The 129,228-nt window shown below is 42.1% G+C and overlaps 1 protein-coding gene and 1 long non-coding RNA gene across 7 annotated transcripts; both read left to right on the forward strand.

Annotated features, from left to right (window-relative positions):
- Positions 1-7,245: 7,245 nt before the first annotated feature.
- CTCFL (CCCTC-binding factor like) lies at positions 7,246-26,186 on the forward strand. The gene is given in 12 exon segments (XM_030533263.1): positions 7,246-7,265; positions 7,714-7,856; positions 7,858-8,278; positions 9,599-9,833; positions 12,010-12,180; positions 12,664-12,797; positions 14,758-14,878; positions 15,876-16,025; positions 18,401-18,561; positions 20,969-21,151; positions 22,007-22,130; positions 24,327-26,186. Coding segments are annotated over 11 exon segments (1,989 nt in total). The 5' UTR covers positions 7,246-7,265; positions 7,714-7,725; the 3' UTR covers positions 24,485-26,186.
- Positions 26,187-30,339: 4,153 nt separating this feature from the next.
- On the forward strand, positions 30,340-114,944 carry LOC115635048. Of its 6 annotated transcripts, none has more exons than XR_003996504.1 (5): positions 30,340-30,452; positions 100,084-100,191; positions 109,529-110,442; positions 111,363-111,563; positions 112,592-114,944. It is a non-coding gene; the product is annotated as an uncharacterized LOC115635048 (long non-coding RNA). The 6 variants fall into 6 exon arrangements; XR_003996507.1 differs by lacking the exon at positions 30,340-30,452 and having other exon boundaries at positions 98,682-100,191; positions 109,529-109,698; positions 110,294-110,442; XR_003996503.1 differs by lacking the exon at positions 30,340-30,452 and having other exon boundaries at positions 98,675-100,191.
- Positions 114,945-129,228: the final 14,284 nt, after the last annotated feature.

Here is a 129,228-nt window from a genome sequence, read left to right on the forward strand (position 1 = left end):
AGGGATGCTATATGGCCTACCTGATGGTTGTAGGATACTTTGTGTAAATACAAAGTCTTCATTACTATTAATTATTTTATAGAATTTTTTGACGTTAAAGCTCATTGATTGAAGATTTTTAATTTACTGGAAGTAGGGTCAGCTTGCTTTATGCGTGATCAAACCTGATTGGAGAGGAGAGGTGTCATGCACACAGCACAATGGGTATTTTTACAGACTATGGTAAGACAAAATGATTCTTAAGACAGCCAAAAAACCAGAAATTTTTGCCTCCAAACAATCATCTGCTACACAACTGGCAAAAAATTATCTGCCAGTAAGATGGTTGGTTCACACTATCCAAGCTGGAAATCACTGCTAGCCTTCTGTGATGGATTTGGGGCTGCTCTGTAATTGATGAATACTGTATGTTGACCTGGTTACTGGGATGTTTTCTGTATGAACATATTGGCTGGGTTTAATAAGGAAAAACAAGCAGGAAGGAGAAAATGGCTAAAGCTAAAGCTCCCTCCCTCAGCAAACACTTAAGTGTTGTTAAGAGACAGTGCCAGATATATTCACTTGAGTTATTTTACTTTCATCTCAAGCCAACCTACCAAACAGGTTCAGATGAGATAGAGCAAAGCCTGGGAACAGAGAAGGACAAAGGCCTCTAGCAGGGCCCCTCTCTATCAAGAGAGGGGATAGTTGTTTGATGAATACCTCAGAGGGTATCTCAGTCTCAGTTTCTCCCCAGCTTCCAATTTGCTGCTCCTCCTTTCCTCCATCTGCCCTCTCCTCCCTCCCTCGCCCCCACACAAGGAAGAATAATTTATTGCTGACATATAACTGCAGTAAAGTACTAATCCTCCCCAGGATAACACAGATTGTCTGGCTAGTGCACAGAGGTGTGGAACCAAGATTCTGTCTATTCCTTGCCCTTCTGTTCCCACTTGCTTTGAAGAGGGTGTAAGGAAGCAAGTAGCCCCATTTATTCCTAAATGCTTGGACCGAAGATACACCAGTGGTTCTCAAACTTTTGTATTGGTGACCCCTTTCACATAGCAAGCCTCTGAGTGCGATCTCCCCCTATAAATTAAAAACACCTTTTAATATATCTAACACCATTATAAATGCTAGAGGCAAAGCAGGATTTGGGTTGGAGGCTGACAGCTTGCGACCTCCTGTATAATAACCTTGTGACCCCCTAAGGGTACTTACCCCCAGTTTAAGAACCCCTGAGTTATACCTTGTAGAGGTAAAGGGAAGGGCTTCCTTACAACTGCCTTGTGCATCGTGCATGTAGTCCAAGTCACAACTGAATCCTAAACTGCATCTGCTGAAGTAACTATGTACTGGAACCACAGTCTGACTGTACAGCTGCATATAACATTTTTGCATATGTTCAGCAGCTTCCTTCTGTATTTGTGTAACTCTGATCTCAGAGCCAGGGAAGCAAGATTTCTGCAACAAAAGGTTAAAATACTTTAATAAACAGTTTTCTTTTCCAAGTGATCAATATCCTTCCTGAAATTCAGAATGTATCCCCTCCTCCTTGACAATCTGCCAGGCCAGCACTTCAGAGCATTAAGGTAATTCTAAATCTGCAACTCCCAGTTTCCTGTACTGGCCTGACCAAGAAAATAGCTATTTTCTAATCTCTCTTTAGTGGACATGTTTTCATATTTTAATTAAGTTCTCTAGTTGCTCTCCGAAGAAATGACTCATCAGCATGAAAGACAGGAGAAGTAAAAGAATTACAAACTGACAACACACATTGCATTCATCCAGTTTCAGCAGCAGAGTAGAAGCAGCTTCAAAACTGAACAACTTAGAAAACAAAAGTTAGAAAATTACAGTGCAATAATCACTGCCTCTGAAGCTGGTGACAGTGTGTAGAGGATTACTTACCTGAGTGACTAATAAGAGGGGGAATATCTCTTCACAAATCAGGTGATAGTGAAGAAGGTAATCTTTGCCACTGAGACCAGAGTTAGAAGCATAAAAATTGTTGCCATGGAGAGCAGTGTTGAAGCACTCAGATACCACAATGAGGGGCAGGCTACAAATATTAGATTAAGCAATATAGAAAAGTGATACCTTCCAGGCAGGGGACTATGAAAAACCTTCAAGATGCCCCACTCTAAGGCTGTTAAGAAAGATGGAATGTGAGTCTTTGTACTAGATTAAATAGGAGTCATGTTTAGGACTAGAATGGACCTTGGAGTGCAAGAAGATAGTTCATAAACTGAACCCATTTGAAATGCTGAAAAGGTTTGGATTGGTTCTGCATAGAGGCCAAGTTGCAGCTGGTTGGTTTGTTTGCTTTTTCCCTTTTGCCGACTTGATTCATTGCTACAATAAACCTGATCCAGCCTGAACTCTGGACAGGTTGAATATTTTTCAATAAACCTGGCCTTATTGCTTCAGAGATTTATATACCGCAGGCCCTATCCAAAACCTGCTGACGTCAATGGAAAGCCTCCAAATCATTTCAGTGGGATTTGGATTAGCCGGGCCCAGGTTAGGGACATGCAGAAGCAGTACAAAATGTACAAAGTGGTTCTTGATTACCACAGGTTCTTCAATCACCAGTGGCTGTTTCCTAAAGTGGAAGAATGGGACCAACAGGAAGGCTTTTAATTACTCTAAAGAGCAAAGATATGGTATGTGATGATAAAGGTGTTAAGGCTTATCATAACCTAGTCCCAGATTTGGACCTTAGCGTCCAAAATATGGGGGTTAGCATGAAAACCTCCAAGCTTAGTTACCAGCTTGGACCTGGTAAAGCTGCCACCACCCAAAAAATTAGAGTGTTTTGGGGCACTCTGGTCCCCCAAAAACCTTCCCTGGGGACCCCAAGACCCAAATCCCTTGAGTCTCACAACAAAGGGAAATAAACCTTTTCCCTTCCCCCCTCCAGGTGTTCCTGGAGAGATACACAGAAGCAAACTCCGTGAATCTAAACAGAGGGAGTCCACCCTCTCTATTTCCAGTCCTGGAAACACAAGCACTTCCCTCTTCACCCAGAGGGAATGCAAAGTCAGGCTAGTAAATCTAACACACACAGATTTCCCCCTGACTTCTTCCTCCCACCAGTTCCCTGGTGAGCTGCAGACTCAATTCCCTGGAGTTCCCCACTAAAGAAAAACTCCAACAGGTCTTAAAAGAAAGCTTTATATAAAAAAGAAAGAAAAATACATAAAGATGGTCTCTCTGTATTAAGGTGACAAATACAGGGTCATTTGCTTAAAAGAATATTGAATAAACAGCCTTATTCAAAAAGAATACAATTCAAAGCACTCCAGCAACTATAGACATGTAAATACAAAACAACAAACCATCTTTGTACTCACAACTTGGAAACAGAAGATTAGAAAGCAGGAAATAGAAAAAATCACTCCTCATAGCCGAGAGAGTACAGGCAGAAGACCCCAGAACAAAGGACTCACACACAAAGTTCCCTCTACCCAGATTTGAAAAAGTCTTGTTTCCTGATTGGTCCTCTGGTCAGGTGTTTCAGATTACTTCTTTCCAGGTGAAAGAGACGTTAACCCTTAGCTATCTGTTTATGACAAGGCTATTAGCATTAAATACATTTTAACTAATATTAAGAGTCTCAATTAAATCTGTAAATGTAAGTCAATTGAGAATTACATCTGAAATCTGGACTAAGGTTCTGATTTTAACTCACGCCAAAATACACCCCCCAAAAAGTGAATGCCAACTGTGCAGTTTGTACACAGGAAAAACTCATATTGGATCAAACACTGTTCCTTTACTCTGGGGCACCCAAGAGCAGTATTTGGCCCAATGACTTTAGATCTTAGGGTGTGTGTATATATATATATATATTCACTTTCATGCACTCTTAACTCCTTTACAACAATCTATCTTAATTTGTACAGCTGAACTTTTTGTTTCTTTATGCAAACTGTTTTGACAAAAAAAATTCTGACAAATATTTAAATTCCATATGGTAAGAACTCCCTAATTAATAATGATTCATACTTTGTTTACTCTCCCCAAAATAATTAGAATGTTTTTTTAAAAACTATACTGTTCACAAGATAAATGTAGATTCTTCACCTGACGGACTGAAATGGAACCTTTGGAGTATTGGGTAAAAGTCTGGTTGTAGTTTATAGACAGATGATGTAACAGACAATATTCATAGCTATGGAGATTGTACACACAATAGACCATAACGATCATAATGGTGCTGTTACTGTCTATTGTGTCAAAACTTTATTAGGGAATTTTTAGTTTGTGGATCACTGATCAAATGGCTCTTTTGAATTCAATGAAAATTAAACTGAATTGATATTTTAACATTAGAGTTGATAAATCCTGAAAATATCAGATGGTAATGGAAATAATGATATAGACCCTTAACTAAAACTGCATGGATGGTACTGGTATTAATAATACCGAAGTACAAAGCAGAGAGCTACTTAGTGGCTGATGACTGTTCAAGTGCAGAGAAACTCATTAAAATGACCTAAAGGAAGATGTATAATTTTTAACAGCTTATTTTCCTCAGTGCCCTTCAACTACCTATGATTACTATATAATACACAGTAGCAACCTGAAGAGATACAGAAAATCTGAAAGTATGATCTATGAATGCAGCCAGTGGCACCATTCTGGTTGTCTGTGTCTTATCTTTAGTGGTATTGACAGACTCCCATTGTTGTAAATATTTGATACCCAACTAAAATGTTATCAGAAATTACTGGAGTAAATAATCTTACTTCAATAACTGCTTTGGTTTGGGTTGCCCTATTAACAAATAATTTAATAGTTGTGAAATTATTTGCTCATAAAGTAGCCTGTGTCTATTTTTCTAGTGTCTACACCTGGAAGTTTTCTTTAGATGAAATGGGAATTTGTAGGCTTAGTTGCTTTGTGATAAACTGGCTACATTATGTGCCACTGTGTATTCCTGACTAATTTAACTGAAAACTACTATGAGGTAAAACCCTACAGCTGTTTGGTTTCTGCAAGTTTATGGCTATAGGTGTTTGGTTTCTGGTAGTACCCACTGGAGCACATGGGAACTATGGAAACTTAGCACTTCCAAGAACAAGGCCTTGTAAGATTAATGTACTAACATCAGTCAAGTCATGAGAATCACTTTTCTGTGTATGCATGTTTTAGGTCAACATCCTGCAACCTGGACGTCTGCACCCATGAGAAGCTCCTCTGATAACAAGGGGATTTCAGGCACTGACCCCTTGCAACAAGTCACAAGATCACTCCCTACACTGTGAAGTCTTTAGTGCCTTCCTTTTGTGTTTGTAGAGCATCTATCATAGTGGGCACTAGCTGAAACAAATAATTATGCCTTTGTTATATTCTTGCAGACAATGAAATGCATAATACCTGGATTTACATTGAAAGTATTTGTACCGTAGATTAAATGTATTCAGTAGTATACATTAGGTACAGCATAATGTAGGCTGTCCTGCAAAATTCCATATATCAGCAATGTAGACCAGGGGTATGCACTGTGGGCTGCTTTTGTGCTAAACTAATTTCAATCACAATCAATATTTTTAAATGGGTCGAGCCTATCAGTTTTGACAACCAATGTGAAAACAGTTTAGTGGAATATTATAGACTGCCTAGGACATGACTGAGACATGGGAGATGCTAACCTATAGGCATTTTACAATTTGTCATCCTAAAAGTTAGAGGTGAATCTTTAAATCCTTCCTCTGCACTGATATCTAATGTTAGAGTATTAGTAGCAAATGGGCCTTAAAATATATGGGACTTTAATGGTTATCCTGAAGATTGAAAAATACTGTTTTTGAAGGATATAAAAGATGAAATAAACTTGTAGATTTCACAAAATTATCTCGGACATTTTAATAAAGCCTTTAGAGAACTCTTGAACATAAATTGTTGTTCCCTGGTTGAATAACCAATCCTGAACTACAATACGGTGTAATGATGCTTATAGCTCTTTAATCATTTTTGTAAATACTTAAGCTTTGATGGTAAGAGATGATACACTACTGGCAGTCAACTATCTCTTGAATAACACTCAACTGGCCATAATATCTAGGCTGAGTGTTTCCATAAGAAGCATGTAAATACGTTAGTTTGAAAGTGGAAGGCCAACTGAGTGCTGTTCCATTGACTCTCACCACGCGAAGCACATGTTAAGAACATTAAACAAACACTCAGAAATCTCTCTTTATGACTCAGTTAGGGGAAATATTTCTAAATATTTTTGTATCAGAGGGGTAGCCGTGTTAGTCTGGATCTGTAAAAGCAGCAAAGAATCCTGTGGCACCTTATAGCCTAACAGACGTTTTGGAGCTGGGGGGTTTCCGTGGGTGAATACGCATTTCGTCGGATGCATGCAGGACTTCTTTGCTGCTTTTAAATATTTTCAAGTTTTTATGAGAGATTTTACTGTCTAGTCACAGAAACTTGCTATGGTTGCATAAAAGTGGAAAATGGAAACTTGGGCTCTGACCATGCAGCAATAGCCATGTGGTCCCCAGGGCTCATGCACTGGGATAGAGTTGCAGACTGTTAGCCTTCATTAACAGGGTGAAGAGGTGGTTCCTATTCATAGAGCCCTGTACTGATACAAAACGTGTATCCGCATCAGATCTGCAAATAGCTGCAGATACAAAGCGAATATCCATGGATTTGCAGGGCTCTAACTATTCAGTCAGCATCTTGAAGGTCCTGACTTGTACCGTCTCTGGAAATTGAAAGACATTTTAACTCTCTTTTCTGTGTACGGTTTTGTGTCTGCCTAGCTCATGAAGGCTATAGTGACACAAGGCCTTTCTCCTCCTGGTCAGATTGCAAGTGACAGCCTGGCAAGGTCAGGCTCTCCTCCCTACCCTGGCAGTACATTGCAGGGGGTGGGGAGCGCGGGGCTCTAGCACTGGGCTTTTTCCATCTTCCCGCTTGTGATGCGGTGTGATGGAAATGAAGTGGAAGGGGCTGGTTTCCAGCTGGGGAAAGGGAGCTCAGACCTCAGTCCCCGCTGCTGGGGGAGGGAGTGGGGATCCCAGGGCAGTGGAGGTCCCACGTCTCCCTGCAGTGGGGGAAGGAGTGAGGTACTTCACGGTTAACCCTTGCAGGCGGGAGGGGTGGGTCCCTGTGCCCCTCCCCCCGCGGGACTCGGAGCCCGCTTCGCTGCCGGCCCGCAGTCACGTGCCCCGGCCGCACTCCCGCTCTTTGCGGAGCGCGCCGGGCCGGCCGCTGGGGGGAGCGCGGGGCCGGGGAAAGGGCGGCGGCGGCGGCTGCCCCTGGAGGTCGGGGCTGGAAGCGGCGGGGCGGGGGCTGCCCGGGGGCTAGTGGCGCTTTAGGGGCATTATGGGGGCGGGAGGAGCCGGGTCACTAGGGTGGGGTGCAGAGGTGGTTGGTGGGGGAGCTGCGGGGGAGAGCAGGAGGTAGGTTTGCTGGAGGGTAGCCCATATCGGGGGGATTTGGGGATAGGTGCTTGAGGGGTGCCATGGTGGTGTTTACTAGGGTTTAATGGGGAAAGGCCAGCGTTGGAAGGGTCCTGGGGACCATTTTCCCAGGATGTGGCTAGTGGCGGTCGGTTTTGGGTGACCAGGGTGTTAGCTGAGAAGGTTCTGGGTGTGGGAGTTATTAGGGAGTGGAAGTGGTGCAGCACAGGGCAGCATGTGGAGTTGGTGTGAGCTTAATATAAGGGCGATGAGGAGCCTTAGTAGCTTTCTTTGCTGTCTCTTGGGACAGGTTCACTTGGTGATGGCTTCTCAGGACTCAGCCCTGCCTGAGCCCTTCACAAAAATAAAAGGTGCTGAAAGAACCTGGGACAAGGCAAGAGAAGATGATGGAGGGGGCAAGATATCCTGGGTGAAAGAAGAAACAGCATCTGTGACCCGATGCTGAAGGCCTAAATGGAGTCCCTCTAGCCAAGCAGCTGGAAGAAGGAGGAAACCTGGAGTTGTCCCCATCTCCAGTACAGGGTGAAAAACATTTGATAATGCTGCAAACGGTGCATTTGAAGGAAGGAGAAGATGAGCTCCAGGGGGTCAGTCAGTTGAATATTCAGACGCAGAGTGGGGTGCACATGGTGGTGCAACGAGGTGCAAGTGTCTTGCAGCCCTTGGTAGTAGTGCAACAGGGAGTAGGTGCTCAGCAGAATCTACCCACAGGTGTAGCAATAAGTATACAGGATGGTGTTTATACATTTCATGACGTGGAGGTGATGCAGATTAATGTTTTGCAAGAAAAAGTACAGACAAAAGATGAAGAAAACCTGTCATTGGATAAACCCCCAGGAATGCTACTGATTAAGGTAGAGATATCATCAATGAAGATGATGAGATGGTAACCTTTGGTCTGTAGTGTTATATTGGTAGACTTAAAACTAAAATCTGGTTTTAAAAAATATAAATGAAAATAAAAATCATGGCTGTGACTTTTTAAATGAAGGGATTAGACATATAAATCCTTTAAGCGATTTTTTTTAAATCTCAGCCTATATTATTAAAAAGCAATCTTTCCTAATACATTACTGATAGTTTGTTAAAACTAAAATACTTTTTTAATTATTTTTCTCATTTCTGCATTATTTGCATTTCAGTTGACTCAGATGTTCATAAGTACACTGGTAGGCTTCTTTCCTGAGTCTCACACATCAGTATAATACTGTAGTGTTTGGGTGTGAAAGTTGGAATGTTTAATGCCAGATATAACTAGTTTTTCACTTAGAACAAACTATTGGAAAGTTCATGAAAACGCTAGTATTGCTATAAATATTTGGCTTTGTAAATTTTGCTACAAAACTTGAATGTTGGGCCTAAAATACTAGACATTGTCCCTTTCAAGAGATGATGCATTATATTTTGTAGTCTCGGGAGTAGTAATGATCACACTGATTTATTAAAACCTATTTAGTTAACAAAAATTCAATTACAATACCTTAGTAACTACCGCATGATTTGGAATTATACAGAATGTTTACAAATATACTGCATAAATCTATATTAATTTTACAAAAATATAATTTATAAAAATTACATCTATTTTCCTTGTTTTTTCTTAAAATGTAGAGTCCTAGAAATTATATGAAAAATGCTGTCAAAAGAAGTTGAAAATATAAACTTTTATAGCCTCATTGTTATAGTCTCAAAAAGAAGGTCTAAAATTTGTTTAAATCTGTAAAGATTCAGGGCCAGGTTTTGAAAATTGCCCAGCGCTCATAGCTCCCATTTAGGAACCTTACATGAATCTGTTAATTTTTCAGAAGTGCTCAGCTTCCACCGATTAACACTGAGTTGAAAATCTGCCCACTCAATTTAGATGCCTAAATGGCCTTTTTTGAAAATTGGGCCCCAATTGTAGGTGCTTGAAAACTGTGTCCCCCAAAGTCTGGTCCTATTCCTGTTGAAGTATATGTCAAAGCTCATTGATTCAGTAGGTCCCAAATCAAAATCCCTGCAGATTATGTACCAAATAATTAGCTGTAAATGAGAATTAATTGATGGGTAGTTTATTGTATTCTGCTTGCTGGTACAGATAGCCTCTGCTGTTTTGCCACAGGCATGATTGTACTAAGACTATTTTTTTTTCTTGATGAAGTGCAAAACTGTTTGTTTTTTATTTTTTAAACTAGATTGATAGAAGTAAAGATCTACATGCAGTTGAAGGTAAGGTCCAGCAACTGCCTCCAAATGAAGAGGGAAGAGAAAAGGACATTTTCACTGCTGAGAAAGCAAAGATCTTGAGCTGTAAAGCCAAAGATGATATGTCAACGTCACACTGTGAACACAAAGAGCAAGAAGAACAAGCAGTTATAAAAAACACTGATGCTCTAGAAACTCAAAAAAACACACAGCATAGGAAAAAAGGTAAAAAGTTGACTATACAGTATTTGTAGCTCATATTTAGAAAACCGATTGAAGTCCTGAAAGTAACTTCCATTCTTTATGTTTAGAGTAAGTTAAGGTTAGAACCACTACTGAAATTTGGAAGAATGAATAACCCTTTCTGACCTTACCTGATAAGGATTTTTTAATCGATGTAATGTCACTGAAAAGTTTCAACAAAGAAATTCTTCAGATTACTGCCTCAATCATCTGCACTTCGAGTAACTTGGAGGATTTGAAACCTGACTCCATAGCTAAGTTTCCATTGGGTTTTCCACTTAATGTTGAGTGTAAATGCTTAATAATTAAACATGAAGATTTGTAAAATCATTCTAAGATTTGTACTCTTTAGAACCTTCTTGGTAATTTTAATATTTAAAATTATTGTCTTCTGAAATCCTTAGATTATAACTTTTTCAGTCTCCTATATTATGACAAACTCAAAGGTGAGAAAAACTCAATTTATAATTGCACCGAGTGCTTTATCAAGTATAAGCTCAGAATAGGGTAATTCATGGTGGAGGAAAATACAAAAGAGCTGTTTGTTATAACTCATCCGTGGTGGGTTTTTTGTTTTGTTTTGCTAAGGAAGCTGGTGAAGCTTCGGATCTTCATAGATAACTCCCATTCTCTGAGGCTCCCTTCTTGATTTGCCCTGTGAATCTTGGCTTCCCTGTCCTTGTGTATCCTGCTTGACCCATCTAGTTCCACTGCTACTGTACCAGCCCCTCTTCCTAGCTGCCTCTGTGCCTCCAGTCTGCTCTCAAGTTTGTCTTCATTTTCAGCTTTCTTTGTGATAGTGGGAGTTCCAGTTCAACTTGAGTCCTAGTAAGGTTTGCCAGAGCAGAGTTTCTGCTAGTGAGACATAAGAGTTTGCCAGGTGGAGAAGCAGTCTCTGTAACAGTGACAAACTTCATGTGCCCTCTGCCACCATGTCTCAGTCCTTAACAGAAGGCAGAAGGAAGGGGAGGTTTGCAGGCAAAAACTTTTAGCAGCAGCAGAGGCAATATAGGGTGCAGGAGATTGAGGTGGGCAGACAGATAAAGTTGCCTAAGAAGCAAAGTTTCTACTTTGCTGGTGAGGCAGGTTTTTTGTCTGATGTGCTTAATAATGTTGAACCCTGATTTGATGGCTCTTACTAGCTATGCTAGACAATGCCTCCCTGTGGCCAAACTTATACGATTTGCAGGAAGTTTGGAGGAGCCCATGGGTGGTTCCAAGATGCAGTTTTTTGTGTGGATATGAACTGATAAAATAATGATAAAGTACTTTTGTTTGTTATTCATTGAAGTATACTACTAGCTGCATGCCCTGATACAGGCACATGAATTCTCTAGAAATATTTGTTGGCTGCAACATGAATGGCTATCGTAAAGAATCAGCTTGACCCAGACCTGAGATAATGGTTCCAGGAATGCTGTCCAAATATTACACTACGTGCCATTTGGCAACTATGAATCTGCTTGAAAGCTGAAAATGTTCCAAATTTCCTCAGTTTATTTTCTAAAGAAATTCATTACTTCTGTTATGTGAGTTTCCAGGTGTTGTATAATCAGCATGGAGTATAGTTCTTTTTGACTGCCTAAGAAACTAACATTCTGCTGCATTTGCATTCTTGAAGTTCAGGCAATAGATTAAGAGGCTTTAAACTATAATAATTTTTTTGTCTATACTTAGTATTTTCAAGCCTCTGAATATGTGGAGAATTTCATAATTAATCTGCCATTTCTAGGCTTTTGTGTAAGTATAGGAGATTGTCTCACTAGTTAATGAAACTGACATCAGAGGCATACTCCACAGGATATAAGCATCTAGATGAGCTAAATGTTAGAGATACTCTCAAGGGAGGGAGGATTATCCATTGGTGTGAGTTAGACTAGGAATCGTGCCTCTTGGATTTTGTTCCCAACTGTACCACTAACTCAGTATATGGTTTTGGATGAATCACTTTAAACTCTTTTTATAATAGGTATTATAATACCTTTCTGACAGGCTTAATTTTTGGAAAGCACTTTGAGGTACTTTTATGAAAGACACTGCAGAAGTGAAAAGTATTACTACTTAATCTAGGAGGTTTAGTTAGGAAATTGGCACTATTCTTTAAGTCAAATAATTGTTTTGTGGTTCGTGTGTCCTAAATATGTCTATATTCTCATAGGGAAAAAGATGATCTTCCATTGTGATCTGTGCGCATTCACCTCTCTTAGAATGTCAAGTCTTAATCGGCACATGAAGACCCATTCTGATGAAAAACCCCATGTGTGTCATCTCTGCCTTAAGGCTTTCCGTACAGTTACTCTCCTGCGTAACCATGTGAATACACATACAGGTATACTTAATATGTAAGAACGTTCTCCTTTTACTTGGTGTCTGCCAGATTTAAGTGTCTTTGAAATGATCTTGTCTTCTGCCATCAATCTGCATTCAAAACATTGATTTTATTGGGAGTTCCGTTATGTAGAGTGGTGACACGACATGGCTTTAGTGGTTTTTATATATATAAAAAATATTCAACAGATCCATCCTCAAGGTAAAATGAATTAAAATATCGAATTCCTGTGCTCATGATCTGGTCTGTCTCCTTCAATGTCTGTGGGCTTTTTTCTTCCTAATATTTTAAAATATTAGGAATGTAATACATAAACTTTGCATTCGTAATACATTTATAGTTTTAAAATATTTGAATCTTCAAAAAATTTCATATCCATTTTGATATTAAAACTATTTTCATTAATGTGTAAATGCTTATTTGCTACTGAGAAGTTACACAGATATGCCTTTTTAAAAAATTCTAAATAATATGTTCTTACAGGGACCAGACCGTATAAGTGCAGTGACTGTGAGATGGCATTTGTGACCAGTGGTGAGCTTGCACGACACAGGCGATATAAGCACACTCTAGAAAAACCCTTTAAGTGCTCAATGTGTAAATATTCTAGTGTAGAAGTAAGTGCAGTACTACTGAGTCTCTTCTTTGGGGGGGGAGAGGATGTATGTTTTCAAATACAAAGGCCTGATATGCTGTGAGTTCAGTAGGTTTTTACATAAATGCATAAAATTACTTATGAGCACAAGTGCTTGAAGGATTGGGACCTAATGGTGCACCTTCATATTGTCTTTATTGACCTTAGTTTTACAAAACTCATTAACCATAGCAGATACACAGGTCAGTAAATGACGTATGTAGCTGCATAAGTTAAGCTACAGTATTGACACTGGACAACTTGGTTGGGTTGGTGAGATTCTCCTTAGTGCAAAGGCCTTGTGTATTGCTTTTTCCACCATTTTAACCCCATTACTTCCCTCTGCAGAAGAGGGGTGGCTGCACAGATAGTAGCTATAGTCCCTTCACACCACAAAGGAGGGGTCTGCACTGATCCCATAGACTGGCATGGACATTGCCACAGGGGCATGTGTAAGCAGAGGGAGATACTGGATCTCCAGATTCAATGGCCCATAAACTTGTGTAGTTGCCACAAAAGGTTGAGTTTTCAGCCCGAGGATCCGGCCAAACACTGAGGGAGTGAGTTCCATTCCTCCACCTCCAGGTGCCTTCACAGAGCCCAATTAATAAAACTTTCAGAAGTAGAGGATGAATTTCATTATTTATGAAGAAGCCTTTCCAAAAAAAGATATTTATTCAGAATCATCACTTCCTTATTTTGTCTGCACTCATTCTTCTGAGTGAGCTCTTGTACTTTTTAAGTTAACATTTTCTGTGTTTATCTAACCCTTTTTTGAAAACAAGCCAACAAATACATTTTGTTCTAATATTTTTTCTAGTTATTATCCAACAGTAAAATGGCTGCTACGTGATGTATTTGCAGTGACCCTGATCCTACAAACAGGCACTTGATTAACTTTATGCACATGAGTAGGCTTGTTTTAATCATTTGTTACTGCTAATGTATAAAACACTTGCTTAGTTTTTGTGGTATTGGCATCTATATTGTAATTTTGGGTGAAATAAAATAAAAACTAGAAATTGCCAGAGGTTCACATGGAATAGTAAGCATTCAATCATGCACCTACATTTGTGTCCACTACTATTGCAGTTACATTGTTAAATGACTAGATGCTTAAGTGCCTGACATACTGTGCCCGATTTACAGCTGTGTACAGACCTTGCCCGTTCTTCTTTTCAAAATATGGTCCCTTAATTCTCCACATGCATTGTACTGGTAGATTTTGAATAGTATTTAAATCTAAATTGAAATGACTTTTAAAAATATTAAATATACTCTGTACTTTTTTTTTTAAGTAAGGTTCCTATTAATCACTTTTTCCTATTGTAAACCTCCCATTGGAGTTTCTGAGAGTTTTGCTTGAGTGAGTGCTGAAGAAGCTCTTAGATAGTTATTGCTATGCAGTTAGGATTTGATGCAGCACACACTTAAGCACATCCATGATTTTTACTTGAGTAGTGACTTTGAGTGGGGCTATTCATGGGTTAAATTAAGCATGTATATCTTTTCCAGATTGAAACCAATGTGATGAGCAAATATGTTACTTAGTATTGGCCTTTCCATTTTTTCTCTGTATTTTCAGTTTTTCTTTGGCTGGTATTTTCACAGCTGCCTAAGGGAAATAGGTGCCCTCATTAGGCTGCTTTGAAAATCCTAGCCTTTGTGCATATGATGGAAGTGTACGCAGGACCAGTTTCACTGTTTCCCCCTGCATAGTCAGTTTCCCTTTTGTTTATGTGGGTCTTCAATGTTCCATATAGGGGAGGAATGTTAAAAATACCTCTAAAAATTGTGATTGCAAATCCACTAAAATTGAAAGAGTGTTTTAATGACTGGTCTAGAACTTGAAATTGCTACATTTGTAAAATGGGTTAGATTTTAAGTTGACCGTGTTCCTTTAATATGGGTGGTATTGAATACATTTTTGACTTTTACACTAGGCAAGCAAATTGAAGCGTCATATTCGTTCACACACAGGAGAACGTCCTTATAACTGTTACCTCTGTAGTTATGCTAGCAAAGATACCTATAAGCTGAAAAGACATATGGTAACTCATTCAGGTAAGATTTACTAATGTAATGGTTAATACATATATTTTACAGTTTTGGTAAATCTGTAGGACTATATTTTTTTTAAACTGGCCTCAATCCAGCCTCTGAAATTGCTGCTGCAGTTTTACACACAGTTTTTTCACTTATGTTTTGTGTGTCACAAGAACATACATGGAAAAATGTTCATGTAAAATTGTTGGGTCTGTTTTTAAAACTATTTTTGAAAATGTGGTCTATCAGATTATGAAAAATTTTTAATTGTGTTCATTTTGTTTAAACTGACATTTACCAATATGAAATAAAACGTTCAGCATCTTCACTTGTGTGCTTTTGTTTTCTGTGGTCCAATTTTCAGTTTTGTTTCAGGCCTGGTTAATTTTACATAGCATGTGTCTGACAGTCAGGGAGGGTTTAAAAAAAAAAAAAAGGCAATGTAATATAGGCATGTAGGCATGACTGTGGCACATCTGTTTCCTAAAAATACACTCCCTTCATGTAAATTATTTTGGCAAATGAGTAACTGCAAATCCTGTAATTATAATTTGCACTATTTTAATATTTATGGCAAAATAACAAAAGTAATTTGTTCCTGATGTGCTCTCCTATTTCCTTATGGAATCCCAGTGAAGACAAACAGATTACAAAGTTTGCTTGAGAATGGAATTTAGCCCAATTCAGTGTTAGCAATTGTGTATTTTCCTACATTAAACACAGCAGAAAAAAAGAACAAACTAATTAATATTTTTGTACTGTCATTAGTTCTGCTCACAACTTCTGTAGGCTAAAATCCTGCATTGAGATCCACACTAGCTTACAGCTGATCCCTGCAGACGTCATGCAGTTTTCCTACAGTTAATGAGTTTCTGTTCGGGCACAGAGGTTCGTGCTGGTCGATCACAGTGCAGCATGAGGGCCATAGATGTCCATGGAAAAGATGTGTTCGTATCAAATATATATGTAGAGCTGCTGAGCATATGTTATCTAACTTCTCATGCTTTTTTCATAGGAGAAAAACCCTATGAATGTTATGTTTGTCAGGCCAGATTCACGCAAAGTGGTACCATGAAAATCCATATATTACAGAAGCATAGTGAAAATGTGCCCAGATACCAGTGTCCACATTGTAATACATTTATTGCAAGAAAAAGTGATTTGGGTGAGTTTGGATTTAAGTAAAAAATGGAATGCAAATGCATAGGGAATTTGGTATCTTTTCTTACTGATCATAGGCTATAAAAATGTTCATTGACTTATGTTTATCATTAAAGTATTCCTTGGGAAAAAGTATTCATGGATTTCTCGTGATGAGGGGATGTGGTGCCATCTTGTGGTTGCCATAGATTGGTACAGTTATAGTGCTCCACTTCAAGTTAACATTTCCAAGATTTTCCTAATGCCACGGGTATTTAGTAATATCCATTTTCCGGAGTGACAGCCGTAACAAAAATCTAGGCCATAGATTCTCTACTGCACAGAGTGGAGACTCAGTGTGGCAGAAGGAGCAGATCTTGATAGGACTGTCACAGTTTCCAGATTCTGTTCCAGCCTCAGCCCAAGCATGAAATAAAAGTGGGTGTCAGACCAGAAATCTGAGGAGCTAGAAATATATTGAATGTTTTTAATATACTGATATCCTTGAATATATAAGATCTGCTTGTACCTTTTTGTATTTGTCCTTGACTGTCTCTTTAACTTTACTTGTGAATTTTGGAGCATTTCATTAATGAGACTTCAAAGAGTACAAGGAATCGCATTCATAATCAATTCATAAAGTGTATATTAACTTTTAATCTTGCTTTCATATATGCTTAACAGGTGATATTTGTACTATATAACTTCTAAATTCCATTAAGCAGTTGTAGCAGATCTATTTTCAGGTTCTATAAGTTTCATGTGACATGACAGATGATGGTGTACAATAAATAGAAATGACCTTTAACTCTTTGGGTCTCTTCCCATCGAGCAGAAAGCAAACCACTATATTCTGATGTAGATACCTAAATTCTTTATACAACTCATGGATTTTTTTCTCACCTGCAAGTAATACCTCTACAGTACTGGTGTATATGCAAATTTATGCTTAAAATATCATAAATGAAAGCTGGATATATGCAGATTAAATTTTCAGTTATACAAACCACTATATTGGAAATACAAACCCACATGAGTTTCCAAGAAAATTATGATTATACTAACTCTGTATATGAAACAATACTTCATTTGCATACCAATAAAATTATCAGTATCCATATAGTTCACTTGTAAATTGATGTGTTTAAGTAATATGAAGACCTCATAGAAACCAGATTTCCATTAACAAGCCACAGTATTAGAAATACAACCTATTTGTTATAATTGAGTCAATATAACTGACAGGTTCCAAACAAATTTATACACAAAAGCCAAGATTTTCAAACTAGGCCCACGTCCAAACTACCCCGCCGTATCGGCGGGTTAAAATCGATTGCTCGGGGATCGATATATCACGTCTAGTCTAGACGCGATATATCGATCCCCGAGCGCGCTTACATCGATTCCGGAACTCCATCAACCCGAACGGAGTTCCGGAATCGACACGGAGAGCCGTGGACATCGATCCCGCGCCGTCTGGACGGGTGAGTAATTCGATCTTAGATATTCAACTTCAGCTACGTTATTCACGTAGCTGAAGTTGCGTATCTAAGATCGATTTTCCTCCCCTAGTCTGGATGAGGCCTAGGAGCCTAAAGTTAGGGTCTTAAGTATCTATTTAAGTGCCAACCTGATTTTCAAAAGTGCTGAATATCCAAAAGTTACGATTGGGGTCAATACTGGATATTTTTCAGCTTGTACAAAGGCTCATGCCTTCATCACAAGTGTGTGTGTATTTGATTAAATAAGTTATCATAGTGGGCTCCCAGTGCTTGAATGAGGTGGGTTGAGACATTAAGGGCTACATTTTTAAAGGTATTTAGGCAGATAAAGACAGGCACCTAGGCACATTTGGAAAACCCACTAAAGGCCTAACTCAAATTATGAATAAATATTTAATTGATTTCAAAGGTATGAATACGGTAGGGTGCTTACTTATGGAATTTGTCTTTGTTCAAAGAATATCACCTAACAAGCACCTATTGATTGTCAACAAGTCTACGTATACTGCCGGTTCCATATTACAATACGGTAAATATCATTTTGGGCCAGATTGTCAAAGGTACTTAAGTGCCTAAAGATGCAGAATGATTTCAATGGGAGGTAGGTACCTAAACTGCTTAGGTCCTTCTGAAAATCCCACTAAGCGCCTAAACACCTTTTGAAAATCTGGTCCTTTGTGCTGTTCCTCATAGGTGGTGCCAGTAGACTGTTTTTTGGCTCCTGTACAGAGGTAGTAAGGGCCAGGAAGGTTCCTTGTTAGCTTTCTTCCCCCCCCTGCCGCGTACATCTGTTCAGGACTATTCACAGACTAGCCTTTTGTCTGAAGCTATAGACATCCAAAAATCCATCTTCAGCTACCACAACTTTTCAATGTAATGATCTTTAAAACTGTTTTAGGTGTCCACTTGCGTAATTTGCATTCCTACCTGACCGTAGCGACGAAGTGCTGTTATTGTGAAGCTCTCTTTCATGAGCGCTATGCTCTTATTCAGCACAAGAAAACTCACAGAAATGAAAAGCGATTCAAATGTGATCAATGCAGTTATGCATGCAAGCAGGTATTTACATTAATTGGAGTGTGATTGCTTATTCAGTTGATATTTCTGTGGGGTAGGCTTGGCTTTGGGGTTATATTTGCTTTGATCATAGTTATTTGTTACCACATTCTAACTAAAATTCTGTGTTTATATTTATTTGCAAGATAACTGGTTTATGAATGAATGATAAATTAGTAATGCAAAAAAATCTTAAACTATTTGTATATGAAAAATCATTCAGACATGATCTGTTCAAAAGTAGAAAATAAGAGCAGTTATTTTCACTGCCATTGTGATAACAAAACATGGTATTTGCATCTTATTTGCAGTATTCAACATGTACAGAATAAAGTTTTTTTCAGTCGGAACTGGCATTTATATAAAACAAATAACAATATGTTATAAAAGTAGCTTGGAAGCCATGCAATACAAAATGTCAGGAAAGACTGGATTCCTGAAGTAGGTGATTTTCATAAAAAGTAATTTGACTTAGAATACTATATTCCTTGCCTAATTGATTTACACAACTTACATTTTTTAATAGATTAGATGTACCTCATATCTTGCAGATATAGACAACTCTTTAGAAACTTCATTACACAGCTTTGTTCATACCCTCAATCAGCTTTGCTCTATTTATCTGGCCTTGGCTAAAACAAACTTCTTAGTGGACCTTTTTGTTATCAGAATGTATTTCTACATATTTCTATTTAATACCTATTCTAGAAGGAACTTTCATGCATCTGAAAATGGAAGAATTAAATCATGCTATATGTTTCATACGTTTTTTGCTATATCAGTAACATAGGGAAACATCCCAATATATAACCTTGTAGTCTTTGTTTCATTCCTGGATGATGTGATTAAAGAGATACAGACACGCTAGACAAATCATTTTACACTATATTTCAATCCAAAGAAACTTTTTTTATTTTTGGATGCTCTGATTAGAGAATTATGTGAAGTCCAGACGTGATGAATTTTCATCATCTTAAGTTGTGTTTAGAAATCTATCAAGTTTAAAAACTGAAATATGTGGCCGTGCTCTATGGAATATTTATTTGTTCGTAACAGTTTATTAACTCCATTATTACCCTTATGTTAGCAATGTATGTACTATACATTAGCACAGTTAAAATCTTCACCAGCCAAAGGAATAAACGTGCTATAGTAGTATGAGTTTTTCTAAAAAGAACTCATAAAAAACACACTGGATTCTTTCATTGAGACTCCTGCTCTAAGTGCTTTTAGGACTGTCACTGGAAATTTAGTGACTTGTTCTGCGTGTTGATTTTTAGAAAGATTCTCTCACACTCAAGAAGAGACTTAAAATAGAGAAGATAACTGAATACGGATCAAAAGCATGGATACTCAATCAGACAAACATACTCTGTAGTAGAAAGGGATATTTAACTTTTAAGGCTGGGCTTTTAAGCCCACTAAAACCATATATAGCTTTATCTTGCCATTGCTCCCTTGAAGTGGGTAACAATGTAAAATACAGAGGGCTCAGTAATATGGGTTTTCACATGTTGTTTATAACTTCAGCATCTTATTAATTTTAAGTAATTTCTGTTGAATTAAAACCACTTAGCCCTCTGAACTCACCAGTTACCACTTGTCCGAGGAAAGGAGGGCACAGGCATTCTCTTATCTAGTCAGCTGTCCGCTTGTCTGGGGAAAAGAGGGCAGGAGGCAAGCTAGATCTTGAAGAGGTTTTTGAAGCTGCAGTATGCGGGTGTGCTTTCTCTACAAGCAGCAATCTTTTCTACCCTATCTGATACTGTTGCTATTAGTCATTCCTTCCCACTGTTAATTACATAGGCCCTGATGTGCTAGCATAGGCTGTTCCCTATAGAGTTCCATTTCCTTCAGCATGTCTCCAGGTGCATGCAAGGATCCATATTCCGATCTCACTGCATCATTGGGGTCATGCAAACTCTGCAGGGGTGGAGTTTCCAATGGATAGTAGGAGACAAAGTCTTAAGAACCCACCAACTCCTGAAATAACATTTAAAAAAAAAAATCAAAACAGTTAACTTATTCTCTCATTTTTGTGCAAAAGTTTGTTTTGTTCCAACCATTCTTTAAATGATTGCACAGTAAAATAATTGACACTCTTAAATGTTCCGGTAAAGTGAAAAATTTAGGAAAATACAAACTAAATATCAGTATTCAGCCCCTAACATTTTATTTCAGGGATCACTGTTCTCCAAGTGATGGTACACATTGGGTAAAATCCTGGTCCCATTCAAGTCAGTGACAGTTTTGCCATTGACTTCAGTGGGAGCAGAATTTTACCCTACATGTTCTTCAGTATCTGTGCTCTGTGAGACAAATTAAGGAAACTGCAACAACCTTGGACTCTAGTTTTCTTGCTTGTCACAAAAAGTTCATTATGTTTTAAACATTGTTTTCTTTGTTTCAGGAACGACACTTGATTGTGCATAAGCGTACACATACTGGTGAGAAACCCTTCACTTGTGTATGTTGCAGCAAATGCTTCCGGCAGAAGCAGCTTCTGACTGTTCACTTCAGGAAATACCATGATTCCAATTTTAAACCAATGGTTTATGAATGCCCTAAATGTGGCAAGGGCTATTCACGCTGGGTAAGGTACTTCCCTTTTAAGGAATCTCAATGGGGAGATATCTTTAGTTAAGTACTACATACCTCATTTTTATAAAGAAGCAGTCTACTGGCTGAACTGAATCTCCTGCTAGCTCCTTGATGCAGACACACGCATAGGCTTTTCCCAGATTTTACATCAAAGGGTTAATACATTGACAATTTGCCACTTTATATAAAAGACCAGGTGTTTGTTTCCAGAATTTTATTGGTACAGTGCAAGTTGGGAATTAATAAGATTGAACGTTCAAATAGTCTATTGATAGAAAATAAAAGGCAAATAAGAAACAAATGTAAATATCTGGAAAGTATCCTAGATAGGTACCAAAAGACAAATAGAAGAAACTGAGAAAATATGTAAAGTAGAAAATACAAGGAATAGTTCAGCAAAGTGAATGAGAGAATAATAATCCTATTCTTCAAAACCATATGCTACCAGCAGAATTTGTATCTCAGCCAACTCCCTGAGCACACAGGATACTGTGTTAGCAACAAGAAGTGTTACTGTTGTTTGGCCTCGTGATTATAGTAGCTTCAAAATCTGGTCCTATCTTCTTTGTAAATTAGTTATAAAATATCAATTTTATTCACATATGAATCAAACAAAGATGCTGGATCTGATTTTAAGTCTGCCAGTCTTTTTATAATGTTCCTTTAAAGTGGAATTTAAAAATTTTTAGTGGAACAATCTTCAGAAGTTTGATAAGCAGCAAGTCATTGCGATTAATTGACTTTTTTTCTAGTTTCTAAAATCTACATATTAGAAACTTGAAATGTTTGTCTTTGTATTTAAAATGCATAATTGCATTCATATGTCTGTGCTTCATTGTCCTATCAGAGTAATATGCATAAGCATTCTGAAAGCTGTGGATTGGTGAGAGCAAAATCTGTTACACGCCGCAAAGGAAGCAAGGGCAAAAAGAAAAGATGTGACAGACTAAAACATGATGTTAAGCAAGAAGGTAATCAGCTAATAAGTTAGAATTTAATCAAGTAAATTGGAATCAACCAGATATGGCTAAAAGCTGTGAATCTCCTCCTGTGATTTAATTAATATTTCACAGTGAAGTTAATTTAAGTGCTAACATGGTGTCTGGAACAAACATTCATCCTTTTTTGTGTGTGTGTCAGAAAGCCCAGTCATCTGAGTGTGAGTCAGTGCTCAATTATTTGTTCTGGAGCCACTGTTCCCCTGCTCATGCAAGTTTCCTCGCAGTCTCCCTGCCCAGCAATAGTCAAAAATGCAGCACTGTTCTTTAATCAAGGAAGATGAAGGCCACAGAGAGTTCTCTTGTGCGGATCAGTGTGGGTCAGCAGGCAATAGGGACCAAATTGAAAACTCCTGAGTACCACAAACCAAGCTCCTCCCATTTGTGATGCCAAACTAGAATGCTGCTTAGAGTAAACGGAACATGTCTTCATAATATGATCAATTCCTCTTCTTTATCTTGTGTTTGATCATCAGAGAAATAGTAAAAATGACTATTTTGAACAAAATTGGGCTTCCCAGGTAACATGCCACTGAGATGAGTAAGACAGTTCACACCTCAAAGTTATTGTTTCAGGCTGTCTGCATGCTTGGGAGGACACATTTGTTTTGTTGTTATTTCTGATTTTTAAAATGCAATTATAGGCTCCCATCCAGTACTTTGGGCGCTTATCCTATAAATTAAAAATCACAAGATGAACAGAAGGATTTCTCTCACTCTCCTCAGCAGCCTTTACAAAAGGGGTGAGGGAGTCAAGGTGAGCTTTGCTTTATGTCTGGAGAGCTACCTGGGCTATGGCAGATCAAGGGTGGGGAAGTGAGTTACCAAACTGAGAACCTCTCAAAGAGAACTCCTTCCAGCAGCTCAGGCACCTCTGCTGAGATAGTGTATCACGCTGCGTTGGTTTACAATTTGTTCACATTTTGAAGGTTATCTTTACAGTCATCAGGGCCATATAGTAATTTAAAAAAAAAATAAGCTTAGATTCTGGAGTACAAGATGGTAGCCAATATGAAAAGGTGCTGGCTCATTGATCCGCTGCAAGCTTGTCCTATTTGACCCTTTCTAAGCATGAGTAGGCAACACAATATGTAATGTATTGGGAGGCAGTTTACACTGATTTTTTTTTCTCCCCTGTATGGACAGTGCCACTGGGATAACATTTCACATAATGATAATTGTGGTGTTGTAATTTTTCAAAGTCTGATGAATACATCTCAAGGTAGAACATCAGCAGGTGGTTTTACAATAGTGTTCCCTCCACTCCTTTCAGTGGTAAGGCTGCAATGGTTGTGACTGAAGATTTTAAAAGAAATGCCAGGGTAGACCCAGACCTAGACTTTGCTTGTGGTTTTTGTATTTGCAATGCTTATGTTGTGTAGACTTTTGCTGCCATTGTTTGCTACATACAGACTATGAGAATTTTTGTGCATCTTCAGCTCTTGGGGTGAGAAATTCAGTTTGCTGGAATTTAGATAATCTCTCTACAAGTACTAGAGAGACAGAATGCAACTACTTCCTATTATCTGACTCTCTCAGATATTACATGCTAAAGCACTGGGTCCAAATTACTTTTTTCAGTGGTTAGTATTTAGGGATAAACAAGGGCAGAGGAAGAGTTTTGCACACACACTTGGAATATTGACTATAAAATATAGATATATAATTGGCTTATTAAAAGATCATAGTATCACAAGAACTTTTGACTCTTTTGCTCAGGTTTAAAAATGGATTTGTGGTGTCTTTCTGACTGATGAATAACATGCTCTGCTGCTGCTGTTAAAAATGAATTTAATTTTTTTTTTAAAGAAATTCCCTCTTCATCATTCTGCCATGGATGTGAAAAGTATGTAAGTCTCCAGTTAATTAATGTTGAGGTCTCTGCTGATTAGTAAATCATTGGTGCTACTCAATAGCATTGATTATTGCACATTACAACTAAATTGATCCACCAAAGTTGAGAACAGAATTCTAATGGTAGGAAGGTGACATTTATAACAGAATGTACTCATCCTCCAAAATTGGAGACTTTAAAATAAAAAATGTAGTGGGATGTTATAGACACTGAAAATGTTTTTCCCCCTACAGTGAAACTGCAGAATGGTAAATTCATTTAGTATTTAATTATTTCTCTAGTTGACAATTATGATGTTTAATTTTTCTGCAAAGCTGTTGACCTGGGATCATTCCAAGATGTTTCCTTTGTGAACACTGAATGCTGTGCCAGTGAGATTGTTCCTGTCGTATATGGAATTGAAACAAGTACTCCGATGGAGCAGAAAACAGAAATAACTTGTGAAATGATCCTCAACATGATGGACAAATAATACAAACACAAGTTCTGATTTCCATTGTTAACGTACAGAATGTCAGTTTGTATACTAATGCAAAGTTTGTAAGCATGTTAAGGGAAGTAAGCTGTAGAAGGTATTAGTTTCTGTAAAAGTTGCTAAAAAGTTGTTAGCTAAAGTTACATGAAAGCCACATATTCTAACATGTTCACATCAGCATCAAAGAAAAACAAATTTTAAAACTAGGCCATGGAAAAGAAGGAAGTTTAATTTATTCAATTTATTTTCATTTTTCTTCCAGATTTAGTTACAGAATTACATACAGTTTTCAAGCAAATTTATTCCACAGTAGCTCTGTGCTCCTGTCAGATCCAGATCTGTGTGACTTTCAGCTTGTTTGCATTTACCTCATGGTGAGCACATTGTGAAAGGCAACATTATTTTGATGCAAAGAACATAGATAGGTCTGCTCTCGGAACACTAAAGATCTTAACAAATCTGTACAATTTTAGCCTAATATAGTACTGTTTATATATATATAAATCTGAAAACCATGATATGCATCTGGGTACCCTGTTAGTAAGTTTATTGTAACATTATTAACTTTACAATATGTACACTTCTAATCTCTTAATTTTAAAAAAGACACTTCTTTTATAACATAACAACCAAGCCTCAAAACTGAGTGAGCCTTGGTCAAATTCTCCTCCTATTTAACACCAGTTTTACACAGGTGTAACTTCATTGATTTCAGTTTGGGCACTTGTGATTTACAGCAGGGTGGAAGGAAAATCAGACCCTTGTTTTTTGGTTGATTATTAGGACTTTTATAACCACTTTGTGCTAGAGCTGTCTTGCATGTAGCTACATGCAGATGACTGTAAGAATGGGTTTATACTTGGAACTTGATCAAAAGCATATAAAGGTTATTTGAAAGATTCCCATTGACTTAAATCACTTTGGTTCAGGCCTTTAATAATATATGCTTGTTTTTAAAAAATATGAAAAGTATTTTAACAATGTTCATGGAACATGCTGTGTGTAAAAAGCAATGAAATTCTAGTCGTTTTAGCTTTTTACCAATTTGTTGGAATCCCCACTTTTATACCAGTCTTACTGCTTAGTCTTCATGACAATCGCAAATAGTACCATTGATTGATTGATTTGTTGTTGGTTACAGTGAGCAAAACTAATTTTTGCATTATTCACTTATTTTTACTTTCATTTACAATTAATATTTGAAAGCATGCTCAAAATATAAGATATATACTTTAAGTATATACTAGCATTTTCAGTGAAAACATGCTTTTTTAAACTAGTTTTAATGACAAGTCATAATGAACAAATTTTATTTTAATTAAAAATACCCTAACATACATTTGATTTTCAGATGTGGAGTATGTTTTATATATCTGGATTGTTTCTATGAGCGTTACAAATCCTGCTGTCTTTACTCAATCAAAACATCACCTTCAGCAAAGGTTTTGCCTGAAAAGTGCAGAATTTGGTTCACTTTAGTTGGCTGATAGCCTAATTCTAATGTTTTTCAGGCAAGTATTTTAACATAAAGCTACACATACTGTAAATTCAAACTGATACCCCACTTATATTCTGCGCATAGACCTAATTATGTGCTATAGGTTTTTAATTATCCTTTTAACAATGCTTTTGTAGCCATAACAATAAGATTCTTCTGTGTTCCGTGCATTCCAAGTTAACTGAGTTTAAATGTTCACATCTGAAAGAACACATACATGTTTTTGTTACTTTTAAGAGGTTAATAAATGCATGTTTATTTTCAATTAATATAATGTTAAGAACTTTATCCTGTCCTTTACATGGCAAGTATAACTAGATAGCTTGTAGCAGTTACACTACTTTGAAATAAGGCCGATCCTGTGATGTGCTGAGACTCAATTACCATTGAAAGTGGGAAAGCAACGTCACCCTCTTGTGCACCAACACACATCTAGGAGTTAATGGTGGTGAGCAACTCACCAAGGCACTTGTCATCTGCAGACTGGAGTACCCAGGTTAACGAGATACAGAGTGATGCATCCTACCACAGGACAGGATCAAGTCCTTAAACAACTACTGATATAACTACTTATTACAGTAACTACAGCTTTTATAATGCAGTGCGATACCCCATCCAGTTTTGTAATGTAAGTAATTTAGAATCATTGGGAAGGCGGTGTACTTGAATCAGTTAACCTTGCTAGTTTGTTTAACCTACATTCCATGATAACAATGTTATGTGGCTGTTCAGATTCATAGTCTGTGTTCATATTCTGTGGCAGTTTGTCTAATGATGACGTTTACCTGTTTCTAATAAGCTAATAGTTAATGCTGATTACTTAAATTACCTAACAAGACCTAGGTTTTAAGAATAGTTTTGTTTCTATTGTGAGTGTGAATGGTATTGTTTGCTTAGCATGCTCTAACATTAACAATCTTCATCTGAAATTCAGAACATTAGTTTCTTTGTTTAAAATTCATAACAATGTTGTGTAAACATTTGACCATTTTTGTGTATAAACTGTTTATTTTGAATCAGAGTAAATTGGTTTTCTTCTTACTCTAAACCAGAAAATCAAACTGCTTCAAATAAAAGATATTTTCTCTTGTTTGTGAACTCAAAGTAGTCATCATTTTAAGCCATTTATAAATTGAAAGTAATGTATGCTTTTGAAGATAGAAAGATAGTACTTTGACTCCATGAAGAGTCTTTTCCTAATTGTAGTCTTTTGCCATTCAATCTAATTCCACTTTTCACTGAAACCAATGGTGTTTCTGTCTGAATAAGAACTATAGGATGGAGGCTTTTCGGTACTTTTTGTATCTTGAGTCAGGTTATGATAAATATTTTACAAAATGGTAGTTTTGAGGGTATATGATCAAAAAGCTATGCATAAATATGTGGTTTTTAAGACAATATATGGATATGATTAAATACAGTATGGAGAAATAAGATCGCAGCTGTACTCCTAAGAAGTTAAATTGATCAATGGTATTTAAGAAGCCAAAGGAAAAATTATTTTAAAAGTTTGATTGTAATGCTTTAAAGGTTTAAATGTTGTCTTGTATTTCTTTCTTTTGTATTTTAGTGTATTCCCAAGGAGCTATCGAGAAAACTTGTGTTGTCTGTTACCAGTTTTTTTTAGATAAAAGGCCTAATTGTCAAAAGTCACCTTTAATTTTACATTTGCATTTTGTACTTGAAATCCCTTCTGAGTACAAATGCTAGAATTTAAATAGTAGTTATTTGATTTGCAATTTTCAATTACAGATGTGTGTATCTGCAAATCAAGTAATCAACAAAATTAGACTATCTTAAGCCTACTTAAAATTCAGTCTGAAAAGCACAAAGACTTTTTGTGCAGCTGTCTCAACAAAAATTGGATAGAAGTTGGGAGATACTTTTTGCAGTGTGAAAAGTCTTATTAGGGGTTTTATGATATATTTTTATCCTGTTGGGAATGTCTCATGCAGTAGTATTACAAATGCTAATCTCTACATTAGCAATACAACATGACAGAGCATCAGAAAAATAATTTTTAGTGGGTCCAAGTGTGAGACTACCATCTAACTCCAAGCAGTTGTAATAAACAGAAGTAGAGCGTTTCTAGGAGAGAGTAGAACACTTAGCTTCTGAGTTTTCCTCACAAAAATAAGCAATAGTCTTCCCTTTAAATAGTTGATGGCTTCTATGCAGGCATGTAGAACACACATCGAATCGACTAAGGGGAAGAGGCGGTTAAAAGAAAAAGGGTGTGTGTGTGTGTGTGTGACATTTTATGCTTGATGCTCAATTTATCTGATACCTGGAAGCATAGCTGCTTCCAGAGCTTTAACATATGAAATATGAGGCAGCAAAAATAATAAAAATAATAAAATACAGAACTGGCCATCAGACTTGGTATCTTCCCCGGACAGATGTATAACCCATTTCAAATAATGTATAGAAAACTACCCAATCCTACTGTCAGAAAAATGACAGACTGGGGATGTATCTCTTTGTTTGCACAATAATGATGAATTAAGCACTATGCTGTGTATTGACATTGTGATGGAAGTAATAACGACAGTTTCCTTAAGATGGCAGTCTAAGTTCATTTGTTTGGTCACTCACTAGATGAAAGTCTTAATCAGGTAAATGTTAGAGGTTCTTTGGATTTTTCATCTTTATGTTGGTTTAAGTGCCTATTAAAGCTGCAGCAGGAGTTCTTTGTGGCATTTTGCCTTGAGTGGGCACAGTCATTCCAGGTGTGTGTAGAAAGTGTGGTCACTGCACCACCCTTGGAAAGGATGTGGAGTGCACAGCTCATGTATGCTCCCACTGAACAGCTTGTAATAACGTGGAAGCTGGAGCTGCCCTTGAACAAAGGAGAGCACAGCCACTTCCACTGTGCTGGATATCTGCATGGCTGGGTATGCAAGGGGGGGAAACTTTCCTTTCCCTTATGTGTCCACATGCCACAGCACTAAGAATTTATGTAAAAAGTATTTGCCAAAAGAAAGCAGTGGGTCATGAGATAGTTAGCCTGTGGAGCTCATTACTCCAGTATCACTGACAAAGAGTTTACTAGAATTAAAAAAAAGAATGATATGGGTAATGAGGTAATAAAAAATAATGTATAAGGGATATTACCCTCCCCCCCCCATGCTTCAGGGCATAAGCTAACTGCCTGGGGGTAGGAAAAAACTCCGTAAATGAGCAGGTTATTCCATAATTGTCCATTATGTAGTTTCTTACACATTCCTTTGAAGCGTGTGGCAGTTGACGAGATACCCAACTAGATGGAACCCATTTAATTCAGTGCATCAGTTCTTATAGTCCTATATTTACTAAGGTTTAATAACTCAACAGTGTGAAAATACTGAGAGCCTAATTCCCAACTATAGAATCCTAGTTGACTTCAGTGCAGTTACACTGATGTAAAATTAGAGTAATGCAGACATTCAGTGGTTAAAGCACCCCTTTAAAAATTGTTTTGCCTAGAACAAAAATGTTTATTCATGTTCATTGTCCCTGAGCTGTATATGTGAAGTTAGCTCCTATATATAATATATAATTTTTCCCCTTTGGAATCAGCCGTAAACTGTTGTTTTATACACACCTTCTGTTGGCCTCCATGGGATTTCCATGCATAGAATGATATTGCTCTAAGGTTTTATTTAATCTAAGATTTATATTACTTCAAATCTTGCATTTAATAATTTATTAAGTAATGAAGAAGTAGCTTTGTCTTGTTCCCTAGTAGATGTTTGTCAGCATTAAAAAACTATCACACAATTAAGCATAATTGACTTTCTAAAAAAAGGAACCCAGGACTGGATAGGGACATGACATATTTAAATACTGAAATTACTAAAACTGTAACTGTATTTTATTATATCTATGAACCTGTTTTTCATAAGCATTTCTTCCAGCAAGGAAAGCAGATAATATTTAGCATTTATATATTGTTCTATCTCTTCAAAGCACTGAACGAGCATTAACTAATCTTCAGAATACCCCTGAAATGTAGGTAGTGCTGAGTTGAACCTTTGGCCAGTGACAAAGTCTTAAATTGTCCATAGCAGGTGAAAGGTGGCAGGTGGATCATTTTAACATGTTACATAAAACTGTGGTTGAAAGTACAGAACAATGCCAAAGAAATGATGTAAACTAATTTTATTGGAACTAAGAAGACTGTTAATTAGGGATTCAAAGCTACAAGCGAAGAATTAGTTTTGTTATAGCAACAGACCTTATGGTGAGGTGAAGTGTACACATATCAACCATTGGCTGCTTGTTTTGACTTGAGAGTTTTGGATGGGACAAAGTTGCCACCTCTTTTAGGTATTTATTTTCTGTGGAGTACTTGGCAAACTGCTCTGCACACAGCATGAGAATGGAGCAGTGTTGCCACAGGTGGGGATGCAGGGTTTTACCGCCAGCCCTTCTTTTTCCTGATCCTAAAAGATGTCCTGACCAGACTAGATGAGGAGAGGGAATCAGGTGATATTTATCTCCATGGCTGTGCCCTGAGCAACTCCTGAGATGTGAATCTAAGGTTCCTACTGCTCCCCTCCTCCCCATGTGTCACTTTCCTTCCCTATTTTATACCTCTTACATCTTTCCTGTCTCTAATTTTTTGCTCTCTACTTAGTGAGAGTCTGGCTGAGCCAGACAGGTTCATTGCAAAACTTTGCTGTGATTTCTCTGGCTAGCTAAGAGTGATGCTGTGTGTTGTGCCTGTAGCTTTCTGACAACTAAAGTGCAAACATGACGAACCAAAGCTGCATTTCCTTATCTTTTTGCTCTTCAGTGCCTAGTCCCCTTTTTGTACATTTGTCTCTTTTTGTAGACGAACAAGCATGGAAAAGAACCAGAGGCCATAGCTACATTGATATCCCCAGGATTACTACAGCAGATCTATCTGTCATGGATATAAAAATGCTAGCAGCTTCTCTACATTAGTGCTCCCATTGTTGCTTGCACAAGTGGAGTTGCTGCCATACTAGAGCAGTGGTGGGACAACTCCCAAAATCCTACCCTGAAATAGCCTCATTTCCCTTTTCCCCCACATGGATAGGTAAGATTATCTGAGAGTCCCACAGAAGGTTTTTGTCCTTTGAAAAATGTCTGTACAGAAAGAGAAGGAAAGGAGATTGCTAAAATGAAGACTAGCTTGATTTTTTTCATCTTAAAATGAAAGAGGGAAAGACAATTGTTTGCTTTAATACCAATAATACCTAATGCTTGCATTTTTCTCTGTAGATCTCAAAGTGCATTACAAAGGGTGTAAGTGTCGTTATCACAGTTTTATAGATGAGGAAACTGAGGCACAGAGTGAACTGGCTGGGAATAGAATCTAGATGTTCTGATTTTTTCAGTCCATTGTTCTATCCACTAGGTCACATGGCCTCCCTGTAGCACAATAAACAAAACCAAGCATCTGGCAACTAAAACTGAGACCCAAATTACTGCTAATATAGCAGTTAAAACAGTAATGACTGGAGTAATTTTAATGATAATATTGTGCAGAACCTATGTGTTATCTGCATTGTACAGATGGGGAAGATGAGAAGATCAAAGTAATCTCTGGTTTAATTCCTTTCCCTTCAGATGAAGGGATGAATTTGGCTCACAAGGCTGACTGGGCCAAGTCACAAAAATGAGTGGCTGTGATGGGATTAAAATTAAAATCAAAATTCAGAATTACCTGGCTAGCAATCCTGTGCTCAGTCCACTAAAGCACATTGCCCCTTAATCGATACACACAATTTAGGCAATTTGCCCCAGGCCCCACAGTATTCTATAGTATTGCAACTTTTTTATGGAAGAGGCCCTTGAACTTGCTTTGCCTCAGGCCCCCTGAATCCTCTGGGCAGCCCTGGTGTGTATTGCCAGATGATCACCCCATGAGATTAGAAATAGAAACCCATAAGTGTTGCAGGCCAGCATGATTGAGTTCCATTATCAGAATTGTGTATGGAAACATACAAGGCCTAGCAAGCATTACGCCAATGCTATTAGCTGCTTTCAGGGCCACCCATTAAAATTGAAATAACATTTATAACTAAAGGTCAACCCTTAAAATGATATAAAGGCATTACAATAGTGTTTGAGAGAGAACATGGCTCCGATTGCTTTATTATAATGTCTGATAAAGAAAATGTGAAGATAGGTTAATATCTTAGTAGTTTAGAAAAGTTCGTAAATAAGATACAGATTCTAATCAATCATAAGAGCTTTCTAAGGTAGGTAGAGTTAAGAAGGTGACATTTACTTAGATACCTGTGTTTAGAGAACCATTCTGCTGACCATCGCCCTGAATATAAGCTGCTTCTATTTGGTTAGTGGCAGGCTCCCAGATGGATAGCATTTAAATGACTATTGTTATCCGTATAGAGCTCCAACAGGATCCTCCACTTGCTCAGGTTAACATCTAGTTTTCTGTGTTTGACAGCACTTTGCATTAATAAAGTACGCTTTCAAACAAATATCATTCCCTGCTGTTTTGTTTTGTTTTTAACAGCCCACTATTGTTTGAGGTTAATCACTGAAACAGTTGGACTCTAGCGTTACGGATGTGTGACCATTATAAAATAGCAAAGTATTTTCTAGCAGTTTGGGTTCAATCTGTTTTCAATCTTAACTAACATTTGACAGTTAACAGAATTTAATTTCATTTATTCTTTTGTCAGTTGACTGTTTTCATTACATCTAAATTATTTTTCTATTTTTAGCTTTTTGTTTTTTTCCAGATTCCATCCATAATTAGTCTTACCCCAGCCCTGTTCACATAGCAACACTGGCTGGTAAGGGTAAGAATGCAAAGAGAGAGTGACAGAGCTGCATGCTTTGATAAGGAAGAGCCTTGCCTTTATTAATACCAACTAATCAAATGGTAGGTAGCAGTTAAATGGCGATTATAATTAACCCTTCTAACTGCCATCCTTTATCTGAGAAAATTGTGTATTTAGAGAGCAAAAATGTTCTCCCTTTCTGGCAGAAGTGATTTTGTTTTGTTGTAACAACTCATCAGCAACTTTTCACTGTGGAACTAAAGTTATAAAATATTATATATTTACAGTAGTTATTGCTTGCCATATTACTTGAGTGCTCTGTCTTTCAATTGATATGTTAGCATCATTGGTCATAGCAGTCTGTACAATACTTAGTTTAAATGGGCCAAATCCTGTAAGCGTTACTCCAATAAAACTTCCACAGAAAACCAGTGGGTGTTGTGCCTTATCCAGAATTGCATGATTGGGTCCTATGAGCCGAGTTATAGTCCCAGCTTGCGTTGGTGCAAATTCAGAGTAAATCCACTTCTTTCAATGAGCTTACTCCAGTTATACACTGATTTTTTCAGAAGTGCTGAGCACCCACAAATCCCATAAGAGTCAGTGGAAGCTGCAGGTATTCAGCATCTTTGAAAATCGGGCCATATATCTGTGCTTTATATTCATAAAGGGGTTTTGCTAATGTTGTCTTGAGATCTAAAAGACATGCAGCGCTTTTCACTCGGTACTAGATTGAGTGTAAAGATGCCTGCCATCCCAAGCTTGTCAGAAGAACAGTACAGCAGTAAACTGCTGTTTGTTCGGTGCCTTGCCATACCGTCTGGCAGATGTAAGCTAACTACAGGAGGTCATATATACAGGCAGGCAGGCTGTCCTAATACTACTTTCCTTCTCAGAAGCAGATGAGTGAGTAGAAACAAAGCATTGCTTTCACGATGTGGTGATGAAGGATGACAGTTTGTAGGAGATGAGTCAAAGGTTATTGATGAGAAGATCCATCCAGATAATTGCTATAATTATACCCTGAGGATGCAGTGCCCATCAAAAAGAGTTATGCAATAATTCTATTTATCAATACATACTTGACAGTGAACTTCTATTCTTGGCCTTAAATCAGGCAAGTTCCTCCTTTACATCTAAAGGGAGAAACTTTCATTTTAATTTATTAATCCAATTGTGCTGCTTCTGTTGGCATGTGACAAGGAAATGTTCTTGATCCAAAACAAAAAAGCAATTGTGATTTTTTTTTTTAGACAAGTTACTGATAAACAAAAATACCACTTTTTGTTAAATCCTTATGTGTAAGTCGGTTGCTTTGAATCCACAATGAATTCGATAAATAGCATGAGTAAGATAAGTGCAAAATGTCATTCATTGAGAAGGTGCAGCTTTCTTGGAGACCACTTGGTTCATCTTTCTGGAGCGTGCCCAGTGGTGGGTCTGCAATGTAATAGAGAGAACAGCTCAGGGACAAGAACTCTACCTGGAACATTGGGGACTGAATATATCATAGTCGGGGCACTCCCAATGTCCCTGTTGCATTAACACCTGTTCAATCAGCTTCTTGCTGTACCACGTAGATGCTGCAGCAGCATGAGATTCTATGGGGTGTGAATCAAGGAAGTTACTGGAGAACCAGGACAACAGACAGGTGCAAATGCACCAAATTCCCAATCTCATCCTAGCAGTAGCTACTGTTAAATGTACAGTTAGTGTTAGACAACATTTTCAAAACTAGAAGCCTAAAGTGAGGTATCTAAGTTGATATTTAGGCTCCTGAATGTATGGAGAAGAGGCAGAGACCATTTAATTTCCTATACATTGAGTAACAGATTTTTAAAGGTACTCCAGGTACTTTAAGATGTAGATATAATCATAAAATGTAGGACTGGAAGGGACCACGGTAGGCAATCTCGTCCAGCCCCCTGCACTGAGGTATGACTTATTATCTAGATAGGCACCTAATGAGAATTTCAAAGCACCTATGTGCCTATCTCTCATTGATTTAATTGGGAAGTCAATAGGAGTTAGGGGCCTAGTGGCATTTTCAAAGCATCTATCTGCATTTTGGGCGTGTAAGTACCTTTAAATATCTGGCCCTTAACCTTAATGTGGTTAACGGCTATGGGCCAGATTGATGTCAGTAATGCCAGTATAAATCAGTACCAAAGCAATGGTTTTACACCAGTGTAGCAGCCTAGAACGTTGATTTCTAATACTGAAAGACCCCTTTTTGGATCCCATGACTGAGAAACTGTACATTCCCTGAAATCATTAAACACATTAACCATAGATAATATTTTTTTCAAAATTCATGCTTTTATGAAAATACTAGAAGTCCATCTAGTTATCAGGAAAGAATCAGTACAGGTTGAAATGATACATAGTTTCCTACAGCTTTAACTAGCCAGATGCCACTCTTCAGTAGTTAGAGACTGGACTGGGAACTTTTTGTTTATAAAGTAATTAAAGGATTTAAGGGAAATGTATCTTTAATGCTTAATAAATCTTTTTTTTAAGAGTAACTTACAAGTATCTGACAGTAGCAAGACTGTAACATACCCTGCCAATCAAATGCATCTGGGATTTTTGAAGAAGGAATTAATTTGAAAAATACATGTAATTTGGATAATGAAATTGTTTAATCCCATGTCGGGTGACCAGACAGCAAGTGTGAAAAATTGGGACAGGGTTGGGGGGTAATAGGTGCCTATATAAGAAAAAAAATCTCCAAATATTGGGACCATCCCTATAAAATTGGGACATCTGTTCACTGTAATCCCATGAGGCCATGTTCCCCCTTCTGCTGTATGACAGAGGCAATAGGGTATGTGCAACTACCAAATGTATCCAGGAAGGGGAGGGGATGTGGCATGTTCTCCCTCAGCCCATTGGTGGCTTCCTGTGTGTATGTGGCTCCTTGGGATTTTCAGAGGTGTCTCTAACTAGAAAGTGAGTGGGCACTTTGGGCAGAACACTGCATTCATTAAGGTATTTGACTACACTTGTCCATCACCCTCCAGTGCCTTTGGAGGTATAATACTTTACTATAGTACCAGTGCTTTGGTGATGCACCTTTTTCCCCTTCTCAGTGTTTTTGTAAGAAAAATAATTGAGCCAGTTCCTTTATTACTGTTTAAGACACAAATTTTTGTATAGTGTATTGATTATTGCCATATTTTGCTCCTTTTAATGCAAGCTTTCTAGAGAAAGCCACAGCTGTTGCTTGCTGCTTTATGTCTACCCCATAGAGAAAACAACAGGATAATATAATCTCATGCTACTTTGGAGTGTTACAAAACATCACGTCCGGTGCTTCTTAATAAGTAGGATTACAATCCACAAGCTTTGTGGATACATTTATGAGTGCAGCTAAAGCTAACAGCATAACACCATTACTTGTCAATTCCAGTTCTCAGAGACATTAAGTTTAATTGAGTGAAGAACGAAAAAGCCCTCTTAATCTAAACAGTGCATTCACTAAGCAAGAGTTAAAATGGCATGAACTGACTGACCCACGGAAATCATGTCTTTGCTTCGCACACAAACAATAATTTACATTCTAAAAATGTTTACATCACAAAATGCTTCCGCTTTTAGGCAACCAGCTATTTAACAAGAGACTCGTCTACACCGGGACACCCAAAACAATAGGAAGTAAAATGAGTTGTTTCCAAGAAGATAGTGTCTATACTGTAGCAAACCAACAAAAAGGAGCAAAAACAGCTTGCCCACACTTTTGCGAGGAAGTGTGTTCCTAAGGCAAATATGACCTTGTTTTATTAACAGACTTTATATCTGAAGAAACGGACAGTGCATTTTTCAGACTACGTGTCCTACATAATGGTTTTCTATGGTTACCAGAGATTGCCAAAATTAAGAGGTGCTAGGGTTACCTGGCACTGCATTAAACAAAGGCTTGTTCCTCTCTGATGCATTCTGGGGATTGTTGGCATGTCCAGGCATGCTCCTCTCTTACAACAATTACACAAAGGCTTTGAGAGAGCTATTTTTCTGGAAGCTATTTGGCTTTTTTCTTAATCCTCCTATATTTTTCTCTTCCTCTGTCTTTCTGATCAGATTCCAAGAAAGTGTGATGAGAAGGAAGACTGTTTTTCCTTTAAGTAGATGCTGGTGTAGGCATTATAGTACAGTAATAAATCTTTGCTCTTAGATGGGGGTTAGCCTGCAGCCAGGAGTCCCATTGACTCCAATGAGACTTCAGTGGGAGTACTCCTGTGAGTAAAGACTGCAGGATCCAGTTCACAGTGGTTCATGTCTTTAAAAGTGCCATGCAAACACTCGCTAATTGAATTCTCACAGTATTCCTCTGAGGAAAGTAGATACTATTACACCCACTGAAAAATTGAGACACTAGCCTCTCTATATTCTAGCATTGTACAATGAGTTGTCTATATGGTGATTTTTTTTTCTTTTTTGTTTCTAATATAAAAATCCAATAAATTTTTCACTGACCTCCATGGGAGTGTGTGGAGGAGAGCATGTGTCATTCAGACTATAATCCTCTTTTTAACACTGGTTCAATAATAACACTTCCTGCACCAAATACCTGCTCCCTGATCTTATTCAGGTTCAGATAATATTGAGCCAAACAGCACAATAGTTAATATATAGAATGAGCCAACCTGTGTAGGAGCTACATTTGATGTATACCCATAAACGTTTTTGAATTGTTCAGCCCTTTTTTCGTTACGAGAGGAAAGTTGTAGTGCAAGTTTCAGGACCAGCAAACGATTGCCGTGTTTGCAGAAATAAGCCCTTGTGCAGTGAGCCCACATTTCCAAACTGGCTTGAAGGGGCCTCTTTTAGCAGGATCTGGGTTAGTTGTGACTCTTTGGCCTATCCTGCTGGCTAGTGGATGGCAGCAGCCTCTAAAACTTCATTGTTTTCAAGGCAATCACCAACCACAAGCAGCACAAAGAAAAATGTCACAAGTAAAAGCTCATTAAAACTCAAGTTTACAAGCTTGTGACAGCTGCCCAGGGATGGCAGATGTCAGTGAGGCGAGAAGAAAATTCCTCTGTTGACAGGGAAGTAGGTCCGACTGCTGGGGGCAGAGCAGGGACTTGGCCTGCCCCCACCAGTCAGGGCAGCCTTTTGGTGAGTATTGAGATATAATACGTGCTGACAGGCACTCACCCAACTTTGTTCATCCCTCACTTCTTCTTGTGGGCTTCCTGCCTGCCATGAAGCCCCATTGGGCTGGATCAAATTGGGAGAAAACATCAGGATTTTTGGTGCAGGAGCCAAAAGGACTATCTATCACCCAATAGCCATGAAGATTTTTGTCTCTAACATTCCCCCTCTCAACTCCCCAGCATGCATGTGCGTGCCCCACAAAACTTTTGGGTCTCAATGTTCCAGTTGCCCAAACACACCCCACAACTTTAACAGAACTTTCTGGCCCCAAAATTCAATTTGATGGCTCCCAACCCCCTCAGCAACTGCCACAGGATATTCAGGGTCCCATTATTTGACCTAACAGCTCCAATCCCCCTTCCTTCCCTTCTCCCCAATTCCCATGGAACTCTCAGCTCCAGGAGTTCCCAAAACACCCCTCTCAAACGCATGTGTGCACACAGAGATACGCACTTGCTGAGCTCACAGACACCCACCTTTACACAAACAAGCCACGGTCCGATCACACAAATAGTTTAATTATGTGTGTAAATATTAATGAAGCACATACTTACCTGATTTGCATACAAATGTGAGACACTAGTGTCAGCAGATGTGCACTCAATTTTGCGGGTCACCCATTGCAGGACACTTTCAAAAATGTGGCCCTCCCTGTAATTTTGCACTCTAAACTCAGAGAGGTGTTAAAAGAATTAAAATGGAGCTGCACACAAATAGTCTGCTCACTTTACTGTCTTAAGAAACTTTAATTATAGAGATCCCTAAAGATGTAGTGCAGCTAAAGTGGCTGAGTAGTATTTAAAGCTGAGACACTTAAATAACCAGTTGGATTTGAGCTCTAATAAATTACTGTGTTTTGATGGCAAAAATTCAGTGAGAGTGTGACAGTCAGATGGGGGTTTGGCAGCAAAAGTTTTAAAAATAGTCTTAAATTACAGGAAATTACAGCAAGCAGCTCCTTTGAGTTCTGTTTTTCCAATGCATTATGTGCCTGGGCAGCTAGGCAGCCTGCTGGTAAGCTTTTGACCTTTTGTGTATGGAATAAAATATGCAGATGTAATATTATGAGTGCAAGGATGGGAACCAGTAACTTTACACTGGGAGATTGTGTAATGAGTGTTTCGCAGGGTTTATCAAAGGTGTTCCTCATCGGCATCTAAAAGTTTACATTAAGCCAGCTAAAAATTAGAACTGCTAATGCCAGCTTGTAGGCAATATGTGTATCACAGAGATGTTGTAACATTCAAAAATGGTAGGTCAATTGGTGCTCATTTTAAAAAAATGATTTTTTCCAGATGCTTGTCTCCTTAAACTGGTGACTATTATAGTCAATAGAGTTTCTCCAGAATTACATTGGTGTAATTAAGAACCAGATCTCAGTTACCCTGGAAAAACGCGTGAGATCAGAATCAGGCCCTATTTTACTCTCACTAAAACTAAATTTCTGTAAAATAAAAATTAAACAAATCTAGCTAAGGTACTAATAATGCTCCTGTTGCCATTGGATTTGATTTCCTCACAATCTTTGATGTATTTATCATCACAACACCCCCGTGGAATACAGCAGTGCTATTACCTCCATTTTATTGATGGGGACCAAAGTGACATGCCCAACGTAACATAGAAACTCTGTGGTGGAGCAGGGACACGCACCCAGGTCCCCCAAACCAGGCCTAGGCTCCAGTCACTGGACCATTCCTACCTCAGTGAACAGGGAAATATAGTGAGGAAAATACTTGATGTAAGGTTTCATTCTTTAAGGATCTAATAATCTAATGCCCACTGAAGTCAATGGCTTGAGTGGATTGTGGATCAGGACTTTACATAACATGAACTATACTAAGTGAGAGAGCCTGTATGATAATGTGGAACTGCTGCAGAAGATATTTATTGCTATAACTGGGATGACCACACAACTCATGAGTAAAGTTAGTTGAAAAATAGGGAAATAATTTCAATATTTTTTTTTCCCAAAATTCCGAAGTTGTTTCCATTTTGCAATGTTTGAAATGGACCCTTTTCCAAAGTTTTTCAAACACTATTTTAAAGCATTTTAGCAACATTGTTTGTGAAATTACCAAAATTCCTCATTTACTGAAAATCTGATTTTCTTAGGCTACATCTGCACTACACAGCCTGTGCTGACATAGCTATGTCATCATAGTCCATAGTGTAGATGCAGCATACGCTGACAAAAGGAGTTTTTCTGCTGATGTAGGGACATTGTCTCCCCTAAGCGTGTTAGCCAGGCCGGCAAACGCACTCTTCTACAGCTTCAGAGATTTGGTTTGGATAAGATTCCAAAGTTTTACCAAATGTTTCACCAAATACAAACAATTTTACAGTTGTAGAATATGCAAAAACCAGGTAGAACGCTTTGCTAAAACAAGTTTGTGCTCCCTGCTTCTGCTCAGTCTGGAAATGCTGTGAGAACAGATTTCTCATGGGATTTTTGTCACAGGGAACAAAGAAGCATAGAGGCATAAAAAATAATGTGATAAGAAAAGTTATCCAAGCCTTTCCTTCTCTTGCCCTCTTTAAAGATTCGCTTAAGGTTCTTTTCAAGTGTACCCAAAGGTTTGTGTCAGTTCTTATTTTATATCCAAACTAAATTGCCAAACCCTAATTCTAACCAGCTGCTCCTCTTTCTTTATGTGAAATCTTTTTCTTTTCCCCCACATTTTGACCAAGACAATTTTTCAATAGATTAACTATTCCTGATTACCTCGTGCCATCAAATTTATACTGCAGCATGTATTCTGCAGCTGAATTTATTTTAATCTCATTTTCAAAGAAGTTGGTTTAACTTTAAATGATTTACCTCTCATGTAAAAAGGCCATTCACAAATGAGATTTTCCTATGCAAAAAATGAGTTTTGGGCTGTAAATAAGTGACTTACACAACAGTAGAAGTCTGGCCATTCATATAAGAGGCAATACAAACCACATTCATTGAATGGCAGTTTCTAAAATTCATTGCTGATGCCTATCAATAAATGAGATGACTTCAACAAGTTCATTTGCACAGTGTAGGACTAATGAACTCCTTAAGTTGGTAGATTCAAGACTGCATGGCTCCACTACCGTATCGGACTTCAACAAAATGAGCGTGAAAGATGTATTTTAAAGTAACTTGTTTTAAAGGTGACCTGGAAAGGATTTTTAAAACAGTTTATATAGATATAGATGATATAGATATAGACATGTCTGTTTTAGTACAGTTTGTAGCAATGAAGTACTCATGTTAATTTACCTATTCAAACTACTAAAATAATCTTGTGATGCCTTTTGTTGTCAGTTTGAAAGCTACTGTATCTGTTGCATCTGTTCTACATAAGAGATTTGAGATTAGATGAAGTAATAGTTTGCTTACGTAAGTGTGTTCATGAAAGGACGTATGAATTGGGTAAGATATACACTCTATAGATTGTTGGTCACCTTGAGCTGACAGGCAGTGGAATCTGGTTGGGTCGGGAACCTAAATACAGCAAGGTGAATTTTCTGAGAAACCTAGAGCTTTGTGCAGAGCTCTTGCTCTGCTTTGGGTTTCCCAACCAGAGAGTCCGTTGGATTGGCCTGGAAGAGGGTCGGGGAAGTGGTGGTAGCAGAGGAGGATTTTGCAGGACTGGATTTGGGCAATGAAGAACCAAATTTTGCTAGACAGGCCTATAAAGCTACTGAGCTGACTTCACAAGGGCTGGACACAGGCAGCCACTGACTTGATGGAGTTGACCTCATGGTATCAAACCAGGTAACTGCAGGTCAGAGCTGGATCTGGTGTGGCAGGCTCTTCAGCAGAAAATTGGATTTTCAGCCCAGGGGCTCCCATGATGAGCCACTTCCTCTCACCAGAGGGGAAGCAGTGGTGCATTATGAGAGAGATTGTCTAACCAAGGAGCCTGTGGAGAATGAAAGCATGAAAAACTTGAACATCAACTCCCATGAGATGCCTTGGCCACATTCCCATATTAAAATGTTTAATTTTTTTCATCAAAAGGTCTACAATTTTTGTGCTTGTGAGAGGACATGTTTTCCAACCAGCTCCACCCACTTTTCTACCACTGAATCTATTTGGATTTGTGATTGACTGTTTAGATGGGTGAGGATTGTCTTGTGAATAAGTGTTTTGAGCCTGAATAAGCCAGATAATTAACAGCTGGGGCTGTGGGTAGGTCAGAATCCTTATATGGGTTTTGCTCATTTTTATTTCTGTGCAACTCTTTGATTGACATGTTTTCCCCTAGTTAAAGGTATTTGTGGTTTTGAATTCCCAAGGACTCACATGTGCTTGTGAGTGGGAAAGAAACACCTGTGAAGATGACCAGGTGATTTACATTTTAAGTTCCTAAAATCTGGGAGTGAATAATGTTTTAGGTGGGGAGGTTTATTCACATTAGGAAGGGTCCCCATGAATCATAGAATATCAGGGTTGGAAGGGACCTCAGGAGGTCATCTAGTCCAACTCCCTGCTCAAAACAGGACCAATTCCCAACTAAATCATCCCAGTCAGGGCTTTGTCAAGCCTGACCTTAAAAACCTCTAAGGAAGGAGATTCCACTACCTCCTACATATTATTTATGCAGGCCCTGGTCACTGCCACTACCAGCTGGTAGAAGGGTTATAGAAATATCAGGTATGTCAGGAATGGTCTTCACTGATTTTGTCTGAATCCCAGAAACATGCCTGGTGAGTTCTTACACCATAACACAGGGGTCAGCAACTTTTCAGAAGTGGTGTGCTGAGTCTTCATTTATTCACTCTAATTTAAGGTTACGCGTGCCAGTCATACATTTTAATGTTTTTAGAAGGTCTCTTTCTGTAAGTCTATAATATATAACTAAACTATTGTTGTATGTAAAGTAAATAAGGTTTTTAAAATATTTAAGAAGCTTCATTTAAAATTAAATTAAAATGCAGAGCCTCCTGGACCGCTGGGCTGGACCCGGGCAATGTGCCACTGAAAATCAGCTTGTGTGCCACCTTCGGCACCTGTGCCATAGGCTTCCTACCCCTGCCATAACAGATGGGACCAGAGTGCTAAGTCCTTTAAAAAAAAAAAAAAGACAACCTTCAAAGACATCCTTTCTCTCACTTGTTCTTTAGGCATCGGAGTTAAATATGAGAAAAAAACAAGTTTCCATTGTTTCAGTTGTTCAGTTTTGAGTTTTGTGACATCATTATTTCACTCTTTCTTCAGTTACCACAGTCTTTCAAGCGAGACAAAGCCTGAATTTCTATTGAAAAAAATAAGCAGACATCTCTACTCTCAGGCTTTTTTTTTAATTTACGAACATTTTTCAGATCAATATGCATCAGAAAGAAGCAAGAAATGTTAAAAATCTTTTTATTTTCCTCTTTTGAAGTTCAGCTTTATGATCAATTTTTAACTTCCATATTCCTACTGAAGTAGGTGATATTTTTAAAAAACATTTCAGTGTCAAATACTTGCAAACTTAAGCAATATACATGAAGAAATCTATAATGCAAGATTTCTCTGCTGAAATCATTTCTAGCTACTAGCTGGTGGTGGCACCATTACTCCAGAGGAAGCTAATCTCAAATCTCTTATGTAGAAGAGATGCTACAGATACAGTCTCTTTCAAACTGACTTATCAAAAGGCATCACAAGATTATTTTAGTAGTTTGATTAGATAATTTAACACTTGTACTTCATTACCACAAACTGTTCTAAAACATTCTTAACACTGATTTCTGAGTGTGAAAACCAGCAGGGCTGCTGAACTGGTAGGGGAGGTAAAAAAGTCATGCACAGACTGACGCTGGGACTTCCACCTGAGATTTACACTAGTATAAGTGTAACCAAGGTCTGGTGGGAACTGAGAATTGTTGGCCTGAGAATCTGGCTAGCTGGGCAAGACGGGACTCACTATATTAGGTTTTTCAGAAACATTCAAATACTATGGGGTAGATTCAGACCATGATCTGTGCCAATGGGACTCGCCGAGATCCAGTAGAACCAAAATGGAAGCATTCTAGCATGGCAGAGGCCCCTGGAAAGATGCATCTGTTCAATGGTTCTCTTCAGCAGCCTCTGCTGGTGGAGCTTCCAGATTCCCTGGCCATACATTAAAGCCGCTTCTCCCATGTGGAAACCCCAAGGGAAGGTAGAACTGAAAATACCATTATCTCCCTTTGCCTGGATGGGTTCTTGGAGCACTGAGAGGTGTATTTAAATCGGTCTGCATAACAACAGTGGATCTGGCCCTGTGCACATTAAAATCAAAGCCACTATAAAATAATCAGTTTTTATGTCAGCTATCAGTCCTTGGTGGTTGAATATTTAAAAAAAAAGTTTTAATAGAGAACATAATTTATGATGAAACAGGGAATGAAACTGCTTGCTGGTGTCACCTAAAGCCTGCAGTCCTTTACACAATCATATCCTGTTCTCTTTCTACACCAGTAATATTCTCCATTAGGTTTTTTTCTCCCCCTCTTCTTTTAAACCCTGGAAAAATTAGTAAAATTAATTCTAAACTCTGTTTGCCTTTATTATGCTGATTATTAGCGTTTCATTTTCTGCATTTCTCATTGCATGTGGATAAGAACAAGACCACAATCCTACATCCCCTGGTTTAGTTTTCACAAAGGCTCTGGTTTGTGGTGTGATCAGTTGATAAGCTTCCTCATAGCTCTTTGTTTACTACATAATTACTCTACCAATGTGCACAGGATTCTGTCTGTGGAGCAAGCACAGGCATTCATTTTCCATCAGCTGCTATGATAGAGAGAGCCTCATTCTGTTCTCATTTATACTCATCTAAATCAGGAGTCATTTCCTTGAAGTCAGTAGGGTTATACTGGTGGGGGGAAAGGAGTATGAGTGAAAACTCAATTCAATATTTTGTTCATATATTAGAAAGAGAGAGAGAGTGTGTATGTGTAGAGAGAGAAAGTGCAAGCAGTTTTGTAAAAAGTATAATCAATGCTTTTCAGACTGTTTGGATATATCTTATTTTATATACATGATCATATTTAAGATCTGTATCAAATCAAGCACATATGCTACAACTCCTTCCTGATCAGAACATGGCCTGGAAGGACAAGCAAGATGCTTATGTGGGATTTGGGGAAATCTACTAAAATCAGGCAGAGTAGCACAAGGACTGTCCCTCTCCTAGTCTCCACAAAGTTGATTTAAGGTTATTAAATAGACCTTTGGCTTATAAACTTACAACATCTGGGTCATTTTTTCCATCGAGAGAGGTGGCTTCCAAACTTTCAGGAGATTGCTCAAAAATCCTCCCAAGAGCTCCACTGAAAAGACTCTCCATACATATCCATCTTTCAGATGAGATATAAAATGTGGTCCTGGCCACTTGTGGTCTAAAAACTCCATAGCATGATGAGATCCCATAACCCTGAAATTCTGTCTAGTTCCATCTCTTGCATTTGGTACCGTCCTAATTCCTTGTGTCATTTCCTAGATTTGTCTTACATTTATAGGTAGGTTTTACTCAGGGGCAACTTGAGGGAGGGGCACAAAGGGTAAGGGTTAAGGTCAAGTGACCCTCCCCAGGGTCAAGTGCCCCCAGCAGCTGGCCCAGGCAGGGAGAGGAAGGGACCGGGCCAGAGCCTTTCCTCTTCCAGCCACGCTGCCTGGGATGCTGCCCAGTGCAGTGCAGCAGCTGCCACCCACCCAGGCCCGTTATACATGGAGGAGGGGTTGCTGAGTTTAGATTCTTTTGTGAGTGGCAGAGCCATGCTAGTGGCTGCATATTAATCTGTGTCTGTGTTCTCTAACTTTGGCTTTAGTTTGTTTTTCCTGAAATGACTCCTATGTAGAGCTGAGTTTTTCAGTATTTTACAAAGTTAATACTTAATACTAAAAAACACGTATAGCATTATCTATTACCTACAGTGACTTGTACTGGGATATACATTTGCTCTCTCTTCACAGGGAAGTTGTTTGATGATCTAAAAATTCCACAGCATGTTGAGATCCCATAACCTGTCCAGTTCCATTTTCTCATTATTTTAGAGGCTTTCTCATTCTCTGAAATAATGGGGAAATGGTAGGTTCCTTGATCCAGGGTATATTTTAAAGTATGTTTTAGGATCAAACAAACACTAAAACTATACCACCTATAAATCCTACTACTGGTCTTCACAATTTTCTTTTCTTCCAAAATTATAGAAAGCACAGATTCACTTTCTCTCATAGTTAATATTGGCTTTTATCTGGGCAGGAGTCACTCATGCAAAACTTACTGTGTATAGGACAGTGCCTAAAAATATCCCAAAAGGTCACTGTGCCTCAGACAGAAGGCAGTGCTCCTTCCAGGCACCGGCACTAGGAAATTCAGGTCTTTGTTTAATATTCATTGTGCATATTCTAAACAGTCAGTGCATGTTTTAAAATACACTGCACAAACATGCACCAATGAACATTTTATAATCCGAGAGACTGCCCAGTGGACCTCAGCTTTTCACTGGTGATTTCAGTATGGTCATACTATTCACTGCCCTTTTGACCTCTTTTTATAAGGTTTACAAATTGGGCCCACACTTTCAGAATTGCACAGGTACTTGAAAAAGTCTTGAATGCATTTCCATGCCTAACTTGTGCTCACAGTTACTGTAAATGAAAATGCAATGACAATAACAATGTGCATAAATTTCCGATTAGATTTGCACTATTGTTAACCAGGATTGTGCTTATGATGATCATTTTGCATGCATATCATTCTGAAAATTTTGCTCTTTGGTTCTCCCCTCCCACCCCCGAGTGATTATATGGATTTTGCAAAATATGCTCAACTATTATATGTATTTTAAAAGGCCAGATTCTCTACTGTGTCTAATTGACAGTCCATTATAGCTTCCCAGTTCTGTCCCCCAGCTCTGCCCAGGCACAGGTTAGAATCTCCTCCTGGCCTAAGGGTCCATCTGCTAGCAGAGCTTAGTACTCATAGTGCATTGGCCTCAACCACTTCTCTCTCACTCACTCTGTACCCCCCTTGATATTCAAACCAGCTTACCAGATCACAATGCTATTGACACTCCTACGCTGTCAGCTGCAGAGCAGGTGTCATTAGGACCCAGATACGCTAGTTGTTGATTGTTGGGGAGGGAGTTAGGGCTGGATTCCATTGTTTTTCCTGCAGGAGCAGTACAAAGGGAAGGGATGACAAAGGCCGGCGAAACCTTTTTTGACATCCCTGTCTTTGTACCCAAACAAAACTGAAGGGTCAGAGCCTGTCCTAAGATATGCACCAATCCAAGCATTATGCCTTTAACTGGCCAACCTGAATCTAAGATTGTTGCATCTCTGCCTGGAAAATGCCAAAATGCTTAGATTTTTAAAGACTCTGTCCATTTTACTAGACCAAGAAACTGACCAACCTGAACATTGTTCCCATCAGGATCATCTCACAGTCTAGAATTTCCATGTGTATGGCTTTTGAATTCACCCTACAAAACTGTAACAAAAGACTGGTGCTGAGCTTTCCATCTGCCTATGTGATGATTGTATGCTTGGACTACTGTGCATGCACCACACCTTTCACAAGATATATGCACTGACTGTTATATGTCGACTTAAAATAATTGAGTTCCTGTTCAGCATGAATTGTTTGGGGTGGGAATTCTATTGCTGGGGATCCAGAAAGTGAAGCCAGGCAGATGGAATGTCTGCAGAAATAACACAATCATAATAAATATCAGTAATGTTAATTTCTGCTTGAAGAGAAGCAGAAGGAGCCCCATCAGGATAGGTGCTGCACAAATGATGCAAAAAAAAAAAAAGGAAGCAAACTGCTGATGTTGACATTTCCTGGTTTTGCACCATTTTCTATTAAAAACCATATAAAGCAGCCCTTAGCGGCCTCATTCTGTTTAATAATAGGTTCTGAAGATAGACACTTGAAGTCCAGCAGACATGCCACTGGTTTAGCGTGATCAGACAGTGTTAATCTCTTATCTTGTGTTAGGAAACCAGTCTCCTAATGTGATCTCTGCCCTGACAGATGCTTTTATTCCGTAGCTGAAAAAGATGTAGAGCTTAGGGCCGACCATTGCACTTCTTCTGCATATAAAGCTCTTGTTGACCTCTGTGGGGATTACGTATGGGTAGGACTCTGGCCACCTGAACATGTTGCTGGCTATCTGAGTTGCTCAAATTAGCAGCTCCACCATGTCCATCCAAAGTTGACAGCCTGTCCTTCCCCATCCCTTCCATTGAGCATACCCCCAAACACTCTGTTTCCTCTGTCTTCCCAGAGAGTTAGTTCCACGGAGTGGCACAGTAGAAGAAGCAGAGTTGAGTTGCTCAGCTGAGCAGATGGAAGTGAAGGATCCCTGTTTTCCTCCTTCTCCTAGACAGATTTGTACGACATCGGATCATCCTTTGGGGTCCTCTGTCCCTAGAGGTGTCCTGCTTTTCACTTTGAAAATCTACTCATCCTGCCTGGGCTCCCACTGTTGCCCACTGATGTTCTGTCTCTGGCTAGTGCACAACAGAAGCTATCAACTAGCCCTGCCTCCACTGTGAATATACCGTCACATAAATAACATTCATGTTTGTTCTCTTTACAACATTTGAAAGCAAATTTTAGTGCTTGTAACAAGTGCCTGGTTGTCAGCAGCAGCTCGTACTCATAATCTCTTAACTTAGAGGGTGACCTCTTTGTAGCAAGGACTGTCTGTTGGTTCTGTCAGTGCAGGGCCTAATGTCCTTCACCATGACTAGGTGATACCGCAATACAAATAACATATAATAGGCGTGATGGGTTCAATCACAGAAACCCCCTTGGCACTGTCACCTGATGTGCGGAAATTACCTCCGAGCCTGTTTTCTCTTCCAGTTTGGGCCTCCAGAAACCTGCTTTGTTGAGCCAGACATGCCAGTCTGCTCCAACATAGACCAGGGTCTGAACCACATGCCCCAAAGATGCAGACTTAACTGAAAACAGCTTAAGAAGTGTTCCTGTCTCCAGCACCCAGACACCCAGCTCCCAGTGGGATCCAAACCCCAAATAAATCAATTTTACTCTGTATAAATCTTATACAGGGTAAACTCATAAATTGATCACCTTCTATAATTCTGAGAGAGAGAGAGAGATGCACAGCTGTTTAATCCCCCAGGTATTACTTACTTATCCTGGGTTAATTAATAAGCAAAAGTGATTATATTAATTATAAAAAGTAGGATTTAAGTGGTTCCAAGTAATAACAGACAGAACAAAGTAAGTTACCAAGCAAAATAAAACAAAACACTCAAGTCTAAGCCTAATACATTAAGAAACTGATTCCAGGTAAAATCTCACCCTCAGAGATGTTCCAATAAGCTTCTTTCACAGACCAGACTCCTTCCTAGTCTGGGCCCAATCCTTTCCCCTGGTACCATTCTTGTTAGCTCCAGCTCAGGTGGTAACAAGGGGATTTCTCAAGACTTGAACCTCCTTGTTCTGTTCCACCCCCTTATATAGCTTTGGCACAAGGCAGGAATCTTCTGTCTCTCTGGGTCCCTACCCCGCCTTCTAAATGGAAAAGCACCAGGTTTCAGATGGATTCCAGAAGCAGGTGACATGGTCACATGTCCTGTGAGACCCCAAGCCTTCATTCTTCCTGGCTTGACTCACAGGCAGGCTTGTAAGTAAACAGAGCCATTTACAACCAGTTGTCGTACTTGATTTGACCCATCAAGATTCCAAACCACCATTAATGGTCCACACTTTGAATAATTACAATAGGACCTCAGAGTTATATTTCATATTTCTAGTTTCAGATACAAGAATGATACATTTATACAAATAGGATGACCACACTCAGTTGATTAAAACTTTATAATGATACCTTCAAGAGACCTTTTGCATGAGGCATATTCCAGTTACATTATATTCACACACACTAGCATATTTTAATAAAATCATATGGAGCACAACGTAACAATAGGAATAATAAGAACTTAAATTCTCCACCATAGCACAGGTATTGTATTGTGAGTTCCTCACACCTCCGACTGCCAATCCAATGCATGTTGTGATGGTGTTTTAGACACCTGTTCACTAAGAAATGGACTAAGACCACCCACTCATTTTTAACAGGCAATTTAACAGCGGTCAGATGATAATCCCTTTCAGCTGGTGATGAACTGGGCCGTATTCAAACCAGTGACCTAGTAATTTAAATGTTCATGAATATTCATGTGTGACTAACAAAACAGAAATTGTAAGTACAATTATCAGTGTATACTTGCATGAAGATATTGTACTCTGCTCTGAAGTATTCTGTGTTGGTTTTAATATGGCTAATGCAATGCAAATATGCTCTGAGCCAAGTTCTCCTTTCACTTATGCCAGAGCAAATCCAGTGAAGTCAAAGGGGTTGCAGAGGTGTAAATGAGAGCTGAGTTCGTGCCACTGTATTATATATGCATAAATGTAATGGTGCATGCAGGTGGAAGTCTTGTTGCTTTAGGAGTTCCTTTAGAGTTCTGTTAATATTTCCATTCTCAGCCTATTCACGAGCAATTTAAAGCTTGTTCATAAAATGTGCTCTGGAATAAGACTAGGCATACAGGGACCCAGTCTATGAGCACAGTGTTTTGTTTTTTAAATTGTTTAAATTAGTATTTCCAATAACAGGAGAGTGATAACATGGTTGTGTGAAGAACTGATTCTTTTCCACGCACTTTGTCACTGTAAAATGACATTGACATCAGTATAGAAATGTTGAGTCAGTCAGCACCTTTGGACAGTTCACTTTTAAATTAAATCATCTGTCTTTCCTGTGGTTGAGATTTTGGATTTTGGATATTTGGATTTTTTTAAAAAACTCTTATACCGTGTTCCTGGGGCAGGCAGGGGTTACAGTGTACATTGCATATAGAGATTATTCTATAAATACAAAACAATGTGAAGGAACACTTTTGGTTCTCTTGAAACTTATCATCTCTAGTAATAAAAATGTGGGGGATGTGGATTTTTAGATCATTTAGTTTGTTCTTATTGAAACGCTATGACAGGCAATACAAAGAATTTAAGGTTTTTACACAGTATCTATACTTATAGATTGGGTGCCCGAATGTGGTCAATTTGTAATCCAGTTCTGCATAACTAATATATCTTTTCTGGTGTTCGGTAAAGCTGTGTTCATATGTCGTCACAATCATGGGCATTCTGAATTTATCTAGCTGCTTGAGATAGCCATTAAAAGCCAGTAGAAAGCTGGCACTTTCCAGACTGCAAGAAAATTAAATTATTAGAACCTTACTCCTACAAATGGGTATGCATGGATGGATTCTTGCAACCACCCAGAGTCCTGTTCACTTCAATGGGACTTTGAACTGGCATCAGTGTTCACCTGGACAGATCCCTTTGCAAGGTCTGGGCTTAAGAGACCAGACCTGCAACTACTTAGAATAACTGTAATCATATGAGCAGTTCCACTTGTAAATGTCCCAGTAGTGTAAATGAATTCAGTCCTCAATGTGTAATGTTGCTTATCCACTTACAAGAGCAGCCCTCAGAGCCTCCAACTGATTCACTTCATCTAAATCTGAAGATCTTTTTAATGCCTCGATAACAAAATATTGGTCAGATCTCTCTCTCAATTTTGGTCTCTCTCTGTTTATGTATTTTGGTAAAGGCATACATGCAATCCATCTTGGTACATCTGTGTTTTTGTCGGGGGTTAATTCAGTGTGCTACTGACTTGTAAAGAAAAATTAAATTGGAAATTATTATAAAATTTCAAGGGGATTGCTTACCTTGTAAATGAGTATAAATAAAATATTAACTAACACAGGTGTTGTTCGTGTGCTGTCAGGCTTTACAACAGCTAGGAGAAGAAGAGAAAAAGCAGATCCATTTGCTAATCCTTCCCTTTTGTTGCTTAAGGGAAATTTCAGTATAAAGTAGCAATTTCCATATCATTTGAATGGCAGTTGCAACCCATTGATGTTTAAAACTAAAATGTGCAACTACTATATTCAGCAAAATGTATGCAAATGTCTATTCCTTTAAATGTAGCTCTTTGCTCCATTGCCATCTCAAAAATATCTTGGAATTAAGTTTAGAATGGAAAATTTATGAAGACCCTTTAAACGTTCTTTAGAAACACAGTTTGTTTAAATTTAAGCAATTCATGCAGTCAGAACTGTCATTGGTTTAAATGCAGTGAGAGAACAGACTTCAGCCTGTGCTATGGACTGTCTTATTGCTTTTTGGGGTAAGGATTTTTTTAGATTCTGCTCACATTGCCCAATCCAATAGCACCTTGATTAGGCCCTGTGAGTGTTACTGTGATACCAGTAATTATTAAAAATAACAGAAATGAAAACCAGACCGTTAATTTGGTTTTTAGCTAATACCGTGTTGAGGTAGCATATAGGACATTGGACAATAGGTTTGTAGGTACCAATGTCCACAGAAACTACCATTGCTTTGTGTTTTAAAAAATCATTCCCCAGAAGGCTTTTTGTTTGTGAAAAAGGCACAATGGTGTTGAATATAGAGCTTATTTTATAATTCACATTAACGAGTTGAACAATGAAAACACAGTGGTGGCACTTTCCCTGGCTTGGTCCTGCTGGCTTATCTAGAGCTGGTCAGAATGATTTTCTGACAGAAAATGTCCTTTTTGCAAAATCAAATTTTCTTCAAGGAATCCCCATCAGGGAAAATCAAATTATAGCTCCTAAGCTGCCCTACCTGGAGGGCTCTTGTCAGTTTCACTTAATGCCTTCAAGGAAAAGTGAAATGGACAAAAATCTTCTGGACAGGCAGCGGGGAGCCACAGTCAGACTGGGAGGCTGAAGGCCTCAGCTGTCTGGCAGCTAGGCTAGCAAGGAAGGACCATTTTCAGAAGTGACCTAGACAGTTAGAGCACAGATATGCAAAGGTATTTAGAAGTGTAATTCTCTGTGAAATCAATGGGAGTTAGGCACCTAAATACCTTTTAGGATCTGGGCCTTAGGATCCTAAGTGTCAATGAAAGTCATCTGAGCACTTCTCAATATTTTATCTGAAGTTTATACTCCTCCTCCTCAAAAACCAAGAAGCTCACATTGTGCACATAGTAACTAACTAGCAGCTGTGACATAAAGGTGAGGAGCAATGTGTGTATGACCTACCTGGTTCATGATGTAAATTACGTAGGGTGCAAAAAACCAATAAGCACAACAAAACATCATTCAAACTTGTGCTTTATCTGGGACTGCAAGGATTGCAGACAAAAATTATGTAAGTACTTATTGTTATATTCAGTAAATAGAGATAATCCCCCTGGAAACCATGCATCCCAAAACTCCCATGTGGGCCCAATCCTGCTCCCAATCAAGCCAAGAGGAGTTTTTGCTATTGCCTTCGGTGGGAAGAGGATCAACTTTTACATTCCTCATGTGGAAACAACAGTTTGGGGATCAGAGTACCAAGAATGCTTAAGGAGAAAATACACCATGTTCTGAAAACGATATATAAAGTAATAGATCATCATAACCACTGTCTAATTAGTACATAGCATTAGGAAAAAATATAGGATGTAAGTAAGATCTTAGAGAGAGATAAATCCCATGCTTTGCCATTTACACCTCCCAGGAGAATGCTGTGTTTACACTATTTACTTTAAATGTGAGAACTTCATGTCAGATCAAGCCCTTAGCTACTCTCCAGGGAACACACAGTAAAACGCTCAGCAACGCTCTGGTCACTGTGAAGAAATACAGTTTCTACACTCTCACATTTCATCACAGGAAGAAAGGGAGGAGAAGAAATTAGCAAGCGGCAGAGAGAGAGAGAAGAGAAACAGACAAGCTAGCAGTAAAGGAAACAGCTGGGTTTCTCCAGCCTGTTCATGTGTGACTGTAGAATGACAAATCAGGAAAGCAAAACTGGCATGTACTCTGGGCGCCTGCACTCCCACAAAATCAAACTGTGTTGTTAAGTTGTGACAAACATTGTGATGTGAATCATAAACAATGATGATCATTGCCTGAGGAAACTGATAGGAAGGATGGGCTCCAACTGCAACATTTAGATCCAGACTTTCCTAGCATTTCAAGTCTGTTTGGATCTGAGGTTTTGAGCTGGAACATCAGAGATAGGAAATAGCCTAGGTGCAGTCACAAATTTCATAGCTTTCTCCAGAGTTTGAGGGGGTTCAGAACTTGGGTGTTGGTCCCTATCTATAATTATTCTGTTACCAACAGCATTAAGCACATAGATTTTAACTTCTCTTTTAGGAGTTTTGAAGTATAAATGGGAGTACATTCTTGCTCAGTGGTGAAGTAGTGAAGTTTATTCCCTTGGTCAAGATAGGTGGGACTATTCCACACAGTCAGTTTTGTATGATTAGATTGTATCTCCTCACCAGTTTGGAATTGCTGACTAGTTGGTGCCTTTGAAAGAAGTTTAATAATTTAGTATAAATATACACTATGGGTCAAATTTTAAATATGGCTGCAACAGTGAGCTTGGAAAAACACACATTTGCTTCTGTGAACAGGTATTTGTGTGCTAAACTACCAGTTTGTATGCACAGTCACCTAGTTTGTGTGGGCAAATGCCCATTGGTTTATCCAAATGCAGCTTTTTCTGGGTGTATCTGTTTCCTCCAATTTTGAAAAGTTTTCTGCATGCAAATAAATGCACTGCATAAATAAGTCCTTCTCTATCCTGCAGGCCTGACGAACTTGGCCTTTTAATGATCCTTCCTGCTTCCACGCCTGTGCCCTCAAACACTGAAGAGGAAGAGAGGAGCACTTTGTAAGAAGGGGAGGGAAAGAGTTGTAAGTGGTTGTGAGCAAAAGGAGTGGTGTTCTAGGCAATCCTGAGTCAAAGGGGAGGTGTTCATGAGACAATGGGCTGTGCTATGAGAGTGAAAAACTCTCATCTAGGTCATAATTAGATGTCAGATGCTGCTACCGTGGAAGCTAATGGCAGAACTCCTATTGACTTGACCCAAGGTATCTCTTCCTCATCATTTCCATTTGGTTCCCACCTTTGCCTAACCCATTCTTAGGGCTTGTCTACATCAGAAAGTTGCAGCGCTGGTGAGGGAGTTACAGCGCTGCAACTTAGGAGGTGTACACATCTGCAGGGCATCACCAGCGCTGCAACTCCCTGTTTGCAGCGCTGGCCGTACTCCCGTTTTGTCTTGGGTGTAGAGGATCCAGCGCTGGTGATCCAGCGCTGGTAATCAAGTATAGACACTTACCAGCGCTTTTCTTGACCTCCGTGGAATAAGCAGGTATCCCAGCATACCTGAGGAAGCCTCTGGTAATCAAGCTGGTCTCCTTCCCCGGCTTGCTCTCGCGTTCCCCGAACCCCGAGCAAGCAGGTCTCTTTCCCTGAGGTTTGCAGGGGGGTTCCGGGAACGCGAGAGCAAACCGCGGCGAAGCTGCTCTCCTTCCCCGGTTTGCTCTCTCGTTCCCCGAACCCCGAGCAAGCAGGTCTCCTTCTCTGCGGTTTGCAGGGTGGTTCGGGGAACGCGAGAGCAAACCGCGGCGAAGCTGCTCTCCTTCCCCGGTTTGCTCTCTCGTTCCCCGAACCCCGAGCAAGCAGGTCTCCTTCCCTGAGGTTTGCTGGGTGGTTCTGGGAACGCGAGAGCAAACCGCGGCGAAGCTGGTCTCCTTCCCCGGTTTGCTCTCGCGTTCCCCGAACCTCCGTGCAAGCAGGTCTCCTTCCCTGCGGTTTGCAGGGTGGTTCGGAGAACGCGAGAGCAAACCGCGGCGAAGCTGGTCTCCTTTCCCGGTTTGCTCTCGCGTTCCCCGAACCCCCCTTGAAGCCGCCCAACAGCGCTGCAGTGTGGCCACATCTAACACCACTTGCAGCGCTGGTTGCTGTAAGTGTGGCCACTCTGCAGCGCTGGCCCTATACAGCTGTACTAATACAGCTGTAACAACCAGCGCTGCAAAATTGTAGATGTAGACATGGCCTTAGTGTAGTTTCAGAGTCCCCAGCAGTAAATGATAGACATGTGTAATGACCGCTAGGGGGAGAGAAAAAGTAATTAGTTGCTGGGCTGATTACTAGGGATTCAGCTTGTGAAAATCAGTAACAGGTGGCAGCATGGACAGAAAAGACTGTAAGATGCACCACTCAGATTTTTTGAAGCTAACTGCTGGAACTTCCTCTTTCAAAGCTTCTGTTAGGAGCTCCCAGTGGGAGATGACAATGTTCAACAACCCAGCAGGATTGACTCTGAGGCCCACTGAAGTCATTTCTGGAGATTAGAGACCCAGGACACCGAGGTTGGGGTGAATTTTTTCCTGTTTACACAGCCCCATACCTTTTTGCTATATGTTCCCTAGCAGCCACCCTGAATAGTGGCTCTGAATGTTCACCACTGACTTCAGCAGGGCCAGGATTTCATCCAGGAATCCCAACATGCCATTCCTATGTGCAGCTCCAATAGTTTCTATTGCCAGAAAAAGTCCCTTTTTTGTTTCAGTTCATAAACCACTGACAAGGTTTTCACTATCAGGCTCCCAGCTTTCAGCAATAAATAGCCAAGAAATAATGGTTAATCACTATTAATGGCTTATTAGTTCACAGCCTCCGGCAAACCTGAAATCATTAACAGTCTGCCCACTGTGCTAAGGACTGATTTTTACTAGATGTATAATTTAATATATGGCAACTTTCATGCTTAATTATGCTTCTTCTGAAAGAATTGATTTTTTTTCTGCATCCATTTATTTAAGAATGTTGGAAGCTGAATGATTTTGTCTGCATGCTACGCCGTGCTAAGCACTAAACCAGGACAATTTGTCTGAGATTTCAGTACAGAGACGGGTATTCGCTTCTTTGCTGTTTCGTTCAATAATTCCATCTTGAAGTGTTTGAAAAATAACTAATGGGGATGAATTACTGGCATTTTTAAAGTGACAACATTTCATGCCTCATTGTGTCTCACTACACCTTTCTAGGTAGGTGTAAAACCAAGGTCCTGATGAATGGGGTCATTGTCCCATGGAACTTTGCATACGGACAAGGTTGTTAAACCAATGTCCTGGTGAAATTCCAATTTGGATCACTACAGTTTATCCACCTAAATATCCCCACTACTTTCAGTTGGATACATTGTTCTTCATTTCCTACACTAGACTGTTGTGGAATGTTGCCATATGCTGTGAAAAAATTACCATGACTCAGCCCAGAGACGGCTGCATTTCAGTGCTGCGTAAAGCGATTCCTCTATGTACAGAGTGGGGCTTTCAAAAGTGCTCAGCATTGGCCTCTGTTCCCACCGAAGTCAATGGAAGTTGACTTTAATGGGAGCAGAGTTAGGCCAGTGCTGTATGCTTTTGAAAATCCCACCCAGAGTTTATATGTAATGCTCGTAAAGCACTTTGGGATCCATTTGGATGAAAGGTGCTATGCATGTACAATGCTTTTCATTGGCATCCCAAATCCATTCCTGTATCACTGAAAGCATATTATAACATTGTCAATCCTAATAATTTTTTAAACTAGCAGCTGACTGAGGATGCTAATAAAAAATAAATTTGATTTTCTCCATCTAAGTGCCAATGTCCCCTTCGTGGAGATTAAAAATTTCCCTATATTGTTTTCAAGCAAAGGATAATCTCCTGCTTGAATACACTGACACTGTTTCAATCCACTAATAGGATCGCCATAGAATTTTGACTTAACAAGCAGTGGAAGAGGATAATCCTGTTTGTTTGGCCATCCAGAACACTGATGATCTGAGACAATCAGAGGGGGTGGGAGGCGGGGGGCGTTATCTGAGCAGTTTCAGCCTGAGAGTCATCTGTTCTCATTGACATTGGTTTGCCTTGATACCATCTAATGGGATGAACCTCCTAGCTTTGTGGCATTTATTGCTCCCATAACTGCAGCTCCGTTTTACAGCACAGGCACAAGGGAAGTCATCCCAAACATATCACAGCATCCCTCCCAACGCAAGTCACTTAGAAACCTGTCAGTAGGGGAAAAAATTGGTTGATTAACACCGATATGTTGCAAAATGATTGGGCCTCTCTTGAGTAACTATAAATAGCTTTTTTAAGGCCAAATTTAACAAATGCAAATATCCAGGACAGGACCAGTTCAGTACCCAACCAACTAGCTATGTGCAGGATCAGAAGACACCTTGATTTTCATGCTCATGCTGAGTATTTGCACATGTAAGTTAGGTGTCCACAAATGTGCATCTTCAGAAATCTGTCCCTTGCAACACTCTCTATGGTGATTTTGATGTATGTGTTTTGAAATGTGCTTTCATGAGGTTTCTTGAGAAAGGGAGAATTATTTACACTTCGGAGGAGTTTCTCTTTCTGGTCATGCAATCATTAGGACTTTGACTCCAAATATTATATCCCAGTCACTTGGCATTTAACTTATTAGATAAAGTTACTGGGATATGCTACAGCTCCACTTCTGCTTCATATCCACTGTCATGCAAATGTAAGAGTTGATAGCTTTCCATCTCAGAAATTTTTGGTAACATTAACTCTTGCAGCTGACACACACTCTGTGGATTAACTTCAAATAACTGTGTCAGTCTGGGAGCTTTATCTTCTGATCTCTGAGCTGTCACCATTCATAATGACAAGTTTATAGGGTTTGGCAGGCTGGCAACAATGGCTGTGCGGTAAGTCCTTCAGTTTTTATAACTAAAGCACTGTAGCTAGAGACAGAGAAACTCTTCACCATGGCGACACTGACAAATATTGAACCCAGCAAATGATTCATGGGCCCTGGTATAATTCTTTCTTTAATGAACATTTCACAAGATACTAACTTTATTTTAAACTTCCAAATGTGAATGGATGCAGGATAGGATCCAAAGAACAGCATGTGGCCATGTAAAATGTATAAGCCCTAGTGTCTGTGAGCTTGTTTTTAAAAAAAAGGTTTTGCTCTCTGGCTGTTAGCTGGTATTCTGGGTCCCACATGTGGATCTCATGGTTCTTTCATATCTTTTATGTGCACAATTAAAGAAATGGCTTTGAAAAGTAACACTCTAGCTTTAATTTTCTTCTTCCCCCTCTTTTTCATTCCCATGCTGAACTCTTGGGCTCAGTAAATCCTTCACAACTCATTGTACAACAGGTGATGCATTGCGCATCAGTCCCTAGCGGATATTTGGTAGTACACTCTCCATGCCCTGCAGCCACTCTGAGCACCAGACTCTACAGATTCAAGCTTTAGCTGGCTTCCCGTTAAATGAGCACTGGCTTCTAGAATGTAATAGAGGGTTCTATTACGGAGGTGCCAATGACCTAGTACTATGGTTTAGACGGTGGCCACAGAAGATAAGTGCAGCAGTTCCAAATTTGGCCCTGAGGGAACAGTACAATAGAGAGGTAGGAGGGTAACCTGGCTGTATGAGGTTTCTCAGACATAATGGCTGGGGTCAGGCTATAAGAATGCTATTGGCCTGTTGATCCCACTGGCCAGAGTTCAGGACCATCATCAGTAGTTGCATTTGGATCCATCTACATTATCCTCCTGCCACCCTGCTGTAGTGGTTGCCTCATGGTTGGCTACCCTGACCTTCCTGCCAAAGCCAGCTAACAAAGTGCTGCCTCCAGCCCACTATGAGCATTGGCGGATGGACTGATTGGTCACTGTTTTGAACATGTTATTTGGTATATGGGGCCTCATCCTGCTTTCCTAGCACCCAAAGCTTCCAATAATACTGAACATGAACAGTACCATCTCCCAGCTCTCTCAATACCCAGCCAAAAGCAGCACCTGGTTGAAGAGCAGCTGACTAAAGCTGAACCCAGGTAAGACTGAAGGGTTGCTGGTAGAAGAGTGCAGTACTTTGGAGAACTTGCCTCTTCTATACCTTCTCCCACCCTTCTTTTGATACCATCTGCCCTCAGCATGCAGTCACTCCACAGTCTTGCAGTTCTTTGGACTCCTCAGTGCCATTGGCTGTCTCCCCCTTCCCCCGCCAAAATCTTCCATGTACACCTAACTATAAGATTGCAGCCTCATCCAATCAGATACAGAGCAGGCCACACAGTGGCCCCTCTACTTAGCAACACACATCACATAACCATATCACTTGGGTGAATTGCTTTCTGCACAGGCTTCCCATTGACTATAGAGTCCATTTGGAGGCCTCTGGCCTCATAGTCAAAGTCCTCCAGGGTACTGGGCCTAGCTACCTGAGAAAGCATCCCTCTCTCTCCACAACCATGAACTCCCACTACATTCTGCTGGAACAATGCCATTGTTAACCACCAGGGGTCTTGTGAGTGCAGTAACCAGAACTGAGGCAGGAACTACATCTCTAGCATCTGAGTATGGAACTGACCCTTGAGATAATAATGACCACGGAGCTTAGCATTTTCTGGGCTAGATGTAAAACTCAGTTCTACAATTTAATTTTCCCCCAATAATTTCTTCACACACAAACTTGAACAAGTCAGCAACCGAAAATCCTGTAAACGAACCAAGCTATTCTTCCTGGAGGGTGGGAAAAAAAGAATCTTATTTCTATCTTAAAGTTTTATATGACTGCTCATCACTGTAGTGTCTGATGGTCTTCTATATAAAATCAGTAGCAATTGTGAAGTCCTTAGTCAATTTTATGGAATCTCTGGCATTTTCTCTTTTTTTCTATTTTAAGTATTTCGGAAATGCTCCAATACCACCATGTAAGTAACTAGATACAGCAAAATCCTGCATTAGAAAAATTTCTCACGTGTGTTTCTATAATACTACCATAGTTTTCTGAAACTGTTTTCAAGTCCAATTTACTTTTCACTGTTTGTTTGTACTTCTGCATTTCTTTTCACTTGGATGAGGGCCAATCAGTTTCACTGCTCTTTATTATGTTTCTAGTCAGTTTTCTGCGGAACTCTTTGTGTTGTGTTGAGGTTGTGAAGGCCAAGACTATAACAGGGTTCAACAAAGAACTAGATAATTCATGGGGGATAAGTCCATCAATAGGTATTAGGCAAGATGGGAAGGGAAGGTGTCCCTAGCCTCTGTCGCCAGAAGCTAGGAATGGGCAACAGGGGATGGATCACTTGATGATTACCTGTTCTGTTCATTCCCTCTGGGGCACCTGGCATTGACCACTGTTGGAAGACAGGATACTGGGCTAGATGGACCTTTGGTCTGACCCAGTATGGCTGTTCTTTTGTTCTCTTTCTGGTTTTCCTCCACTAGCACAATCCTGCAAATATTGATTCCCAAAATGATGCAAGTGCATGTTTATTTGTTTAAATAAAAAATCTTTCTGAGTTTATTTGAAATGACATGGAAACATTTCTGTCAGTCCTAGATTTTTGTTTGCTGGTTGGTTTTATTAAAACTCTGGGCCAGATTTGACCTGACTAACCCTTGAAGGAGCCATCATCTTGATTGCATGATAGCGTAGGTTTATTTTTCTTTCCAAAGTGTTCTTTGGATTCCCCTCACAGAAAACAGACTGTAACCATGTAGATGTGTGGGCCATGGGTCCTCTGAAACTTTGGAGGATGAGCTCAAAGGATATCTTGTGTGATTAATCTTGACAGCTTCAGTGGGACATCACTGGTGGACTTTGTACCTCCCGCCCTTCTATGGACTGTGTTTAAAAACCTTGTATTTTTTATTGGTCAGTTACACAAAACAGAGGGCTGCATGAGTGACCTCCTCCACCAGTACAAGTGGGTTAATGTTGGTCAAAGTTCAAATCAATCAAAAGGTCAAGCTTGTATAAGGGGCCATTATCAGAGCAATATATGATAAGTGAGAAGACAGCTCTGAAAACTCATTCCCAGAACCTGAAATAGAACCAGCCAAGCTGCAGAAAAAGCTGCAACCATCCACAGACATTTTTGGTGCTTGAAGTCCATGTGGATAGGCTGAATTACCTATGAGTTCAATAACCGAGGACTGGCCCCTGATGTGTAAAATTCTTGGCCTCTCTCCTGCATAGAAATTGCTGGTTAGTAATGGAGTTAAATCTAGGTGCCACTTCATTTGCTTGAATTTGAGGTTGCCTAAGGTTTTGAGGCAAGCAATAGAATAAGCTTTTTAAGGAGTATGTGGCTTTTTTGTTGTGGCAGTTTCTCATTGAGGCAAGTAGCTGGACATAGCTGCTAAGGTCATTTGTAACATAGCAGCCTCCAAAGCAGTGAATCTCTGTTGTTGTCTTTGTTTATATGTAGAGCGAGGAATTTTTTTTCTTTTTTCTTTTTCTTTTTTTGTCAAATAGCAAATTCACTGGAACGCACAGATTCGTAGCAATCAAAATGAATTCAGGTTGAATTTGGTGAATAGTTTTGGATGCATAAAATTGAAAGAAAGGGAAAAAAAACTCTGAAAAAGTTGAAACAGTTCACTTTTGACATTTCTGAAACAAACTATTTCATTTTGAAATGTTGTTTCCAATCAACTTTTTGTTTAGAAAACATTAATTTGAATCAACCCCAACAAAATATTTTTGGGTCTTGCTTCAGCAAGAAAAATTAAAAAATAATTAGTTTTGGTTTGAAACCAACCAATTTGGTTTGGATTTGTTTTGGTTAGGGTCACCCAACCAAAAAATCAATTATTTGCTCATCAGTATTCAGATGGAATTAGTTATGAAAAAGAAATGCTCAAAACCTCTGGCAAATGAGGCAAATAACACTGGAAACTGATTCAACCTGAAAAGCAGAGATGGGGGGTAGGGAGAGAGGGGATATGAATCCACTCTGAAATGTACAGCACTGTTGTGTTTAAGCTTAATACGTAAGATGTTCTAGCATTGCCGCACATTAAAAAATCATGAGTCAGAACCCAAGAGAGCACAAGATTGGTTTTAAAATCATGAAGGTTTTTTTGTTTGTTTTTAATGTTGGTGTTTTTTATTTGCCTTTTGGTTTTTCAGTCTTCAGGCACCATATTTTCCAGCTTTTCTCTACAGCCATGCAGATGGGTGGGGTTCTTTGCTCCCCTCACCCCCCCTCAAAAAGCCAAGCTTCTCATATTATCACACAAGCCCAGGAGCTGGAACTGGCAAAGAAACACCAAATAGCATGGAACTCATGATAAAATGATGAGAGTTGGCAACACTGATTTTTAGACAGAAACACAGGGTCAGGGCCTGAGTGAGGTCCTGTTTGTCTGTCCCTCCATCTCCCAGTCTAGGCTCTTAGCAGAATCCCTTGGCTCCATATTCTGAGCATTTAGGCAGTTGAACTCTGGCCTTGAGGTCAATGCAGGTGTGCTTAATTAAGGACTGATTAACATCTGAGGCCCCCTTGGGACTAATCTGCATAGGGGAAAAGCTTTACAGGAGGGATTAGGAGGAGAGCAATAAAGGCTTTTATCAACCTATTTTCCTTTATTAGTGGGCTTGAAGGCAAGAATTCCCAAGTCTTCCCCAGCCAATCCACAGAACTGGAACCAGTGAAAAACCTTTCAGGGAGATGGGAGAAGCATGTCTCTGAGACAGAATTTCCCCTGTCCAGAGGTGCAGGCTTTCCCTTCATGTAAAAATACATAGGGAAGAATGGGCTTCAGAGAAAGATTAGGCCCTGATTTCACCAGGAGCTGCAGGTGTTTCTGCACCTCTCGGGTTTGGGTCTTGCAGCCATTTTGGGATTAACTCTGCAGTCTGCCTGAGAATGGCTTGTGGGGGTATGCGGGGGGTGTTAAAGAGAACTTTCTTATGATATAGTCAGGTCATTTGAGAAATGATGGAGGGCATTACCAAGGCATTAGAAGTCCCACTAGCCTCCTGTGGCACCTGCCTATGCTTTCATACACTTGCAGGTGATGGATTTTTTTGTTTTAATCAGAGGAAATATTCCCAAAGGGCCAAATATGTAAAGAACCCGGGGACTGATCTGTCCGAATTCCTTGTTATTGACACAGCAAGGAAGTTCTCTGCTCTGGCTTTCTTATATTTTACACTTGTTCGTAATTTATCCAGGACCAAACCACCAATCTGACTGAGGGCCAGATTCTGCATTACCTCCCATGGAGTAGTGCCTTACTGGGCAAGTAACCCTACCGACTGATTGCAGTGGGAGTACTCATCAAGTACGACGAAACTTAACATGAGTCAAGGCGGCAGACTTGTGTATGGTATTCTGTTACTGGCTCCAGTTCTCTTGTACAGTCAAGCTGTGCTCAGCACAGGAACTAAAAAGTGTTGCCTTTATCTGACCTTTGCACTTCCCATATCCGGGGCCTCAGAGCTGTTCTAAGCTTGCACTTGATCGCATGTGACATGCTTTCTCCAAGGGCTGGATCTACTTCCCCAGCAGCATAAGCAGCGTATTGCAGCTGAGAATTGGGCCCCTCTTTCTCTAAGCTCTGATTCATGTAACCATGCGGGTTGGCTTTTTTAAAAGCAATACACTTCTTTGCAAAATCATCAGTTGCCAGATGTCTCCTAAATAGCTGTACTTTAGTCAGAGGTTAAATCTGTGTCAAAACGGTCACTGATAAGAATTTGTATTACTCTTTAAAACCTCCCCAGTTTCCTTCAGCTTTTTCCTCTGATAACTTCTCTCATGAAAGTTTTATAGTTTGCAGAGGGTTTGACACCAGCGTCAGTCCCTGATCTACTGATTAATGTTTTTAATGATTAATAGTTGCAATGACTTTGCATTTCCAAGTGACATGGATCACATCTGTCAGCCAAGTAATAGCCCAGTGTATTAATACAGTCAGAAGCATTGAATTCTAGTGGATTGAATTCTAGCCTGAGCTGTAATGTCTGGATCCAAATCCAAATTTTCCCAAAGTCTAGAGGTATTCAGCTCCCAGGCTTTCATTTGGAACCAACTATAAACTCATAGGAACAGAGAGTCATGGGACTTTGGGGGGATTCCAGGATCCTGCACTTTGGCAGGAATCCCAGAGGGTAGAAAGAATGGAAAGGTTCAGATATGGGTGTGCTCCTCCTTTTTTAATTGCTCTTCAGTCCTAGCATTGGTTGCCTTAACTGTTGGAGGGTCATACTCTAAATTAGTATTGGATGCTCATTTTGGAGGGACGTTGCAGCGCAGAGTGCTTTAAAAATGCTCAAGAGATCAATTAGATTAAATAGATTTACAGAGATTTTAAAGCCAAAAGGGACCATTATAATCATCTAGTCTGGCCTCCTGCACAACACGGGGCAGCAGCTATCGGGTGATAGATTGGATAAAAAGCGTGCTTACTTTTGTTTTTAAAAGCACTGAAAGCTGCATAGTGCAGTGTGTGAGTATGCTAGGCTGGAGACCTGCATTACAACTTGGAAGTTTGCTGAAGAGTAATTCATCATGTCCAACTCATTCTGGATCACCAGCACTGACCAGAGATAGGGAATGCAAACACTGGTTGTTTTATTATTACTAGGACTGCTTAAGAATCCCAGTCATGGACCAGGAATCACTGTGCTAGGTGCTGTACAAACACAGATGAAAAAGACATTCCTTGCCCCAAGAGTTTACTATCTAAGTAATGCAGGGAAAGGAAGGAGGATTTAAGCTTCATTTTTTTCCTTTTTTTGGACACAGGAGAGGGCCAGGGAAGTACCACAAGATCACATACGACAAAATAATCTTTACAAGATTTTTAGTGCTGACATCATATGAAAAGCTACTGCACAAATTTAACCAGGTGATGTTGAAGTTTAGTTTCTTTTTCCCCATTTTGTGGCTGGTAAGTGAAAGCAGATGATGGCTTCAGTCTAAACTTTAGCTGGTGTTGGTCCCATGTCACGGGCTGGCTTGAATAGCAATAAATTCTTGTTAGGGCAAGACAACCCCAGAGAGCATTGCAGATCAGGACTGAAAAGCACAAGTATATATATGAAGCTTTAAATCCCTGATCAAAGTTAGATAAAGCCAACTGAAAGTGTGTTGCTTGCTGTATACTATCTACTTGTTATTTAGCTAGCATCAAAAACACATGGAGTGGCTGGTTTTGTCCATTAGTCGTATTTAACTATAGTATAGTTGAGTTCCTCTGCTCTCCTCTTAAGAATGAAATAAACACTGTATTTTAAATACCCTTTAAAAATATGTAGGTAACATTTAAAAGTAGAATAATTGTGACACTACTAAGTAATGAACAAAAATATATGTATATTATGTATATATTATAATAAATTATATTTATAATATGTATATTATATAAAAAGAAAAGAGAGATTACTAGGCTTTTCAAGACCTAGGAAGACTAACATAATTCATAATACTAAATAATACTTTGCACTCCTGTACTGGTAATTAGTAGTTCACAGTTGCTGCCTGAGTAAGAAGGAAGCTTTGACATTACCACAGCTTTATGATTAATATATGCTATGTATGCTGGCATCAATCAGCTGATGGAACTCAGCTCTGCATAGAAACTGATGCCAGGATATGATCCTTTGTGTCTGACTGAGCCTAAAACATGAGGGCGACTTCAGATAAAATATTTACAAGACGTTACAGTCATGGCTTGTAGAAATCATGCCTCAGTAAGCCAATTACAGGCACTTTCTCTTTGTTTTACTGTATCTGTAGATCATGCTTTCTCATGTAAAAATAAGTACTGAAATTACTGCTTCAAAACTGCTAGCTTTGGAATGTCCTTTTATGTCAGTTTCAGATCCACTATTTATTTAAGCTCCATTTTTCTGGGCGCACTGAGGATCTCGCCTTGAGGCATCGAAAGAGGGTGTTAGCGGATTTGTTTCCAATCTTAGACAATGTTTGTAGTTATAGTTTCCAGCAGGGTGAGCTATCTTGCCCCACAGTCTGGAAAAAGAAGGAACAGAGATATGTGAACTAGAGCTGCTTCTGAGGACAAACGAGGACCAAGTGGCCCCATGCTACCTCAGCCAACCCCAGGGCACGTCAGCTCACCAATGCACTCACAGTCCTTTCTCATGGTTTCCGAGTTTGCCATTTCTGGGGCTGGCTAGGGAAGGAGCGTGAATGCTGAAAACCTAAGCCAAATGTACACTACAAGGGCAGTTGGCTCCTCTTACACACAGGCTTTATTTCTGAGAGGAGTCAGCTGGTCATGCGTATAGGGTGAGGGCTTTTTCTGCCTTTCTTTTTCTAAAAGTTCATTAGAAGTAGTCAGAAAATGGGGGACATTTTGTGAACCTTGTCTAGATTGTTAAGGCCAGAAGGGACCATCATCACGTCTTGTAGTCTGACCTCCTGTACATTATGGGCCATGGAATTTCATACAGTTACTTTTGTACTGAGCCCTATCGCTTATGTTATGAAAACGATTATATGACATAGTCATCTGTGATAGCAGGGGACTGGATTCATTGACCCAGGGGGTCCCTTCCGGTCCTATGTTCTTGTATCTTTGGCTAAAGCCTATTTTCTATACAAAAAAATTGTCCTTTTTCATGAAAAATATTTGCATGTTGCCATTGTGGGAATGCTGGCAGTTGTATTACAGGAACATACAATTCCTAAAATGTTTCTCATTGCCGGTAGCAGGCTGATGATAATCAAGAAGGTTATAGTATTCTATCTCCCGTCTGTATTTTTGAAATGGTAGGTGCAGCCACAAGCAGGATCTAATCTGATCCAGGCCAGTTCATTTATTTGGCATAATGGATTCCTTTGCCTCATCAGGCTAAAAAGGAAAAAGAGAGAATCTTAAAGGTAAACTGCAAAGGATTTTGACAAAATGAGGCCTGTTCTATCATCCCCTGCCCCTTCATTATGATGTATAGGGAGAGTGTGACATTCGTAAGGGATTTTTTTGCTGCTTGTTTTTTAACTTAGAAATATCAGGAATGGTAACTTGTTTTTTTTGTGGTTTTGTTTTGTTTTGTTGTTTATTTTGCTTTTTGCTGTTGGTGTTGTTGGGGATTTTAGTGTTTTCGCTCATATCGTAATTGTATTGGCTCTTTAACCAAGATGACTTTTCTCCAATGTGTGAAGCAGTCATTGAAGTGTTTGACTAAAAATCCCTTCATCTGTTCACTTTCACTCTCCTGGTTTTTGTGGTTGTGATCATTTTCTTAATACTTCAGTTACATGACGCCTGCAGCCAAGATAGGACCTGAATGTGAAAAACAAACAGAAAACAAAAAATACCTCAGGTTCTTCATATATTATAACAAAGAGAAAAATCAAGGAAGGCAAACTACTTTTCCCCTTTCCCCTGCCTTCTGTGTAAGTCACCTTCAGGTAGCTAATAAGAGTCCACGCTGGAAAGTGTCAGGAACTCAAACCACTTATTTCCTATGTGGCTGGCGTGGCACATATATGGTGAGGAGGGGCTGCAAGCGGCTAAGTACATAATAAACATGCATTACTATTATTTATATTATGGTAACAGTTAGGTGCCCCAGGACCTCACTGTGTAAACACAGAACAAAAGGACAGTCCCTGTCCCAAAGATCTTACAATCTTACAGTGTAACCACCTATTTTCCTTGCATGTTCTTCCTTTTTCTACAAGACATGTGCAATGCAGGTTCCATCTGCCCCACAGCCCAGGAGAACTCAGGCTCTAAAAATATCCTGCAAAAATCCACTCTTGTAAATGATTTAGTGAGACCCTCTAAAGTCGGAAATATCTGCTGCCAGTTTACAGTGGCCAGTGTAAGTCAATGGAAGTTACTATGGAGTCACACTGAGAGAACAGAGATCAGAATCAGGTCCAAAAGCCACTGTGTGGCCCGTCTACAGGGCCGTCCTTAGGATTTATGGGGTCCTACACAGTATTATTAAACTGGTGCCCCTATGCCGGATGGCAGCCCAAGCTCACAGCCTAGTGGAGGAGGGGGAGGAGGGACTTGACAACAAAGGATAATGAGATGCCCAGCCTGCCTCATGGTGGCAGAGAGTCACAGTTCCCCGCAGAGACTTCCATGCACTCTCCCTCATGCAGAATGGACATGAAGAAAGTACCTAATTAAAAGCACTAAAATTTGGGAATAAAAAATGTCAGTCACAGGTTTTTTGATATGCCCTGAAGTTTGTCAGAGATTTATTTGCAAAAACTTCATAGTAAGGGTGAGTCAGCTGTCCTGCTGAATACAACATTACATATAATGGAATACATGATGCAGCTCTTCTCTGTTTTACATTTTCTTCATCAGTATTTCTAAGTTGAATTTATATTTAAATGTACTCAAATCTTAAGCCAGCATTCCAGATTACTACATATTTAACTCACTGAAACAAAGACATTCTTTTAAATTAATCAGAGAGGTTTAGTGTGTTCAGAACAATGTTCATTGCTTTTAGAAAAAGGGAACAGTAATTTACTTTGTGTGATCTCCATAACAAGAGACATGGTTATGAAATTTCACCAACTTTAAAAAAATATGTTTCCAAAGATTTTAGGTATAACAAGGATTTTGTCTTACTAAGGTACTGATTTTGCTGGAGGGTTCTTTTAAAACTAGTTTGTCGGATAGTCAGAAGTAAAGAAAGGGAACTCTTTGTCCAGCTATCTGGAAGGGAAGGACTGTTGTCCCTTTAAGGGCTCTCTTCAGTGGGGAGTGGGGGGAGAGGTGGTGAAGGGATGGACAGAAAGGACAGGAAGACTTGGGGCTTGTCTACATCAGAAAGTTGCAGCGCTGGTGAGGGAGTTACAGCGCTGCAACTTTGAGAGTGTCCACATCTGCAGGGCATCACCAGCGCTGCAACTCCCTGTTTGCAGCGCTGGCCGTACTCCCGTTTTGTCTCGGGTGTAGAGGATCCAGCGCTGGTGATCCAGCGCTGGTAATGCAATGTAGACACTCACCAGCGCTTTTCTTGACCTCCGTGGAAGGAGGAAGCCTCTGGTAATCAAGCTGGTTTCCTTTCCCGGTTTGCTCTCTCGGTCCCGGAGCCAGCCAGCAAACCGCAGGGAAGGAGACCTGCTTGCTCGGGGTTCCGGGACCGAGAGAGCAAACCGGGAACGCCGCGGTTTGCTCTCTCGGTCCCGGAGCCAGCCAGCAAACCGCGGGGAAGGAGACCTGCTTGCTCGGGGTTCCGGGACCGAGAGAGCAAACCGGGAAAGGAAACCAGCTTCGCCGCGGTTTGCTCTCTCGGTCCCGGAACCCCGAGCAAGCAGGTCTCCTTCCCCGCGGTTTGCTGGCTGGCTCCGGGACCGAGAGAGCAAACCGCGGCGTTCCCGGTTTGCTCTCTCGGTCCCGGAACCCCGAGCAAGCAGGTCTCCTTCCCCGCGGTTTGCTGGCTGGCTCCGGGACCGAGAGAGCAAACCGCGGCGTTCCCGGTTTGCTCTCTCGGTCCCGGAACCCCGAGCAAGCAGGTCTCCTTCCCCGCGGTTTGCTGGCTGGCTCCGGGACCGAGAGAGCAAACCGCGGCGTTCCCGGTTTGCTCTCTCGGTCCCGGAACCCCGAGCAAGCAGGTCTCCTTCCCCGCGGTTAGCTGGCTGGCTCCGGGACCGAGAGAGCAAACCGCGGCGTTCCCGGTTTGCTCTCTCGGTCCCGGAACCCCGAGCAAGCAGGTCTCCTTCCCCGCGGTTTGCTGGCTGGCTCCGGGACCGAGAGAGCAAACCGCGGCGTTCCCGGTTTGCTCTCTCGGTCCCGGAACCCCGAGCAAGCAGGTCTCCTTCCCCGCGGTTTGCTGGCTGGCTCCGGGACCGAGAGAGCAAACCGCGGCGTTCCCGGTTTGCTCTCTCGGTCCCGGAACCCCGAGCAAGCAGGTCTCCTTCCCCGCGGTTTGCTGGCTGGCTCCGGGACCGAGAGAGCAAACCGCGGCGTTCCCGGTTTGCTCTCTCGGTCCCGGAACCCCGAGCAAGCAGGTCTCCTTCCCTGCGGTTTGCTGGCTGGCTCCGGGACCGAGAGAGCAAACCGCGGCGAAGCTGGTTTCCTTTCCCGGTTTGCTCTCTCGGTCCCGGAACCCCCCTTGAAGCCGCCCAACAGCGCTGCAGTGTGGCTACATCTAACACCACTTGCAGCGCTGGTTGCTGTAAGTGTGGCCACTCTGCAGCGCTGGCCCTATACAGCTGTACTAATACAGCTGTAACAACCAGCGCTGCAAAATTTTAGATGTAGACATGGCCTTGGAAGCACTTTTTTTTTAAACTATAGTAATTAAAATGTGTATTTTAGATAAGAGAGGTCTTTTGAAGGATTTATTTTAAAAACTATGTGTGAAGATCCACACATTTAAGGCTAAAGATGATTGTGCATCTAAAACTCTATGCAAGCATTTTTTAGAAATGTGATTTTATAATCTTCACCAGCTCACTAATGAAATATTTTTAAAGCAAATTTTAAACTAAGGTCCTGTAGACTGACATGTTCTGTGTAAATATTACATTAATGCACAACTGTTTTTGTCAGTAAAGTCAGAAACTGACAGTATAAAAATTTATTTGGGCATAAGCTTTCGTGGACATCTGATGAAATGGGTTCTAGTCCACAAAAGCTTATGCCCAAATAATTTGTTAGTCTTTGAGGTGACACAAGGACTCGTCCTTGTTTTTGCTGATACAGACTAACAGGACTACCACTCTGAAACCTGTCAGTATATACCTTGGGGTTGGCAAATGCCTGTTAAATGGCTTTATTACCCCTCGAATGTCTCTTTAACAGTTTCAATGTTGTGCTAATAGGTCTGGCAGGCTGGAGGTTTTTTCACTTTTAACTACTAGATTCCCTCCCAAGGAAGACTTACCAGGCTAGAGCAGCCATCTGTGGGAGCCAGCAGGAAGGGTCAGAACAGGGATAGGAAAACAAGAGGGTGGACACTAAGACCCAGTGATGCCCCAAATTTTCAGGTGCCCTACGCAGCTGCCTATGTTGCCTATGCCTAAGGATGGCCCTGCCCGTCTAAAATGGCAGAGTTGAAAACATACTAAAGCTTATCTTCCAAAAGACCTACAGCTTATTGAAAAGGGCATGATGACTCTTAAATAGCAGTCAAAAGTCTGCTAATTGTTAATCAGTTAATGCCAATTGAGATGAATTGATAAGAGTTACTTGATAAAAGTTGCCTTAATGTCCTCAACTAGCTAGTCCTGGCTAATGTACTTCAGCAATGCTCCAGGAAATGCCTTGTTTCGTCAAGGAAGCAGATATGCCATTTTCACTCTGTTGAACAAGATTTACTCAAAGTATAAATCTGAGTCAGTTCAGCAGGAGACAGTTCCCTCCATCTTTGGTATAAAGTAATTGTTTTGTCCATGCAGCAAGCGGGATTCTGGCTGCACTGTAAGAAATTTTGAGTGCAAGAAAATAAATCCACATAGACGTCTGCTGTCCTGCATGCTCAAAAATTAAGAAGGGCCCATCGCAGCTCTGCAGCTTTAATAAAACAGCAGCAGCGTTTCCCACTGTTACAAGGCTGCAGAAAGCTCCTCAGTAACAGAGTTGGTTGAAGAAATTTCAGGGGAACAGTTTCTGTCAGGAAATACTGCTTTGCTGGAGTCAAGATGTATCACAGGGGCATGTTGATTTTTGACAAGACTTTTCTAAGAAAAGTTTTCAAACTGATTCCAATTGAAATGGAGTATTTCATTGTGAGTTTCTCGTTTGAGTTTACATTTTTAACTTTTTAACAATTGCTAGTGCTTTTAATAGTATATATTATTGATGTGTTGTACTTATATATAGTTTATAATAATTAATATTTTATATTCTAATGTTTGGGCATTTTTAAATGAAACATTTCAATAAGGTCATTTCAGTGTTTTTGAAATGAAATGTTTTAGAATTTCCGTTTCTCTGTAAATTTCAACGTTTAGTCTTGATCTAGGATGAAAGGAAATTTTGAAATGTCAGAATTTCCTGCAGGACAGGAACTGTGTTTTCTGACTAGCTCTAGTAATACAGATCTGAGGGGCTGCTCCTTAGGGCAAGTCTACACTACAAAATGAAGTTGATCTAAGCTATGTCAACATACAGCCCCCGCAGTAATTAAATTGCTATTGCACATCCACATTACACTCCTTGTGTCGGCGGTGTGTGCCCTAACCAGGAGCACCTACACTGATCTGAATATCAGTGTGCAATATTGTGGGACGGCTTCTGAAAGGCAACAACAGTCAATGTAAGCAATGCAGTGTCTATGCGGACACCTCACCTCGTCGACCTAACTACATCAGCCTAAGCACTACGCCTCTTGTAGAGGAGGCGTTATTAAGCTGGTGTATCAAGCGAGTTACATTGGTGGGAGCTACATGTTAGTGTAGACGCTTACAGTTAGGTCAATATAAGCTGCCTTATGTCGATCTAACTATGCAGTGTAGACCAGGTCTTAGGGATAGTTTTTGCCCTAAGAGATCCCAGGTGCAAGAGAGGGGTGTGGAGGGCTGTGCCAAAGATGCACCACTGGGAGAAATTCTGTCTAATTTTAGGACTCCATTATGATCTCTTTTTTTATCTTACCTGTCCTGTGCTTTTTTGGGTTTTCCGATAAGACCCCTAGGATTCAGGAATAAAACACCCGGCTGCTTAAGGGAATATGAGAAGTATTTTGGCAACTGCACCAAAGCCCTGGAATTTCAAATATGTGCTACGGTGATTCCAGTTTATTCCTTTTTCTTTGTTATCAAAATGTATTCAACAGCAGCTCTTTCTTTTCCTGACAGGAGGAGCCACTTTGGTGACCAAACTCAGAGAGGGCTCCTTCTGCACTTAATCATATGCTATACAGCACACCAGCACAAAAACATTTTCATTTTAAACATTGAATGAAAATATTATTTTAAAAATTTTCTTAAAAAATGTTCCTCAGAATGTGTGCGCGCACAAACACAGATTGTCTACGCTATGGAGACTACCCCAGGAAAAGCTGGGCCACCATAGCCCTGTACCATAGACGCCACCTATATCAATAGCAGGAGTTTTTCTACTGGCGTAGGAACACAACCATCCTGACCTAAGGGTATGTTTACACTACAGACACAGTGTCGGCACCTCACCAGGCAATGGTAGCATTCTTCACTCAGCCTAGCTGCATTTACGCTGAGGGAAAGTTAGCTCTGTTGATGGAAACCCTCTTCGGTCGACATAGCTGTGTCTGCACTGGAAGTTACATTGGCACAGCGATATTTTTTTTCACATCCCTGCAGATGTAGCTATGGTGATATAACTTTCCATTGTAGACCAAGCCACACCCCCTAACACTACTGTCCATGGCACAAACCAGCACCTCTCTTTGGTAATAAGCTATCTGCCCAGCTTGGCTGAACATTGTCAAGAGCATTATAATGAAACCATGGGAAGTTTGAATGTCAAAGGTTGATCTGTTGAATTTAGGCCACTCCCTTATTCTGTAACCACACAAAACATGTTGGGTTGGACCTTCCGTTTGACTAGGTTAAAATAGCCATACACCACCTTTTCCCCTCCCCCTTTCCTAGGGACAGCCTAGGCTGAGCAGCCCCCCATATGTGTATGAACAGTCACAATGTTGATCTAAGTAAGTCCAAAGGCTCAGGATCATCATAGTGCAGCATGTTCTGGTTCCACTCTCAGGAGCTCCTTCTATATGGAGAGGCAGCAGGTTGGTAATATGGGTCCTTTCCCCTGTGACCCAGGGATCTCCAGTTACTTCTTTAGGGCAGTTTTAAATAGAGCCGTTCTGGAACATTTGCACAAAACCGTTTTTCGCTGAAAAGGTCCAGGATGGAATTTCCGGCCATACACACAGAAAGAGGGAGCAAGAGACCCCATGAAAGCCAACTGGTGAAGGCACTCACTGGGATGTGGGACACCCAAGCTCAAGCTCCTGCTTCAAAGCAGGCTAAGCAGGGACTTGAGCTGTAGTTCCCCCACATCCCAGCTGAGTGCCCTAACCATCAAGCCACAGAGTCAGAAATGGAACATGTCTTTTCTGACCAGCCCTAGATTTAAGTCCCCTCCGCACCACTGAAGTGGCATATAGGAGGGACAGCCCTGTGTGGAGCCAGATATCTGCTGCATTGTACATGGTGGGGTGGAGAGGATGGATGTAGGGTTGCTGTTCTCTTTGGTTCCCAGGTGCCCGGGCTATGTGGAAGCCACACAGACTGGCCTGTACACTGTACAATGGAACCAGCTTTCATCTCATATATGCACTAAGTAGCATGATTTCATTTAACCCGGAGCAAGGGAGGGAGACTGTGTTCCCTCTGATATAATGATGTATTTCTCTGGAGAAAATGGTCTTTTAAATAGTCCATTAAGGTTTTTACAGATTTAGTACATGTTTTTTTGTTCCCTTGTTGGCTGCCTGCTCCTGTCCATCTGCCAGCTGCGTAATCTACCACCTCTTATCTCCAGCACATTTTGCTTCACCTCCTGCTCATTTTCATTTTATTGCCTGGCTAATCTCATCCTCTTGCTTTTCTTCTAACTGCTCTTTTTCCTCCCTATCTTCTGGAATTGAAACTCCTTTCCCGTTTGTTTGTGTAACTCAAAATTCCTTCACTTCACTTTCCCTCTGTGACGTGGCTCCAAACTCCTGCTCTTGCTGTGTATTGCAGTTTATTGGGTAAAAAGGTCTCTCATCATCTTTCTTCCCACTTTACCTAGACGCATGGGAGTCTTCTTGTGCTGTCTTCATCCTTCACACTAATGCCCTGATCCTTAGGTCCAGCTGAGCTCAGCTTGGTGTATGACCCATTGTTGGGGAGGTGGCTGTATGCCTCTGATCTTCAGGGGAATCTACAGCTGCCCATGTAGGATAGCTTGGTGCCTGCATCAGGGCCAATAAGAGGATTATTATTAGTGGAGATGGCCCCAAAAGCAAAACCCCAGACTAGAACATCTCCAAGCTCTGGAGAAATTTGGAGCCAGATCTCAGCTTGCAACTTGGATCCAGTTATACTTATTACTTCATTCAGTGTTTCGACACTACCACAAGGATTACTGCTTCTTTCATATTTAAAGAACCAGGAGCACCTGATCAGAATCAAGGCCCCACTGTTCCTCACACTTAATAGGATTCTCTCAGCGCTCAGGACATTGTCACCACCAGCAGAAAAGCATCTGTTCTAGAAGAGGCCTCCTTATCAGCTGTGTGACAATAAAGGGTTTCTTCTGCAAATGGTGGCTCTGCAGAGCAGGAACATGCGGCCTGGCATAATGGGGAAAAACAAAGTGCAAAGAGTGGCAGGACTGAACGTAAATCCAAAGGAGGCCTAGTTTGCACTAGGATTTTTCAGACCCATCTTTCCCACTGGGCCTGGATCCATTAAGGATAGCTGCAGTGGTATAGATAAGGCTGAGACAAGGGCAGATGCCATCTAATCCAGTCCAGAGCCTGCCTGAGCCTTGTATATATGATAGCTCAGTGACCGGGAATCGGTACCTCTCACAATGTTGTCTCAGGTTCTGATCCAAAGCCCACTGAAGTCAATGGGAGTCTTCATTGACTTCAGTGGGCTTTGATTCAGAACCTTAAGTTATGTTCTGCAGTTTCTGGAAGGACCATTTCCTTGTCTCACTTAGCAGCCCTATTTGTAACGCCACTCAACGGTGATGGATTTATCATATCTTTTGTGCAAAATTTGCTGTAAATAGTCAGCTTACTGACCCTGGATGTCCCCTGTACAGACCTTTCCATTAAGAAGAGACCTGTATCTCAAACAAAGAGACTAACACTCCATCTGTTCTCAGAATTGGCACAGGATACCTTACATCCATCACAGATACTGCCTTTCCAATTTGCTAGGTTGAGAATAAAATGTGTCAAGCAGAACAATTCAGTCAATGTTTTAATGATCCCCAGAAAAGGCCTGATCCTGTTTGCCTTACGCATGTGTGTAACTCCATTTGTATGGGTAAGTTGGGCAGGATTTGTACCTGAGACAGCAGAAATGGATAGAACCAGAATCCTTGTTTAACTGGAGCACCTGTCAGACTACATGCTGCATCAGAGTCATTATTGCTATATTGTTACTTGTGATGCACTAGTGCCCAGAAGACCTCATCAGGGATCAGTGTATCATTGGACACAGAAATGAGTGTTTGTGCCAAAGAGCTTACATCTCAGCATACGACAAGAGACGACAGCTGGAGAAAAGCAAACAAGGCAGGTGAAGGACACGGTCACAGTGAGAATGATTAGGAACAATACAAGAAGTAGCAGACTTCAAACACCAGCTGCTCATCCATTGTGGAGTGTTTTGTAGGTATTAAATATCAGGGGGTAGCTGTGTTAGTTTGTATCCACAAAAATAACGAGGAGTCCAGTGGCACCTTAAAGACTAATAGATTTATTTGGGCATAAGCTTTCGTGGGAAAAAAAACCAGATCTTCAGATGCATCTGAAGGAGTGGGTTTTTTACCCACGAAAGCTTATGCCCAAATAAATCTGTCAGTCTTTAAGGTGCCACCGGACTCCTTGTTGTTTTTGTATGTATTACAGGGATCCTCCCTAACTTTGGGGAACACTAGTGCATCTAGCGTCATGCCAAGACCAGCTCTTTGGGTTCACAATGCAAAACTTGCTTCACTCTGAGTCAGGTTGGTCCCGCCTCCAGCATTTTGCCAGGAGTTCCAGATTTGAACTTGAAACCAACCCCCAAATTCAAAGCACAAGCGCTGAGTTTGACCAGGTTTGATGTCAGAACCGCTGTCTATGTGCTGAAAATGGATTTTCAGAACAGCTGTTTAGAAATTCCTGGCCCTCTTGCACATCCCCACAACTGGGAGTGGGGCGGGGTGTCCCTCTCAGCAAATGCTGCCATTTTACCAAGACTTCCTGTCAGGTTGTCCTGTCTAATAATGTACAGATTAGGGCACCTGGGCACTGATCCCAACTTCACACCCATTTTACAATGGTGCAACTCCACTGACTTTAGATCAGAATTGAGACCAGGGGACGCATCTGCCATTTGAATGCATGACAGAAGCAAGAGACTTTCAATGTTGCTTTAAGGAGAGAACTGAGTATCATTGGTCATGGGGCAGGGATGGGGAAGTTTGCATAATCACTGGAGCAGTCTCCAGAGCTGTCAGTCCTGTGTGCTGCACAAACACTAATTCCATCAAGCTGGTTGCATGGAGTTGTGATGCTAACAATACCAGGCGAATGTTGAACTCTGAAGTCCTTACTCAAGGAAAATTCCCTTGGACTTCAGCGAGAAGTTTTTCCTTGAGCCAAAACTGAGAAAAACCTTTGATATTTGACCCAGGCTGACTCACAGTTTATTCCGGGAGCACATAGGTACTTTTTCTTGCACTGGTTACCCACCTCCTCCCTAATTCTCAGCTTGCACTGCCAAGCTTGCTGCATTTAGCCTCTCTCTCCTCTCTGCTTTTATCTGCCAATGTGTTTAAGAGTATGAGTGCTGAAAAATATGCAGGCAACTTAAGATAAAAGCCAGCAATGTGCTTTTAAAAATAGACTCTCCAGCACCGCTGCAGGTGCCAAGTAAATGGGTGCTCAGCAGAGGGATTGAGTGGATTTAAAAGACACTGTTTAAACAGAAGGTAAATAAGTGGCAGGAGGAACTGCAGTTCATTTTTTTCCCTTACGTATTGCTCAGATAATGCAACATATCTGTAGGCAAACTCGTTATAAAAATGGATGCGGCTCTTGGCTGTCAGGGGGTGACATTCAGGCTCCAGCTCTAACAGACCCTCCCCTAAAGCATCGGTGGGAGCAAAGTAAGTGCATGCTAAAGAAATACACATGGAGACATGAAGTGTTCAAAACCAGCAATAACACTAGCCCTCAGCCCTCGCACTTCCTTAAGCACCTGCCCTTTGCCGTGAGCAATGTATGCCTTTGCATTACCCTGAGCTGTGCGGCACAGGAGAAGCAGCACAGAAATCTAAGGGCTCTGGCAAACATATCACAGAAACATCCCTTCTTGCTGGGACGGAGCCACAAAAACGGCAACCTTCCAACGGCAGCTCATTGGCAATTTAGTTTTGAAGTGTATAGTCCAGTGTCTAATTTTACCGAAGTAGAATTTGTGAGTGACATTAGGTTGGTGTAACAAATCAATTGCCCTGAGAGCTTCCTTGGAGTTTTACTGGTCTTTTCTATTAGCTAAATAGACTGCAGAGGACTAGAGGTTATGTAGCCCTGAGCAGGGATGTAAATAGGGCTGGGGGAAGGTAGAAAGAGCCTTTCCCACTCCACCCATTGTGCACTCGTATAACCCCTGGTGAGTGAGCACTCGTATAACCCCCTGGTGAGTGAGCACTCGTATAACCCCTGGTGAGTGAGCACTGCTATCCTCTGTATTGGTACGTGGGCCTGTAACACTCACTCACCAGTGGGGTACAGGACTCACAGATCCTCCTTGAATGCCCCGTGATAGTGTTACTGGTAGCTCCAGCTTTCCCAGAAGTGGAGCTGAGGAGGCATGGGGACTTAAACATTTGACACCTCTTCAACTGATGTTCCCAGAGAGGCTATGTTTGAATCAGAAATGTGTTGCTCAAAGCCACTGAAAAGTCTCCATTTCTTGGCCAAATTGATGTGTAAAACCACTGTCAAGCCAAGAAATGAGAGAGAAAAGTAAAGTAATCTGTGTTCCTAATACAGTGAGTGCTACCAACACAGGATCCAATCTGGCAGCATCACAACAGTCCATTCAAGGAAGCATTGGCCCCCTAGTCAGGAAAGTACTTAAGCACATGCTTAACTTTAAGCCTGTGCTTAAATCCCAGTGAAGTTAGTGGGTTTTAAGCCTGCACTTACATGCTTTCTGCAAAAGGGGCCTTTGTTGTTGCAACTCATTATAGTCTTGTTATCAGCAGTGCGTTCCATTCCCTGCACTGGCTTTTCCCGGCACTTCCTTAGCTTTCCCTTGCTTTGTCCATGCACATATCCAGCATCTCCCCTAGCCCAGGGGGCACTGATTTGTCTTGTCTAGGGGTTTCTTGGCATCTCTGAAAAAGCTGTTTCAAAGGAAATCGTTGTCCCTCTCCGCAAAACCTTCTCTGTGTTGATTAAGGACATCTGGCCAATGAGTTTAGCTGAAATGGCATAACCAGGCACTGTGTATTCTGAAGAAGGAAGTTTAATGTCTCTCTAATTTGATGTCTATAAAAACAATCGTGCCTATTGGGATAAAATATAACAAGGTCTCTTAAAACACATTTATGGGTATCCTGTATACACAGAATCAATTTTTTTTTAATCTCCAGTCTTTGTTTTTTAATATCCTGCATTGGTAATATTTTCCAGACTCTACTGTCTCCAAATTATTCCTATAAAATTTGCCATGGAATATTTCTTGTGCCAAATACCATGAAGAAGCATGGGGCAGTATTAGTGTTAAGGACTTGAGTGTCATGTTGTTCTAGTTAAACACAGCAGAGGGCATTGTTATTATTGTACAGGTTCATCCAAAGACTTTTACTGTATATATTGAAGGCAAAAATGTATGTTGATGTAATCTTAAGGTTACAACTTTAGACATTCAATAAAAGCATGGCCCAAGTTCTCTTCAAGGTTTGTTCGACATTTCCCTTTCAAGCCAAAACCTGAAACCAAGGGATTTTTTTATAGTGTTAGGGCTCAACCCAATAGCCTTCAACAGTTGTAGGGATTATTGGACATCAATAGCAGTGAGACTTTGGGAGAATGCCCCTAAAGTTCATTATGAGCAAAGCATTTGCTGCCCTGTAAGTATGTGAGTCAATGGGACTACTCACATGCGTAAAGTTCTGCGTGTGCTTATGTGTTTTGCTGGATCAGGGCTTGCACGATGGGTTGCTGGTGAGATTTGGAGAGTGGTTCCCTCTCTTGTTGGTGCAGTTTGGGTGTCAGCCCCATACATTGAGACGCAGATACATACACTGCATCATCTGGTCTTTCTAAACTGCCTCAGAAAAACATAAAGGGATGTTAATTGTAAGCCTCAAGCTGGCTCTGTGGCTTTGAATTGTCCTTCCACAATGGATAAGAGCCAGATTTTCAGCATGTGCTCACCGGGAGCTGCTGGATGCTGAGCACGTTTGAAAATCTGCCAGTTTCTCTTCGGTGCCTAAATGAGCAATTTTGAAAATCTGTCCCTAAACACAGGGCCAGCGAAACCCCTTAGGCAACCTTTGACCGCCTTGGTCGTTGGCGGTATTTTGGGGGCAAGACCTTCTGCAGCTTCTGTCGGGGGTAGTATTTCGGGGTCGGGACCTTCCACCACCTAGGGCACCAAAAAAGCTGGCAGTGCTCCTGCCTAAAGATGCATTTTTGTAACTAGGGCCTTGTCTATGCTATTTTTTCCACCATTGCTTCCCCCAGTGCAGTCACAGGGATGGTAACAACAGCAGGAGGCCCAGTACAGTCAAGGCACCAGCAATGTTTTTACCACTACGTCATCTAGAGTAACTCTGAACAAGGTTGATGACACACCTGTGTCTCATCTGTAGTAAGGTTCCCGTCATTGCTCACGCCAGTAGAGCTGCAACTGTGGTGGCAATAGCAGGCAGGGTTTTTAAAAACAAAAGTTGAGCGCAGACACCGCCTCATTAAGCAAAGAGTTTAGAATCCAGCCCAGCATTTCATTCCATGTGTCAGGATTTCTCCACAGCTCTTCGCAATGCTTCCGAGTCTCTGTTCTGTGATAAAGGGCTTCAATTTATTGTAGGATGAGTGACCATTTTTAGCAATCTGAGGAGAGGGGGGAGGGTGAAGCATCAGCCTTTATGTAAAGGTTTTCCAACAGTTACTCCAGGGAAGGCTTCTGTTTGGATCCTGTAGGATTGACATCCTGTCCCAGAAGATTTGTCAGCAAGGAGATGAGCCACATGTCAGCAAACCTGGGAGTCTGGATGCTCCGAACAAAAGGATGGGAAGGAGTCTGAACACAGAGACTGGAGTGATGCTGGAAGGCTGGCAAGTGTCAGTGAGAAAGAGATTAGCAGAGCTCTTTGGAATGTGGAGCCTCTTTACATTAGCCACTCCAAATAGAACTGCAGCCCCACTGACTTTTGCTCAGCCAGTAAAGCACTCCTGTTTCTGGGATTGACTGGGAGAATGGGAAAAGCAACATGTGAAATAATCCCAAGGCTTATGTTGTATTCTTGCTGCACTTGTGTCCTCCACGTGTTGAAATGCATGTGTCTGTACAATATTGCCTGCAGTGTAGTTGTAGCCGTGTTGGTCCCAGGATATTAGAGAGATCAGGCGGGTGAAGTAATATCTTTTATTGGACCAACTCTTGTTGGTGTGAGAGAGAGAGAGATGCTTTCCAGCCACAGAGCCGGAAGAAGAGCCCCGTGTGGCTCGAAAGCGTGTCTCTGTGAGTATTTCACATGTTGCTTTTCACATTCTCCCAGGTCAGAATCAGAGCTCTGTAGCTCTCTCTCAAACAGAAGCGGGTCCAAAAAAAGATATTATCTCACCCACTTTGTCTCGCTACACAGTATTGACATTTTCCCTTGCCCCATAAAAATTCAGCATCCTGACTGTTAACACAGCTAACGAGGACCCAAGGAATTGCCAAATCTTACATGAACATCTTTGTCAAAACTCAGGCTGCAACCCTGTGTAATCCAGCCATTTGTTTACATTAGGCCAAAGCAAAAAGGGCCTTATTTGGTCGTGTCCTGACTATTGCTAACTTTGCATTCAGATCTTGTGTCACTGTGGTTTGTGTGTGTTTGTGTTATTGCTGCTTCAGTTTGGGTCTCTTTGGGAATGTATCCATTAGGGCTCAGCATGTGCCTGTGGTCAGGTTCCGTTGGATCATTGCTTTTTTTTTTTTTTTTTTTTAAATGTATGCCCCATCCACTGCAGTATGGAATCAATAAAAAGACAACCGTGCAATATGCCTGGCTCCCATGCACACTTATGTTGAGCTAAGGTAGCGAAATGATGCATTCTCTGTTCTGCAAGCACTCCTCTGGGCCTGGGAAATCCCTAGCTTTTGGCTATATATGGCATGCAGTACCTCACGGAGTATTGTTTAAAGAGGGTATGTGGCAGTGGGCATCAAGTAGGATTCTTATAAAAACCTGGCACAAGAAGTTGTTTGACAGAGTCTGACAAACCAAAGGCTTTACAAGAAAGAAAGAGAGAGGGGGAAAGAAGAGAGTGATTGAAACCACAGCATATGCAGTGCCAAGTGCACACTCTGTTTGTTTGGAACATAGGAGAAAGGACACTTAGCACTACATCATACAGTAGGCATGTGGGAATGAGGGTATCAGCCACTGGTGGTCCTGAATTCAAAGCTTTGCCAGTCAGCAGTCACTCAGGAGGAAGTGAGAGCTTCAGCGGAGATTGATATTGCTCAAACCAGCAGATTAGGATCCACTGAACTACAACATGGGACTATAGACAGTCTCTGTTGGAAAAAAAAATGAGAGGACTCCCATAGATAGTTGCTGTTCTGATATTGTTGTGCACTGGTAAACAGCTGCCGTGTTTCACCCAAGAGGTAGCTGCATTCCAATACTGGATCTCTGTGTATAGTTTTCAAGCCATTGGTCACTGTTGCAAAGCATGTAAACTATTATTATGCCTATTTACTATTTCAAGTGCAGTACCATCCAAAGGCCCAAATCAGGAACAGGGATGCCCACTGTGCATGTGTAACCCATTGGGCAGGGGTCACTGTGTCCCTTTCTGTGCCTGAGCCATAAAGTATGGGACTCTGTTCCAGGCCTCCACCTGGGAGCATGACTCTGCAGCTCAAGCATAGCAATACAGGCTTCCAGCTCTGACGGTTCCCATTCACTCCTGAATGGAGGCTGGGATATACATGGAGGCTTATCTAGGATTCCAATTGCTGCTGTGGGCCTCAGAGGCTTGAGATGAGCTTCCCCTGGCCAGAGTAAATGGGCAATTCACTGGTCAGTCCGTGTAATGCATCCCCCTCTGTGCCCAAACTGCAATGAGCACATGAGTCTGGTTTAGCCTCCATCGACTGAGCCTGGCTGGTTAGCTGAAGCTATAGAGATTTATGCTCTCAGCTGCAGAAGTCCACAACTCAGTTTCAGGTGTGTGAGCCAAGATAGCCGCCATCACACGAGGCACTGTCCACATACGGTCACATGGTCCTTCTCTTGACGACTCTACACCTAGATTGTTTTGGTTGAAAGGTACTACACCAATGTGGGATCGTTATCAAGAATTTGTCAGGATGTTTTCATAAAGTGCATCCCACCCAAAGACAAGATTTATTTTAAAATAGAATTGCAACAAAGGGGAGCTCCAGTCCCTTCTAACCCCATGGTTCTATGACACTGTGGCTTGCTTGTTTGCAGCATTTGTTTGTTTGTTTTCTGGGGGTTTGTTTGGTTTGGGGTTTTGAGGTACATCACTGTATTTGTCTTCAGTTCAATAGGTATTTATTATAGCTGTATGAGGTCATGCTACCTATTTTAAGTACCATAAAACTGATATTTAATTTAAGTGAGTTTGTTTAATTTAAAATTGTCTAATATGTTCTATATTTAGCTGAACCTGCTATGTTTAACGGGGGCAGGGTGTAGAAAAATGTTTCCAGTTTATCCCATCTCTTGTTCAAAGGGTCCAACACAACAGAGAGCTTTCCCCAAGCAAATGACGGCTCCAGCCAGTGTTTGTTGTGCGCTGGAACGATTTAAAAGGTTTTGAAATGACCGTACTATTGTAAAATATGTCTCGCCTTTGCCTCACAAACTTCTAATATAGCCCTTCTTACTCCAAAGGTCGCAGTGCATTGGCTGACAGAGTTGTTTTGACTTTGCTCTGCAGCTTGAACAGTGATGTAACAGGTCCTGACACTGCATTAGTCATGATGCTGGAAACAAGGCACTGGCCAAGATGGGATGTGGGAAGAAAGAACCACAGGTTCTTCATCTGTCACTTCACTTCACTATTAAACTCCATGCAACAACCAGTGCCTAAGCACAATTGGAGTTTCCACCTCCTCTCCCCAGCACAAAGGTCTCCCATGAAGGACACAACACACTTCCCCAGGGTGATATATAGGCTGGTTTGGTGTCCAGACCCTGCTATGTAGGATGCTAATGGAGTAAACCCATGACTCGTGCATACTAGCACATCACTTCCGTGGTTCCTGAAACTCTATTGGTCAGATAGATATAAAGGGTCAAATTCTGCTCTGTGACACCCAAGTCAATCAAAAATAATCCCATTAAATTCCCTGGAGTTACTCCAGATTTACACTGGTGTTACTGTAATTCTTTTCCTGAAAGCTGCCAACAGCTTCTCGTCATCCCTGGGAGGGGAGAAAGTGGGGAGAAATTTTGCTACAAAATCAGCCTCTGAAGGGCTTCAGAATACCAGGCTCCTTCCCTCTAAATGAGAGACAACCCCATAATATATTTTAATTCCTTGCACAGTAAAAAAAACTCCTACAAAGCAATGGAATTGTAGGGCTTCTGTTTTGCTTTTTCTCTATGAGATCATTTGCTGAACTCAGGCATGCATAGAGAGCAGGGAGTTAGCCAGAGTCTTGGAGCCTACCAAGTATGGGTGTTGTTTTCCCCTTCGTGGGCTTTTTTGAATTGTAAAAAGAACAGCAGCCCAAACCTATTAATGCAAATATTTAACATCTCCCATCCAGTAACAAATGACTGGGAGAACCAACTGCCTGCCCACCCACCTGGTCACCATTAACAAAGCAGGCCAGGGCAGAAAATAAATAGCAACAACTCCATAGGCTTTGTAGTCAGTTTCACTAAGAAACAAACGCTGAGTCGAGAGAGCAAACAACACCTGCTCAGAAGGAACTAAAAGCAAAGCGGCTGCCTAAACAAAGAGAGCGAAGCATGGCGGGCAGAGATTGTTTGTGCAGCCATTAATCTGTGGGGCGGGTCACCTGGGAGAGGCCGGAGGGAGCTGGCACTCATGTTTTTAGAGCACAGTGTGAATGTTGTGCTCCTGAAAGGGGCCAGGCTGAGACCCCCAGAGTCTAGTAGGGGTGCAGCAGAGATGCGCTTGTGATTAAGGCACTGGAGTGGGACCTGGGAGATGTGGGTTCTTGGCCAAGGTGTCTGATCTCTCCATGTCCCGTTCATAAACTAGGGATAACAGTCCTTCCTTCCACTGCCTTGTCTATTTAGATCATAAGTTCTCTGGAGCAGGGGTTGGCTCTCACTTTGTGCTATGCCTAGAAGAGTGGAGCCCTGATCTGGGCTGGGGCCTTTTGATTATAGAGAGTACAAATCCGATAACTGCAGCACGGGCAGCATCAGGCCAAGCTTCCTTCACTTTGCCCTGTCAATGGGCCTCAGTCCTTGAGAGTGAGCTTATCATGCACCTTTTACAGGGTACCTTCTACAGTGTGGGAGGTATTTCATTCAGTCCCACCTTTATTCTCTGTAGATCACTGAGGAACAAAAAAAACCCTGTAAACTTATGGAAGAGGTGAATTCCTTCCATTGTAATCAGTGGCCCCTCCAGCCTGGCGCAGCAGAGAACTGCACTGCATGTAGGAAAACAAACCTACTGCCCTGTATCCTAATGCTGCTGCCTTTCACAGAACCTAGGGGTCGGATTCTCAGAGAATGTACACTGAGACAGAAGGGCAGAAGCATTCCCTGCAGAAAGAGAGAGAGCGAGCACAGAAAAGCAGTGGAGCATGCAGGCTCTGTGGGAGTGGGTGGCTTAGTGATCCCCTCCCTTCATTGACATCTGCACTCCCCCTTGAGAAGTTGCTGCATGGTGATATGAGGCTGAGTCCCCTACAAGCGGCTGAACAATACAGTTCCCACAGTATCCTCAGCCCCAGCAGGCTTGGGGAGCTGGAGAGCAGGTCTGAGAACCATGTGATTCATGCGGTGTTGCAAACCGCTAAACCACAAGGCCATTAGACTGGCCCCAGAGAAGGTTCAAGCATGACTAGTTTTAGGGACATTGCAGACGATCCGGAGGATCTCACAGCTGTGGGTGCCAATGAAGAAACAAGCGTCATGCTCTTTGAACTAGAAAGTAAGGGAAATGGTAACATATTTTAGCTGTTTCAGCTAGACACATATGTGCATGCCAATGCACCCGTGGCCTGAGTTATCTGCTTTGGGTAGGTTAAGGGTTTTTTTACTGACTCTTCAGAAAACAAAAGTCAGATTCACCAGGTGAAAATTATCCCACACCTTAAAGACAGCCACTCTTCTGTGAAATTGAAGATCTAGAGTCAGACAGACTCACCGGAGAATTTCACTTAATAAAAAAGGTAAGTTTCTAGTAGAGAAAAGCTTGACAATGTGACTGTTAAAGCTCAAAAAACAGAAGGCAAATAAACAGCACCCAACACAGGAGCAGGGGAACTAGGGAGCTGGGGGATGCGGTAGCAGCCCCTGGCTTGAGGTAATAATAGATGCTGAATGCATAGCTGCCATCCTATACAGCATTCACAGTTTTGTTCCTTGGCCTTCAGCACTCCCACTATACAAATCATTCCAGCACCCTGGCCTAAGGTTTACTATATTTAAAATCTTGTGCTTTTAAAGTCAACCTCATGATTTTGGGGGACCAGGATTATCTTTCAATGCTTGAAGTGGGCAATGCTGATAAATACAGTCAGGATAGCCCTGGTAACTTTGGGTTGGTACTATAGGGAACACAATTGGAATTTTATTTGTACTACTCCAGGGAAGAATAAAGGAGCAAACCCCAGTAACTAATTACCAATATACCCAAGTGTCTCATCTCTTTCTTTGAGTAGGAACTCTTTCTACTACCTCTCTGTTTCTGTGTCTCTCTTGCAAATTCTTTACACAGTCAGAAACCTCACTTCAGTGAGTGACTATCATATCATTATTGCAAAGCAAGGAGTAACTTGGCACCTCTTCAAAGGAAGCTTTTATCAACTGCTTAGTGTTATGTGATAAACTGGGGAAGTAAGCCATTACTCTGATCCTTCCAGATCCTCCCAGCTCTACCTTGAGTCAACTTGTAAGAGAGAATTCTTGTCAGTATGATGAAAATGTGCCAGTGTGCACCTTGTTTACAGTTGTGCTATCTGTTGTGTGTTTTCCTGTATGTGATGGTAACAATGCACTCCTAGTGTATGCCAGTAACGAAGTCCCATCTCAGATGGTGAGTGGCATATATCTGCCTTCTTAACCACTGACAATGTGAAAGGTGAACTCTAGCCTGTAAGGATAATCTCATTGGAGACACTGATGTGCTTAAAGTTAAACATGTACCTATAAGACCTGCTCCTTAGTCAATAAAAATACTCTCACCGACTTCAGTGGGCTTTGGATCAGGCCATTAAATTATACACCCATCAGGGCAGGGACCATATTCTAGCTATGTGTATATCAGTGTGGTGGCAGTGGGATGCCAATGTCAGTTAGGGGCCTCTATCCATTGCTAGAGTACAACTAATAAATAGTTTTCAAGAGAGAATCAGGAAAGTGAAAATTAGAACCAGGTGAAATCTGAGTTCTGTTTTTTGCCTTTGCAGTTCAGCTGATCTTTTCCCATCCCTCATATTCCCAATATGAACAAAATTCATCTTTTTGTATCTAGAAGTTGTGAAAATGTGAGTTTTCACATATTCATAGTGATAATGATTTCTAGCTGAAATATAAGTGCCCTTCCCTTCATTTTACTTGGGATTAAGTGCATTTTTTGTTCCAAAACAGACCTAGTTTCACAGGGAATAATATCCATTTTCGCTAAAATAGAGCAATGCACATACATATGTCGGTGACATTTCCTGTGAAAATGGGCCTGGTTTTAAGTTGATTGGGAAATGGGAAATCTTTGAATTTCAAGTATAGTAGCTTTGCAATTTGTTGTTCATACTTTGCACAGCTCCAGCAAAATCTGTAGAAGGAAGAGTTTCTTTTCCCAAACATTTCCTGCCTCCTCCAGTACATTCTTCCTATGGGTTGTCAGCCCTGTAATTCCCTGCCCATTGCACCATGTATACCCAGCTCCACATGCCTTTTCATCTTCTTTTTGCTGTTCCATTTTTTCCTGCTTTTTATTTGCACACGAGATGCTAAAAGAATCTAATTCAGTCATGGAGAAAATCAAAATTATGATGTCATCTGAGCTGACTCATTCTTTGTGCGTGATTTGTCTGTTACCTCTGAAGTCATTCCCAGTGCTGAAGGTAACTTAGGCCACAGACAAGCAGCTTGACTCTGAGCCATGACACCAAATGAGATCCAGCATTGCAGGTGATTATACGCAATCATTTGTCTATATGAGCATTTATCCGTGGTGGCCAAACTTACTGGCCCTCTGAGCTGTATATTACAATCTTTAGCAGTTCAAACAGAAGTTCAAGAGCCGGGGCGCATCTGCTGTGACTTGGGGCTTCAGTCCTGCGGTGGAATGGTGGGACTAGGGGCTTCTGCCCTGCGGGGCGGGGGTCTCAGAGCATCAGCCCCACACGTCATGCCTGCTTCAGTCCTGCTCCTGCCCTGACCCCCACCAAGTGCCTTCTGTGGGGCTGAAGCCTTGAGACACCCCACCCCTGCTGGGCAGAAGCCCCAAGTTCCAGCACTCTGCCACAGGGAAGAAGCCCCAAGTCCCCCCAAAAGTCTGGTAGATAGAGAATGGGAGGGGCATGGTGGGCTCCGAGAGCCACACTTTAACTCATGAGCTGCAGTTTGGCCACCCCTGGCCTATACTCATAAACAGCATGAGGCTGATATGTACAGTCACTGTGATACACAGGAAATAGGGCTGTAAGAATATACATAGAAATAGGTTTTTCCAAGCCAGATCTTGGATACTATGTTGAGGCAGATCCAGGTTAAATTCTTGTTTTGCTTTGCTCACCTTTTGTGTTGATGAAGCTCTTTGACTAAAGCCAGGTCTAATCTAGATGGAAGCTTTCTGAGAGAAGAACTGGCTGGAGGTTTGTACAAACCCTGGTTTCTGATGGCTTTGGTTGTGGGCCAGATGAAAGCAGAGACACTACAAAAGGTGCATTGTATGAAGAGGTTCCTTTTGAGGGATAACTCTACCAGCAATGTCCCACTTGACTGAGCCATGTAGGCTTCTGAAGGCTCTTGCATAAGCTGTTCCCTAACTTGTTCATCATGGAAGCCAGAGCCATACATGCTGTGCTGGAACATCCATCTGTCTTGGTGCCTTAGCTTGATTGTTCGGGCTGTGTTGGACAACAATTTTTAATCCCTTTTCACACTGCTCCACAGAGTAGGAGGCAGAACATATGGTCTGTGCTCCCCTCCCCTGCCAGGACTGGCAAACTGCTCTGTCCTCGCAGCTGCTCAGGGTTACTCTCCTGTGCATCCATGTCAGAGAGGTATGTGGGGATGATAGCTATATTATGGTACAAAGGGGAAGGCCACATGGTGCCAGTCCCTCACATGGGAATGCAGAGGGGAGGGGACAAAAACCCTTGCACCCTGCAGAAGAGCCACAGAGAGTTATAATCTGACAGCTCCCAAACTCTTCTGAGCAGTGCTCCAGCGAGTGTGGCAAGGAGTCTCCCCCAGACACCAGGCTCTCTCAAGCACAACCTCTCCCTGAGTTCCCCTAGGGCAGGGCAGCTCCACACCAAGCCCTACGGGGTGTGGCTAACTGGCACAATCTAGCTTATAATAAGCTATAAACTCCTCTGGGCAGAGACTGTGAGGAGCAGCCCATCTCTTCCCAGCACAGCGTGCAGGGTGCGGTGGGCAGATCTTTGGTCCACCAGGCACAGCTCAATTGATGATTGAGCCCCGGGTCTGAACAATGCTTGATGGAAGCAATAAGGTCCCTTTGTACCTTTTGCAGCTACTCATCATCATAACATTCTTGCCGGGGACACTCAATGTCTTTCTGTTCCATTAACTCTCCACCGCATTGTCTGTTGATTGTCCTACAATGCTCCTTTCTCTGGGCCTGATCCTGCCCCTACTGAAATCAACAGGAGGCGTGCCACTGACTTCAGTGGGAACAGGACTCCATTCTCTCTCCTTCTTTCCTTCCACTCTACTTCCCCCCATCTCTTACAATAGCCACCACTCTAATGCTGCACACCATCTGCTGAGTTTCAGTTTTCCTCATCTCACCAACTGTCACTCCTCTTGATCCTGGGCGTTACTTACATTTTACATCAAAGGCCCCCAAAATATTAGCATTTGTAGACTAGCCGGGCTGTAGAAAAGAATCCAAACAGTTGGCACTTAGTAAGCAACAAGCATTAATAAAAGCATTTGAGTGAGTTTAGTGCCTCATTAAAGTAATACTAATGAACTGCCTGTCTTCCAGCAGCATGAACTTTTAATTTTATGTAAGGTTTAATCTTTCCAATGAGGCAATATTAAGTTTTCTGGGCAATTTCATTGTGTGTAGGGCCAATTCTGTAGTGGAGTTACTCTGGAATACACTGGTGTTACTGAGAGTAAAATGTAGCTTACAGCTTGCAATACCATAATACAAATGGTTCAAAAGATATCTCCAGCCTTATGTCATTATAACGGCAATGCGTTCAACGCACTGTTTTCTCTCACAACAAAGTAAAAGTGGCATCTTGAATAGTGGCTATTGTTAACTTCAGAACAGTCAGTCCTGATTTACACAGATTTAAATGAGAGCAAGATCAAATCCAACATTTTTAGATCCACTACCAGTGTATTTATGATGGGTTGAACCCCGACTCTGGACCCAAGTGTCCTTAAATCTGGAGTGTTCAGACTCCAGCTCTTAATCCAGTTATCTCCAGCTAGCACATGACCCCTGCCAGAGACAGCAAGCATCAACTAGTGCAGTATCTAGGATGTTCTAATTAGGGCCAGGGCTACCATAGATCTGACCCCAGGATCAGCAAGCTTCTACCAGCTCCATTCATTGCAGTTCCCTTTTCAGCTGTGCTAGAAGCAGGTGCAGCCAGGAATCTGGGCCTGTAGTTTAATTGTAAAGATAGGCTGAAATAAAAGAAAATAAATCTCATGTTTCGCTGCTTAGGCTCATCACCTATAAGTTCAGGAAGGAAGAATTCTGATGTTCCTTTTGTGCTTGATCCAAAGTCCATTTCAATCAATGGACTCTCATTAATGTCAGTCGTCTGAGCATCATGTGGCATGGATAGTATTTAAGCATTGTCCAGGTGCATGTTGGGTTGGTTTAGGTGCTATTTATTTATAGGTGTTTGCCTTCCTTTCAAATATAAGGCTGAGGCAATGCTGGAGGCAGGAGACCTGATCCCAGGGACCTCTGCTTTAATTTTGTACGTCAGTCGACCAGGAAATTTATTATCAGCTAGGCCCAATCCTGCAGGGTGCAGAGGACTCTCAATGTGAGAGTACACAGCAGGACTGGGTCCCACAATACAGATTAATCTGCAGCTACACAACAGGTAGATGTAACCGTTTAAATGGTCATCAGTTAAATTGCTCAATTTCTATTAAAAAAAATGTCTTGACTCTGTTCCTGGGCAAATATGCAGAGTGGTTCCTCATTGTCACCAGTATTACCTTTGTTTATCGAATGTAAATGTCAAACGCATAACGGACAAGGTGCACAAAGAGAAAAATCTCTTTAGAGCGATGACTTATGGTTGGGCAAGCAGGCTGGGGCATGTCCATGAAGAGTGGGCTAGTGCTCTGTGTGTATCTGTTAATTCAGGGAAAATAAATGTGCCTGTTTGTTTAGAAAGAGCCAGAGTGTACTTAAAAACAAATAAATAAAAAGAACCAAACTTGATTGCAATATTCAGGAATGACATATTCTTGGCATGGAAACACAAAGCAACTGCCTCCCAGGTTTGGCTCTAACCTGCTTCACTCACATGTCATTTTACACCCGGGTACCTCTATTGACGCTGATGGAGCTACCCTGATTCACACCTGTGTAAGGTCCCAATATTGCAAACCTTTATGCACATGCTTCGTTTTACTATGAGAAGTCCCATTGTTGTCACAGTAGCAAAGCAAGGCATGTGTGTTTGCAGGGCTAAATGAGAGGCAAATGGGGCCCCTAGTGCTCACAATGAAGGAAACATTTCACAAGGTGGAGATGGTTCCTCAATGGAGCTGGACAAAATTTTTCAAAGGAAATATTTTTAATCAAAAAAGATCTTTATTTAAAATCAGCATTTGTGCATTTTTTCAACAAAACTGGAAAATGAAAACATTTAGGGTTTTTTTTTTTGAAAAGTATTTATCATTTTTTTCTCTCCACACATTCTCTCCTCCTTTCCACCTCTTTTTCAGTGGCAAAATGGAAAAAGGCATCAAAAAGGAAACTGAAACACCAAAAACTGTGTGTGGGGGGAGGGAGGTTTGCAACTGAAAATTATCTATACACAATTTCTAGACAAAATTTGAATATATAAATCTGATACTTGTAAAAATGTGTGGAATAAAATTGACTTCAAAAGTTTTCATGGACAACATTTTCCATTCTTGACCAGTTCTGTTTCTCATTCACTTCACTAAAATGGCTGGATGCAGACATCAGAACACAGGGACGTTACCTGGTTCAGCCGGGGGTAAGAGACTTGACTCTGAACCCAGCTGCCCAGACTTTGAATGAAACTTCAGCTGTGAAAGGTTCCTATGAAGCCCATGCAGGCCCTGCACAGCTCTCGTTGTCTTTCAGCATGATTTACAGAAGATAAAAATTTTAGCATGGCATAAACTGGATAAGGCTCCGAACTGAAACCCCAAACCCAACATTATCACCCCTCCCAAACTTCTGGTTCAAAGCCTGAATAGGAATTTTGCAGCTGGCCCTCACCTCTGTCCCAGGGCAGAACAAAATGCCCCAGGACTTTGCGGAGGCTTCTGGTACAGCTCTGGATCTGAATTGTGCAGCTCAGTCTAACTCAAGGACAAATGAGCCTGTGTAATGAGAGCAAGTAATCTTCCCCAGGCTGTGGTCTTATGGTGACCTCAGATTCTGCCATTACAAAAAACAAAACAAAACAAAAAACACCAAGAAAAACCCCAGCGGCTTGCCTGAGTGTAGTTCCGTTTCAACCCTCCAAGCTTTAGGAAACAGCAGGGGGACATCCTTACCATATGTCTGCAGCTGCTTTGGGCTCCATCTGATTCAGACAGTTGCTGCAACAAGTCAAAAATAAGACAGAAGCACAACACTTAGGCCATTATGACAACATGAGCTCCCCAGGGCAGAGCAGTGAAACAAGCTTCTAAATATAGGGGGAAACAAATTTTTTTCAGTTAAAGGAAATGGTGTCTATTATTAAAACATTGGACTCACTTCAGACCCTTCTTAAAACAATCCCCATCAGGCAAGGGGGCATCCTAAAAAGAATTGAGCTGCAAGATGCAGATAGCAGCAGCAAAGACAGTCTGGCTTTCCAGGTTGTGGACCGAATAGAAATCAGGTGTTAATGGCAGAATCCTGTTTGATTAGAGATGGGCCGGGCCTGGATCTGGATCTAAGTGTCCCCAGAGCAGGGCGGTGTTTGGACCTGGCATTTTGGACCATGTCTAGTGTCAGTGCTACAGACAAAGGTCCTGATTTTCCAAAGGCTGGGGCCAGGCACAGAAATGGGAGAGTGAGCAAGGTAAAATGATAGCAGCTATTGGAGGTGGAGTCTGATCTCACCCCACTGTAAATCAGAAGTAATTTCCCTATCATCAGTGGGATTACACTGGTGTCAAACCAGCCCTAGAGGAGAATCCGGCACCTGGGCATGGATCCTGGCCCCATGCTAGGGCCACTTTGCGCCACCTTCTGCAAAAGATCCTTGCCCAGGCTCTAAACATGCAGCGGAGTATTTCCCTAGTGTGAGGGGAATGGCTGGCTGGCTGACATACAGCCAGCTCTGGGTCACCCACTCTGGCAAAGGAGGTCTGACAGGGCAAGTGAAGGCAAACCCCAGCCAGCATAATTACCCCTCCCTCAGAGGCTATTACATTCTCCTGAGTGCTGGAGCAGCTGAGGATTGGGGCTTCTAGGTCCAAATGATACAGATCTTGATGCCTCCGTAAAGAAGTCACAGATATACCACAGTGGCTGCTCTTGTATTCCCCCACCCAGGGATCAAAACTGTGCTCTCTCCAACTGACTTTAAACATGGTTGCTGCTATAGGGATTGTTTACTCTGCTGGTACAATGTGAACCAGACTTTGCGGCAGACCCTACTCCTCCTTAGGCTTTATACCATTGTTATAAGGTAGTTCTTGAGGGGGTGGCAAGTCCTAGAACTCAGCACGTCAACACCTGTGTCTGAACAGAAGTGGCGATAACAGAATGGCGGCTGTGCGGGGATTGGCTGGAATGCTGGTACTATATGAAGCTAACCTATCGACACTGATCAGGTTAATTCATAGCTACAAGGGATCTATCTCTGAGGCAGATTAGAAGCCACGGTGGCTAACACTGGAATTTTCAGTGGGAATCGGGCACCTAATGCCCCTAGGCTACTTTGGACCTCTCAGTCAAACTAAAGCACCCATGGTTGTGTGTATTGTTTACACTAACACCCCTGAATGGAACTGTGCCAGCAGTACAATGGTGAGAAATAGGAATGAAACTAGTGTAGACCTAGGGCAACATTTCCACAAGTGGCTTCATGCCTTAGGCGCCTAACTCTTATCGAAAGTCAATGGGATTTAGGTTCCTAAGTTACTTTTGAAAATGGAACGTAGGCTCCTAAATCACTCAGGCGCTTTTGAAAATTTTACCCCCAGCCTAATTTGTTGTGCTAGAGCGTCCTGTGTAATGGCTATTTCTTCGCATTGCCTTCTTGAGCTTGTTCTTTGAAACAGACGCAAAATCCAGCAGAGTTAACAAACTTTGCAGTGTCCTTCCCACTGCACATCCTCTGTTGTCTAAAACTAACCTCCACTTCAAATCTTGGGACAGTGTAAGAGGGGAGGTACATGCTGTAGAAAATATATATGACTGACAAGAAAACTGGCTCCAGTGCTGGAACCTGCAGGGCTGTTTAAAAGAGAGAATTTCAATAAACCACAAAAATGAAGAAGTGACAAGGGGAAACGATGCATGACTTACAAACGGAAAACAATGGAGCGCTTACCGGAGGGACCTTCCTGCAGTTATTTAACATTTATGTTTGTTATTTATAGATGTAGCTATCAGACGTGGTTCTCAAACCGTGGATCGAGACACCAGAGTAGGTCGCAACCTCATTTTAATGGGGTCGCCAGGTCTGGCATTAGACTTCCCGGGGCTCAGGGCCGAAGGCCAAGCCCCACTACCCAGGTCCAAGGGCTTCAGCTCTGGGTAGTGGGGGGCTCAGGTTACAGGCCACCCCCCACTCTCCCTCCTCTGCGTGGGGAGGTGGGGCTTTGCCACCTCCTCCCACAAATGAGGAGATGGGGCTTAGGCAGGCTCAGGTTTCAGTCCCCTCTCCTGAGGTCGTGTTGTAATTTTTGTTGTCAGAAGTAGGTTGCAGTTCGATGAAGTTTAAGAACCCCAATAAGCTGTAGAACCACAATTCTGTCTGCTCCTGCAGCTGCCTTGCATGCAGAACTTGCCTCAGGAAGAGCTCCAAGGTGTGCTCAGAGCAGCTCCAAGGTGGCCTCCAAAGTTCTGCAGATTCCCATGCAGAGATGGCTAGGGCTGGAGGATGACAATTCTCTTTTGCAGCAACTTTCAAGTTTTGGAGAGTGAGTTGTTTTCCTTCCATACTGGCACAAAAACAGAACATTTGGAACATTTTTATCCACATAGAGTTGAGTCAAAATGTCTGTTTTCCGGTTGAAACCTGAGCTTTTTGATTCAAGAAGTGTGTGTACTGGAGCCTAGGAGACCTAGGTTCAAGTCCTTGCTATGTGATTTGGGATGAAAAGTTCGGCTTTAATCAGATGGAGCAGGGACTTGAATGTGGGTCTCCCACATCCCAGGCTAGCGCCCTACTCATCAGGCTCCAGAGAGTGAAAGTCTTGCTCAAAAAACATTCAGATGAAAATGTCATCAAAATCGGTACCTCTCCATGAAACAGCATCAAAATAGGCCCAGCCAGCTCTAGTCCAGTATTTAAACCAGTGCCATGGTTGAAAATAGTGGCCTAGGTTGTGTGAGAAACTCAGCATTGCCCCGCAGCTCAAAAATTCAGAGGTTCAATTCTACCTCTGGTGTTGGGCCTGGATCTTACAGTGCTGACACTGCTGTGCAGTTGTAAAGTAGGAAGAAATTGAAGGTGATGAGTTACACAGTCCTGTTCTGCCTTTCCAGGTAAATCCTAGAGCACAGCTCAAAAAGAGCAGCTGATACCTCAAACATCTTCCCCCACATTCCCAGCAGAACACATTCAATATCTAAGGCTGCATAGGAATGCTTAGCTCTTGCTTGATTTGCCTTCATGATGTCAGCACTACTGGAATTTAACTCTGAATTTTATAGGGTGCTTTGTGTTTGGAAAAATGCTGTAAAAAATCAAGTTCTGTACATTTTAACCCTTATTCAAAGCATAACTTTAGGCTGCAAATTGTTTGGGCTACAGAATATCTTCCTATTCTATAGGCTAGCTTCTGACTCAGGGTATGTGCCCACACAAGGAATTAAGATGGAATAAAAAACTAGAACTGTGTGGAGCATGGAAGGTTTTTTTTTTTCAGGGAGGATTTTGAGATTTGGCTTTATTCCACATTGGAATGAAAACCAAAATTTTCGAAATACTCTGCAAAGGAGATTTGTTTTAAAAAGGCTTCAGGTCAGTTTAGACTTTCCTAATGTGATATATTAATAATATATATACAAAATAAAGACAAAAATCATTTCAAAATGAAAATTCAAAATGTTTCCTTCCAAAAATATCAAAACAGGATGTTTCAACATTGTCAGATATTTTTTTCTGTTTTTCTTCCATAAAGAAATCCTGGTAAAATCGACCTGATTTCACAAAGTGTTTTGACTTCAACAGAACTGTGTATTCCAAAGGAGTATGTTTCCATCAAAATGTCTCTGATCAGCTGTGTAAGAAACGCTTTCTACAGGAGCGGGGGTGGGGGGGGCAGGCAATGTGCAGAAATTTGGCTCCACCCTCCAGCGGCTAACCAGAGTAACTGATCCAGTATGGTACTATCTGCAATGAAGGCAAACGTGCACTGTGCTGAAAAATCCAGGACTTGCTATTTAAGCAGGTGTTATTTAGAAACTCCCGATGACTGGATGTGAAATCTACACATTTTAGTTTTATTTTAAGTAACGAAAGCAAAATGGTTTTTCCTTTCTACTGGGAAAAAAATACATACATTCAAAGTAATACAGGTGTTCAGCTGGCCTGAGGAAAAGCAACAGTCCTCTCTGTAAAACTATTAGGGGCTTGATCAGCTTTATTATTGATATTGTGGTTTCACCTAGGAGCACCAGTCATAGACCAGGATGCCATTGTGCTAGGAACCACAGTAAAAATAGCTGTGCTGCTGTGACTATGTGGGCAGTCAGAGGGGCTAGCTGCTCCATGTATGTACATAAGGTTTCAGACAGGATTGTACTCAGGGTAACTAGCCATCCCACAGCACATGCAGCCAACACAACATTGCTATTTTTAGCACATAAGAATGGCCATATTGGGTCAGATCAATGACAGTATCCTGTCTTGCGACAGTGGCCAATGCCAGGTGCTTCAGAGGGAATGAACAGAACAGGCAATCATGAAGTGATTCATCCCGTGTCGTCCAGTCCCAGAGCATGGAGTTGCATCCATGACCATCTTGGCTAACAGATATTGATGGACCTATTCTCCATGAATTTATCTAATTCTTTTGTGAACTCCATTATAGTTTTGGCCTTCACAACATTCCCTAGCAATGAGTTCCACAGGTTGACTGTGTGTTGTGTGAAGAAATATTTCCTTTTGTTTGTTTTAAACCTCCTGCCTACTTATTTCATTGTCTGACCTGTGGTTCTTGTGTTGTGTGAAGGAGTTAATAACACTTGCTTATTGATCTTCTACACACCATTCATAATTTTATAGATCTCTATCATGTCTCCCTTCAGTTGTCTCTTTTCCAAACTGAACAGACCTAGTCTCTTTAATCTCTCTTCATATGGAGGCTGTTCTATACCCTTAATCATTTTTGTTATCCTCCTCTGTATCTTTTTTAATTTTAATATATCATTTTTGAGATGGGGCAACCAGAACTGCACGCAGTATTCAAGTTGTGGGTGTATCATGGTTTTATGTAGAGAGATTATGATATTAGGATACTTTCTGTCTTATCTATCCCTTTCCTAATCAGAGCTAGCACAGGTACGTCTACCTGAGCTGGAAATTACATCTTCTAGCTACAGTGCAGACATAACAAAACAAATGCTTTCACCCTCTTCTGCCACCATCAATTAACAATAGAGCGAGTCCAAATTTTTTTAATAACCGTTTGGTTCAGCACTAGGGGGAGAGGTTTAAATAAAAAAGAATTCACCAGTTTTACCCCCACAAAATACTTGCAACCAGTTTTATCAAAAATGAAATAGTTGTTACAATTTTTAGTTCAGCCCAAACTGGATATTTTCATAAATGAACATTTTAATATCATTTTAAATAAAAATGTAGAGTACATCACGTATGAAAAAAAATTAAACGTCCACCCTGCAAAAAAATGTAAAATGCTGTGGAACTTCAAACACCACAAAAAACTTTTCCAATCAGGTCTAGTTACCAATCTGTTGGCAGCCAGGACGGGCAGGAAGTCTGTACGTGACATGTTGGGATTGGATGCAGAGCTGTATCCTCAGCCTAGCAGGAGCTGCACCAGTCGGTGAAGTATGCCTGCTGTACCCTGCTAAAACGTGAGGAAGGCTCATTTGTTATGCAAATGTCTACTTGAGCCTGGCATGTGCAGTGGAAAGCTCTTTGAATTATTTTAAGCAAAGGACAAAAGTTTGTTCCCCTCCCCTATCATCTTGGATCTTTGAACAAACAAAATAATAATTAAAAAAAGAAAGCTCTAGCTGTGTGAACCCTCTGAAGAAGATACGCCCTCTGCTTTCCTGGCAAGAGTCTATACAGCCAGGGATACACAAGCAGTTGAAAGATAGAACAATTACAGAACTGTATTGGAGGTGGGTCTAGGTTTCTTTTTCATAATGGCAGCACAAACTAGTCATCCTATAGCTTTATCTCCAGGATTATGCTGGGGCAGATGGCACATTTTAAAGGGATATTCCAGTGCTAACAGGAAGACAGTCACTTCCTGACTGCACATACACTGTGTACCCACCTAAACGTTTCCCAGTTTGCTTCTTGTTTGAAATGAGGCTCTCAGGGTGATGGGGAGAGGTTAGTTTGGACAAATGAAAAGCATTGGACTAAATGTTCCAGCCTTGCAGCCTCACAGCTGCCAACGATCCACGTTTGCATGTTGCACCCGCAATGGGCCCATTTGCAAACATGCAGGAAAGAAATTTGAGTGCCTGAGTTCCGTTCTTTTGCGCAGAAGTTCCTTTCTGCCCCAGTAAACTCCTGGTTTGAACATGCAGATGAGTGGCTTCTGGATGCCATGGTTGCACGTTGTTACTGCTATTCATATAGTGTGATGATGGTGCATGGCATCTAAAATTGATGTCTTTCCCTTTTGGAACAGCTTACAAGCTGTGGGCCTGATCCCGCTCCCATTGGACTCAAGAGCAGAGCTACAGCTGATTACAAAAGGAATCAAATAATGAGGCAAAGGCACCATCGGAGGCTGCAGGTCAGTGGTAAGAACTCACCATTTCATCAGTGATGGTTTATATGACAAATGCCGTAGCATGTTTACCAAGCAACCTGTTCCTCAAGCTGTACCCACACTCGCCTTTTCATCCCCTGGGATGTCTAGACTTGGTTTGAGCAGTATTTCAGGGCATGATGGTTAAAACCGCAGAAACGGCCCTGGATGGTCCAGTGTTCCCACCACTGAACCCATAAAATGCTGCAACAGTGGAGAACTAGAAAACAAAGGCCAACGTAGACACAGCCTGAGTGCTCTGGATTCAATCCTAACGAGGGTGACCAGATGTCCCAATTTTAAAGGTTTCAGAGTAGCAGCCATGTTAGTCTGTATCCGCAAAAAGGAGTACTTGTGGCACCTTAGAGACTAACAAATTTATTATGCTCAAATAAATTTGTTAGTCGCTAAGGTGCCACAAGTACTCCTGTTCTTTTTGCAATTTTAAAGGGACAGTCCTGATTTGGGGGGCTTTTTCTTATATAGGCTCCTATTACCCCCACCCCATTCCCGATTTTTCACACTTGCTATCTGGTTACCCTAATCCTAACCCACTCTGCTGTTCCTCATGGCACCTGTATGCAGCTCAGTTTATGTCTGTGTAATAGCCCCTCAGAAAATCCCATTCTCCTTTGAGATGCACTTTGCACATTCACACTCCTGGGACGCTGATGGTAGAGAGTATCTGAAAGACTCTGGTTTCAAGCAAATAACCTTCATTTCTGCAGCTTGGGGGGCATAGGAGGGAAAGATGGAAGAGCCTAGAATTCCCCTCGAGCTCAGCAAGGGTCCATAGGCTTTGAGTGACCTGTTTGATTTAAATAGTACACCGTGTTTTCTGGTTTTCTCTTCATCATCCAGCTTCCAGCTGGGCTGCGCTAGTGTTATTTGTACTTTGCACTTTGCTGCCTCAGTGTTGGCTGTGAAGTTTAGGACTGGATGAACTGGTTTGGAGGAAGTAGGGAAGGATGAGCTTATGATTCAGTCAGAGAACTCCAGGGCTCTGTTCTTGACTCGGGCAAGTTAGGGGTCAGCAGTAATGCCTTTCTGCATCTTCCACATCTTCACTTTCCACATCTGCAAAACAAGAATAACAATATCCCCCGTGGAGGACTGTGACGCTAAATTCGTTACAGCTAGACTCTGGCCTCTCTTGTGTGGGTGAGCAAGGTGTGGGAAGGGGCAGGATACAAAGAGATATAGCCACCCCTTAGAATATGTCTTTATTGCAGAGTTAGCCCAGGCTCTTAACTGGGTGTTGTCCCTGTCTCCCTCCCATCCATGCACAAATCTCTGTCACCTGACACAGCTGGGGGTTTGGGTTAAAACCTGGGTGCTGCTTTCACTCAGGTTGGTAATCCACACATTCACTTTGCAGTGAGGATGCAGGCTCAGTCACTCAATTGCTGATAGTCCTCCAGTGCCTTCCCAAAATTCCCCTGGCGTGCCTAGAAGGGCAGATAAATTATCCCACCATTCACGGGGAAATACTCATCGAGCAGCTCAGCCTACTGCAGCACAAAGGACCACAGGCTATGTCCACAGGTGTCCTAGTAGCACATGTGGAGGAGTGCAGCCCCAGAGAGCACACAGTATCGTGGGTAGGGCTTCACAGTGTGGCTGCTCATGTCCAGGCTAGGCTCCCACCTGGGTGCTGATCATCTGAGTTAACTTGGCAGTGAAGACATACCCTGCTCCTCCACCTGGCACTCTCAGCCCAGAGCCGGCTCTCAGGGTAGTTCAAAGTGTGGCAGTGGTAAAGGTACAGCAATGGCTGCTCCCATGTGTGTTCTCCCCAGCAGTCTGCCTACCTTTGCCCTTCCTTGGCCTAGGGGAGAGAGGCTGTCAGTCCTCAGCGTACTTCTGGCATGACTGGAAGCCCGAAAGTCTGCAGTTCTCATGAGAGAGCATATTCCCTTGAGATTCCTGCCCTATTCACTCCAGAGTAGTTCAGAATGGGAGTGGGGATAAGCAGCTGTCCTTTTGGCCTGTTCTCCCGGCAGAGCTTGTGGAGTAATAATAAAACGTGTGTGTCGGGGGAATAATCTTTAAAAAAGATATCTGCAATGGGGGACCAGGACTCCGTTTCCCTGTATTAACACGGTTCAAAGGCTCATTAATGAATTCAGCTTCCCAACCCTCTGGGTGGTTGGTACGAATTATTATTTCCATTTGCAAATGGAGGAAGCAGAGGTACATAGCTCCTGCTGTGAGTTGTGGCAAAAATCCCTGGGACAGATTCTTATCTCAATTACACCAGCAGAACAGTGATCAGGATTTGGTTGCTGGGATGGTGTGAGGCTTAATTAATTAATGTTTGAGACCCTTGGATGCTATCTGGAGATGAGGGGTAAAATCTCTCTTTCCTATCTTGGTGGTTAAGTGCAAAAACTCCTTCCCAGCTTTATATACATATGGCCACCAGGTAGGTAAAGTTAAGGCAAAAATGAGATCTTTCCCTGCCCACCCATTTAAGTCTCTTTTGTGGAAACTGTTTCCCCTTCGTCAGTTAAGCATCTTGATTTTACAGCCATGCACCAAATGTGGATGTAGCAGAAATGGTCTTTATTAATGTCTTTGGCTGCACTCCCAAGTTAAATTTATGCTGCCATGAACCAGCAGCTCGCTGAATTCCCTTTGTACTGAGTTGCAAGCTAAAAGGGGGAAGCCTCACTTTTTCTATATGACGGATGTTATACACGTAGCCCTTTCTGGAAATTCCTGTGCCTCGTTTTCTCACAGTCCAGTTTCGCCTCTCAGCGCTTGCACTGCATGTGCAGAACTACATAGGCAGCCCATTGAATCTCTGCGGGACAGCCACTGCCCAGCAGAATTCCACAGCTTTGCCCAGTGGGGAGGAACATTAGGAGAGCTGCTTATTGTATTACAGATATTCAATGGTGGAAATAAGGCCGCTCAGTTGGTGGAAACTGTCCATGTCAGCCTCCCAGCCTTGATTTAAGAACCAAATGTGGTTTCTGCTCAACTAATGTATAACAAAGTGGCCTATTTTACACTGTAAAATTGCACCGTGTTTGAATGCTTGTGTTCACTGGCATGATGCTGAATTTAGTTTCTGTTGGCCAATGCTGACCACAAACCTGTGCTCAACATTATTATTATTAATTATTATTATTATTATTATTATTACAGTAGTGCTGAACAGCCCCAATCATGGACCAGGACCCCCCCCCGTGCTAGATGCTGAATAAACACAGGAAAAAAAGACCCCCTCCCCCAGTAAGCTTACCATATGCTGACAGGGTAACATTTTGTGCTGCATACCAGGCCTGATTGCTAGTAGCAGCCTGCATGGATGGGGCCAAACCTTGTCAAGATGAGAGCTGGTTGACATTTGCAAAAATGTCATCAACCTAGTTTATTCTTGGATAGGGGAGGAGTCTCATGTTTTTTAAATCACAACTTAAAAGATTTCTTTTATTTTATTTTTTGGTCTCCCTTTCAAAATTCAGAGAACTGAAACAGCTTTAGCTAAGCCCATTTTTAAAAGCATGTTCTAGTGTAGGCTAGAGCACCAGCTGGCCAAACCATCCGACAGCATGGCTCCGTGGGAAACATTTAACCACACTTGTTAAATGAGCCTGTGAAACAGGAATAGATGGAGCCTAAAACTCCCTTCAGAAGTAAAGAACTGGTAGTGTCAGTGCTGGCTGGATGGCTAGAACTGACTTGTCACCAAAACATCGGCCTAGGATGCACTGGATGGTGTGAGGTACCAGTGACGTCTTTTGAAGCTGTTTCTAAATCACTAGTCCCAAAGCCAAGACCTAGAATAATGGACTTTCAGGAACTTTACAGCACCAAAATTAGGGACTTTTCACTGTCCGGGCACAGCTGGAAATAAAGCAGCAGCTTTGCCCATTTCTTTGCCAGAGAGAATTCCTGTGTGTTCAGAGAGACCGAGGCTCAGATTCTCAACAGTATTTTAGGCTCCTCACTGTCATTGCTTAAAATATCTTCGAGAATCTAGGCCTGAGAATTCCTTCCCCCCCTCCCTCCCATCCATCCATCCATCCATCCATCCATCCGGCGGAGTAACTGACTCTCGTTTGTTTGGCGAAAGGGCTGTTCTCATGGCATAGCTCCAGAGAAGACACCCCCATCACATCCTACAGGCTCTGTATCTCAGGTTTCTTTAGAACAGATACAACCTCTCGCTCACAGTTTAGATGAATTTCAGTGTCAGTGGGCTCCATCTCCATGCGAATCTTGAAGCTCACCTGCCACCCTGGGAATGTAGACAGTGGGAAGGAGAGTTTCCAGCCCATGTTTCATGGGGAGGATGTGTCTATGGGCTGCAATTTTTTTTTCCAGAAAATATGCAACAGAGTGATTAGACAGAACAACTGGGCAAACCCATTTTGCTTACCGTAGGAGAGTTCCTTACTAGTGAAATTCACTCCTGGGGTGCGGGGCCCCTGCGAGGGGGGGAGCATCACGGGGTAGCTATGAGTAGACTAGGCCTAGCACTCCTGTGTCAGAGCAGGTTGGCCTAATTAAAGGGAGTCAAGCTAAACCAGGGGTTAGCAAGGGCTGTCAGAAGACAGGAGGCAGAGTTATAGGTACAGGCTGTGCCTGGGGAGTGAAGCCACGGAGGAGTGGAGCTAAAGTCTGTAGGGGGGCCCTGTAGCAAGGGGCCAGGTACCCAAGACCTGCTCTTCCAGAAGCATAACAGAGCCAGCAGAGAGCAGAACTGCTGACTAAGGGTGAGCTGTGTTTGTTTTGCTGATGTTTGGATAGAAAGCCTATTTAAAGGTGGCTGTGGGGGAAGGCAGAGGTTGCCTGGAAGCTGGGCAGAAGCCCTGCCCCATGACACTGAGCACTGCAGTATTTCTCACCATGATGAGGGCATGAGCAGCAGCCACCCAGATAGGCCTACTAACTTATTGCATGCCAGGGATTAGCAGTTCATGCCAGCTCTGAATAGGAATGCATGTGGAGAGTGCCGGGGAGAGCACAGGGCTAGTGGTGGACCTGCTGCTGCCTCTGCTGTGAAATGGGAAATGCTGCTACTTGCAGGGACAATGAGTAGCAAATAAGGAAGTGCAGGACTGCAGCCCCAGGGGTTACCTGTGAGTTGTTGCATGGATTTCATTTCCACAAGACTCACAGAAATTCCAGCTACTTGGGCCTTGTACGGAATTGCAGACTGTCTCTTTAGGAGCGTTAAATGGCAGTTGGTATAATAATAACACAAGCTAGTTCACTGACAGATCACAACAGCAGTCAATCTCATTATCCTCATTTTATGGGGGGGGAACTGAGGCACACAGAGGGTGAAGCCCATAGGCAAACCACAAGGAGAGAGGAGTAGAACGCAGGTGTACTCTCAACTAGGGACAGTGCCGCACATAATACGTAGCTCGTTGTGTTCAAGGATCACACACGTTTTGTTAACTAAAGAGGCAGAGAAGTATTATGTTGTTGCTGTTTTTATTTGATTATCTCACTATGACATGTGAAGAAGCTGAGGGATAGCTGACCAGCCCCAGATCAGTGTCAACAATTCTAGAACCCCAGGATTTCTAATTCCCAGTTGCATGCTGTAACCACTAGATACATTCCCTGGCCTTTTGCAGAATCGCTCAGCAGTGTGTATGATTTAGGAAGAGTCAGGACCGGCTCTTGGCACCAGCAAACCAAGCACGTGCTTGGGGTGGCACAATTTCAAGGGTGGCATTCTGGGCGCTTTCGGAGGTTGGGGGGTTTTTTCGCTTCGGGCGGCAAAGAACCTAGAGCCGGCCCTGGGAAGAGTCTTAGAAAAGATCCTGCATAATAATAGTTAAGGCAAATAAGAATGAAAAGACTCGTTGCAGCTAATGTGAGATAATTGAAACAATGTGAAAATATTTTTCGTTTTTATTAAAATAAATTCAAGCGATGGCTCTAATAACTGACCGTTCTAACAGTAAAGCTCTGTCAGCCCATTGCAGTCAATGTGTCTGGTGTGATGCTGCTGTATTCTGGGTGATGTTACCATTCACCATTATAATTCCCCCTCATTATTAATGCCTTCATGGTGTAGGTACGAAGCTGTAAGGCTGGTGTAATTAGCGAGTCCCAGTACATCAGTTTAAAAAATATGGAGTGCATTGTGTTAGTAATTTACCACGGTGCTGGGAGTAGCTTCCTCTGGTACAGGCAGAGGTTTGTCTACATCAGTGGTCACTGACTGGTCGTTCCTAGAGGAACTCCCAGTCGCTGGTGATCTCCGACAGCAGAGAGGGGCTGTATCTTTACTTAAATGTGTTTTTCAGGAGGTGTAGTGCTAAACATGACTGTCAGGAGACTGGCATGGGTCAGAAGCTCTGTGGGCAGCTCTTGAAATACATTCTAATGATCACAGCGATGCTCCCTCACATTCAGAGAGGCGCAATCCTGTTGAAGTATCATTTGACACTGCCTGTAGTTATCAAAAGAGACACACACATTGATCTCTTTCCCCTTGTTCCCTCCCACCAGTCTGTCTCGCTGAGTCTGTCTCACATCATATAAATAGTGCAGCTAATGGTGGAGATTACAGGTGAAATTTGTAGGGAGAGAATGGACTCCCAGTAAGCCATTCATGAACACGAGTGACAGCACATACCACATGGTATTTCATCCAAAGCCCAGTGAGTCAATGGGAGTCTTTCCACTTATTTCAATGGGCTTTAGAGCTGGCCCTTAGACTCAGAGCCCTTTGGGGAGGGATAACCTCAAACTAATTCCCAAACAAAGGCAGAAATATACATGGCCAGAAGTGGACATGGGACCGACACACCTTGAACTAGAGCAGTATTTCTCAAACTGGGGTCGCCGCTTGTGTAGGGCCAATGGGAGCGACGGTCAGTATGTCCCTCGGCCTGTGCCGCTTCCAGCAGCTCCCATGGGCCCGGAGCTGCCAACTGCAGCCAGTGGGAGCCGCGATCAGCCGAAGCTGCGGATGGGGCAGGTAAACAAACCAGCCCGGCCCGCCAGGGGCTTTACCTACACAAGCGGCGACCCCAGTTTGAGAAACACTGAGCTAGAGGTTTTATTCCCTAACACAGGATTCTACTCCATCTCATACACTATCAACACAATGTTTGCCAAGTTCCAATCATCCAGACCTGTGTAAACCCAGCGAAGGCAATGGGACTGCACAGATATCCCCGAGACATCCTCTGAAGACAATGGGGGTGCACAGGTGTCCGTGAGCACTTTTTGAACCTTGGGCTTGGGTGATGGTGTGCGGGATGAAAGAAACCAGCCTGACTGTCAGAGAAACAGCTTCTTACTTTAAACTGAGCACAATCAAAATGCGACAGGGAGACACAGTGAGCATGGAGCATTTTTGCAAAGTCTCCTTTCAGAGCAGCACCAGGCTTTATGCAAAACCAGAGTGCAAACTCAGCGCTTCATTTGTATGCGCCAGGTTCAGTGACTAGCTTTATTACAGATATGAGCTGGCCGCTTCCACTCATCATTGGCGCTATTTAAATGTCATGAATTCTGCTCAGGGCAAACCCCATCTGGAGTGCCCCACTCACTTTGGAGCACCGTCCCATCTTGTGAGTCAGTGGGGAGAGAGCAGTTTCAAAAGCCATTGCTTGAAACAAAGACCAGTTCAGTTAGAACCCCCTTTCTGAAGGTCATTGGAAAAAAGAATCTGATTCTGACCTCACGTTGTACTGGGGAAAATGAGGTGTAAATCTCACAATAAATCTGGTGAGAGACGAGGATCTGACCCTCTCCAATTGAAAATGTATTGTGTATTAGATTATTACCCACCCTAGGTAATATGAGAGTATGATTTTAATTACATCATGATGCACCATCAAACCTGTAATAGGACAAGGATTATTTGCTATGGGGCAGTGAAATGACATGAAGGCTAAAAGGAACTGCTTCCTGAAGCTGCCTTTATTTCTGGAAGCTGGCCACAGTGTTCAGGCTGTATCAGGCTGCTGTACTAGCTAACGTGGAGAACAGGGCTCTGGGTGCAGTCACAGCTGCAAGCACGTATATGACAACGTCTTTGCGTATGTCTCCATGGCAGCCATAGGTTTGAGCTGCAGTTTGTATAGACGTACTCACACTAGCTGTACTCTAGCTCGCTCACTAAAAATAGCAGTGAGGGCGTTGTGCCATGGCGGGGGAGGGGTAGATGGGGTTGTGCAACTCGCACTGAAGCCTGTGCTGCTATTTTTTATTGAGCAAGTCAGATTAAAGCTGGCGCTGGTGTGTCTACATCAGTTGCCATTCATGACCTCAGCTGCAGTATAGATGCACCATCAGTAGACGGAAAAAAGGAGTCAATTCATTTGAGGGGCTAGACAGATGAGAGGATCAATAAGGGGCACAGAGCTCTGGATCATGAGACAGTCATTAGCACCCACCTTAGCTTTATTCGATCAGTCACTAACCGCCCTCTGGAGGGACCTCCACGTGTTAGAGGATGGGCCCATTGGAGAGGCTGCATTGGAGAAACTTGCTGTGTGGATAAGCAAAAGTGCCAGTGGCCAATGCTGATGATCTGGCTTTCTTTTTTGAATGCTAAACTCACTTTAATAAAGAGACATAATTCATGTTCACCATGACCCATACTTCCTGCTTCTTGCCCTGGCTGCAAGTAGTCATACAGAGGTTAATGCTGATGGCTTGGTCTCTGTTCTATTGTTTGGGATAGAAATGTATTGTCTATGGATATGCATGGACAAGATTTTTTTTAAAGCAACTAATGATTGTGGGTGCCTAAATATTTGGATGCTGAACTTTAGATACCATATATGGACCAAATTTTCAGCCTGCGTCAAGCACTCACCCACTGGAAATCAAGCTGCTTTGCCATGTCTTAGGTCAGGCATTCCAAAAATAGAGGTACCTGATATATTTGCCACTGGACTTAATATCCCTGGAAACAGGTGGGAAAAGGAGGGCACCACTCCCCCACTCCTACTGCCCCCTCCAAAAAGCACATGTGAAATGCCCAGTATTTCTTCTTCTTTTGATGCCTGGCCACGCCAGATTAGGAAACAGAATCCCAAGCCTTCCACCTGCAGCTCACCAATTGGAATCCAGCCTGGGTTGGTAGTGACTGAATGTTGTCACAATCTGGTGTCCATACAGTGCCCCAGGAAGAAGTGGTTTGGTGGCTTCACAATGCTTACCACCATGGTTTGTACTATTTGGCAGTCTTAGCAGAGAGGCCAAGGACTGAACTACCTACCTCATGTCTAGAGGTTGCCTCTGAAGGCTGAGCTAGAGGTGCCATGGAGGACAAGATGACGTTTGTACTGTGTGCTATACCCACTAGGTACTCTCACTTATTGTTTTTAAGCACTGACAATATACTTGGAGCTTACGTGCCACAAAATGAAGGTCGTTCCTGCCCCAGTAACACATTTACAAACAGAGAAGATGGACATTGGGAAGATCAGCGGCAAGAGGAACTTGGAGTGATGGATTCTGTGTGATTTGTTTCCATGTCTTTTGGGCATCAAGGCAGAAGTGAGTCCATAGACAGTGGCCTGGAGGCTCCAGGGATGCTAATGCAGCACTTTTCACCAACACTCTATATTAAAATCATTATTAGGTATCCATGAATCAGCAGGAAGCAACAACAAATGAGTGCAATGGAAGGGTATCGAAACATACCAGACTTTGGGGTTTCATTCGGTATGTCCACTTCTAATCATAGAAAGGAAATAAAGGCCAATGATTTTCATTCATTGTGTGGAAGAGCTAAGCCCAGTTTAATCAGCCCCAGGTCTATTCCATTATCCTTTTCATCAAGCAGGTTTTGGGTATAATGAAGATGTGACACACACAAGTGCTGGCAAGGGAGACTGGTGGCATTTTCTTTTGGCTGGAGTCAGGAAGTAATGTCATGTGGCAGGGGTCAAGATTCCACTGACTCCAAAGCTTTCTGTTACAGGGAGCTAAATGATAGAATAAAAAGGAGTCCATCTTTTTTGCCTGATGCTAAGAACTTTGCTCAGTTGGCCAGGTATGCAAACTAACCAGCTGGCTCCATGGGCTCAGAGTAGGCTCCAGCTGTCTTCTTGTTAGCATTCAAATGAAATTATTCTTTCTGTTGCACTAGAGGATTCAGATCGCAGATCCCAGTTTGCAGGTGCAGGGAGTGATTTTGCTGACTCGGCCTGGTTTCCAGACAACGAGAGTATCCTCATCTCAATTCAGGACCATGAAAGGCTGGGAATTTCTCGGAGGTAAGACAGAGCCAAAGGAAAGGTCAGTATGGCCTGCAGGGAGAATTTCTCATCTACATACACATGGGTACAGGGCATATGTTTGTAAGTCCTGTCTTGCCTCGGAAGTGGAGGAGTGTTTGGGCACCTCCATTGTGTTGGGTGTTGTGTCAGGAGTGAGAGGGGGGAGCCGTCAGGGTCTCACCTGCAGTTAGCACATGAGAACTAAATCATTGTAACAGACTTCCCAGAATCAGCATCTCCACCCCTCTAGCATAAGGCAGTGCTCTGGGGAATGCCATCACTGTGTGGGGAGTGCCATGTGTACATACTGACAGTCCCACAGCTGGAAAACAATGAGGCCTCCACTAACTAGATTTTGCAGGTGGTATCTGTGCCCTCTCACAGAAGGAGCCAAGTCTCCGGATATTAGTGAGCACTTACCTGGCAGGTAACTTGCTGCTGTCTGCAGATAATGCTTCAGTAAATACACAACAGAGTAAATGGAGCATCTCATACATGACAGCACCAACACTAGCAAGTGGTTAGGCCTCCTATCTCATTGTTGACATGGTATAATTCTATTGTGACTAATGGAGTTAGTCCAGATTTGCACCACTGTGACAGGGATCAGAATCTGGGCCAAGGAGTGCATTGACCTCAATGGAAGTACAATTGCAAAATAAAGACATTTTGAATGAAGGGCAGTTCAAATTCTGGTATTACAAAAAATCACGCTTTGACCAAAGTTCATCAAAATATGAACTCTTTCTGCTTGAGTGGAAAGAAGGAAGAATCCCAGAGCCAATGAACTGTTTCACCTGACTTGGGAGGCATGATACAGCTAAGGAACCTAAGGGAACATTCCACAGAGCTCCTCCTAAGGAGAATGTTTAGCATTTATATAGCATTCTGCTTTAACAAACAATAATTACTGATCATAATGCTCTCATTTTTACACAGGGGAACCTGAGTCAGAGAGGTTGGTTTGCAAACATGCCAAGAACACACAGCTGAAGTCACTGGGAGCTGTGGGTGCTCAGAACCTCTGAAAATCATGCCCGAAGTATCTTACCTTAAACCACATCATGTAGATCCAGAATTCGCATTTGAGGCTTCCTGGCTCCCAGCTCCCTGCTGCCGCCTAGAATTTTATATGACCTGGTGAGTTAGTTCTGTGTAATACACTGCAACAGAGTGTCTGTGACACTTTCCAGAGCCCAGGGAATGTGCTGACCGACCCTCCTCATAGCATTCCATGAGCTGAGGTTTTCCTTTACACATACATCCACATGCCGTACCCAGTGTCCTGGCCTAATCTCTTGTCACATGTAGTTTTGCACAGCTGTTATATGCTACCTCAGAGGTGGCTGCTCTAAGTATCAAACTGAGAGGAATTTTAAAGTCCAATTTAACTTTTGCTCTTTAGACTGTTTACTTGTGCCAGTGATCAGTTACATTTTTGTAACAGTGACTTTCAGGTTCTTAATGCTGCAGTAATTGGGTTGCAGATTCTTCTGGCAAATATTTAGTTGTTTAAGAACAGTTGTTCCCGTGGGCTTTTTTTTTTTTTTCTCAAATCATTAAAACATTTCTAGGAGACCTAAGTTTTTAACGTGTTCCCCCTCTTCTTTTCAAATACTGGGCCAAATTTGACACTTTTCCTTTAAATAAAACTCATATGATTGTCAGAAAACCGTGGATGATTAGTTGTTTGGCTACTGTCCATACAGGGCTTAGAGATACAAATTGCCAAGCTCTGTTAATTATTGTGATCGCTTACAAATCCTGATTTTAAAAAAAGCAAAAAAAACCCAATAATTTGTTCAGTTGGCAGCAAAGGGGTTAAAAATATGCTGCTAGTTCCAAGCAGCGAGGAGCTGGCCTTTCAAAGAGGGGTGCTGGCTTCTTTCCTCCACATTCTTCTCAGCTGGCATCCAGCATCTGCAATGTAACTGATGGGACCAGCAAATCAGGCACCATTCACGCTGACATAAAGAAACTCCACCACTAAGAAAGGGCATGTGTGTGTTTGTGGAGGGCCGTGATTTTAACTTTTATGTAATGTAGCTTTTTACCCTTGCTGAAATGCTCTTTAAACAACAGGCCCTCTCCCTCCCTCCCCCGGCCCCCACGGCTCCCTGCCATTGGCTCGCTCTCATCTGGTATTCTCTGCTTTTGTTCTGTTTCAGTGGAATTGGCCAAATGACATTATGCAGTAGCCAAAACAGACACGGAAAACAGAATCCAGTGTTCTCCTTGGCACATGCCCACTCTGCACTGCCTGAGGCTCCCAGGTACAAACACATTCTGTGTTCTGCCATCTTCAGCAGCATGATAACACTCCTTTGGCCAAGTCTGGTGAGCTCAGATCTGGAGGAGGCAGGGGACCAGTGTGAGGAGGAGTAGGGGAATGTGGGGAAAAAAACAACCCACCAAACGGAGGCAGGGTTTTTGTCTTTCAGAAGCTGCAGACGCAGGCATCATTCAGTGCTGTGCCGCTTGGCATACGTGACGCGCTGTGACAGACCTGGCTCGGCACATTAAATAATACTTTATTTTTTAACTTGTAAAAATAAAATGTGGTCCCGCAAGGATGAGCCTTGTTATGCCCAAAGTTGTGCTGGGAGGGTGGCAGCATGTGGAAAATGTAACAACATGGACACTAACAAACACCACTAGCAGTAGGAATTATTTTAAGACTTATCTCACTACACTGGAAACAAGCCACACTTCAGCTCAGACCCTTTGAAGGCCATTGAGGTTTATCCATGGAAGGTTGGTGATGGGAGAGGGGGATTTTGTAATCATGGCTTTTTATCTCTGAGCTGCTGGAGGCTAGGAAGACACTTCTCCTTTGGGTATGCTAGTCCATAAGTATAATTCTTCAGGGTAGGGAGGTTATACCTTCCTCTGAAGCATCTGAGACTGGACACTGCTGGAGTCTGGATTCAAGGCTAAATAAAGCATTATGATCATCTCAACATATTGACATAAGCCAAGTCTCACAAGTAGTAGGTGAAACCACATGTCTCAGCCAAAATCATAGCTTAGGTTTTCCTGTGGGACTGACTGAGCTGCGGACTCAGTCCCAAAGAGAGCCTTGCGGTCCTTCAGTTATCCAAAAATCCAGATCCAGCTCAGCTCAGTGATGATTTACTGACTGGGTGTCCTTGCGAAATGAGTTTCAACCTAGCGGGTAGATGTCCACGTCGCAACGAAACACAAAGCCGTTTTGTACTAACTGGCCGCCCGACTGGTAGTCTCAACTAGGGAGACCAGACAGCAAGTGTGAAAAATTGGGAGAGGGGGTAGGGGGTAATAGAAGCCTATATACGAAAAAGATCCAAAAAGCATGACTGCCCCTATAAAATCGGGACATCTAGTCACCCTAGTCTCAACAGAGAAGCCAAAGACCCAATGACAATTCTCTTGTTTATGGTGTCTGTCCCAGCATCATAGGCATGTTTTCACAAAACGTTTCAGTGAAGGAGATACTCAGGTCTCTTGCCAAACTTTGAGTCTGATTTCCAATATCCTTTGGTTAGTTTTTTGCAGGCATGCTCTCTATAATAGTATCTATTAGTCATTCTTCAGGGGCATAATGTTATGGCCAGAAGGGACTATTATGATCATCTAGTCTCAATTTCTGCATAATACATCCCAGCGAACCTCATTGAGTAATTTCTGCATCAAACCCATATTTTCTGGAGGAGCTAGAGCATATCTTTTAGAAAGACATTCCAGTCTTGCCAACAAAGACTTGTAAGGGATTTGTTTCCATCTCTTGAACCTTTGGTTAAATTACTCCAATGGTTAATTACCCTCACTGTTAAAAATTTCCCCTTATTTCTAGTCTGAATTTATCTAGTTTCAGCTTCCAAACACTGGATGGTCGTTAAAAAAAAAATTCTGCTAATTTAAAGAGCAGTCTACTTCTTTCGATAATTCTTATGGTGTACACATGTACTATGGGAGAGTAATGTATATAGATGACTAAATCATGAAAACATCTTGATTATATATGGGTATATTTCTTGTCTTACACTGAAAAACGATGTCATTTTACTCACTTCAACACCTGTTCTTTGCTTCTTCCCACCAGTTTGTCTGTATTTTCCACTGTTCTTGATGACCTCTCTTTTTCCTCATATTTGTTGCACGATTTAGTTTTTCACATTTGCTGAATACTATAATTCTTTTTGCATTGTACACACCTTTCATGGAGGTATGTCTACACTGCAAAAAAAAAGTGTGTTCTTGACTTGAATTAGTTTATTCAGGTTAAAATAGCAGTGATGACACAGCAGCTTGACTTTTAACTCAGGTTAGTGACTTGAATTAAAGGCTGTTGGGTAGCTACTAATCCAAATTAAAAGCAGAGATGCTGTGTCTTCACTGGCATTTTAATGTGAGTTTGCTAACACAGGTTTGCACCCAAGTTAGGAACCTACCTTTTATTTGCAATGTAAATATACACTGGGGTATGATTGTAGTCACTAAAATGTAATCTATATTTTCTCTTTCAGAAAAATTAATACATCTTTTTTTTACTAGCCAAATATCCCTTCACCTTGTTCTCCCCATCTCCACCCCATTGTACTACTTCCATTTAATCTTCACCCACTCGACTGCATGGTACATCAGAACATAAATGACTTCCCCAAACTCAGCTGAGATCTAGTGGATTGAACAGGAGACAGGATATCCCTGAGCTATATCACTGGTTTGCTGCTTGACCTTCACCTCTCTGGATTGCTGCAAGTCATGTCTCCTCTCTGTGCTTCAGCTACCCTACTTGTACAATGTTTGTAAAGCACAGGGCCAGTGCAACCATTTAGGCAACCTAGGCGGTTGCCTAGGGTGCTAGGATTTGGGGGGTGGCCGGATCTTTGGCCGCCCTGGTCGCCGCCGGCATTTAGGCAGAGGGAGCTGGGGCAGGGGAGTGTGGGGAGGGCTGCCTGCAGCAAGTGGGGGGCTGGGAGGTGGCACTCAGGGGAACTCTCCACCCCAGCTCACCCCACCCCGCCTCCTCCCCTAAGCTGATTGGCTCCGCAAGCTTGGGAGGTGGGAGAAGTGAAGCAGCGACGGCGTGCTTCGGGAGGAGGCAGATCAGGGGTGAGCTGGGGCGGGCGGTGCCTTGGGGCAGAAGGTGGGGGGGGTGGGGAGCTGCCTTGGGGGGATGCCTCAGGGCAGAGGGGGGGAGCTGCTGTGGGGGGGGGCGCCTCAGGGAGGGGGCTCAGGAACAGGGGAGGGCGCAAGGTGGAAGTTTCGCCTAAGGCGTGAAACATCCTTGCACCGGCCATGGTAAAGCACTTTATTAACCAGAGAAGAGCCTCACCGCTACATAGGAAAACATTCATAGTACTAATTTCTGGCACATTCCTGCCCGTAGATCTCAAAGTCCTCCTTTGCTCAGATTGCACGGAAGAGACAAGCCAACTAGAAGAAAAGTCCTCAACCCCTAAAGCATAACTCATTCCCCATTTCAGCAAAAGGAAAGCCCTGGTGTGATATTTTTCCATTCGGCCTTCAACTACCTGAAGAGGTGTTCCAAAGAGGATGGAGATAGGCTGTTCTCAGTGGTGGCAGATGACTGACCAAGGAGCAATGGTCTCAAGTTGCAGTGGGGGAGGTCTAGGTTGGATATTAGGAAACACTAGGAGTGTGGTGAAGCACTGGAATGGGTCACCTAGGGAGGTGGTAGAATCTCCATCATTAGAGGTTTTTAAGGCCAGGTTTGACAAAGTCCTGGCTGGGATGATTTAGCTGGGGTTGGTCCTGCTTTGAGCAGAGGGTTGGACTAGATGACTTCCTGAGGTCTCTTCCAACCCTAATCTTGTATGATTCTATAATTTCATATTCCCTTGCAAGGTTCTTCCTCCAGCAGAACTTGCTTAAATCCACTTGATCATACTTATGGGGGCTTCTAGGGATTATCACTATCTGATCTTGGAGGTAGGGAATGCTCTTGGTCTCTGCCTGACACTACTGGAGCCTTTAACATGTTTAGGAAGCTGCAGTTTGGAGTATTTTAACACTGCAGTTTAAGGATATAAAATAAAGATTTCCTCATTCATAGCATTCACAAGCTGCAGACCACAATACATTATGCTTTGCAGTGTCTCTGAGAGGTCAATTGCCCAGGTCACCTGGGAAGTCACTGACAGCAGGAAGGAACCCAGGAGTCTAGCACTTAGAACGACCCAGCCTGCAAGCCCCACTAATATTATATACATGCTGCTTAGGTGTCTCACCTATGAATTGTGTGTTTTCCTCCTGCAATGTCATCAAGGCTATACTGACAGATGGGGTGGCTGAGTCCTTAGCAGTGTCACCCAGTGGAAACCCCTAATCCCTTTGTCCCACCCATTGCTCCAGTATATGGCTGATAGGAGATTTGGGGGAAGTACGATCACTATTGCCATGGCTTTATTTCCCAATCCATTAATCTGGTTTCATGTTCTGGCTTGTTTTGTGGTTCCCTCGTTCCACCCACTCCCTAGAAACTGGAGCCTGATGCCACCTCAGCGCCCTTGACCCTGGTATATGCTGGGACACATGAGATCCAGGGGCTTTTAGCTTTCCTGGCTTTCATATCCCCTACTGTCTGCCCCTCCCTACCCCCAGCCCTCCCTGCAGCCCATTCTGCCATTGTTGACTCAGAGGGAAAAGCATGGAACCCACTTAAGGTCTTTTCTGGGATCATTCTCAGGACTGTCCTAAGAATTGATCTGTAAGAATATGCAACCCATTCAAATCCCCTGACTTTCCAAAGCCCTCCTATGTCATCTCTAATATGGCCAAGTAGGCACCACTGCTCTGCCCAATATTACTAAAGTCACCCCTTTCCCGAAGGGTTGGATTGCTTACAGCCAGCTCGCCGCTGGGGCAGCCTCACTGTTTGACAGTATTGTGTTCCCACCCCGGTTCCACTGAGATTTTGTTTTTCCTTCTCCTGCCTAAGACTCCTGCTGACGTGAGGGCAAGTTTACAAACAGGCCAGTCTAAAAGTATCTGAAAACATGCCATCCCTCTATGGAAGTAGAGGGTAATGGGTATTATCAGCGTCAGCCTGTCAGCTGCTGGAGTCGAGATTAGAAAGCTGGTTCTTATCATCCTGGAAGCTCTACAGCCCAGAACCAGCAGCCTTTCACTTTGCAGTTAGAAGAGCCTATGAGCGAGTAGGTTTGTGGTCTTTAAAGTTGCACCATGAGTAAATGGCAGTAGGGCGCTGTATCTCACTTTTACACTCTGCAGAAATGAGTAAGTGTCAGTTCTCTTTTTGGGACCAGATGGTGACTGAAGAACGTTCTTTAAATCAGCTTAGCATGCAACTCTTACCATGTACCAAGCCATGACTCTGCCCTGTAACAGCGCATGGCAGTCGATGCAGGAGCTAGGCAGCGTGAAAGCATTTCTCTCTGGCACTGCATGTATTACACATCCCTACTGACAGCCATTATGGTTGGAAGGAGGATGCCGTATGTGTGAATCTGGGGTCTGAATTTTCAACAGTCTGCAGGGAGCTGCAGTGACTTAAACAAAGAAATCGTAAACCCTTAAAACGGTATGTTCATAGGCTGTAAATTACTAAACAAATCATTTGCTGTTGTTTATTATTTGTCTTAGGCAGCGCTGGTTCCAGGTTTTTTGCTGCCCCAAGCCAAAAAAAATAAAAATAATAAAAAAAAGAGAGTGCAACTGACAAAGCAAAAAAAGCTCCCGGAATGCCACCCCTGGAATTGAGCCGCCCCAACACGTGCTCGGTGTGCTGGTGCCTAGAGCCGGTCCTGGTCATGGTAGCACCAGGAGGTCTGCAACCATTGACCTGGGTGTTGTCTGACCACATAATAAGAAACATCCCTGTCACAGAGAACTAAACAAATGAGGTGCAAGAGGAAACTCAGGTGCTGCAGCCTGCCCAGGGTCACACAGCTAGTCTGTGGCAGAACCCAGAATACACTCCAAGGCCCCTGAGTTCCAGTCCTCTTGACTCCGCTGCCAGTGTTTTTATTGTATTATAATATTAAGTCCAACCAGAACTTGGTCCTTTTTTTTTTGCTTTCATTCAAAGCCGCTTTGCAAAATATAATTAACTCCCAAACCAATTTTGTGAATTAGGGACTGTTTATAGTCCACCTTATAAATAGACCCATTCAACAGGTGAAAAAATTGAGGTCTTCAAAGAACTGAAAGTGCATTGCCTATGTTCATATAGTGAGTCAGTGGCAAATCGAGGCTGAGAACCCAGGAACCATGACACCCTGTACCCAGCCCCAAGAGTCAGACCAGACTCCTCCTCACCGAGCATAGTGTGGTGGGACTCCAACCCTCCTGTATTTGTTGTGCAAAGTTATCTAAAACAAAGAACAGAGCAGACAACACCTTTTGTCCTCAGCTACTGTGCTTCGGACAGCTTGGTTGACTCTTGGAAACCGGGATGCTATTAAAAGCCTCAGGGAGACTGCAGGCAGGTTGTGCCCGCAGCTACATTGGTAAAAGTCACTTTTTACAGCAGTGCAGCACGTCGTCACTAGCAGTTGTGCTAGAGCAGCTCTATCAGTGTAACTGCCCTGGGTGCAAAAAAACCTCCAAAGTAGGCAGAGCCTGTCAGGGAGTTTGCAGCTTCTTTTATTTCAGAGTAGGCAGGGGCCTCCTTGCAGCACAGACAGTGGCTGTTAATTATTTGGGCCCCAGTAGAACAATGCAGTCCATGTTCATGCTGTAGTTCTTTCCAGACAGGCGTTGCTAGACTCCTGCTTATTTGCAGAAGGCTTTGAAAAAGCATCCTGCTCACCCACCTGCTGCTCCTTCCATTCTTCCACAAAACCTGGGCTTAGCACCTTGCTTTTTCCTGTATGTTGCCCACAGAAATGCTGACTCCGGAAACAGAGTGCATAGGAAGCGCTACAGAAATGTGTAGTCATCACATCGCTTTAAAGTCACATAATCAGTCTCTGGCCATTTGAAAGCCAATGAGATCAACACATTTGTTCAGTCGGAATTTGGCATTTATTAGCTCATCAGTTGTCACAAAGCTATGGCTAGAATTTTCAGCAGGTCTAGGACAAAATCAGAACAGTTCATGAACACTCACTCTCTAACACTGCAGTATATTGCAGCTGTTGTTAGTCACCCATTGCTGATAACATCTGATCTGACCACAAGTTACTTCATTATTCAACAAGCATCTACTTCTTGGCCAAGTCCAGCAAACCTAAATGCACCAATATGATTTATGAAGGTGGCTTTGCTCCTTCATAATACTCTGCAAACACAGCCACCGTATTTAAACAATTTTCATATGGGCTTTTCCCATGTGTGGTAACACTGTGCCTGTACAGAGTTCTCAGCAGGATTGGTACCTTCAGGCACATGGCAAATAGCTGTTTATTGACAAGCCAGACTGAAACTAAAGATGTCTTCATGGTCTATTGGGTAAATAGAACATTTAGAATGCTATGACTATATGTTTCATGGGACCCGGCAATATACATAGCCAAAGAACTGCCTAAATATATATTATACCAATGGACCAAACTGAGTCCTTAGAGCAGCTTTAGAAACTACCCTGGGTTTCTTACATCCAGGATGGTGACCTTTAGTGGCACATCAGTGGTGACCAGTTTACTTCACTGAGAATTAACTGCCTTATAGGCTATGGGGAAAATGTTTGTGTGTGCCTATGCTTCATTTACGAAAGTGCTTTACAGTCAAATCTCACTGATGCTCCCATGTGCCAAAGTCACTTTTGAAAATGGAATTCACACTCAAAATTTTTAATCTTCTTTTTTTTTCATTATATAGTGGTTTCCTACTGTTACACACACCCTCGACCCTTTTTCTTCCCAACACTTGTGCTGTACTATGGGTTGTCACAGAACACCTCACTGCTGAGGTTAGAAAGTGGGAAGCATTATGTAAACAAACCTCCTGGAAATATGTGGGTCCTGTATTCCCTCTTCATTTCCTGTCTTAACCTGTTATTTAGACTTGCAATGAGTGTTCATCATTTGCTGTGTGCCTCACCAGAAGTGGCTGCATTTCAGTGCTGGGATGGTGCCTTTTCACCATAGGTGTATGCAGTGCTTAGCACAGTGGAACCCTAATCCCTGATTGTGGCCTCTAGATTTTACCCCCTCCTCCACAGCAATATTAAAGTGATGCTGCCCAATATATTGTATCGTGCTTAGGCTGAGAGGCACTATAAACATAAGCCACTGCATCATTACCATGGCAAGGCCAAATCCTCTTTAATACGGCTAGTCTGCCGTGCCCATTGCAGCACGATCAGCACTGTATAACACTATTGCACTATGACAGTGCTGCAAAGCCTTTGTAAGCGCCATTTGCTGCTTTTACTGTGGGCTAAGCACGAGGAGAACAGAACTTGCTCTCATGTTGCCAAAATAGGAACCTTCCAGTCATGACTGTTCAACCTGCATGACTGAAACTATCCCTATGCTGACTACAGCGCATGGGTGCTCTACTCATTGCTGTCTAGCGATGGCTGAATCCCTGCAAATCCAGCCAATCTGTATGATACTGTGGGCCTTCCTACGCTTAATCTAATATACATGTAATATACATGTACCTGCAGTACCTGAAGCCTGTTTACAGCAGCGACTAGAGCATGTGCTGGTGATGAGCAACAGAAACTGAAATTATGGCATCACACGATGCTGTGGGAAATGAAAAACAGCATAAATGCTGAACGTTAAACTGGATTGTTGAGGGGATGGATTCTAACACCCTTGCTCATGTTTACATCACTGGGGGCTACTCAAAAGTTCAGGCCTGTCCTCAGCATTAATAAGGGTGGTTGGCTCTAATTTATTTTTATATGTGGTTTTAGTTTTCCCAATCTAAAATCACCGTTAAATAGTTTTGTGTTATTAGTGACGCAAGAATGGGGAAAAAAATCTATCTAGCCTGATAGCAAGTGTTATCTATAAATATAGAGGTAAGGTTAAAATTTTGAAGTGGCAAAGGGCCAGATTTTTTTTTTATATGTATGTTGCTGCTATTGATCTCCCTGGGAGTTAGGTGTCTATGAGCTTTGGAAAAATACCTCTAAGCACCTATTACATTTTAAGTTGTCTAAATAACATTAAAAATCTGTTCCTAGGTGCTTAAGGATTTCTTAAGATGAAGAGTTAGTGTGCAGCAGGATGGGTGTAAATCTACCTTGCATTAACTTAGGGTGACCATATCTTCCCAAAGGGAAAACAGGACACCCTCAGGGTGGCCAGTGCACCCCTATGTGGGGCTGGCCCAAGACCTCCCTACCTCCCGTTGGCGCAGGGCTGGGCTGAGGTTCCCCCCCACCCCACATGCGGGGCCACCCAAGCCCACGTGCCTGCACAGGGCCAGCCTGAGGTTTCCCCGTCCCCACAGCCAAGCCCTGCTATGCCACACTAAAAGCGTCCTAATGTGAGCAACACCCACTAGGGATGTTTTAGCATGCAGCAGCATGGTCTCTATGAGGCACTGGTGTGCAGTGTGGTACCATAAGGTAGATTTACATCTCAGCTTGTTGAGCACTAATTGTTCATACCGTAACGCACTGTCATACTGAAAGGCACCTGTGTCATTTAAGGGTTGGGGAAAATTTTATCTAAGTCTCTTGAACTTATTATTTAAATGTTAAGTTAAAGGTGTGTGTAGACGAGCTTGAAAGCAGAGGCTGTAAATAGCTGATAATGATGGGTTAAGTGTGTAATTTTTATCATGAATATTACTCTTCTGTATCGATTGCAAAACTGCAAAGAATTTTCACAGCAGAGCACACTCCAAACCAGCCTCAAACTGCTGGGAGCGCCTGGCTCCTCTGTAACGGGCACTGAAGAATTGCCAGCCTGCATTCTGCAGCACGTTAGGGAAGGCAGGTTTTAATGTGGCACCAGCACAAACCAGAGCATTAGGAAAGACAGTGATTCCTCACTGAGGCACAGGCTGACATCCACAGGCTACCCCGGCATAGCCCAAGAATGGGCAGATGCCTCTTGTGAATGTGTAGCTGATGTCTTTTAGCGTGAGCTGTGGAGCTTCAGGGTTAATGCAGAGCTGGTTTCTATGTGGGGTTTGTATTGTCGGCTGTAGTTAGGACCCGGGTGACAATCAGACCGAATGCCTGGGCTATGTGTCAGCAAAACGAGAGTACATGTGAAACCTGACCAATGCGAGTCTCATTTATTCGGGGCTCAATGCTTTTTTGTTACCACTGATTTGTTTGTGACTCTGCCCTAAGTTTGGTTTCAGCCTGCAAGGCACAGAATGAATTGGCCTATGCTTACTGTTTGCCAGTTGCCTGGACTGCCCCCACCCCCAATGCAGACACCAGCTCTGTCTCTCTGCAGTTTCAGACAAGCTTTTGCTCTCAGGGCCGTAGGAAGTGAGAAGGATGTTTGCCACAGCTTGCTTAGCGCCTTTGTCCGAGAAATGATTACTTGCGCCCCATGCCTTGAGACTGTCTTCTGCATGTGAACTGGCATCGTTCTGCATCTGAATAGCAAAAGGAGTGGAGCAAAGTGGATGAGGGGGAGTGCAGAATGAGAGACGTGCTCTTGGGAAGTCCCTGCATTCATTAAATCCTTGGCTGACGGTATAATACTAATCTCTTTGAACCAACCCCTCTGCTTTGGCTTTTTTTTTAAATCCATCCTGTGAATTGGTTGCAGCAATTTAAAGGCAAGTTACTTTTCAGGGGAATAATGGTGAGCAAACTAATTGGGCCACATCTTGGGAGCCTTGCTCAGTCCACATTTCTATTGCCTGCAGTGGGCATTTAGGTTAAGGAGGGCCTGCTGTGGCTTTATTGCCCCGTTGTACATCCTAGTTTCATATTTACTATCCCCTTTATTTTAATCATCACCGGGCTGTTAAAAACCTTTCCTGTGCAGCAATGCAAAGAGAGCGCCACATGCACTTCATATAAACCACATCCGGGACTCCACTGCGACGTGTAAAGGCTCCCCATAGAAACAGGGATGTGGAAGTTTTCCTTCACTCTGCTGCCATGAGAAACCACAACTCAACCAACCATTCATAGCTAAATAAGCTGATCAGTTAGTTGTTCACAGCTGGCTCCTAGCATAGCTCTGGCCTAACCTGGACTTTTCTTCTGAAAATTCCCCCTCTGTGCATTATCTCAGGTGTGACTCCCAATGAGATCAATAGTGAACACAGGATTTTAACCATCCAACTGGTCAGGCTCCTGCATTTACAGCTGTGTGCACAATCATAATAACTGAGTTCAGGTTTGTGTGAAAATTAGCCACACAACTGGATGCACATTTCTAACAAGCATGGGCCTCAATCTCCTCCCCACACTCTGTATCCTTATCTGAGACAGACTCTTCCCTCTCCCAGAGCTACCCCTGCTCTAGCTCCTTGGAGTGCATAGGTCTATTTTCATATTATTATTATTGGTGGTGGTGTTGTTATCAACAGACTCAAGCTCCAAATTCAGATCGAGCCAGATGCAAATGTCAAACACCCCCAGTTTGAGATCTGCTGTGTGGCTTCAGCTGTCTGTAATAAAAGGGTTGTCTGTGAAATTCAGATTTCCAATTCTCCCCCCTCCTCCCTCTTCATGCTCCCTCTCCCCAAGGCCAATTAGATGATTTGTGCCTATCCTCATTGATTAGTATTGTAACCACCAGAAGAAAGGCTGAAAAGTTCCACGTCAATAAATAAAAAATAAAAGGTGGGGGAGACTGGCGTGAGAAGAGGTGTAATCCTTGCCTGCAGTGTTTCCCAGATAGGAGGGCTCAGCCCTTCAGCTCTGTTTTCAATAACAAGGCCAGTTTCCCCCTCACCCCCACCTCCACCCCCCTGCCAAGTAATGCTCATATCATCATTCTAAACGTGTGTACTACAAGGATTTGAACACTTGCACAGCCTAGATTACCATTTATAGTTGTTTATTATTCAGGTCACAGGAAGAACCAATTTCTATTGTACCACAGGAGGATTTTTTATTTATTTATTTATTTTTTTAAAGTTTAGGAAATTTTCCACCACCACCACCATAGCTGGCGAGCAGACGCAGCACATCCATTTAAGTGCAAGTGCAGAGATAACAGCAGCCAGGCATTCTATCAGGCTGAACAGAAACTTTTCCAGGAACCATCTAGTAAAACACATGACTGCCCCCCTCCACCCCCCCTTGACTATATCCTGATATATGGCAGCCATTCACTGGGCACAATGCAACAGAGTTAGTTGACTTTGTTATTCAACCTATTTTAGGGATGGTTTTTAATCCCGGCTTTTTTTTTTTTAATATTTAAACAAGGGAATCTCTGCGTTGGCAGGATTGAGGGAGGCACAAAGGAAGGGAAAGCTAGTTCCAGCCAGAAAATGAAACAGATGGTGTTAGCATTCTTTGTATGTGTCATGGGGGTGAAAACATGACCACGAACTCGAGCCTAACCGGTAAACTGTAGCAAAAGCCCAGTTACCTCCATTAATGTGCAAATAAATGCTCATCCTTTTCCTCTCTAGGCCTCAACCCTTTGGGCACTGGTCTCATAAGCTAAGCAAGGCTGGCTGTTCTCTGTACTTGCCTGGGAGATGTCTGAGGAAGATTCATTGCGCTGTGGAAAATGAGGTGGAGATGCAGTAGGGGGCACTCCTCTTCCCATGGAATCAATGTTGGACCCTGGTTCCACTCAGATGAGAACAGGCACCATCTTGTGTTTTTCAATGAAATTGATAACCTAGGTCCTTGGCTCTTTGCACTCATCAAGGATCCCATGGTACTTAAGACTAGCATCCCACCCTCATTCATTCCATTTGGCCCCAATACTTCCTGCCCTCAACTATGTAAAGTTAAAATACTATTGTGTTAGACTTCTCAGCAGGCTCTGGTTGAGCTGTGGGCAAAGCATCTTTAGATAGAGACACCAAACCTTCCACCTGCTTGTGCAAATATGGGTGGCTGCAGACAAAAGGGATGCCTCCACTTTCAGACATACCTCATCTACAGAGAAGTTAACAGCATCCCAGAAAGGTTATGTGAACTCAAGAGACCTTACTCCCAGTTGTTTGTTCTAGAGATAGGATTATATACCACATTACCCCAGCTGCTATTCCACATCTCTGCAGTCCCTTTGTCTAGGCTCTGGTCTTATAAAAGAAATTGCATCTATTTCTCTTGGGGTGGCACCATGGGAGTTAAGGGCACTTAGCAGCTCCAGGACCTACTCAGTACCTCACCAGATCAAGCCCCTAGCAACTGGAACACTGTGGGCATCTGGAACAAATTAGCTGATGTGGCTGCTGGCTGATTTCACATTCAGCTAACCACCACCATTGCTGACACTTCTCCACAGCCCATCAGGGCTTCTCCCAAACCTGAGCCTGGTTTTCTTGGTCTCCTGAGTTCACAAGAGACCAGGGAATGGGTTAATGCAGGATGGCTGTGACTCTACCCCTTTCTCTAGGGATTGCTAATACATCAGGGAGTGAGGAAAGCTATTCATTTAGTTGCCGTGGTCTCTAAATGTTACTAGGCTGATATGCAAACTCCAGGCCTCCAGCAGGAAACATCCAGTCTCCACAAGTGTCTGAACCCAATAAAACACGCTGGCCAGTGACTGCAGTCCACTGCCTTCACCAGGCAGTTTATCAAGAGCAGCAAATGTTTTAAAATGAGACTCAGTAGCAGTAAAATGGGTTGTTGGGTCACCCCTTTGACCTCACATGTTAAATCTGGAGGGGGGGAGGGGTGCATCTTTCTTTAGTAAAGGAGAAACTCCAGTGGGATTTGAGCCTTGAGGAGGACGCCAGCCTACTGCTGGGAGAAATCTCATTAGAACAACTCAGCTCCCACAGCATCCAGCAGCTGAGATCGAAATATCACGAGACAAGCCGTGAGAGTTTGGTGCTGTTCAATCCAAAGCTTCACACTGGCCTGGCCTCTAGGCCCTTGATCTGCTGTGAACACTGCTCTGTTAGTTCTCGTCTCGTACACATACTGCACATGTCCACAATCCATGAGCATGGCCTCATTTGAACTCCTTGATTGTTTGTAGAATCCTAGGTTCAAAGAGTTTTTATGACTGAAAATTCCATCAGATAATCCTGCCCCTCTCCCTCTCCCATTAGAAGTAAGAGCTGCAGCCATGTATACTCTCACAGCTCAAAGCTCAGGCCTCTGAAGTTGCTAGTTCCTAGTCATTTACACCAGGGATCTTTCATGTAACTTCTCAGGCATGTGACATTCTGACCTTGACCCTGGTGTGAAAGAAGATCTGCCAGGGGTCAAAGTGGGGAGGGAGCATAGAAAAAAAATGGTGCAGGAGGCCCTCTCTCTAGCAGAGGGATCTAAGGGGCTTTGGGGGTTCTAGTCTGTCACTGGGTGAGGGGAATGTTTTGTTCTCTTGATAAAGGCAAATACGAGAACAAAAATCTTAGTGCAACCATCAAGTGCACTTTAATTCTCAGCATCCAGCCACACTTCTCAACTCTGAGCATAAACTAGAGCTCATAAACTTCCCCAAGCAGCCCTGAACGAGTGGGGTAGCCCCTTAGCTTCACTTGAAAGTAGCCTCCACTACAGCTTCTTCCTAGCATTGTCTTCTCCGCACACCCTCCACTCCTGCAGTCTTGTGGGCCCGCCCCATCCCCCATTTTAAAACTCTTATAGTACTCAGTGGTATGCCTCCATTTCCCATTAGCAAGCCAGCATGCAAATACACACCTAGGATATTGCATCAGTCTCCTCCCAGAGCTTTACAATGTCAAAGAGCAGTTCAGTACATGGTAAACAGAGACACCTGTCAGTCCTGCGGCTTTTACATGTTACGGTTTGGCACACGTTGCTCCTAGCTACTCTTGGATATGCTAGATGCTCTTGTTAATCTACAGGTGGTGCAGACTAACTTTAGTTGAACAGGTTACACAACTTGCCTCAGAGAGAGGAAGCCACTGCCCAGTTTCAGCCCTTATTCGTAAGCCCATTTAGATACACTGGCTCTAGGTTTGCTTTGCATTGTGGCAGTATCATCCCAAAGGCCAGGGGAAGAGGAAAAGTCATTCTTTCTGGGTGAAGCTTCCAAATGAAAGTTACATTAGAGACTGGGAATGTTCTAGGACCTTGGTAGGTGTGTAGACTTTTCCTGTGCAGGACCCTGTAACAATCAAGAGGCTGAAACCTCTTATTCCTACATCAGCATTAGCAGATTGCATTTGGAACCGGGCCCTCCAACAGGGGGATCTGAGGGGGCTTTTGGGGTTCTAGCCTGGCACTGGGTGAGGGGAATGTTTTGTTCTCTTGATAAAGGCTAAATATTTCACTTTCCATTGTGTGGGTCACCACTTCATTTCCACCTGGAAAGCTCTACAGGGTGGTTCATTGTTATCCCACCAAGCCACCGCTGGGTTTTCACAAACAGGGAGCTGGCAGCTTAGACTATTGTTTTGATGTGGCTTTTTCTAGAAATAAGTCTAGGGCAAAACTGATCTGGATCTAGGAATATATTTCTATAATAATGGGCTGAATAGCTATTGAAAAGGAGACATCTAGGTCAGTTTTCCCTTGTAACTATTGCTTCCTGTTTTGGGCACCTGTTAGGAAGTTGGAGCTAATGGGAAAATCTCTTTTATCAAAAAGGTACATTGTAGTACAGCTTTTTCCATTCACAAATTAATCTTTAGGGGCCTCATTCTTCTTATTGGCTTCAGGGGGAGCTAGGTGAAGATCCTGGAGGAAGACAACAGACTACATTTAGCACTCCTAATATTGAATTCAAAGCAGCTCTGCTTGAGTGAACAAGAAGGAATGCTGACCAGAGGTGCAGGGGGAAAAAAGAGTCACTTGCACATCAACAGATTTGGGTTTTATGACCACCAACCCCCTTGAACAAAAAAAGGTTAAGGGAGAAAAATATTTCCAAATAAGCCCCTGCCCTTATAGTATTTCTAAACTAGTGACTTCTCAGGCCATGATCCTTCCCCTAAGCGCAGAATCATATTGAGAATGTATTCAATGGTATGCTGTGCTGCCATTATCACATAAAAAAGTCCTGGAGTAGCCAAAGAACCTAGTTACTTGTTACACACAAAAAAGTTCTAGCTTTATGCTTCTCTCCCCACCACCCGAGTGAGCTGGAACAACATTGTATGAAACTTTAGCTGCAGCCTGAAACAGCAGTGAGGGGAGTAAAACACTGTCTACAAGTCTAAATGGAGTGTTCACTCTGGAGCATAATAATGACCTTCTAAATGTTAATATTGTTACATTTTCAGCAGTAAAATAGGTATAGCAAAAACCATCCAGCTAGACTAAGATAATGGGTGGGAGCTGGGATTGTGGGCAGAGTATCACCACTTCTTTTGTCCCTAGCCTGACACCCCCCCCCAATGATTTTGTGCATCAGAATCTTCTTAGCAGCAGCATGCAGTGGTGCTAAAAACACAAGGATGACTTGAGTCTCACTTTTTCAGTGACCAGCAATAGAAGGAAAAAAGTCAAGATAAGAAAAAAAAAGTGTAGGTGTTTACAGAGGTAACATAAAAGAAAAAGTTTAAACATGTTTAAATAGATTCATTTTATTTACTTTAAAAACAGCTTTTTTTTTTTTTTTTTGAGGGTCAAAAGTTGAAAACCAAATTACTAAAGGAAATTGAAGGGGAAAATAAAATGGAACCATGTGGCCAACCTGAGGAAGGCTCCAGGCCCTCAGGCAAGGTGGCTCTAAGGCAAGTGCAAATCCCAGCATGTCTCTGGTCTGCCTGCTTGAAGAGGCCCTCAGAAACCCAGACCTTACACAAGACAGAATTTTGGCAGATCAGATTTTTTGGATGGAATCAGTTGTGC

The sequence above is a fragment of the Gopherus evgoodei genome, chromosome 14 (genome assembly GCF_007399415.2).
Source record: "Gopherus evgoodei ecotype Sinaloan lineage chromosome 14, rGopEvg1_v1.p, whole genome shotgun sequence".
Taxonomy (NCBI): Eukaryota; Metazoa; Chordata; order Testudines; family Testudinidae; genus Gopherus; species Gopherus evgoodei.